At 39.4% G+C, this 144,179-nt stretch overlaps 1 protein-coding gene across 2 annotated transcripts; it reads right to left on the reverse strand.

Annotated features, from left to right (window-relative positions):
- Positions 1-28,861: 28,861 nt before the first annotated feature.
- rtn4r (reticulon 4 receptor) lies at positions 28,862-89,362 on the reverse strand. 2 transcript variants are annotated; one of them, XM_079474246.1, is made up of 2 exons: positions 88,883-89,362; positions 28,862-30,953 (listed from the first exon to the last, which is right to left on the reverse strand). In XM_079474246.1, exons 1-2 carry the CDS (start codon positions 88,902-88,904, stop codon positions 29,536-29,538), a joined length of 1,440 nt encoding a protein of 479 aa, XP_079330372.1. In that variant the 5' UTR covers positions 88,905-89,362; the 3' UTR covers positions 28,862-29,535. The 2 variants fall into 2 exon arrangements, with proteins under 2 accessions (XP_079330372.1, XP_079330373.1); XM_079474247.1 differs by lacking the exon at positions 88,883-89,362 and adding an exon at positions 59,922-59,972.
- Between the last annotated feature and the right edge of the window lie 54,817 nt (positions 89,363-144,179).

Genomic DNA, 144,179 nt, shown 5'->3' on the forward strand with positions numbered 1-144,179 from the left:
CTCATGCTGTAATAGCGAAGTTGACCCTTTGCTAATGCTTGGACCTTTTGCCTTTTATACGTGATCGTGTATCCTATGTGGGTAGAATTGTGGTGGTAGTTATTTCATTTCTTTCTTGTCTTGGTTTCCTTGGTTAACATTTAATTGTCTTTTCTTTATTAGGTTATTTGGTTTAGAAGTGTTTTTGTGTGATATTTGCTTTAAATTAATATTTCTTTCGTTGCAGGAGCTGAGTGTGTCCTGAGGCGGGCTGACTCTTTATCGCACCCAATGGTGTTCTGGTGTATAAGTTTGCTGTGCCATTATTTTGGATCGAAGTGGTGTATGCAGTGTGCGTGGTGTGTAAACTGGTAACCTTGTTCCAGCCCGCCTCTTACACAGGACGCCTCAGCTTTCCTGCTTTTCGTTTGAGTTTGTTTGTTTGTTTAACGTATTGTGTTTATGCTCTGTGTTTTGATTTAATTGATTCTTTCTGATCATCTTTTCTTTGATTGTAATAAATACAACTATTTTTGTACCTTTACCCACGCCTCTTGCCTTGTCCTCTTGAAGGGAGTGGACGTGTGTGCTTTAGTTATTTTCCCTGTTTATTCAGGGTGGCGTAGTCGCTATTGGTTGGCCGCTAGGCTACACTTATAAACAACAGCGTATTAAAAAATAAGACTTTCTCTATTATTAGTGGGGGTAATGAATGCATGATGTTGTTGAGAAGTTAGTTGGTCTGTCCTGTGGAGTGTGAAAGTGTTGTAAAGATGACCGCCTGCCGGTCTGAAAGACCTTGAATCCAGGTGGAGGGGTTCCAATGTTATGCCTGCGAGCAAACACTTTAACACTTTTCTCAAATAAAAAAAACCCAATAGGTGTTCCCGAACACTGTCGCTTCAATCTCACTTGACTTCCTCAGACCCTCTGGCTCAGCCTTGGAAATCAGTAGAAGTTTTCAATCAGGCTGACAAAAGTAAGATGAAAAGATAGAAGCTGTCAAGGTTAACCTATCTCAATGATAAAACTGTCTTTTGTTAAGAAAGCTAAATTCTGGTCCCCTCATCTATGTCGGGGATATAAGGAAAAGCACTGGAATCAAGTATTCAAATAAAGTAAGTTTCAAGAAAGTGAGGTCCTGCAGTTGTATAAAAAGGGAATAAACAAAATCAACAGCAAATTCTGTTAGCGAAACGATGAATTAAAATACATTTTGTTGTTCTCATTCGTATTTATACTTTAAAGATTGTTGTATGTTCAAAAAGACATTGGCAAACAATATCAAGCTATCGTCAGAGATGTAAAAAACATCAGAATATAAATTATGAACAGATTCCGTGATATTTCTAAGTGTTTTGTGAAAAAAATATGTTGACTTTGTACTGTCTATCCAAATGTGCTAGAAGTAATGTGTACTTTGCATGCAAATTCTAATGAGATAGCGTGAGTGTTTTAACATGCACAGAATATGTAGATATTTGGCATCTGCGAGTCGTGCATGTGAATAATTGCATGTGATTTAGTCTTACGTGTGTCAGTTAGCCTCACGCTCGATGTCAGATGGGGTCTAATCCAGAATGTGACAAGTGTTGCTATGCCTGTAATGTAAAAACAGCTAAACACACAGTTGGAACTTCCGAAGGAACATTCACAAGGGTTTATAATGTAGGGTGAAGCATTAAGGAGTCTGACAAATAGCCATAATAAGAGCATATAGCTTGGGGGTAGGAAAGCAACAGCAAAATCATACACGCTCACATTTTCTGCAAGGGTTTGGCATCATTAAATAGATAAAATCCATAGGATGTTCCAGAGGCATTACAGACTATTAAAACAAGGAACATCAGCAAAGAAATATATTGTTTCTTTGTGTACCACTGCCGATTTTGTATTTCTGCAAAGCTCAGGCATAAAACTGTATTGAAGTATACATACACAGTCTATGCATTGTTGTGTGATGAAGAATCTTTACGTTCTTTGATAGACTATTGTTGATTTTTAGTTATTTGCTTATAAGATATTAATACGTAAAAGCAATTTGTGTGTATATATGTATATAATGTATTTATATATACTGTATATGTAAGGAATAATTGATGACGGGACGTTCGGGAGTGCATTCTTTTTTTTTTCGAAAAAGTCAATTGTTCCGCTTATACCACGGTGACCACACCACAAGACATTCTTCAAATGTTTAATTTCAATTTTTGTCATGTAATCGTCTTTAAAATGCTGTTGATGGTAGGACTACTTTCTTGCACATCTCATTTCCGTTATAGCGAACGGACTCGGAAGCTTGAGCCACGTGGTGTGTGTGTGTGAGTGAGAGAGCAATAGACCGTGCAGATGTAAAAAGTCCTGAGCACCTGAGAGGGCAGTTTAAAGTCCTTTATGCGTCTGAGGTTGAAAAGACGCTGCCGGACCTTCTTAACTGTGAGGTGGATGTGACATGACCATGACAGGTTCTGTGAGATGTGAACCCCTAGACATCGGGGTCCCGTTGACTGTGATTGGTTGATAGTTCCTCCTCTCCTGCTTTGTACCGAAGTCCAATATCATCTCCTTTGTCATGCTAACGTTCAGGAGGAGATTGTTTTCCTGGCACCACGTCTCCAGGTTAATGATCCTGAAGATAGGCCGACTCGTCCTCATTGTTGGAGATCGGGCCCACCACAACCGTGTCGTCAGCCAACTTGACAATTGTGGTTGAGTTGGAAGTGGCTACACAGTCATGTGTGTACAGTGAGAGCAGCAGGGGGCTCAGAACAGGGCTCTTCCCGTTATTTTAACTTGGCGAAGTGTTATGGAACTGTAATGCAGACCTGGAACACCTTCATAGGTGTGCATTTACCTAAAGTTAATGCATACCCATAGAACATTTGTTAACCAATCTGATTGAAGCATTCAACAGCCCCGTGGCATAAATATATACACTATATGTATATACTGTGTGATGTTTGCCGCTTTAAATTGCTGTGAACTAAAATCCACTCATTCTTTGTTACAGCCCCTCTTTGCCGACTGGATTTCCCATTTCAAACATGTTCCCTGTTGCTTGTAAACCCATGCTTTCCCAAATCAGATCAGACCTTATTTAACACGTTAAAGCCCTGTTAGAGGTTTTAGCCGTGTAATGGCAATGGTTACTCTTTGACAGCCCGGTTCTTGTTTTGCAGTTCTGTAATGAATTGGGGGAAACCAGCAGAAGGGCAGCCTATTTACTTTTGGCTGGAGATAACAGGAACCGTCCATCTAGTGGGCAGCTTGACTTCGAATAGGATGGCTAATGAGATGACAGGTGCAATGTTTAGACTTCGATTGCTTCTCTGGTTTGAGGGTCAAACATGTTTACAGTTCAGATCGACGACCTTAATGACTAAAGCTATAGTGCCGACCCTTCATTTTATACTGCATGTGCTTAAAAGGTCAGTGGAATGACAGACACTATAAGACTATAATGGTAATAACTGAAGTAGACTATACTGCCAGTCAAAAGTTGAAACACTTGAATACATTTATGATCAAAACCTTGATATTTATATTTGAATGAATGTTTGTTATAAACCTTTATATAGAGATTGCAGTAAATGTAAAATCGGGTGAGATTGCAAACTATACTCCTTGGTCAAATTATACTTATGATAAAAAAAGGAAACCATTTTGAAGTCTTTTATGTTTAGCAATGCAAAAAACACACATAGTGATAAAAAAGTATAGCGTAAATGCATATGTTAGATAAAAGCGTCTGCCAAATGCAAAAATGTCTAACTAATGTTTTAATTTATGTCAAATAAATGAAAAAAAACCTTGTACAGCACTTTTCTATGGTTTTTAAACATGCTATATATATAAACATTGATTGAAACATATATATTTTTTAATGTTAATAATAATAATAAGCCTCATGTGTAAGGTATACATATCCAAACTATCCACTACAACATTTTCTCAATATAAACGTGACAGATATACAGTTGACTGACTTTATCTTTCAATCAGGGCAACGTCTACATGTCTCTCCGTGTCTTTCAGTCTTGAAATGACACGTACAGTACATGTATGTCTACAACATTTCATGTCACAAGCGAGTCTGCTACGCTTAAAAAAATAAACTTTTTTTAGATTTCATCTTCTTGCTTAGCCAACAGTATACATCCAGATTGGCCGCAAAATAGCTCCTCACCTTCTTGCCTGTGGTCACGGTGTGGGCTCAACTCCACAATAAGGTTCTGACCTTTTAGGAAATTATCCCTGTGTTCATCCAACACCCCTGATTACCTCAGCTCTTGTTCAGAGTCTGTTTTGACCTCAAGGTTTTCAGAGCTGGAGGGGGTTTAAGGATTGTGTCTGGATTGAGCAGATCAGAGAACAATGGGTCTTTCCTTACGGCCTATTTATTTTCATTATAGCTCTTATCTTTTTATTTAAAAGTTTCAAAAATATTTTCTCAAAGTATAATTGCTGGCTAAATGATGCGATTTTTATACAAAGGTGACATTTTTATAAAGAGAATCCGTGCACATAGAGGCAGAAGCCATAAAAGGCTAAATATAAGTCAAATGATCAAGTCAAATTGATTTGGAAATTGTCACTATATACCATTTCCACGCAATTATACAGTAATTTCAATATTTATCAAATATTATTTCTTTAAGATAAAAGGTGAGAGGTAAAATAAAATCTGTAGATAAAATTCACATCGATAATACAATACCAGTATCAAAAATGTATCATAGTATGCAGGACAGTTTTACAGTCTTTTATGTTACGTTTATCCCGTGGGACACAAAAGTGGCAACAAAAGACGTTTGAAATAAGTATAGATTTAATTAATCTTCCTCATATCTGATCGTATGACATATGGTCTGATCTATGTGACATCTACATGACATCAGTGAAGAGAGGCTTGTGAAAATGGACCCTTGTCATTCAGGGAATTATGAATCTGCTTGGACCATACGTAGAGGATCAACCATATTAGTTGAAGATAAGCCTTAGCTTTAAAGCTGCTTTTGATTCTTTCCACCGAGCTCAAAAGACGAGCCATATGATTTAAACGATTTGCGGTCATTTATGGGTATTGAAAAACATGTCTTCATGCTATCTCCATAAGGAAAAAGATCACAAATATGATATTCCGGAGTTGTGTTTGTTTTCATTTTAATGCGTACATTATGCATACAATCTTACATGAACAGTATGTAGTTTAATTCAAACACAAGAGGAGTGACATTGATCTTATAAAGCAGATCATTTTTCTATCATTACATTGCTATAGGAAAGTGATGCATTTATTAATGCATTTTAAATAGTATGGGATCAGAATTGTTGCAATATTCGCTTACTGCACATTTGTGGATCACTTTCTGCACATTAGTAGATCGCTTTCTGCACATTAGTGGATCGCTTTCTGCACATTAGTGGATCGAATTCTGCACATTAGTGGATCGCTTTCTGCACATTAGTGGATCGCTTTCTGCACAATAGTGGATCGCTTTCTGCACATTAGTGGATCGCTTTCTGCACATTTGTGGATCACTTTCTGCACATTAGTGGATCGCTTTCTGCACATTAGTGGATCGCTTTCTGCACATTAGTGGATCGAATTCTGCACATTAGTGGATCGCTTTCTGCACATTAGTGGATCGCTTTCTGCACATTAGTGGATCGCTTTCTGCACGTTCGTGGATCGCTTTCTGCACATTAGTGGATCGCTTTCTGCACATTAGTGGATCGCTTTCTGCACATTAGTGGATTGCTTTCTGCACGTTCGTGGATCGCTTTCTGCACGTTCGTGGATCGCTTTCTGCACATTCGTGGATCGCTTTCTGCACATTAGTGGATCGCTTTTTGCACATTCGTGGATCGCTTTCTGCACATTCGTGGATCGCTTTCTGCACATTCGTGGATCGCTTTCTGCACATTAGTGGATCGCTTTCTGCACAATAGTGGATAGCTTTCTGCACAATATTAAGGATCGCTTTCTGCACATTAGTGGATCGCTTTCTGCACATTAGTGGATCGCTTTCTGCACATTAGTGGATCGCTTTCTGCACATTAGTGGATCGCTTTCTGCACATTAGTGGATCGCTTTCTGCACATTCGTGGATCGCTTTCTGCACATTAGTGGATCGCTTTCTGCACATTCGTGGATCGCTTTCTGCACATTCGTGGATCGCTTTCTGCACATTCGTGGATCGCTTTCTGCACATTAGTGGATCGCTTTCTGCACATTCGTGGATCGCTTTCTGCACATTAGTGGATCGCTTTCTGCACATTCGTGGATCGCTTTCTGCACATTAGTGGATCGCTTTCTGCACATTCGTGGATCGCTTTCTGCACATTAGTGGATCGCTTTCTGCACATTCGTGGATCGCTTTCTGCACATTAGTGGATCGCTTTCTGCACATTCGTGGATTGCAACAATTCTGATCCCATAATCATATGTTATTGTGGTTTTAGAGGGGCTTGCCAAAGAAAACTTCAATATTGCTCATATTTTGGGTTAGTTCTTTGTTCGTTTTTGCAAAACCATCCCCAACCACATAGCAACACTCCATATAGCAATTTATAAATTAATACATTTAATAAATTACAAATGATTCTTGTTTGATAAAATTCTTGTTTTCTGTGAGACCAGTTCAGAATGTGAGTTGAAAGAGTGAGAGATGTTCCTAATATGTTTTGAATTTCTGTTAAACATAAAGCAAATCATTTTAAAAATGCTTCTCTGAATTGCTATTTGTTACATTAACTGATGTCGTGTGGGGGCAACAGGCTGTCCTGGGAATCATATAATTTCCTACATAGGCCTACAGGACCTTTGAAAATAAAAAAGACAAATTAAATTTTCTATGATTATTCCTGTGATCAATCTTATATAATTATCATCATGTAGTATTTTATTTTGATTGTTTGAGAAAGCTAAACCTTTCAAAGGTGGGTTTTACTAGTTAACAGTATATTTCAAGACTAATAATTCATGACTTATAGACAGAAATGTGCTTACAAAACATCATCCAGAAAGCCATTTGACTATTTGAAGGAGTCTTACAAGGCACTTAGAACATGGACAGCGTTTGAGTGCCACCAGTCTGCATTATAAAAATAGACTATCTTGGCTAATGTAGATGTAACTGATGATCCAGAGACAAACCAAGCCTGCTGTCCCTTCTGTGACCCTCACATGAATGTTGCTTTGCTGCAGCACGAAACATCAAACCCCAACATTATTTCTCTGGGGAAAAGAATTACAATTACTAAAGATTGCAGGTTAGAAACTACACACCAGGGTTTGAACATTTACTCTTTACGATTTTATAAAAGCTCATATGCTTCTTAAAGTGGTCCATAGAAATGCTTTCAATCTCTGAGAAAGTCGAGCTTCAAGCTCTTGTGTGAAAGAGGTATTAAAGGGACAGTGCACCCAAAAGTAACAATGATTGCAACCAAACAGTTCTTGGCCACCACTGACTAACATAGTAGGGAAACAATTTGTGGGCTGTCACAATTATTAAATAATCTTCTCATCGCAATTATTTGACTTAATCGCAGTGATTGTAAATTATTAGAAAACGAAGGTGGGTGATCTGCAGCATTTTACATCCACCGTCCTTGATCTGCACTCACAGTTTCTTTCAAATGACATTTCTTCATCATTTTAGTTGTATCAGATATTTTGTGTTTATGAGTTTTATTAAAGAGATTCCAAATTTGCTGCATCTACACAGCAAGACGACATCATCTTTAGATCTCAATGCTTTTTTGTTAAAGTCCCTCTATAGGGAATGTTACTAGTTATTAAAATAATTTTCACATTTCTTAATTTATTCATTGAATAAATTAATTGTAATCAATTGCTATAATTTTCAAAGCCTTTAAACAGACAATTCATCGCCATAATCAGAACTACTTAATAGATCATTAATCGTCAGCCAAATTCCATAATCGTGACACACCAGAATGGCATTTCATAAATTCTTAAAAAAATATATTTTTTATGTTCAACAGAACAAAGAAATGAATAAAGCAATGTTTAATATGGTAGTCAATGGTGGCCAACATTTTTATTTTGGGGGAACTGTTCCTTTAATTCTCTGTAAGGGTCAATGTGTCAGTCCTCTTATGCTAAGGAATCAAATATGTGCCACACGATACATCCAATAACCGCGTTCACTCGAAACCTCAGAGTATATCCTCTCATTTCCATAATTCTTCATTACGATTCCTCAACAGAAATAAGTCTAACGGTGCCACAGCGTGCCTCTTTGATATTCAATTATGAATAAGATGTTTGTGAAAAAGAGAGAGTGCTTACAGTAGTGAGCTGGTTGCTGTTGTATTACGCCTGCATAGACACAAAATTCAAGAACTCAAAAAGTGATCTGCTTTTCTAAAATCAAACCATGCTAATAATATACCTCACTGACACATCGAATGCTCAAATCAATTCTGCCTTTGACATTGACCTGTCACAGTTGACCCTCTTCCGCCCAATTTCTAAGGAGTGGGGGGAAACGCACTAACTCGTCCTCATTTGGCCAAGAACATGGCTATTGAGTAAAAAAAGCAAAGTAAACCAGTTAAAAAGACTGAACAACATTATTTAGTCATGTGCATGCTGGGAACATGGCATTGTACTGCAGACATCACAATGTTACAGTGAATCTGTACATATTCAATACATAACTGAAATGCAGACACTGCTTAACTTTGTGGTTCTGCAACATAATACTAGTCGATTCCACATCACACTTTATATATGACGGAAAGAACCCCACTCCTGATATCAGTGCGAAGTTCTATATAGACGGTTTCATAGGATGTACGCGACTGGCCCGAAGGTAACTTCTGGTCTGTATTGTTAATCAATCTGGACAGCAGCGTATATTACAACTATTTATATTTAATTTAGATTAATATTCACTTTATATATATATATATATATATACATATAAATATATACTATAGACGGTTTCATCTTTAGAACATAAACAACAGTTTCTACTTTTGTGACCCCAATTTAACTTCTGTTATTCACAAACAGCGTCTGTAGATTATTTCTGATAACAATCAAAAGAGACCAAGAAGAGGACAGGAGAAGTTTATTTTATACAATTATTAAACAGTAAAATAATAATACAAATAATATCAACATAAATTTAATTAAATATGAATTGTTATTTTATTAGCCACTAGCCAAACACAAACCTGAAGTTAACTGGGGGTCCGGCGTGTCTGATGAAACGGTATATAATCATTGTATTAAATAAAGAATGTGTTGAATTTTATGGTATATCTTTTTTTAATAAACAATTTGTTGGATGAGTTGTGTACCTTTGTCTCATTTAAAAACAGCATATTATGCTTTTTCTACTGGTAACCCAGAATACTGGCTAGACATACTTTTAACTTGCTAGCTAATGTAATTAACTTGGCAACTTGGTTATTTATTTTGCATGTTTTCAGAAATAATCTTCAGGGACTTCGTATTCTTTGTGGATGTGTACTGGAAGTTAAGTTTGGGCCACAAAAGGGTGCATACGCAGTAACATTCATTTATGTTGTTGGTTTGAAACGGTCTATATACTACAAGGAGTTTTTTTTCAACTTCACAAACACTATTACAACCTTCACTTACAGACACAACTGTCACTGTTTCCGCTTACCAATTAAACAAATAATTGTTTAGGGTTGTCATTTTAAATATAAATTGGAAATGCCAAATGTCCTTCAGTTTGATTATCCATGGAAAAGTGTTAATTTTATTTAAAGCTATTTAAGTTTATTGTATAATTGTGTTAAAATATGTTTTAGGGAGTAATGAACGAAAATAATATCTACATGGACCAGAATATCATGGACATTTGGGGTGAATGTTTTCATACGGACCATCAACTATCCACAAACACTACAATAAACATTTTAGCATCCCCATTTAATCACACTACCGTTATGATTTTGTATACAATTATATACAATTATAACAAAATTATAATAAAATATACAATTATAATAAAAATATTAGCTATATTTTGTAGGACAAAAAACATAAAATATTTGTCTTTACAGATTAAAAAACGGAAGTAGTAAAGGTGTTTAGTGATAAATGCCCTTGTTATCTTAATAGTAGAAGTGTTAAACTACGCACTAAAGATTCGAGTCACACAAAGGCCATAGACACCAGTGCATTGAATCTGATCACTTAAATCTTGGCACATGTTTTATTCATGACTGGTATCGTACCTGCAGCGGTTTGAAACTAAATTACCATGATTTGGAGAGCCCGCACCCTACAAAACATATTTGTCATGGTTCTGCCTCTGCATGTCATGTCTTTCTTGGTCTAGTGGCAGGATCATGGCAGAACCTCGTGTTTTGTTTGGAGAGAAACAAATTACTGTCGGTCACAACATAACATGCGTTCCCTCTGGTCTCGTCTTTGGCTCCGCCCCTCTTGTTTCCTCGACTAGCTTCGTGATCGTGTCTTGTTGAATTCCTTGCCGTGTTTGGATGTCGTGTCATCATTTAGTCTTGCCTTTGTCTTTTATTAGTACATCTAGTTTTCTGTTTTCTTGTTTTTTGCCCCATCGTGGGAAGTCTTTTGTTTATATTTTAGTTATATTCCTGTTCACTCCCCATCATGGGTTTTTTGTTATATATTATTGAAAGTTATTTGTTTATTGCACTGCTGCCTGCGCTTGGGTTCTTCATCTGTAATCCCTGACAATATTTCTACAAAACACATGTATTTTTTCGGCCAGGTCATTACAAATGATGCAGATCAAATCCCTCTCCTGAACACAATGTCAACTGTCCGGGTTAAACACAATGACTTAAACCGGTATTTACAACTGAAATTATTTAGATAATGCAAGTTTTTAAAATGTAAGTTTTGTATTTTTATTTTCTCCTTTAAATTCATGTGCCAAGTTGTCATTCATCAACAACACAGTTCGACCTTCAAATTAAACCCAACCAATAACTGTCTAGTATACTGTACAAAACACATCGTAGGACAAGTAAGCAACCAGCAACTGCTCTGCATCCTAAAAGCAACATGCTAAAACCCACTTGAGAATACCTTAGAAATGACGACAAACCGCTACTGCATGTCTGCTTTATGCATTTTCTTACACTTTCCAGTCAAAACTCAAAACCGTGTCTTCAACATATATTTCCAGACTGGCAAACAATGTAAGATGGGTGAGTGCATGTGTTTATTTCAAATATTTAAGCCATTAGTATAAATGTTTCATCATAGTTGCCAGAATATCTGCTGCCGCACTATTCCCATATACATACAGACAAACATCAATCAACTCTGCTGTGGTCTGAGCTGGGGAATCAAGTACATATGCTTTTGACTCCCACTAAACAGAAATATTATAGCCCCCTCTATGTATATCGTCCTTTCACGATGAATATTATATTTGACATCATTATGGAATTCCCCATGCATGCTTTCATCTTTCACATCTTCATTCCACAACCAGCATTACACAGAAGACGATTTATGGGGCTAATGTAGTTCTGAAGCACTGATCTATGTAAATGCCTGGATTGCACTTGGAACGCTAAACCAACGGAAGGAGGTTTTTTTTCAATGTTTGTTTATTTTGGGCACAATAGAGACCTATTAATCAATGTATAGAAGGTGAGTGTGTATTGCACCCTGTTGTACCGGCACATGTGTAACGTCAAATGTTTAGAAATAAAGCTTTATGAATATATACAGCCTGTATTTGTATTTCAGAATAAGCATATTTGTCATGTGTTGAGGTGTCTCATTCGTCTGCTGATCTGATATGTGCGCTACTGTAATGAAAATGAACGTAACTCACTCTATATCTAATAAGACGGTAACTCCATATTAATTGAATAAACGTTTCAGCATACCAAAATGGCGGCGTGGTAGCTTCAGTGCAATGACGTCATGAGCAATTATTATTGTACAAGATAAAAAAGTTTTATTGTACAAGTTTATGTTGGTGATAAATAAACAATAAATTTTATTTGGAAACACTATTTCCTTGGAAAGTGTCTGTATGCTACTGGTGTAAACACCCAGACAAAACAACTAAATAATGAAAGCAATAATAATATACACTGGTATCAGATCAACATCCGTTTTTACACATATTGCTTTAGCATACTGTGCATAATATCACAAGAGGCTGTGTTAAAGTCATTTAAATGTACTTAAATTTCGATGATAGCCTTGTGATTTGTGATCTGACATGTGGCGCAGTTGCGCATCAGGCGACTCGAGTTCCAGTCCCGGCTCGAAGTCCTTTACCGACCCCTTCTCTCTGCCACTTTACTTCCTGTCCTATCTCACACTGCACTGTTTAAATAAAGGTAAAAAGGCCAAACATAAATTACTTCAAATTCTTGAGTAGATGAACATACACCAATGTTTAATAAATTACTGAAATAGAAATCACAATAGACAATTGCTCCGATAACTAAACGTCTGGTAGATTGTAACATATTAACAGAAACCTACTAATGTCAGCATATATCAGCTTTTTCCATATGCATCAACATTCCAAAGATCGAGATTTAGATAAGGAACTATTCATTTTACGAATGCATATTAACAACAGAAACCAACAACTTTGAGCAGCTTATCGATTGCATGAATGCGATGCTTTAAAGGGATTCCAACTGGCATTTTAGGAGTTTTGTACGCTTATAAATAATTTATGCTGAGCCACATTCATTGGCATAAACTCAGATTTTGCTAACAGACAAAATGTTCCTGTTGTCTGCCAGCTTACCTTCTGCTGCTTACAAACATCCTCTTACATAAACAGAGTATATCAAGTGTTTTGATGAATATGAACCTAAATATTGCATAAGACAGGCGTTAAATTAGTATTTTAATGGAATTATTACTCTGTGTGCGAGACACTGAGGCAGTGTTTCTATGTGGTGTGATCAATCTCATCCTAAACACTTATGCGGTGACATAAAAACTGTTGAAACAATTGGCCATCATTATTTCAAAGCTTTTTATATTAATGTGAGAGTCTTCTTGTTTTTCATCATCTTAAACTTTAGATGCAAAAGCATTAAGTGCATGCAGTAGGCTAAATAAAAAAACAAATGTCATAAACAGAAAAATATGTGAGAAAAACATATACTGTGTTCAAACTTTGTGTGTACTCAAGTTTAGATGAGAATTGGGTCGTTTTTAAATAGCCTACAGTACACTAATCTAAGTATGATAGCCCTAGTTTACTATTTTATTCTTTTATTCTTACAGGTGATAACAATTTGGTGCTGGAGCCATTTAACTTTAAATGTATCAGTTCAGTTCAAAATAAAATGTATTGAATTATTTGCTGGTTTACTGATTTTGAACTAAACTGTGTATATTGATATAAACTATAAATGCATGGCTTTTAATTACGGTTTACATTTGTTATAATAACAGCTCTGGCTATGAGTATGAAAATATGAAATTTTTAATGATATCGGCTAGCGTGATCCCCTCTGTAATCTGGAATGGCATGCTACCTCATCAATAGAAATGAATACGTAAATTAAAATACGGCAACAACAATACAAATTATTCGATTCTCCACTTTCATATCCAAAAACGGCGTTTAGTGCAACGCACTCATTGCGTTTATTTAAGCAGACAGGCGTTCTTGAAAACCTCCCTAGGTCTTGTTTCACACAAAGTTATGAATAACTAAGGAATATTGGAAATATATTGCACGACTCTTGCTCGTGTTGTAGTGTTGTGCATTCATACCATTACAGTGCGTGGCATATGAATCATCTTTTTCCCATTCCTAAACCGGATGTCCTAACTGATAAAACAAAAGTCATGCCTCTTGTGCAAGGTGGGTTAAATTCTTATATTGGCAACACAGAAATATTTGAAAATAAGTATAAAATCGTAGTAAAAGTTAAAATTTTTATGTATTTATTACTTTATTTTATGAGTAGACAATGGTATCAGATTTTGCTCCCCTTATGTATTGTACCCGTGCTGTGTATTGAGTCCAGGATCTAAATGGAAAGTGTGGATAGTATCTCGACCTCATTCAAGAGATTTGTCTGAAAACTGTTTGAATTATTTACGATCTTTTCTTGGAAACTTGTTGGTGTAAGTTGAATTCTATTAATTTTCTGATGCCTGTTAACTTGTTTTTCTATGTTGTCATTTGCTTTTTATTGCGCCTTTGGTTAATGGAGACAGTCACTTCAAATGTGCTGGTCATTGTTTTTAGTAAAAGGTCAAGGTTTTGAGTCTTGCATTTTCCTAGGTCCTCTGTGATTTTCTTCCAGTATGTTTTTCTTAATTTCTCTGCACCTGTTTTTCCTGTAGGTGTTTTTTTATTTTGAGTTGAGCCTTATTTAGCCCTTGGATGTTATGGGGCCCTGCGGTAACACTGTATTGCATCAGAGCCAATGATATTTTGAGGGCAGTGTATTTTCTTGTTTGTCTCCTTGTGGTCAGAGCATGGGTCATAATAACACTTCAGTTAGTGTCATAATAAAAACTGTTCAGTAGCCTCATCGCAACTTTTCTATTCTATTTTTGTTTGAGGTTGTTTTTGTGCCATATCCTTTGTTGTAGAGGCACTGGTAACGTCATGTCCCCACAGCCCTTGACCTAAAACTAAAGCTTTATCTTATTAATCATGCTAAGAAAGCCTATTACTTTTAACCTTTCATAAACCACAATCTAGTTAAGTGAAATCCCTCAATCCATATAGGATAACCCACAAACCCAAATCCTGACAACCTTAATTTGTAATCTATAAAACAGATATGATTTATATAAAATCCACACCTGCCCTTTTTAAATGTTCATGTTCTAAAGACACTTTGAAGTAAGAATTGAACTCAGTGTAATGAAAGTGTAGTCATGTTTATTCATTTTGAACTAAAACTATATTTTAACATGTTTATCGTGTATGTAATCTGATTCATCTCCACGGTAATAGGCATTAAGATGTACTGTATGTTTGTTAAATTCATTCATGTACTAAATTAAAAGTAGTCTTTGCAAAGTCTCCCATCAATAAAATAACAAGCAATCAAAGTGCATTACATTACAGATATTGCGCTGGTATTATTGCATGAATACAGTCAGCTCCAGTGTAAGTATGCAAGTCATTGGCCATGTGCAGCAGCTGTAGCAAAGGAACAAAACTAAGATAAATGAAACATTTGTCTGCCGTGACAGAAGAGCACAAATTGGGATTAATAGAAATATATGACACTGCTAGCAGAGCCAGGTGATCAATTCAACTCGATTTTCAGACCTGGCACACTCTCCTCACCTTTGTGACTGGTGTAAAAACAGTGTGCTTTGTTTTATCGTTTTCTTGGAGTAGCTTGGAGTACTCTTTCTTCGGCAGAACACAAAATATATTTTTAAGAATGTCCCCATTGACACAAAACCACAAGAGACACTCAAAATATCTTCTTTTGTGTTTCGCGTTGTTTTGGAGAGAGAATTTGTAGTTTTCATAAATCATTATAATTCACCTCATGTACAAAACTTAGCTTAGATTTTATCCTTAGAATTTCTGTACAGTGTACTTATTTATACTCCGTAGTTTAAATGCATAGAAATGTGCAAATGCACATTTTGAATGCCCGTTTTGTACGTAAACAATGTTTATATGTCATGCCCGATGTGTTAAGTTTAATACTCAAGAAGCCGATAGAGTTACATTCAACTGTCAGAAATGTTTCACTGAAATATTTAATAACACTTGAATCAGATTTGTATTCGTTTCAGACTTTAGGAAAGTGAGACATTATTAGACCTTGAACACTAAAGAAATGTATATAGCAACATCCTAGCATCAGCTAAAAGACATTTAGTGCACCATAGCATCTGACCTTGAGTAGCATTGTTACAGCTATGGTTTTCTTATATGCAAAAAAGTGAAATCCACTTTGGATTCATGTTATTAGACAGTTCCAATAGACAAACACTGCCTGTTCTTTGCGTTGTTGACAAATGATAGCTCTCTTAAAAAAAACAAGGAAATAAATCCTGTTTATTCAGATGACAGATGGATTGCCCAGTTTTTTTGTAAGCTCAGTGAAGGTTAATGGCATTTCGTGCCATCATGATCCCCGGGCATATATTCCCACACACACCGTGAGAAGATCTCTCTGTGTTCTCTGCTGCCTCTCGTCTAGTTCCAGAGTTATGAGGTGACATTGATGAACCATCTGTTCGGTGCATGTCACCCCCGGCAGTGCCCGTGATGGGCGTCAGGGCGAGAAGCTATCTGACACTACAGAGCTCCCGTCCTGCCTGCTCAGCTACTTTAAGCCCTAAAATAATCACCCGGCAGCAATACATCAGTCTGGCTGCTGTGACTCACAGGAGGGTACGAGTCAAAGCACGCGAGGGGATGTGAATGAGAAAAGCACAGGATTAAATCTGACCGTCCAAAACGTGCCCGGGTCATATTTTAACCTAAAATCAACAAATAATAATGTTCGACTTAGAGAAAATAATTTTTGCATTTAATAATATTCTTATCATAATGTATCATTTATATAAGGGAAATGTTTGTTATACATTATTAATATTATTAATATTCAAAGATGATTAAGTTAAACTTTCTGGTTTATTACGAACTTTGAGAGTTTTTGAGAGGACCATGTGCCTATTCAGTGCTGTGAAAATTTCACGTTGCAAAAGATTCTAATGCTCCAAAATTATTTCATTTTCTTTATACAGTAAATTTCTGCGAGCGGAGAATGTTTTTGAGTCACCTGCAGGGCTGTGTGTATTCAGTTTAAGTGTTTGTGTTTAGTTTAGTTTAGTGGTTATTAGTTTAGTACCTGGAGATAACGTTTGGATGTGCATTTTACATCATTCACATTATAAAAAAATATATTCAGTGTGGGCGTGATGTCTTTTTTCGCCGCTGAAGTTCAAACGCACAGCTCTCTCCGCTAGCCTGCACAAACTCATGTTAGATGTGTGACTATGAACCATTTCGTTTGTATGAAGTTCTGTACGAGTCATACTGGTTTTGGATTTATTTGTGGATCAAAAGCGGAGAGAGGAGGAACCGCTTCAACCTCCACACACGAGGCTACAGAATCCATCGCGGGGTTGTCAACCTTAAGCATTGAGTCATTCTTGCTTTGTAGAGCATTTCTTTAACATCATCTGTTTGCACCTTAATGCAGGAAAGGTCGTAGAAGATCGAATAGGATTCTTTTAATAGATTTCTGTTTCACAAAAGGTTCTTTGTGGCAAAAAGGTTCATTTAAGATTATGAAAAAGAAAGAGAGCGATGATTTGAAACAGAAAGAACATTTTACAGAATAATTCTTCTATGGCATCGCTGTGCATAAGCACCTCTATTTTTAGTTTCAAAGCGACAACATAAACACATGCATGCTTTTGTGACCCAAATTTAAAGTGATAGGTCACTTAAAAATAAAAACTCATGTCATCATATACTCACCCTCTTGTCATTTCAAACCTGTATGGCTTTCTTTCTTCCGCAGAACACAAAAGAAGATATTTAGAAAAATGTTGTTAACTGCACCCCGTTCCCTTGCATTGGTTTTTGTGTCCAAGTAAATGGGGTCCAGTAGGGATAAAACAATTCTCAATTTGATATTGAACCGTTCGGTATTACCTCCACGGTTCAATACGCGTTAATTGCGCTTTTTCAGTTTTGCGTTAAGGTTTTTCTGTGTGTTAAATTACTCCCAGAACTGGCTCTTTCAGCATTTGTCTGTATGTCTGCACACGGAGATAGATAAACGCATCCCAACAAGTATCTAATAACAATGCGCTGAAGTTAGGGACACTTGCGAGTCAAAGGGTGAAGCGAGGCTGCCTGCACAAGAGAAGCAATTTGATGTTGAGTAGATAAAGCTGACGAACAGATGCGGGCTGGCCATCATGCCTTTTGTACCAAAGTAATAATGTCAGAATTTGGCAAATCAAGAAAGTATTCATCCGTTTTATACTGCATACGCACAGGGATGGATTACTGACCGGGCCAACGGGGCCAGTGCCCAGAGGCCCTTGACTACCATGAGCCCTTGGCTTCAAGGTTGGGCCATCCAGTTTGGTACAGAGAACACAACAACAATGAAAACAAATGTTTATCTATGTTTAATATATGGGTCCCATAGCCTATACAAGACCTCTGTGGATTCCCTGCAAAATATGAAACGATCTACAAAACATGGCAACATTTGTTTTTATGTTACTTTAACCTGTTTATTAAATTACAACACATCTAAATGGCATTTTCTGAATCTATTGCTTGATGATATGATGTTTACAGACATGTGTCACAGGGGCATTTAAGGGTGAGAAAATTCACCCAGCACATGCAGGGAGAGCGTCTACAGCCCCAGCTCCCTTTCGGACAGCTATTTAAGTCATAGCTAGACAACAGGCAGATATGAGCATTGTATTTCTCCTTGTTTATTGTAATGGCAGTGGCGCATCTTTGATTCAATTTATTGTCATTATCTTGTTAATGTTTATTATCTTTGGCATGATAATTGGTTGATGAACAATAAATAAAGAATTACTGTGGGCTGGCAGTGCGCAACTTATATATATCTTTATTTTATACAATATACCAAAAATTGTTGATTTTTGCTTAAAGAGAATAAAACAAGTAAAGTAAAAAAAGAGAATTGCCGTAAAATCGGGGGACCAATTCTCACTATTAACAAGTTGCTTATTAGATGCCTATTTTTTGCATATTGGCTGTTTATTAGTACTTATAAACTGAGGCAAAAGTCATAGTTAATGGTTTATTAATACAGAGAATTAGACCTTAAAAAATAATTATAAAACACTGTAATGTGCCGAGCCCTCCGAACCGAAAACCGTGGGTAATAAACAAGGTACTTTTTGAACCGTTGGAAACTGTATCGTTGCATCCCTAGGGTGCAGTGTCGTTTCAATTAACAACTTTCTTGCTGCTTCAGTGGTTCTTTGCGGTGACCCAGGTGCTATATAGCACTGTTTCCATATAAAGAACCTGTAAGCCCGTGTGTGGTTCTTCGACAGTTCTAAATAGCACCTCAGTCATTCCAAAGAACCACTGAAGCACCTCAGAAGCACCAACATATGGGTCTATATAGCATTAAAAGTGGTTCCCCTATGATTTCGAGATATATGCTGTAGCACAATTTTTTATGTATTAGTCACTATTTAAACTTGAAAACAACAAAGCCTTAACAGCTTTAAGGCTTTCTTCATTGAAAAACACACTTTAAACTTATTGGCTTAGCTTTGGTAATGCTGTGGCTTTTGGCACAATCCTAGTTAATAAAATTCAGTTCATTTGACCCTCGATGTTCATATCCCCTCTTGACCACGGACCAGCTTTAGCCAGATGGCCACATGCCTCCCATGCTTAATTAATTCAGCGCTAATCTGCAGTCTAACATAAACATGCAAAAATACCATCTTGCTACACATTTCTTAGCCCTGCTGTAACATTCAGACTTTCTTCTTGAAAGATTTATTGTTTACTTCTCCATGTGATTATTGGGTGTTATTGGTGTTTGCTAATTGCTCTCTTGATAAATCGGTTAAATTAATGAAGACCCTGATGAACATTGAAACATCTTTAATTTTATATCCAGCTCCAAGGTTTGACTTCAGTTCAGCTGAATCGTATTTTGTACTGTATGACTTTGATAGATGACGAGACTGTATATACATACAGTATATACACTTACCTAAAGGATTATTAGGAACACCATACTAATACTGTGTTTGACCCCCTTTCGGCTTCAGAACTGCCTTTATTCTACATGGCATTGATTCAACAAGGTGCTGAAAGCATTCTTTAGAAATGTTGGCCAATATTGACAGGATAGCATCTTGCAGTTGATGGAGATTTGTGGGATGCACATCCAGGGCACAGAGCTCCCGTTCCACCACATCCCAAAGATGCTCTATTGGGTTGAGATCTGGTGACTGTGGGGGCCATTTTAGTACAGTGAACTCATTGTCATGTTCAAGAAACCAATTTGAAATGATTCAAGCTTTGTGATACGGTGCATTATCCTGCTGAAAGTAGCCATCAGAGGATGGGTATATGGTGGTCATAAAGGGATGGACATGGTCAGAAACAATGCTCAGGTATGCCGTGGCATTTAAACGATGCCCAATTGGCACTAAGGGGCCTTAAGTGTGCCAAGAAAACATCCCCCACACCATGACACCACCACCACCAGCCTGCACAGTGGTAACAAGGCATGATGGATCCATGTTCTCATTCTGTTTACGCCAAATTCTGACTGATTCAACAGATATCGAGACTCATCAGACCAGGCCACATTTTTCCAGTCTTCAACTGTCCAATTTTGGTGAGCTTGTGCAAATTGTAGCCTCTTTTTCCTACTTATAGTGGAGATGAGTGGTACTCGGTGGGGTCTTCTGCTGTTGTAGCCCATCCGGCTCAAGGTTGTGCGTGTTGTGGCTTCACAAATGCTTTGCTGCATACCTCGATTGTAACAAGTGGATTTTTCAGTCAAAGTTGCTCTTCTATCAGCTTGAATCAGTCGGCCCATTCTCTGACCTCTAGCATCAACAAGGTATTTTCGCCCACATGACTGCCGCATACTGGATGTTTTTAACTTTTCATACCATTCTTTGTAAACCCTAGAAATGGTTGTGCGTGAAAATCCTAGTAACTGAGCAGATTGTGAAATACTCAGACCGGCCCGTCTGACACCAACAACCATGCCACGCTCAAAATTGCTTAAATCCCCTTTCTTTCCCATTCTGACATTCAGTTTGGAGTTCAGGATTTTGTCTTGACCAGGACCACACCCCTAAATGCATTGAAGCAGCTGCCATGTGATTGTTTGATTAGATAATTGCATAAATGAGAAATTTAACAGGTGTTCATAATAATCGTTTAGGATTTATAAATATATATATATATATATATATATATATTTGCAGCTGTATATTTTAGTAGCTACAGTATTAGCCCTGCTGAAAAAAACGATATAACCTTTCCCAAAAACACAATAGAAAATAGATTTAATGGTTATAATGGGAGTTGTATTGGTTCGAAACTATAATGTTGTCTAGTCGTATTCGATGGATTCTGTTGGTGAGGTGGCAGATTAATACATTGGTATAATGCTCAAAACAAACTACAAAATACATTTTGTAATGGTTTTAGTGGAAAAAATTCATGGTTCATTCAATAATATTTTAATCGGTGACATGTGATGGTTTCTATTTCAGCAGGTGCTCATGCCAAAAAAACCCTAAAAGACAAAAATTATCGGTCAAATGCAAATTGTACAGTAAATGTACATTTATTATTGTGGCTATAGGTCTTGTTAATTAGTACTGGCCTATATTAGATAAATTATCATTTTGCTTGTGTTTTATTAGGACAACATTTAAAAATGTAAAACTACATTATTAGTTGGTCTTGATATTCCTTTTGTATTCTTATATCCGAGAGCTATTTGCCAGCAAAAAGGTTTTTCAAATGAGTTTTCCTTGTAACTTTTGTTGAATACTTGTAATCTTCCTTGAAAATGGACAAACAATTTAAATACTAATATTTGCTCCATACAATTGTCTATATAATGAGAATATTTTTGGGGGCCTATGATATAAATTTATATAAAAGACTATTGGCTTCTTACTGTAAAATCCAAAAGTAATTTACTGTAAACTGCATTCAGCATGTAAAGTATTTTAAGAGTATATGTGTAATCAAACTCATGATCTTTGCACTGCTTACACAATGATCTATCAATGAAATGCAAAATGTGTACGTCAACTCAAAAAAAGGAATGAGCATTTGTCAAACCGGCTTAAAGGGAGAAAGACCAAGAGCTAACCAGCTAGTTTCTGTAATTGATGTGTCAGCAACTGTAATGTCAGTCACATTCATTGCTTACATTACGATGATTCGTGTCTGTGCCAAATTGCCAGTTTGTGGTGGGATAAGTGTTGACGGGGTGGTTGATGTAATTAGGGGTAGTTTTCTTTTTTTTTGATAGCCGTGAAATCCTACGATTCTCACGACTCAAATCCCCGTATAACAAAATGTCTTCTGAATGCGAGAAACACCCACACATTTCCGCTAGACAAAAACAAAAATCAGATTGTTGCTGTCTGAGGCTGAATGGCACCTTCAGCTGGTGTGTACCTAAAGCCTTTTGTGTGTCTGTGTGTAGAAGAGTAAAATATATCTGAAATGGTCTAGTGTATTCAATTAAAGGTTTTTATAGTTATTCTGTGCTAATTTAAAATTTAAATGTTTTAGTCCAATGTTGTTCTAATCTGTGTATTAAGCTCAAAATACTTTTAACATTTAAAATTTGAGGCAATATGACAAATTTTGTCATCATTTATTCTCATGTTGTCCAAACCTGACTTTCTCTTCTGTGGAACACGGAGAAAGGTCTCAGTGGTTTTGTGCCCTTACAACAAAAGTCAATGTTTGTTTGCCTGTTCTTCAAAATACACAATGTAACAAATCTTTTAAAATATTGTTTGGCTTTCAGTTTTACTGTTTCTTTATGAAGTTTACATGGTGAATGCGAAAATCCCATTGATTATTTTTACCATCGACGTTACTCACAAAAAATATAAAAAAATATTTGGACACATTTAAAGAAATTTACGCAGAAATTACAAGGTCCTGGCATAACACTGAGCTCAAAACAACATTGAACATGACAGTTACTTAAAAATAGTCGTCCAAAACTTCAGAAGTGCACTTTTATTTTATTTAAATTACTTTTATCGTCTTTATGACTTATGTGAAAATGTTTCAGTTTTTGTTTATTTGCAATATACTGATATATCATAATCAATGATATAAGCTCAAAATGTACACTAAAACATTGATGCTACATGAAAAAATATATGTTACCACAATAAGCAGCACCACAGAATTGTTCAAGAACTATAAAAATGTTGGGCGAGACAAAAAATGTTTGCCTTTTGTTTTCTGAAGTAATGTATACAGGTTTGAGGGTGAATAAATAAATAAATAAGAATTTTCGGGTGAACTATTCTTTTACAGCTTGAAATGTATTCTTTTTGTGACCGACAATTTTTGTGTGAAACGGCAAGCATCACGGCAATTGCCATGTGCCACTTCTGTCTCAGTTTCTCTCATTAGGTGGAGAGATGTTCTTGTGTTCAGTCTTCACTTATTTCCTGTTTCCCCATGACCTCAGCGACTGATCATTGTCTCTCAAGTGTTCCTCCAAGCAGTGCTGGACTGGTAATCTGGCATACCGGGCAAATGCCCGGTGGGCCGACGCACTTGGGGGCCGATATAATATAATATTATATTTTTTTAATCGGCCAACGACCGACCCATAAAGTAGGGACAGCGGCCCATTGGTTCATTTTCCATACTGACACTGAGCTGGCCCAATCATCTCTTAACAGACTCCACCCCCCCCCCAGTTTCTCGTGTCAGATGCAGTCAGTGTCTTTGGTGTTCACACAAAACGCAGTAAATCGTGCTATTAGCGTCTAGTTGGACGCTTGAACATTTTGCTTTTACTCGCTTCATTCGCGTCATGGAGGGGCTTCTGTCAGGCGGCGCCCGTCTAATTGCGAAATGGCTGACATGGATTTAGCTGAGAGGATAGCTGCACATTATGTACTATGGAAGGCTGAAGAACGACTTAGACTCGTTCGGCGCCATGTCTGGGTCCATCAAATCCTTCAGAGGCGCAGTCCTTCATTGTTGTTTCGGATTCCTGCCTCCGCTCGCTATGTCATAATCACGTCCCTACTAGAGCAAGCTCATGGTTCGTAAACGCGGCGTGAATTTTCGCCAAAATTCAGATTTTTCAACGCGCGCGAACTATGGGAAGCCAAATAATCCAAAAGTTGGACGAGACAGCGGGTATTACAGAGCTCGCGCCGCGCTGACATGTCCGACTCCTCGTCAGCGCACACGTTATTTAAACAGCGCAAACCGTACACTCAAATGTACAATAAAGAAACCCCTCATTCCTTAAAAACATTTACATTTGTTTACATTTACACAAGTCTATCAGTTTTTCCCTACAGAAGACAAAGGAAATCAGGATGAAATGCATAATATTTTTTATTATTATCTTTAATAGTGTACAAGTAAACGGCAGTGTTTTGCATCGATACTTTGAAGAACTGCACATATGTATAGACTCTATTCTATAGAGGCTACGGAAAGACCTGTACAAAGCAGAAACTTCAATGACTTCCAATATCGTAGTCCAATATCTTGAGGAGCACGCCAACCTCCTGGAAATTATATAGGACAGTTTAAATGTTCAGGTAATTTATTTTATTATTGTAGTCATTTTGCGCTTAGCCATTTTACCTCAACTATTTATGTTAATAATAGCAGAGGTTTATGGGTAAAATGTAAATGAGTGGCGCCAAATGAACATTGTATATGTTTTAATTGGTCAGTGCAGCGGATTGGTTGGTGCCACACTGCCCCATCGGTTGGCGATAGGAAATTGAATCGCGCAGATGACATGTCAGCGCGACGCGAGCTCTGTAATACCCCGCTGTCTCATCCCACTATTGGATTGTTTGGCTTCCCTTACTAATGCTCAATTTGCGCAAATCACACCACAAGTAGGTATGGGTCTATCACCAGGGAGTCAGTCAAGAGAGAGTGAGTACACTGGTCCACTTGCACTGGTACACTGGTCCATGGCACTTAGTTCTCAGCTTTGTAGGTTTTTGGGGGAATGGAACAATAGATATGCATATCTACAGGGACCGCAAAGATGGTGTACTGGTTGGTTGTGTCCGACCCATTGTGGTGGGCCGGTCTGAGTAAAAATGCCAGGGCCCTTTTTTTGTCCTAGTCCAGCCCTGCCTCCAAGCAATTACCTTTCTGAAGGTCAATTGAAAACAATTGCTAGCTGCTGAGATTTAAGGTGCTGCCAAATTTAATCCTCTCTTTCACAGCGAGATCGGCTCAGGATTTTCCACAAGATCTTCCCTTAATTTGTGCAGATTATCTACAGCGGATGCCAAATTTGCACGCACAGCCTGTCATCTGTGTTGGAAATAGTGCCGCATTTACATTTAGACGTGTGGGTCCAAAATCCTATGATAATTAAAAACATGTGTTATTTGAACGTGGAAATATGAATTGGGAAATATACCAAAACCCTTTCAAAAACATATACTTTGGATCAATGGAACCAGATGTTCGAAAATGCTAACTCACCGGGTTTTGCATACAGAGAACTTCATCTCTGAGGTACTCTTGAACATTGAGTTATGATTGATTTAAAATACTGATTTTCAAATGACCATCATTTACATTACAATGAAATTTGAACGCATCTGAGGAGTGGACGGCTGATTGTTGCACTCCGTTGCATGTTGTTCTTTCCCCACAGAGAATCAAGATGGGTGATATTGTTCAGAATGAAGAGTGGGCGGTGTAAATAAACTCGATTTCATCCTCGCGTAGGGCTGCGCCAGATGCCTTGGGCAGATGATATAAATACGGTAGCTGCACAGCATGTCGTGGAGCTCAACTCTGTGCCTGGAGAGCCCAAGTCTCATAATTACCACCGCACGTTATGACACTAGCACCTCCCCCTCACCACCATCATCATTTAACGCGTTCCTCCTCATCACTGCTGTGTAAACAGCATTCATAAACAAAGTGTACAATATTCCGCCTGGTTGTTTTTTCTGCAGCTATAAAGGTTAAATGTGAGCTTTTATGGCTTTCCTGAAGGCTGGAAAGCTCACTGCAGGACGTGCGCCGCACAACAGTGCTGCGGAAGGTTTTGATAAGGGAGGGACGGTTTTTACTTGAGATTTCATTTAAAGCCACAAGCTCTGAAAAACTTTGAATGTCAGGCGGCTATAGCAGATGACACCAAAACCAGTGACCTTTACTCTTAAAAGGAATAGAAGAAAAACATCAAAAGAGGCATTAGATGGTTCCCCAGATAGCTCTTTCTGACTTTCGCTCTTGCTCGCTTGTGAAGTAAGGCGATACATTTTTAAAACATCCAACTATTTTGTTCTTTAAATAAAGGAGTTCATCTCATAGGGTTCTTATATTGTATAAGTAGAGAGAAAGTGCTATAGTATAGTCAGAATATTGATGTTTTAAGATTTAACTGCACATGTTATTGTCTGAAAGGATTGACTTTGTATGTTATGTGGCTTATGGACGCGTGCTGACTGTATTTAAATGCATTAGCTAACGTGAACTAACAATGAGTAGTAGCCTATAGTTTTCAGCATTAAATGATTCATTTGAGTTAATTTCAAGACAATTGTTCATGTTAGTTCATGCTTCAACGTTTAGAAATGTAAAATTACTAAATGGTGAAATTAACTAACAATGAACAATTATTCTAGCAATAACTAATATTAGTTTATGTTCATTACAGCATTTTAACATTTTTTTTATCAAATGATCTCAAATTAATAAATGCTTTAGACATATTGTTCATTGTTAGTAATGTTAGCTAATGCATTAAATGTTAACAAATACAACTTGTATTACCAATTTAATAACTGGGAACATATTTTGAGCCGTTCAGCCTTCATTGCAATAATGCTGATTTAATGAAGATAATGACAATAAATGCGTCTTAATTCAAAGGCTGCATCCTCCGGAGGTCACATTTGTTGGCTGCATACATCATCTATGTTTATTATTTCAGGTTTTATTTCAGAAATGTAGCAATGAAACTATAATGATTGTGTCTTGTGAAAAGGAAACGTAAAAAGTGCGACCTACGGAGGTTGCAGCCTTTGAATTGAGACACAGCTCAATTCACACAAAGTCATTGTCCTTTCCCCTCCACTGTTAATATTCTCCTAAGGCTTATCGTAATTTGCTTGCTAAATGTTTGGATTTAAGAGACATTGCTGGGCTCATAATGGCACTAAAATGGTGTGAGATTGTTGTTTGTCGTTTAAAAATATGACACAATTTCCTGTCATTAAAGGGGTTGTATGACACGGCTAAAGCGAATATGAGCATTTGCTTTAGATGTTATGCAATGTGTATGCACGATTTAAGGTTAAAAAATGCTTTATTGTCCACATATTGTGCGTGTTTGTATCTCCTCTTCTCCCCGCCTCTCTGAAACATGCAGGTGTGCTATGATTGGACAGTTAACCAGTGCATAGTGATTGGTCGAATACTGAAAACGTATGACGGAAATGTAACGCCTCTTTCCCTATTTGGAACATCAGGTTTCAAAGCAATTGTACTGACAGGTACGCCCACCTTACTTGAGTATACATTTTGGCGGTTTTAGTCAAATCACATATGTGGGGTGTGGTTACACAAGGCATTTTCGGCAGGTCTGAGCATTTGCTTTTATAGAATGCATCTTTTGTTCCAACACTTAAATTGTTGCTATTTTACGTGTCCAATACATGCATGGGTAACTTATAACACACCGAAGACACAGAAAAACGTGTTTTTGCACCATATGACCCCTTAAATTAGTGTACCTTGAGGCAGGCAAATGCCAAATCTTACTCAAAATCGTAGAGTTGAAATGGAATCTAAATCAACCTTGTTTAGTTATTTGTACTGTACATGATGCATCACCACATGTGTCTTTGTACACTCTAAAAAATGCCAGCGTCAAATGCCCAATCCAATGTTGGAACAAGGAGGGATGCACCCAACCCGTTGGGTTGTACATGATCCTTTGCTGGGTTGTTTTAATCCATTGATGGGTCATTTTCTGGGTTAATTTAACTTAGCGGTTGGGCTCATCCCTCTTTGACCCAAGGACCCAATCTTTCCTCAAAATGTAAACTCTTCCTGAGAAGAGTCACCAAGGCCACTGATGTGTCATCGCATGGTTGCGTGCAGTGTTTTGGGAGGATATTCCAACAACAAACTCATGCATATCCCGCAGAAGCAAGGAATATATGACTTTATTTATTATAATGATAGCATTCTAATGTTGTAACGTCACCAGCAGTGTGCACGGGGTGTTAGTAAGCTGACATGAGGGTGTTTTGTATAACATATGACTGCTGGTTAAACCTCTCTCTACTGAAGTGGGGATCTCGCTCGTGCCAGGCTCCCGCAGTTCAGAAGTAGTTGAACGTATTAGACGATATCTTGAAAGCCGGCCAGGTTGACAAAGCAATGGGTCGTCATCCACAAACAATCCCAGCACGGTCTGCCATCTGTTTATGGGAGAGGACAGAGCATGCTTTCCTAGAGGCTGATAGTCTTCGACCCTTACTTGTGCATTTGGCAGTAGGTATAGCTGATTAGAGGTTGTTCGGTCTGCATGTGACATTTCGGTTTTAAAGTACCTCATGAAAGAAATTTTACTTTGTGTTTAGGATATGGGATTTGTCCCATGCATACAGTTCCCTGGTATAGATTTGATTAAGGTTGTGTACATAGAGGAAATAATTTTCTAGTTGTACTATAAATAATAACTAGTTAATCTGTTCATCAATTTACCAAATTATAAAAATATAAATGTGATTTTAATCAAATATAAATGTATATGGTCTAATACTATTTTTTAGGAAACATCAAGCTTGAAAGATGTTATAAAAATATCATTCTTACGTACTGCAAATCATTGCAGATATTGTAGAGTTTAAAATTACTTTCTAATAACTTTTCTTTTTTTGTCTTGTGTTCTCTTGAGGTTCTACATTTCTATATTTCACACTACATATCACTGACAGAATAATAAATAAGCCAAAATGTGTGACTTGGCTCTTATTGAGGTTCCTTCAATTCTTTCTTTAGTTTTTTATTCAGCTCTTGAACTTGCAAAACGCTTTATTGATCACTAATGACTACATTTTCTTTATTCTCTATTATTTTATGATTTGCTCTATTCAGTGACATCACATCAGAAGCCATTTGTACAAAAGAGATATTTTATTTGTCATATATTTATGCTTGTACACCAGCAAAATAAAATGCATATCTATGATGCCATTGCAATTTCAGTGAACAACTAGACAGCATTCCTTCCAAAGATGCCACCTTGCGTTTGTGTCAGGACGTGAACAGAACAGAGCACATATCCGGGGAGAGTTAAACATTTGTCTTTACCGAAATACTTACAAACATAAAAAACAGCATCAAACTAATGTATCACCTTTGAAAGAAAAAATATAGGGAAAAAATAATGTCACTCCCCTCGGTTTCATATCTGCAACATTCCTGGGTGCATTCTGCTTTAGTCACGGTCTAAGGATTTTTTTGTGGTTCATCTACAGTAGTTAATTTTTGTTGAGTTGAAGCATTTTTTTTGAAGTGATGGGAATAGGGAACTCTCCGCAGTGTTGCTTAAACACAGCACATTAAAAGTACATAGAACAAACATTTGGGCACCAAGTTTTATATACATCAGATCTCATGTTGTATTCTGTAAAGGCATTCATTCCTGGTAACACGTCTTTAGCTTTTGTAACTTTTTTCTCAACCATGCTGACTCGTAACCCCCTTTTCAGTGTCTTTGCCTGTCCACATAGGCTACTGCAGGTATTTTGTGTCATTGTCAAGAGCAAACAGGTGAACGTGTGTGAATGAACTAGGAAAAGTCCATGGAAAACCAGACCACGGCAATCAAAAGAAGGCCCAATACTTCGATGGTGGATCCGTGACCCTTTAAACATGACTGATCCGATTTGGGCTTCTTGGAGCACTTTTTTTTCTTTCTAGACGGCTCTGTTGAAGGTTCCAGATTGTCCAGCAGCTCTGGGTTTATTTTGTCCAAGGACTGGTCAAGATTGTTGGAAAGGGTTCCCAAAGGACCATCGTTGAGACTTTGCTTATTATGAGTGTCGTTTTTTGTTCGCTCGCCCTCCCGAAACTTGGTCTTGGAAATGTTCTCCTTCTCTTTCAGGGGATTGTTGGTGATCTGGCGGCTGTTGTAGGATGAAGGATCAGGCAGAGATTTGCTGGAGATGATGGAGGATTTGTCATTAGCCGAAAGACAACATCTGGGAATGCTTTCTACAAGTGGGTCATCTATTGAGAGGAACTTTCCAGAACGTGCCTTGGTGTTAAAGATGCTGGTTTGGACCTGGGACGGAGCATCCACGCAACCCTCCAGGTCATCGATTTTAAGTCGCTTTAGATCTTTCCCTGTCAGCGTGCTCGGGAGGTGGCATTCCAATTCGGAGCTGGAACCTTTGAAGCGTTTGAACCAGTCCCACAACGGCCTGGCTCTACAGTCACAAATCCACTGGTTTCCATTCAGCCTTAGATACTGGAGGGACACTAGAGGATTCATAGCCTCTCCTGTCAACATGGTGAGGTTGTTGTAGAAGAGAAACAAGGTGGTCAGCTTGCCAAGGTCATTGAAAGCCCGCTGTTGCACGTGTATGATCCGGTTCTGATGCAAGAGCAGACGGTCAAGGTTGATCAACCCTCGCAACATGTGGTCGGTCACGACCTTGATCTTGTTGTTGTGTAAGAATAGGTAGGTGAGGTTTGCCAGGTCCATGAAAGTGTCGTCTTGCAGGGCTAAAAGGTTGTTATCCTGCAGAAACAGATACTGAAGAGAGAACAGTCCCCTGAAAACTCCGACCGGGAGCTCGGACAGTCCGCACCTGTGTAGGTGAAGGGTATGAAGCTTTGTCAGGCCACGAAACGCAGTGGGACTTATGATCCGAAGGTTGCTGTTGTCGCCGATGTCTAACTCTTCCAGTCTCTCCAACCCGTAAAATGCCCCCGCCTCGATATGGCTGATGTTGTTTGAGTACATCCACAGGACTGTGAGATTATGCACGGAACTAAAGCTAGTCGATCGGACCACTGCCAGTTTGTTGCTTTGCAGGAATATTCGCTGGCTGCGGACCGGGATCTCTGTGGGGATGGAGAACAGACCCTGCTGTTGACAGGCCACGGTTGGCCTCGGCTCACTGTAGCACGCGCATTTTGCTGGGCAGCCATTCATCACTGGCACCAGGTTAAGCCATAACACCAGGCAAAGGAGACGACCACCTGTTGAGAAAAGACAAAGAGTCAAAGAGGTCATTTTGAGGGCATGACTGCAGGTGTTTAATTTTTCATGATGCAATATTTTATTGCAACAAACAAATAACATATGACTTTTAGGTTGTGACTGTGTTCAGGGACCTCAAAGAAATAATACAACTTCCTTCATAAAGAAATTAAATTTGTGTTAACCATCTTTTGTTTATTTCAACATTAGCAGATGTCTTTTGGGTGGGTGTGCCTAGTGAAGTAATTTCCACTTAGGTTCACACGGGTGTCCTAGCCAAGAATCCACAGCTGTTGTTCATCCTATTAACTGTGGACATGTTCCAATATAAAGCCTAACAAACTTAACTTTGTCAATTGTTTTAGGATTGTTGTAACCCTGCTATCTTAAAATAAATGGCACTTGGTTTCGTATTCTGTTATATAATACATGAACATTTTAAAGTGCTTTAAAGTTATAGTTCAACCTAAAATGAAAATTCTGTCATCATTAACTCACCGTCTTGCCACTTCAACCCTGTATGAATTTTATTTTGTTAAAGAATGTTGGTAAACGAACAACGGCTGTACCAATTAACCTGCATTGGTTTTGTTTAAAGATGCACCCACACTAAGTTTCTTCACCGGTACTGAAAGCCAGTTATTCAGAGTGATATCTGAAGATGCTGATACCAGTTCTGAAAATTAAAATACTATTTATTACCTTTCTGAATGTTTTTTTATTAAAAAATGACTTAATTAAATGACTTAATTAATTATATTGAACATCAAACTGGTGATGTTTCTTAACATTTTCTATATATGGAGCACAAATTCGTAGCATTTTATGATTGACAGAATATATCGGCCCTGATCTTTGACTGTTTTCAAACATTCGGCCTATAGTCGCAAAATTGCTTTTATTGACCGATACCGATTATTAGATGATTCTATATATCGGTGCATCTGTATTTTTGTGTCTATAACGTAGAAGTCCATGGGCATTGTTCGGTCACCAACATCCTTCAAAATATCTTCTTTTGTGTTCTGCAGAAGAATGGAAGTCATCAGGTTTGAAATAACATGAGGGTGAGTAAATGATGACATAATTTTCAATTTTGGGTGTCTTTTTCTTTTAAGTGTCCACTTTTTAATTTGAGGGAAGCAAAGTATAAATTTCTCTGTCATTCAGCTCGTGGCTGATTGATGAAGCCAATTATCTGTTTATCCATAAAACAAAAACAAGACATTTCAAAACAACCCAAGGCTAAATAATTTGTTCTTCTATACTTTAAACTCCAAAATGGCTGCTTGTCTGCGCTCATGCTCGATTGTGTGAACGCTGCTGGCAGAAACAGGTGTCGCGGGACCCGTTCCCGCCCAAAAGCCAGCCAATTGAGGGAACTGATAAATGAAACATAGGAGGGAGCCTTGCACAACATTAGCAAGTGCTAATGGGGCTGATAGAGCTAATCACGTTCCAGCGCAGCATAGGGTCTGACATTCAGTTTGTCCAGGGGCAGATAAGTGCGCCGTGGGTGTTTGATGCATGGATGGGTGGGATGGCACCAGGGAAAGGGCTTAGGATGTCACATTGGAGTCTCCCGGGAGCGCAGCGAGCACGAAAATGCTTGAAGTGCTTGTGGAGTGCTACAGAAAGATAAGATGCTTTCCTCTCATCCCTGATCTGAAGGCCAGCGGTCTGTGTGTGTATGGCTGTGCCAGAGTGGGAGTTTATCTACGGGAGGTGTGAAGATAAAAAAATTGTTTTTATTCAGTGGTTCTTAAAGTCAGACATTATTCAGGAAACCAACTGATGAAATACATCCATCAACGATGTCTCCATCGTACATCACTTTGAGGCCGATGGAGGCATTTATCTTTTCGAGCAGTTTACAAAGTTTCTGGACATCTATCGTTTCTATATCTGGAAGCAATTCAAATGTTGTCAAATATTTTTCCATTGTTAAAGGGACTGTTCACCCAAAAATAAAAATCCTGTCATTGATTCGTCATCAAAATCTGACTCTTTATGCTGTGGAACACAAAATAATATATTTTGAGAAACGTCTCAGTGGTTTTGTGTCCATACAATGGAAGTCAGTAGGCGCTAGTGTTTGGTTACTTACTTTCTTCAAAATGTGTTTTTGTGTTTTGCAGAAATAAAAAGTCACACAGGAGTGGAATGACATGAGAGTAAGAAAATAATAATCCTAAATAATAATCACTATCCTTTTAGTATTGCAGGCTATATGTTTACGTATCAAAATGTCTGAAATCTCCTGATGCCTTTCTATTCTGCGCTAATATTTACATAATCCAACCCGCGTGAGTATTTTTCACAGGCAGAGGATTCACACTGCAAAAGTGCAATAATATCTTGTAGATCCTCCACACGGTTTACTAAATTCGCCTCCATCCCTGAAGAGAGCTGCTTGTTAAATGGAGCTTGCTTGAGGCCTGACAGCATCCCTGTGTTACACTTTCCCTCAAATATCCTCTCTCCCTCCTGTCATCTTCCACCAGTGAGCTGTCAGCCCTCTTCTCTTTCTTCGTCTTTCTGCATCATGGCGCTTCTCTCTCACCCTCTCCGCCGATAAAAATATTCTATTGCCAAGCTTTGAAATGTTAGGCTTCGTGAATCCACCAGACCCACTTTTTTATCTTCTAGTCATTAGCAGACCATCCCCACCCACACAATGCACGTCGGAGATCCGTTTTAAAAGCGCACTTTTTTCATCCGTAGCCGACCTCGCTAACCTTGCGGTTCCTCTGCATCTCTCATCTATTTAGTGCTGAGTAAAGCTGCTCAAAATGTCATACACTGTTCTCCAATTATTTCTGTGCACCGTTTCGTCCCCTGGACAGCCACATACCAGTGTCCTTTACTGCCTGTCGCCCTTCACTGTAAAGGCCATTTGGTAGCGACATCTACTACATTCGGGGCACCCTGTGTTCTTTTAACTTTCCTTTTTCCCTTTTCAGAATGCCACTCACATGTTAGAAGCCCCGCTTTGTCTTTTTATTTCCTTTTTTCTGTCAAGGGGACGCCCGTATCATCCAAATCAAAACAAGGTCGTTCATGTTAAAGCTTATTTGCATTGCTGCCTCCGACTGCAGCCCGCTATCTTCGCATTACAAACTGTTTACCAGCCTATTAGTTTTGCATTACCTCTGGTACTTTTCGAAACTCGAGAGAATCCTGCATAATAGCGGTGTTGTCGAAGCCATCGGCTTACTCGTGTTGCACAGAAGCCACAGTTGACGTGCTTATTAGGAGAGAGCATTTAAACATGCTGAGGACCTCCCTCTTTCATTACTGACAAGCCGAACGATGCATTCAGCTTTGCATGAAATGCACTGATTGCAGCTCATTCACCACTTCTGTGAAAAGCTCTCCTCCCCACATAAAAGACTCTGCGGGAGAGCAAATAAACCATTGATAAACAGTAGCGAAATCAAGGATATTTCTCCACTGTCTGATTGAATGCTTTGTGTGGGAAACAAAAGGAAACAGAATACAGAGCAAAGACTCGAGATAATGGCGCGTAAAGAGAGCGAGATGGGGAGAGGGAGCTCATTTGCATAGGACTCTGGCATATGGGGTTTACGGAACGATATTTTCACACTTGTTTTTATCCTCGCCCTCACAAGCCGGTATGGGAGCTGCCATTATCACGAGACCACCTGGGGTGCGTTGGGGGTGAAGCGCATGCTTGTTATTGTGTTTGCTAAAGTGTCACTTTATTATTTGTAAATTAGGATTAGAGTTTTGCTGTAAACTTTGGCACAGCAATGGTTGATATGATTCCCATTTTGGCTAAATACAGTACAGTCCGATTGTAAGGGAAAGAGATTCAAAAAGTTGACATTCAAAAAGTTTCAAGAGCCACAACTGAATTGAATGTTTTTCCCAAATGTTTTGTTGCATGTTGATGAGTTTTTACGTTGAATACTATATTGTGTATTTCAATGCTTTGGAAAGTTTGAATAAAGTTAGCAATGTGATTTTGTAGTGATTTTTCCCTTCTTAATTTGTGAATTAGTGTAATTGACAAAACGTTCATGAGTTCATATCTTTAGACCTTTCAGGGCATCTAAGTGGCATTAATGTCATTTTTTGCATTACATGAGTTTACAGGATTACTCATTTTCTGGTCGTTGACATAATTAGACTCATTACTGCGAAAGCAAATGAGCGACTGTGCCAATATCTTAATCATGCAACAAAATATTAAAATAAACTCACATATTTCAAGCCTCTTTGCACCCACTGTTTCCGCTCGGTTGTGAGACATCTGAAGGCCAATTAACCGCAGAATTAAAATGCCAATTATTACGAAGTGCCAAGTTTTGAGGGAAGGTGGAGAGAAAATAAAAATAGGGATCCCTTTGCTTCCGACTTCGTGTATTTTTCTTTATATTTAAATATGTGTGTGTATATAATGTATAAATGATTAATTATTGACCCTTATGTGGTCTGTACCGTGTGTCTTCACATCCTATAGACATCAAGAGAAGTCTGAAGACACCAGACAATGAGACCAAAGGAGAATGGCTAAAGAAAAAGAGTCGCTGGGCGAGAGGAAGGGGAGCAGGGGAGGTGAAGGAGATGAAGGAAACATAAAGACCTGGGCGTTTGATGGATGCTCAAGGACAACAGATGTCTGAGGTTTCTGCAGGTGTAGTGTGTGGAATGCAGATGATATCATTGACAGTAGAGCAAAGTAAAGTAGATCAGGAATTATTTCTGTCTGCTGTCTGGGCCGCATGCACTAAGTTTGCCAGATGGTTCATGAATAACTGAGACTCAAGCAGGTCGCGTGAAATCTAAATAAAGGCAGGCACACATACTTAGGTTTACTATTTTAAAGCCAGACACAACGCATCTCATGCTTTTGTTGAGAATAAATTGTGTTCTGACACATAATGATAAGTGAAATTCAGCCCCTGCGTTCACATATTTGTGCAGTGTATCAGGCCTGACACTACTGCTGAGTTAAATTGATTGTGGATTACTTTTTTAACATCGACTGAGTACTTTTTCAAATTAGTTAATACTTTTCCCGGATTGTATTACTTTATGCAAAACAGTAATATTTCCAAAACTGACTTTAAAAAGCCAGCTCTCATTATTTTCCATTGCTTTTTGTTTTTTTCAGTTTTTCCCTCCTACTCCTTTTCTCCTCATCGAGCAATTATGCTTTCCAGACCCACTTCTCAGAAGCCCACGTTCTCCACACGGATTATAAGGCAAAACAAAAACACCTATAATCATATTATATTCATAACTATTCCCAAAGCCCTCTGATTTCTTTGAAATCATATATAAGTTGTTTTAGAATTCAGATTCCATTACTTCAAAAGTTTTTATGCCGACGGGACAATTTGGCGAAAGCATCTGTGAGTTATTGACGGATTCATCATCCTGCTGTGCATTAGATCTGGTTTTGGTGTATAATTGAAAACGTTTTTTAGTAACATAATGGTTGCAGATGTTTTTAAAACGGTTCCGTGACAAAATATTGCTTTGTCAAATATTTTATCCACACATACATTACAGTTTGTACAGCTGGCAAAACCAAACAACCAAATCTCTATTTTCATCTGTCTCGTGAAGCTTTCCAGTATTTAAAATACAAAAATATAATAGTTTTATTCATAGCATTTATTTATGATTAATCACATCCAGAATAAAAGTTTTTGTGTGCATAATATAGGTCTGTGTACGTGCATATTCATGTTGTACACTGCTCAAAGAAATGAAGGAAACACCTAAATCACACTATATTATATCTCAATGAACGAAATATCCAGGGTAAAACTCTCACATGCACCAGGAGGACTTTTCACTGCACCAGCATAAGATCTGACAATAGATCTGAGGATTTTATCCCCATACTTCACAGCACATGGAGGTCTGTAAGACCCTCTGAGGATGGTCCTCCCCAGACCACCCTTGCTGTTGCCTGTTGCTGTTGCCTGTTGAAGGTTCCTGACTTGGTGTTGAACTTTTATTTATATTTACCAATAATAAAAATTATGTATAAATGTTTATTCATTTTAATGTTTTTTTATTCTTCTTAAATACATGAACGTATGTAAATGTTTTTTTAAATACAAGATAAATATGCACAAACATTTATTTTTAATGTGATTAATCGAATTTTAATTATTGTTTGTCATTTCTTTGAGATGCCTACTGTTTTGAAGGTAAATTTTATGAATTTTTTATAGTAAAAGCATTGTGGTCATGTCGGTTTTGGACTAGGAATAGTGCAAAGCATTATTTTATCTTGTAAGCTTAACTTTGAGGTATTTTCAGGTATAAATTTGCTTTCTATATCTTTATTTAAAATGTTTGACTCTGACTATAATGTTTTATATTTTATGTCTTCTTATGTTTTTTACTTGATTATATATTTTGCACTCTGTTGGATATAAAATGAATGGCCTTTTTGTACCCTAAGTTAAGCTGACTGCTTTTTTATGTGTTTTATGTGTTTATGTGTATTTTATTTCTTTCTTTAGCAGGTGCAACCAAAAAGATGTACAATTGAGGAACATCACACGCAATTTGTCGTAAGTACCAATATTAATAGGCAGTAAACTGCCTAAATTGATATTTTGCAAACTACAGTGTCAATTTTGTTTCCTGAACCAAACTGCTGTACCTTTCAGGTGAGATCCAACATATTTACTCTCCTATAAAGACATTTTGTTTCAAATAGCGAACACAACAAACAGATCTGTTAAAATTAAAATATTTCTCTAAGCTTCCATTTCCCATGAAAAATTAATTCAGCAGCGTGCCAAAAGCAGCGGTTTCATCCTAACATAAACTATTTATTTTCTGTGAGTCAGGACGTTGGAAATCCCCTAAATTCCTCAAGACTGACAGTGGCTTATTCCAGGTGCTTAACTTTATGAGATCCTGGACTGGCAGATAAAAAAAATTATTCTGGTTTGGGTGGCAAAGTGATACGAAATGCAGCCTGGAAATAAAAACAGTTGCACGTTTGGAGCAAATTGGAAGTTAGCTCAGTGGACAAATGTCTGACACTCACAGAGGCTTTTATCACCTTATGTATAAATAAACGTGCAAATGTTCCATCACAATAGAAATATTCAATGCAGCACAGATCAACTCTCCCAGAATGCATAATTTTTTCTCTGATGATTTAATCGTTATTACATACACTGAGTGTCGTCTTATTGTTAACTGAGGTTGGTAAAAGAGACAAAACAGAGAAACTCTATGGTTTGTTGCACAAAAATCAGTTCCAATCATCTTTCTGGCCCTAAAAACATAAACAGGCTATTTTGGCTGTGGCATTTTGTAAAGATTATATTATGTAAATGACCTCTGTTTTGTTTTGCATGTATAATGAGAATAAATGCCTGTTAAGGTGCTGAATACTGCATAGGTGTTGATCTGTTGACATAAGCAGGCCTATGTTAATAAAGTCATGTCAATTTCATGAGTTCTTATTGGCCCATCGGGGTGGACTGGGAAAGGAGTTTTGCGATGTAAACTTAAGTATATGTTTATATATTGCATTCGATTTTGTTATTGTAAAAGAGAATCCTGGGGAAAAATAATTCATCCTTGTGTTGTTTCAAATGCTGAATTTCGACAGATCACAACAGGTGTAATTAAATGAATGTCAGGTTGGGTGAATCAATACAATGCGAGTCTAAAGGCTAAAAAAAACACTACAAGACTTTTGCCCAGATCTTTAGTCTTGACTTGTTAATGACAGCAGTGATAAGATTTCACTCCCTGCGTTCACCTGTGGCAGTCGTGCCAACACAATGATAACGTTTCCATGAAGCATGAATAAAAATAGCTGATGGCGTTGTAGAGCTGTCAATATTGACCTCCCATGATTAAGTGTTGGAGCGGGAGAGTCCGGCAACGCTGTAGCTGTCTCTCTCTGTGGTATAGCTGTAGGTTAGGTGATAGGGCTCAAATTCTTCACATTCACAACACTCGAGAAACTATGCAGTATGTAGTGCTTTTCATTCTTAAAGGGATACTTCACCCAAAAATTCTGTCATAATTTCTTTGTTCCGATTATTACAGAGAAATTGGGAGAATGCTTATAACAGACAGATTTTGCCCCCATTAACTACCATAATATGAAGAACTAGAATGTGAGAAAATGATAACAGAATGTTCATTTTTGAGTGAAGCATCCCTTTAAGTAGTTTTGTAGCATCCAGAAAAACATGTTTTTTGCATAGGAGTGTCTCTTTTGACAACGCTGCTACAATTGACAAACTCTGACAGTTTGATTTCTGTCCCTTGTTCTACATGCTCGGAAACCTCCACGCCATGTAAATATCTAGCTGTATGTCTTTTCTTTTTTAAATAGCGTCCAACAAAGATTGACTGTGTACACAACAATCTTTTTTTAAGGGATGCTAGCGTTTCATCATGCTGTCAGTTTTCTAACACCGTGCATACATTGCAAAAGTCAGGCAGATAATCCATATTCTGTCAGGAGAGTTCCAGTTTCTGGAGATTTCGTGAGAAGGTGTGGGGCATGACTTTGCTCCAAATGTCGTGTCTTGTCTACATGTGTGACATGGTTCAGGCGAAGCCTGGTTTCCAAGAGACATTGTGCCTTCAGCTTTTGAATAATGAGTTTCCATGACACTTCAAGTTGTTAGCGAATATTTTCAGGTTTCCCAATACAATGAGAGCAGAATCCAATCCTGCACCTACAGATTTGAAAATGTGATCTTTTCTGGATACTTTTGTTTCAGGAATCTTTTTAGTTTAAGAAAATCATTAAAAATGGACAAACAAACTGAGTTTCTTTAGTACATAATTTTTACTAAATCTTTCAAGTTTCAGAGCCCAATAGAACCATCTCAGATTTTCTAATAGTTTCCTTTAAAATACCATTATGAACTATTTAATTTTTTCCTGTATACAAAAGTCAGTTTTGGGCATTATTTCAGTAGAATTAAATAGTTTTTTTTTGGCTCTAATCTGCCATATGCAGTAACATCCCACCAAAAGAATCCATCACATACCAGTAGACACCATTATAGTTTCCAATAAAACCGAACAATTCCCTTTATAACCATAACATCCATTGACATTTTCTATTGTGTTTTGGGCAGGATTCTACTGTTTCTTTCAGCAGGGAGGAGATGTCAAGCCATGCTCAAAAATGGCAGTGTGAAATCAAATATAAATATTTCGGTGTGAACTGAAAGTTATCCAAACTATCCAAAATGTTTTTATAGCTCAACAATCGTGTCATTTGAGGACTTTTAGAAATAAACGGATAAAGTTGATCTCCTCAGACTGCTGTGTCATTGACAGAATTCAGAACGTTTTCATCACATATTCGTAGTTTTTAAGAATTAAGAACGCATTCGTTTATCTGTTTTATGAAACGGAGAATCGCATTAACGCTGTCTCGCAGTATGAGCGTTTGTATGGCTTAAAGCAAGCGGTTGCACACAACTGCTAAATATTTCATAGTCAGACATTTGGCTTGTCAGGAAATGTCTCGTCTGTTTAACATTTAGCTTTCCTTGTGTTGACACGCTCTGAGGATGTGTAGCTGCTTCCGAGTCCTTATTTGCCAGCATTAGACATTTTTCATTTAAGATTAATATCACTGTTGTAATTTTAAATTTTAGAGTGCTATATTGATCTAATGTTTTTATATCGTGAATATTCCTGAAAATGTTAGTTTAGTGGAATATTGCGGCTGCAGTGTATGTGCATAATCTGAATCTTTTTGGTTAAAAAAAAATTCTTGCAGTTCCCAAAATATAAGCAAGTTACCAATTATATGCCAGTTTAAGGCAAACATGGATATATAAGTTGTTTAGCCATGGTATTCCACACAAACTACCAAGGCGTTTTATGTCCTTCCTGTCTCTCTAAGCCCCTCCCCCTAACAGATATGCATAAAGCCATGCCTTTGTATATGCAATCTTTTCAGTGAGATCCTCCCTTAATTCCATGGCAAACAAACCATGCCCAACGCCATTAAAATGATGTTCCCTCTCTCCTAGCATTGACTAACTGTCTTCTCCCTTTTTTCCCCCATAGCTTTTATTAGCAATAAAATTCAATTTTGTATTTGCAAGGTTGCCAGCCTTAGGGGGGAAAAATGCATTACCCCAGTCTGAGAGAAAGTAGGAGCTAATGATTCAGCACCATACAGTTCAAGAGCCTTTCTATCATTACTGCTGACTTATTGCTCTTGTGCCATTGGCCCACGTGCGTGTTTGTGACAGCAGAACACAGATGAGCGAGTCGGAAAACCAAAGAGAAAATGTATGATTGCTTTGAGATAATAATTGGTCAGCGTGTGCTGTAGATCAAAAAGGGACAAATTGTGTTTGTTCGTTTTTTTTGGTTTGGTCAAACATTTACAGTGTTAAGCAATGAGTGGGTTTTAAATGAGAGCAGATTTCCATTAGTAAGCAATTTCACGCAGGCAGTATCAACACAGTCTCATGGCAATTCGTAACTGTATTTGAAGGTGAGTAATTCGTGTAATTTTGTACAGTAGATTTTTAGCTGATTTGTTTTTTAAAGCCAGTGACATTGGATTTATACAGTAGATGGGGCTTCATTCTTACTTTTAACTTATATTCATATGTTTTTTTTATTCACATACTATGAGATCACCACCACATAAAATAATCAGGTTGACAGTATGAACTAAAAAATGCTGGGTTGTTTCCAACTCATGTTTGGGTAAATTATGGACAAAACCAGTTGTTGATGCTTTAAATATACTCATACTGGGTCTATGGTAAAAGCATTTGGGGGCGAAAACAACCGAATTTCTGTGTTTTCTTGCAGAGGTGAGCAAAATCCATTGACAAATCACATTCGCTGGAATGGCGTGTTACAGTTAAAATTTTAAAAAGTTTTTACTTTTCCTAAGACATTGCATATTAATGCAAAACTGTGACTTGTTAAGGTTGATGTTACATTTACATTTAACACAGAGGTTTTCCAACTTTTTCATGTCAAGGATACCCAAATATGATGTACCTTTTCGAGAGACCCCCTTTCTAAAATACATGGCATTTATTTTGTATAAAGAAGTATTTTAACTGTTACACAAACATCATGTGTGATAATATAAAGACAACATATTGTAAGTAGAAATTAAACTGCAATAATCTTCAGTAAAATGTTTAAATTTTACTTTGTTCCTCAAACATCTTCTAGGGACCCCTTAGAACATTCTGGCGGCCCCCCTGGGTTGAAAACCCTTGTTTTTATCCAAAGTGACTTACAAATGAGGCAGAAAAACGAATGCAGAATTATGCGGTCATTAAGTTCTGAAAGGGGATGATGCAATTATTTGACACCGCTTACTTGAAGACATGGGTGACATGGGTATCGAAAATCTATTATCTTCATTATGCCGGCAAACATAAACAGCATTGTGGACAATCAGCACAATTGTGCCCAGGCATAATAATAGTTTTTACTAGTAGTACCCTCCTATATTTCTTGCCAATATTTATCTCCAAACAAGTTTTTAAATGCTCATTGTATGTTTAGCAATACATAAAAGCACCAGAAGCCATTGCCTCAGTCAAAAAAAATGAATCCAGCAATTTAACGTTTCATGTGTTAAGTGGCATTGATTTGTATTATATTGCACCCAAGCAAGGGAAACCTGTCTATCTGTCCCCCTTCTGCACACCTCCATGTAGTGCACAATGCTGATGAAGCGAATGTGTGGCATCTCCAAACAGCAGTGTAGTTAGCGCATACATAAAAAAAGGTAATGAGACCGGGCATGTGCAAGAGCGTGGAAGTGTTTTGTCTTTCTGTCTCTGGGTTCAAACCTCAGACGTTGCATCCACAAACTGTTGGCTAAACGTCTGATGCATGAGGTACAAAACTTAACACAATTTAGGTGTTTCGCAGTCGGTTGAACTGTCATTGGTTGCCTTATATGTTAGTCAGATGGCCTCTCTTGGTCTTGGTCAATGAAAGCCGTTATGGAGTCTAGACCTTCTGCCGTCAGTCTGGAGGTCTGGCGAGACTTAATAACTCAAGATTAACAGTATCAAGGTTATTTTGCTAAAATTGTTTTGTTTCCAAACCCAGTTATAGGAAAGGGCTACGGCGAATGTGTTCCTCGTTCAGTCCCTTTACTTATTTGAATAAATCCTCATGGTCATTTCGTACCCAGTTCATAATTGCATGTTATTTTGTAATCTTTCAAAAGGTAATAACTTTCTCCTCCTCTGCAAGTAAAATTATTTACTGCTGTTACAATCAGGGTTGCACAGAAAATATTTATTTACAATAATGTCACAATTTAGCATGTCCACCCTGCGAACTAAATCAAATTTAAGCATTTTGCAAATGCCTTTATCCAAACCTTAGACTGAATGAGTCTGGTGTCATTCTGAAGCGGTTTAGTTTGTGATAATGACCGTCTGACTCTTTCACGAGTTCACCTGCGCAGATAACAGTGATGTTGATAGGGATAATAAAGCAAGAGCTTGGTTATGAAGGTTATGCGTATTTGGCGTGCTGTCCGGGAAGCGAGCTCCGAGCTCGCCAGATTTATCCGAACCCGAAACACTACACCTTGGTCAGGGTGAGGGCGCCGAGCTCGGAACCGGTTTGAGCCCAGAGCACACCCCATAAAGCAAGAAGTGGGACGGCCGCCGGAGTACGCACACCCCCCCAAACGCGGGGCTGAACATTATGGAAGCGTGGACTGCGTTCGGGTAAGGACAAGAGGATGATGGCTCCTTAGGAGCGATCGACGTGCTTGGAGTGATATCCTTTACGGAGGGTGGAAATGCATCTGGTCAGTATATCCAGGGTTATAGGTTGCCTGGCGTCTGGGCGAGCATAGATGTTTGGGAGCTGGCTATGGCTGCGGATGGAGAGTTGAATATGAGCTTGTGGAAGAACTGGACTCCACTCATGTAACCTTTAATTGAGCTAGCTTGGAGGTTTTTTGACGAGTTTAGGAAAGAGATGAAGGAGGTAATGAAGAGTACAGAAAATGTGGGAAAGGGAATGTTGAACGCGTGGTGAAACGACTTGAAGCTTTTCCATGCAGTGAGATAAGATTGGAGGGTCCTAAGGGAGACGGCTTGGATGATGGCGTTTCGAGATGCATCAAGGAGGGTTTTCAGTGGGTGGTTTACTGGAATATCAGCTCCGAATAGGGAGGTATCGGTGTTGGCAAGGGGTCTGCTTCGGGCGCCAGCTGAATTTCTGGAAAGCGAAACGAGAAAGGGTATCAGCAATCAGATTTTTTGATCCGGGAATGTGTTTGGCAGTTAGAATGAACTGGTCACAGGCTGAGATCCAGATGAGGCGTCTAAGGAACGGCATTAAAGCGGGGGAGTGAGAGTGGCCTTTGTTAATGCAATGAACCGTGGCCTCGTTATCACAATGTACCATTATACTGGAAGCCGACCACTCTTTCCCCCATAGGGATGCTGCGACGACCAATGGATACAGCTTGAAAAGTGCAGAAGATGATAAGGCCTGCGGAATCTCTAAGAGCTGGGGGGGCCAAGTGGATGCAAACCAACGACCTTGGTAAAAGCCTCCGAAACCTACGGCAGGGGCGGCGTCTGTGAACAGGTGAATGTCGACGGAGGAGGAGGACATGTCACTGTAGAAAAATGACAAGCCATTCCATTGTTTGAGAAATTGTTTTTTGTCTGGGGCAAGGGGGACGCCGAGTTTTTAAAAAATCTGCTGGACTTTTGCTAGATGCGCAGCTTGAAACGCGTCGGGAGACGAGATGATTAAAAAATCATCTAGTAGGTGGATTAGGTAGGGAATTGCATAATTGTTAGAGAGAATCCAGCAAATTGCCTCTAGCAACATGTCGAAAATTTTGAGGCTGCTTCTGCAGCCGAAAGTAAGGTACAGAAAAGTACAGAAAAGTAAAATTTATTGTGCCATCGAATGCCGAAAAGGTGCCAGAAGTCTGGGTGGATGGGCATGACTTTAAATGCGGATGTAATGTCGCCTTTGGCTAGCCAAGCTCCACGACCTGCATGTTTTATTAAAGTAATGGCTTGATCGATGTTATGATAGTGCAGCGAAAATTCCTCAATTGGAATGAGGCTGTTGATGCTTGGAAAGGCCGAGCCGTGTGGAGACGAGAGATCGAAAATGAGGCGCTTTTTGCCAGAGAATTTACGCGTCGCTACACCGATGGGGCTGATGCGAAATACGAAAAATGTGGGAGCGTCGAAGGGGCCGATAATGAATTTTGCGTCAATCTCCTTTTTAATAAGGAGATCGACTGACTCTGGTTCAGAAAGCACAGACTGAAGGTTGGGGCAAATTAAGCTGATAACGCTGGGGTCGAAGCCGTCGAGAGACCGGTCAGAAGATAGTCCGTGAACTGAATGTCGGGGTGCGAAGACAACTAGAAAGGCAAACAAGAAACATTCACGGGAGTCGAGAGGTAATTTTTTTAGATTTTTATTCTGCACTTGAGACATCGGGCATAAGATGCGAGCGTGTGCACCGCTGCAGAAAAGGCACACGTGCAGGAAGCGACAGCGCTGCCTGGTACATCTTCCTGAATTGAAGTTCCTGCATGCCTCCAAATTGCTGGGTTGCCCGTGAGCTTGGTTGGCTGGGCGGTTTGGCAGGCGCGGAACAGAGGAAGTGGATTTGGGAGGCGAAACTGGGCGTGGGGGAAGAGAGGGAGTGACTAGGGGACATTCGACTGTGGAATGGAAATACTGCGCAGGAAATATTACGAACGCCTAAGAAAACCCTGTTATGCAGCTCAGTGTCCAGTAAGCCCCAGTAGGGGCACTGGTTCCTTTGAGCCACAAGAATGGCACATTTGGCGGAGAAAAGTTTATGGTATGTGTAGAAATGCGCGCCCCCGTAGGAGAGAGCGAGCTCTGCCACGATGGCGAGGTAATCGCCCAGCTTGAATCTCCTATGAGGGAACGCAGTGCAGATCACATTAGTGTAACAGGAAAAGCAACGTTAAATTCGGGGAAAGACAGTGTGCGGGTATGGTTGGGTGACTGATTTTTAAATGTGAGCGATAGATCACCGTAAGTCTGTGTCCGCACCTGTCAAGATCTGCGATCTTATGTTCCCCGAAACTGGAGGTGGTTCCAAAGGCTGGTAACTGGCACTGGCATTGCTGTCGCCGTGGCCAATGAGAAGCTCGATCGAGTCTGCGGAAGAGAGAAAAGGGGGGGAATGGCAGCCGCCTGAGCGGCTAACGGAGTCATGCTCGCGCTAGCAGCGGCTACCAAGATGGCTGGGAAATGGCTAAGAACCGGCGCCTGCATCGCTAGCTGAGGCAGCCTCGCGCTAGTGGTCGACGGAGGCGCCGTGGGCCAAGAGCCAGGGGCAGGGAATGGGTGGTAAAGCACCGGAGCTCCAGGTGCTGGTGAGCTAATGTTTCGAGGGCAGCCAGCTACTGCTGGCGGGGTTTTGGCAGGAGGCCAAAGCTGGCCAACGGCGAGAGGGACCGGTGGGTCCGTGGCGATACCTGTGCTCGCGGAAGCCCTGCTGTTCCGGCTTCCCCGCGGGCGGCCACAACTAGCCGCAGAGGTGGATTGCCCGGGCCGGGAATACGGAGAACCGCGAGCCGTGCCCGGCTTGGCGGCGGACCCCTTCGTGGCGCCCTTCGGTGAGGCGATATCCGCCAGGGAAGAGGCGTAGAGGCAGTAAAGCTCCGCCTTGGTCATCCGCATGTGGAAGTGGACGTCCGCGTTTGACAGAGCTAGTCGTAAGCCCTGGACGGTCCATTTCTGTATGGTGGGGATCGCGTTGTGAGCGAATACAATGCTTGTAACCAAACCGTTCTTGGCCACCATTGACTACTATAGTAGAAAAAATGACAATGATAGTCGAAAGAGATATTCTCAAAAATATCTTCTTTTGTGTTTAACAGAACACAGAAAAAATATAAAGTATTTTTTCCTACGATGATTGTGGCCAAGATCTGTTTTGTTTCAAGCATTCTTCTAAATGTCTTTCTCTGTGTTCATTAGAAGAAAATAATTTCTACAGATTTGGAACAACTAGGTGGAGTAAAGTAAATGAAGACATAATTTTCATTTTTGGTTGAACTGTTCCTTAAGTACATCAGATTAAAGTTCCTTGTTAAACAAAACGTGTTGCTGATGTTATTCCCGTTGTCTGTAAAATCAAATCTTTAAACAAGGTCTGTGTTGACATTTTAAACATGATGTCAATGTGTTTGTTTGCTCTGCAGAATAGAGGGCCAGAAAAAACGCTTGTCGTAATAGAATCAGAGGTTTTGAATCACAATCTTTTGTTATATTAGAAAGACACAGCATGACATTTACCTACATTGATGTGGCTCACTGCAAACTATCCGGGTAGAAAATGTTCAATCCATGGATTTTCTGCAGGGTGGCTCTGGATGTATTATGTATTACAGTGTGTGTTTCCAAACTGGTTTTAAAACACGTTAGAGCCCCCAAACGAAAATCTTTGCTCTTCTCTTTCAGCAGGACTACCTGTGCTAATGAAATCAGAATGAGGAAAGTGTTCTTGCAATGTGAAATTGCATCACTCATCTCGCATGAAATATTATCTGGAGGCATACAGCGTGCACGCTTTATGGCTGAGTCAAATGCCCTTGAGCGAAGGATGTCTGAGAAGTGATGCCCTCCATTAACACATCTGGTAAGAAAAATCCTTTGACCTAATCTGTGCTGGTGTTCATGTTAAAGAGTCAAGGGTTCGATTCACAGTTTTTTTTAATGTTGTGAGATGTGGTTGACCGGACTGAGTTAGGAAGAACGTTCCACCAGGAATGAGTTGTGAAGGAGAATAAGCGGGTAAGCTATTTACTTCCCTTTTCAGAAGCAATACAATGACGCTGCTTGTTTGGTGAACGCAGGGCTCTTGATGGGGTGTAGGCGGGTGTGAAAGTATGCCAGTGCAGATCCAGTGATAGTCCTGTAGGCGAGAATTAGTGAGTTGAATCTGATACAGGCTTCAACTTGTAGCCAGCGGAGAGCGATTAAAAAGGGGTGTCACATGAGCCCCTTTTGGGCTTTTGAAAGACGAGGCGTGCTGCTGCATTCTGAACCAGCTGGAGTGGTTTGATAGCCTTTGCAGGAAGACCAGCAAGGAGAGCATTGCAGTAGTCCAACCTTGAGATTACAAGGGCCTGGACAAGAAGTTGTGCCACATGCTCAGTGAGATAACCTTTCTAACCTTTCTAAACCGCGTTGTCTTTGCAATGTGATCATTGAAGGACAGCTGTTCATCAAATATGACTCAGAGATTCCTGGCGGTTTTGGAGTGATTGTGGTATTGCCAAGTTGCAAGGTAAGATTGTGTTGCACCGTGGGGTGTGCCGGAAATCTTGTAGTTCTGTCTTGGCAGGGTTCAGGTGGAGGTGATGCTTTTTCATCTAAGCTGAGATCTCTTCTAGGCAGGCTGAAATGCATGCTGCTACAGTGGTATCGTCTGGGTGAAATGAGATGTAAATCTGGTTGCCGTCAGTATAACAGTGATAGGAGAAGCCGTGTGCCTGTATGATGGGTCCCAAGGATGTCATGTAGATGGAGAAAGGGAGTGGTCCAAGCACCAATTCCTGAGGGACCCCAGTGATTATGTGGTGAGCAGTGGACAGCGAGCCCCTCCATGACACCCTGAAGGACCTGCTGGAGAGGTAGGATATGAACCAGCCTGAGATTCCTAGAGATGGCAGGGTTGCTAGCAGTATCTGGTGATTGACAGTGTCGAACGCTGTAGATAAGTCTAGCAGAATCAGGACCGAGGATATTTGGCACAGATACAACTATTTAAAACTCTGGAAATTTACAAAATACCTTCATGGAACATTGTTTACTTAATACCCTAATTATTTTTGGCATAACATATATTTTTTTAATTTTGACCCATAGAATGTTTTGTTGGCTATTTCTACAAATATATCTATGATACTTAAGAATGGTTTTGTGGTGCAGGGTCATACACAATCATAGCAATTCCATAAACAAAAGTTTGTTAAAAAATGTGAGCAGGTCTCAGATCAGCCCTTGAGACTCCAGGTAGATTGGGTTTTAATAAACTGTAAAGTAATTGATACGAACACTTGTTTAGAATCCATTTGCTGAATCTATTTATAAAAGGTAACCTGAATCAAGACAGACACAGACCAGTCACACAATTACACTAGACTTCACATTTATGCATTTGGCAGATGCTTTTACCCTAAGCCAATTACAGTGCATTCAAGCTATACATTTTGTTTTCATCGGTATGTTTCCTGGGAATCAATCCCACGCTGAAATCCTGTTGTGTCTGCACTTTAAACACTGTAATATCAAACATGTATATTACAGTACAAACAGCTTAGAATGAGAAACAAAGCTTGGCATTTTTAACACGTTCTGGTCATTTCAGCCGCTAAGAAGGACCAGCAGTCCACTCATACTGACCCCCTGCTTGCATGATGAGGATGTTCAATTTGTGACATCGATGAGCCAAACACTGTTATCATCCTCAGTTCCTAGCTCAGCCCACACTGATCTCTTTAACTTTACTAGGCGTAAACACCCTGGAGGCAAATTGACCTGAAAAAAGCCAACTGCTTTCATGTCTTCTCAGACTGCAGAGTGCATAAAGTACAGGGCTTTTTGCACTGTTTTGCCGCTGTACAAGTTTTTCCAAAACCTCTAATGCTAAGTATTACACTTTGGCGTGTAACCAAAGTCTTTTGAAGCGGTCCACTCAGGTGGGCATCTGGGTAACAACTCCAGGCAGCTGTTCACCATGTACTATAGTGCAAATCTTATGTAACTGAATGGGGAAGACCGAAATCTCTGACTGTTAGTCTTTTTTTATTTCTGTCTACATCTGTTTAAGCCGCAATAGTTTCCTTTTTTTAAATCTCAGATAATTGCTAAAAAACTTGAATTGGCTTGATTTTCTTGCTAGAAAGAATTGTACAGCATTAGGGTATGGATTTTCTCATTTTAGGGAGCATTTTATTGGACAGAATGATTGAGTGCAGCATGAGTCATCAATATTTTGGTTTTGTATTCCAAGAAGAGAGTCTGTTTAAAGTTATACATTTCCAACTGTTAAAAGTTATTTATGCCAATGTTTAAATGGTGTAAGAAGATAGATGGCTTAAAGCTAGCATACATGAGGCTAAAAGCTATAATCTGAATGTGCATGCACTTTTTCAAGAATAAACAAATTCTGCTGGTTATAATCATACAGTTTCAACAACCTGGCAACCCCCTAAACCAGCCTGGAAAACACATTGAAACCATTAAGACTATTTTACAGTAGCAACTGCAAAGCAACAACTCAACAAAGCATTTGGCAACCGCCAAGAGCAGCCTGGGAACTCCCTATCAACACCTTAGCAACCGCATGGCAACACACTGAAACCATTCAGAAAACCTTAGCAACTGCAAAGAAACACAACATAGCAACCAGAATAGTCCAGAACCGCCTGGCAACTGCCTGTCAACATCCTAGCAACCGCATGGCATCACACTGAAACCGTTCAAAAGATCTTAGCAACTGCATAGCAGCAACAACTTGGCAACCTCCCAGGACCGTCTAGTATCACAGTGGTAAGTTTTGTACAAGCAAGCACAATTCACATTTCTTGAAAGAACATACAAATCTGGGTTAACTCAGTTATCGATTGCTTTTTATATTGCTGTACTGTAACTACCCTATCTCTGTGTCTGCCTGTCCTAGTTCTGCAGGGAAGACTCTTGCGCAGAAGCGAGGCGGGAGTCGTCAGTTGAATGATTTGCACTGCGACCAATCAAAGAGAAGGAAAGCGTTATAAGGGAGCGATGAATAGAGGAAGCCATATGACGGTGAGAAATAATGAGAGACGCAGCAAGGGGAAGAGCGAGACAAATGTTTGTGTGGAAATATTCTTCTTCCTCAGCTGGAATGTGGCACAGAGGCAGCAGGCAGGCTTAGAGGCCCAACACTTGAATTCAATCAGCCTGCCTGCTGAATCTCTTCCAGAGAGGGATGTGAGAGGTAGGACCATCTGTCTCTCTTCTGATGTTTCTGCTGTCCACGATGTAAGCCAGCAATTACAAGGCAAAGCGGGGAGCTGGCCTAAGCTGACATAGGAACGTGGACGAGACGTACCACCCTAACGTCCGTCCGCTCCCTTGCGAATCCCCGCCAGCTTTAGGCCAGATACGTGTGCAGGACAAGTTTTTGTCTGTCACTAAAAAAGCATTTATATCTAAGAAACAATATTGTTGGTATCATTTTCAGAATATTTTTTTTCTTGCAAAAGAACTAAATTAATAAAAATTATTTGTTTGAATGTTAGTTATGTTTTTATGCTATCGTTCTAGTTATGAATGGACTAGTCTGGGAATGCAATTCTCATTGGTTTGAAAGCAGACTGGCCTAATTTAAGTGATTTATGACGTCAGATGCATGTTTTCATGCCCCCGGTCATACTTATTATAGTAGAAATAATTTCTCATAAACGCTCGTGTCCAAATTCCTCCGTTAATGACGCAAGCGCAGTGCGGTTCGGATCCAAAAGCACTGTGTGAGAAGAGACCTGTGGGGGAGGATGGAACAGAACTTGGGTTCAGACCCAAGCTTTGTAAGCAAGTGTGAAAACTATTTAAAAGTACAGCGTAGCTTTTCCTTTCTCCTTGTTATAAAAAACGGTTCTGCCTACTCAGAATCATTTTCATCTTCAAGATGGGAGTGCTTGTGACTAAACCCCAGAAAAACAAGGACAGAGATGGCCACTAGTTTAATACGGACACTTCAGGAAGGGTGAGCATGTGAGCTCCACTGCTGAAATAAAGCATATGCATTATTTAGCCCCTGCCTGTGTTGATGTGCTCAGACAAAACCTCCGGATCTGCTGCAGAGAAATGGCTGTGGTGAGAAATGAGGCTGGAGCCAGACCTCTTCTGAATCTCTATAGCTCTCCAGCGTCATTTATAATGCAAGTCAGTCCACTCTGCCTCCATCTTGGCAGTCCTGGGAAGCTATTTCAAGTCATGCAAGTATAGCTCCTTTTGTTCCCAGGGTTTTAATATAGTGGATGTATTATAGTTACCGGGCTTTTTTTGGCAGATTGATTACTACATAATATACAACAGATTGTATTTGTATAATGTAGAGGTTCATCGATGTATTATTAGTTAGTTGCTTTGGAGAAAAGCCTCTACTAAATGAATGAATAAATGTAAATCTATTACACATATCAATATTTTTGTAAAGGGTTTGTATGGCCATGTATAAAGAAAGATAGACCAGACTTTCTTTTATCTAAGAAAGATAAATGATAATTCAATAAGATATTAACCACTGTGTTGCCAACTTCTTGTACCTTACATCATATTTACCCCAGTGAGCTGTGTTTAATATTTAATGAATAATTTCAGTGTGTGCCCTTTTTATGGATCATTTCTCTTTTGCTTATACCTGCTAGAACCTTTATTTTGATTTTTATTGTTTGAACCTACAAACAAAAAACAGACATTATTGCTTTAAATTCATAAAAGTTATTTGGTACCATATTTAGTTATTTATTTATGTAGCTGCATTAAATATTAAGAGAAGATTTTCAGATTTTCAAACGTACTATTTATAGGCATGTGTTTAGGTAAATGGTATTTGTTTCGTTCTGTGAACTACAAAACAATATTTCTGTCAAATTTGAAATAAAAATATTATTTATATTTGCATTTATTTGCAGAAAATGAAAACTGGAGAAACAGGTAAAAATAACAGAAAAGATTATATGTTTCAGACCTCAAAATGCGGCAAAGAAAACAAGTAATATTTGTACATTTGAAATGGTCTGTCAATCTTTTGGTGGCTATATATAGAAAACTGAAACAAGACAAACTGTTTAAAATAACACAAAAGTGCAATGTTTGCAGATCTTGAATACTGCAAAAGAAGTTCATTTTCACATTAAAACAACCCGATACTAATGTTTTTACGTGCAGCCTATTTATGACCACTTCAATTTGTCTATACATTCTCAGTCTTTTACCCTTTTTTTGTAGGTTTGTTACGGCACTGGAAGCACACTTTGAGTACTTCAGACCAACAGCTTTGCCAATAAGGTAATTGGTTCTTTAGACTAATAGGCGGGACTTGGGTTAACTGAGTGTTGGGGTTCTTCGCTGTCATTTTTCGACAAGTGACCCATCTCTTCCTCAAACGCATCCTCATCTTCATTGGCTCTCTTGCTGCCTCCTCAAAACAATCTTTGCTTCTCCCCTAGGCACTTGTTTCTGAATCTAGTGCCCTTCTCCCGAGCATATTTCCTCCTTCCCTTTTCTCTCTGTTGTTCCCTGATGAAGTGGTCGTACTCTATCAGTTCTCTCAATGGATCACTCACCCTTTTCTCTTAAAGGTCATATCTGCAGCGCAGAAAGCCGATAAGCTGTGTGTTTATCTGGGCTGTGACAGTGAAACAGAGATGGAGGCAGATGCGGGCTCTGATAGGGCCACGCGGTGAGGAACGAGGGCGATCCGAGGAGAGCGCGTCGCCGGGTGACCGTAAGATAAGAGGAACAATATGCCGGCGAGACGGATCAGTGGGGGAGAAGATGGCAAGATCAAGTGCGTCTGCGTTCTCTGTGACATTTTGGAAGCAAGCTGTTCAGCGGGAGTTTTTCGACTCCAGCGGAGTAACAAATATACTTCATGTAATAAAGAAAAATACGGTCATCGTTTGCTCGCTATGCGACTTTTGCCAGCAGTTATAACTGAACAGGTCTGTTAACCTTCATAAATGACCAAAACATGGCATGCGAGAACCATAAATATAGTGCGTATTTTATTTAGTGTCCATCACAAATCACACAAATAGTAAATGTCAACTTACATTTAAGCGTTTAGCAGACACTTTTATCCAAAGCAAATCTTCAATAATTTGTCTCTCTTTCTTTTACAGAAAATAGCTAAATATGTGGAAGTCAGTAGATTTGCATAAATAAAATAAGGCAATAAAGAAGTGGTCACATGATCCGTCATTTTGTAATACTGTAGTCGAGTGTAGGCAAGTTAATGATATTGTGGACAATTTTACCGTTATTTATTAATCTCTACACATATGGGATATAATTAAAAAATGATGTATAGAGAAACGCGCCATAAATTATAGGGGTGCGGAGCAAGTTTGATTCATTCATTGATAATCGCTCATCTTGTTCACGATATGATGTATTGCATACTGCTGCATTTAATGCACAAACAATGTCCTCTGCGAAATGTAAATTTTTAGCATTTCCTTTTTTAGCAAGTCTGTAAAGAAAAGCTCTATTGCGGGCCAAAAAGATGGAGGAAGAAGATCCAAATCCATAGTTCGTACGAGACAGCGGGGGTTTTGCACTCCCATCAAAACGAATACTTCCTTACATAAAAACAGACTCTTCATAAGCAGCGGCTCTCATTAGTACCGCACCATTGAAACTGAACACAACCTCCAATAGAGAAAAGACTGTGAAAAATGGAGGAACCGCCCCGCCCCTTTTCGTAGCACCGTGCGAACGATCTAAGCATGCTCCCGCTGCAAAAATTCCCTCGCTCTGATTTTATTTATTAATGACTTCATCGACTAGTCGACATCGACGCAACTTGTATCACATAATAGTCGACTTATTTCTCAAAATATCTTCTTTCGTGTTCCACAGACAGAAGAGTCATAAACCGTTTTTAAATGACTTGAGAGTAAATAAATGACTTTATTTTTGTTGAACTATCCCTCTCTTTTTCACACTGCTAACTGCCAACAAACACCAACATCTTAAGTTACCTATTGGATGTGGAATGATGATGTAGTTTGTTGTTGTTTCTCAGATCAGTGTTAACGTCTGTCGACTTTATTGTTAAATGTAATGGCAAAGCATAAAAATAAACAGAAAACAACAAGCAACAACGCCAACTGGTTCAACAGGTTTGGCGTCCAATCGTAGTTGTAATAATGGTGAAAATTGAGGCTCCCGTCTGCCCAGAGCACATCTCAGCACGTCCAATAACTCGCTGCCCTCAGCTGTTGTCACTCGCTTAATGTGTTTTTAAATTCAAACATGGCTCATTTTCAGTCATCGGAGAGCTCTGAAAATGCATGAATGTGTCACTGTCTTCTTAATATTCGTTGCTAATTGAGTATTTGCTCTGCGCTGAGAGTAAACCTTGCACATGCAGGCTTTGTTTTATTTCCGGAGCAGTCCATATAATATATAATGTGCCACGATAACCAAATATACCACCAAAATAATATGGAACAGCAATTGTCATTAATATAAAACATATGCTCATGGGAGAGTTTTATTTGACAGTGAAATTGCTTAAAAATCAAAGGCCTGGTTTCACATACAAGGCTTAAGGCTAGTCCCAGACTTAAATGAATGTTTGAGCTATCTCAAAAAATAACTTGCCCTAACATATCGTCAATATGTCAGTGCCATTGTTTTGTCTAAAGATGTACACAGGTAATGTTTCTTTCAAAATCACTTTTATAAAAGTGACTCAAATATCCTAATTCAACTAAGACGCAGTTCTGGTTTAAGCTAAACCTTGTCTGTGAAACCGGGCCAAAGTTGGACCAAGCCACTAAGCCACACGAGCCATTACAGTGAATTAAATCAATTAAATAAAACAAAAATGTATGTGTTTTGCAGGTCTGGAATAACACGAGCGCAAGTAACCTCTTGAAACCTAGTCGCCTTTGAAATATACTGTAAAAATAAATGAGCAATAATGTGAATAAAAATCCTACAGAACAAAAACTTTTTTTAATGGTTTTAATATATTATTTGACATATTTATTTTTCTTCTTAGTTAAATCTTAAAGATATTTAACATTTTAAATTGACTAAATATTCTGTTGGTTGTATTTTGTATAAAGTTTGTGTAACTAAAACATTCAGGGCCGGTTTCCCGAACAAGGATTAGTTTAAACCAGGACTAGGCCTTAGTTAAATTTGGATATTTAAGTTATGTTTTACAAAAAACATCACTGGTGAGCATCTTGAGACAAAACAATATATTTTAAGATATGCCAGTGTAAATTATTTTCGTTAAAGACACCTCTAACATTTCAGTTAGTCTGGGACTAGCCTTAAGCCCTGTCCGGAAAAACTGCCCCTCAGCGTTTAACCAACGCTGTTTACATCATCCAAAGAGGTCTATACTTCATACGTCTATACTTACATGTTGCTAATAGGACTGCGGGCATATTGTCAGAAATAGCTTTTGTCTTCACTCCACATGACTGGAGTTGTCTGGCTTAATGTCTTGTTAATGAGCGTCTCAGCCCATGACATCAACAATCTGCCGTGTTTCCTTCCAGCATTTCTAAGAAGTTTCCTCTCCTGGGAAACATCTCTGTGCTCTCAGGTGTCGTGGTGTATATTGAAAGTTATTTTCAATGGCTAATGCTAATGAGCTTGCAGCATTATATAATTAAACAGATGTATTTAAGAGAGGACAGACTTGCTATTGCATCGTACATTAACATTTGCCTCTCCGCTAACCCTGTTGAAAAAAACAGCATATATTGGGTGATGGTGATGCTGGTCTGTGCTTGTCCTCACCTGGTCATGTGCTGGTTTAAGCTGGGCCTGAGCTGGTGAGGAACCAGCATATGGCCATATTAAAACCGTATATTACCAGCTTAAACCAGGAAATGACCAATTTAAACCAGCATGTGAACAGCATAAACCAGCACAAACCAGCATCAAAACATACCTAACATGGCAAATGCATATGAGATATTTTGCATAGTATTTTCTTTTTGTGTTCCAAGGATAAAATTCAGGTCTTGAACAACATGAGGTTAAATAAATAATGACAGAATTTTTATTTTGGGGTCAAAGATCGCTTTAAATAGACAAAGATGTTTTGGGAGCATGTTTGGTCTGCTGCATAGTGAATCATTTTCATTTGGGTGAACTGTCCCTCTAAAGAGACAAAGACGGAGTGCTCTATCTTATACCAGGCGCAAGTGTTTTTTTCTAAATTTCAGTCCGACGCAGTTCTCATTTTCCCATCCTGCGCCGCGTTCTTTAAATAGCACATGCATTTGCGCTCCTTTGTGCTAGTCTAAAAAAGAGGTGTTTTCAGGCGCATTGCTGTTTTTAGACCTGGTCTAAAGTCTAAAGTCAATAGGGCAATATTTTTTAAAACGGCGCGTTAGTAGAAAATGCGCCTCTGGGCCGCACACAGACATGCCAGATATAAAAACAATAATGAAATACAATATAAAAGATTATTATTGTGTACATAAAGATTAAAATCCGGCTTGTCCTGTAGATGGTCTGCTTGCGCGCTTTAACCTCAAGCATGAGCAGATGCGTTTCCTCTTTGGAGAAGCGTCCAGTCTTTGCTCTTGCAAATTCCGCCGTCTACATAGCGAATCCACCATGGCTTGAGCGCAACTGGCTCCTAAAGACAATGATGGATGACACTCTAATTGGTTTACCGCATGTTATGCCCAAAAAACCCCATTACTCTTTGAGACCATGTGCCCAGGCACGCCGACCATTTTCCTGTCGTTAAAATAGCACACACCCTGAGTGCGCCTGCGCCGTGCGTTTTAGACCATGTGCTAAGATCGTTAAAAGAAGGCCCAAAGTCTTCTTCTTCTGATCACTGACCTGCTAATGCACATCTAAGATGGATCTTAATGAAAATGGGCCAATATTTTAGCCAAACTACAATTGTACTGTATCTAGAATGCCAAGGGAGGGGAGTTTTTGCAAAACACTGGATTTAATGCATCAACTCCAGTACAGCTGAAAGAGAAACTGAGGAGGCTAATGAGAAGATGAGAACATATTGTGACTATTATGCAGTTAAAACTACAAAAGCGCACACAAAGGGGAAGAAAATGGTGTGAAAGCGATGTTCTATAAGAGGCCTCTTTATTCATTTACTGTTGCTTTATAATTGTGTGCTTGAAGCTCGAGTTTGCCCCCTAGTGTCCACGCTCTCCCATGTGGGTTCCATTCACATATAAATGACCCTCTTTCCCCCGCAGTGCAATATCCTGCAGATAACTTTCCCGCCGCTCAACACAGCTGATCATATGATTTTTGTGCCGTTGAATTATGTAATACCTTTGAGTTGGTGAGTTAGTGGTTTAATATATGCAGTCACTCATATCCCTTTACATCAGCATTTTACAGAATCAAAGCAACTTAATGCAAAGCGTTGCTGGAGGAAAGCTGCCCGTCTCATAACACAAAACCTAGATTTGCATTAATATGCTAAGAATGATAAACATCCAGTGGTTCAGCATATATTCTGTCATTGTAATGTTTGACTTAATACATCTTACTGCATTTATCAGGCATTTAGCCCACCATGCTTATCAATATTTTATCCATTTGGTCTTCTATAAAACATATTTTCCATGATTTTCCATTTCAGGTGATGTCACATTGGCTGAAATAATGGTCACCAATAGCCAACTAGCTATGTAGGCACTTTTGTACTGTATTTGTATCCTTTCTAAAATATCAATAAAAATCATAGCAAATAATTATACATTTTAAAAATATGCTTTTGTACTTGAATAAGTTATGGACTATCTGTAATGTTATATTGATGTCGATTGTAGAGGTAAATAATCAGGATTTGACAAAAAACTTGAGGTGAAATGTTTCCCTTTGGATTGCAGACGTGGCGTATCTCTTGTGAAACTCTAATAGAAACATTTGTTCGATCCCTGGATCTTTTTCTCAGGAGAAATATCTGAGACACAGGCAAAAGTTAGCATTTGCTCTCTATTTAATATCAATGATGCCTGTTAGAAATAATTGACCTATTTCGCAGTAAGGGAAAATGTTTGCACTGCTGCCATAGCCATTCATTCATCCATTCAGCTTGTTTTCTCACAGGCATTCATTTTATTTAACAAAAGCAACAGTAGCATTTGTTGTCCGATTTGTTCATGGTTTACTGAGAGATGTAAAAATAGGGAAAACAAACACATTGTTTTTTGAGCGATTTATTTATTATCAAGGTCTGATAAATGTTAGACAAATACATGCCAACTGCTTCTAGTCTCTGCAACAACTATTCTTTGAAGTGAACGGATGGAGCTAGAGCATCGACTTGACTTCCGGTTTCCTCCACAAAACCACCGCAAATTCTCATTCCTGTCTGGCTTTATTGCGTTATGTAAGCCAACATTTACCATCTATTCAAATCCCCATTTTTTCCACATTTTTCATAGTTAGTATCGCGTCTCACTTCAGCATTTGACAAACTAACTATGTAAATAAAACTGCCGTTTTAATGTTGAAAATATTTAGACGAAAGTGTGTGTAGACCATGAACATGTGCAGGTGCAGCGTGGCAAATTTTTCTTGGGGTTGTAGCTGTGTCCAGCAGCAGGAGATAGAAGTGCCCTGGAACTCCAGTGGATCTATAGCAAGATGGACTAGTGCTCATTAGAAAGAGAAAGAGCAGGTGTTCTCTGTGTCCATCGATCAGAGCTACGCTAATACTATCATATATATTAATGTGTCTGACCTTCTATGCATGCATGTGTACATACAGACACACACACACATTAGAGAAGCATGTCGCCTGGCAGATCTTACTGCGTTAAAGCTGCTCCTCTAAGGTGCGAAAGTCGAAGCGACCGGTGCGAGAGAGAGTGAAACTGATCCCACATATTCAATCTCTCTGGCGAACATGCTGGGGCTGTCTCACACGTATCTGTCTGTCTTCCTTTCGTCTCTCATCAGCTCTAAAAGAATTCTTCATTTATATTCAAACACAGCAGCAAACTGACAGCACCCCCTGCCTCCCCCGCAGACTTCGCATTTACTCTCACACATATCTTGATGCAATTAGATGCAGTGTTAAAAATCGCACGCATCACAGCTCTGACACATCCAGCAATATGATTTGAAGAGAGCTTAGGGATTTCATCTACAAACCCGCCATTCTTCTATCGGCAACAATGACCCATTGTGAATGACAGACCAACTTACCGTGCATTACTGAACGCTGGTGTGATGATATTTCCACTGCATGGATATTCTGAATTTGGGGGCAAAGTCTATTCTGAATTTGACTACTAGGGCCTGTCTTAGCATCGTAGGGCACGCCTTCAGACCACATTCAGTCTATTCACTGACTGTCTATGAATGTTGCACGCAATAAAAGGCAAGTACTGGCTACAAATCTGATGTTTCAACCCGATAGGCTGTTAGAACGTCTGGGATTTAGGGTACACTAGTAGAGTTGAACCTGTGCTTACAAAGCACTAAGCTGATATAATGAATGTACCTAAGGACCAAATCACAGGATTTGCCAAGTAAGTACCTTAGGAGCAAGCCAATTATATTTATATGAGCAGAACTGGATTCTCCTTTTCCAAGTTATCCCTTACAGAAATGATCTGCGGTCTATCTATAGTAACTATAGTGACAAATTTACAAAGGGTGTGTGGCCCAGTCAGCTCCCTAGGTTGTGAATCAGTATATCGTCGTGAATACAAGTTTGGGCACTGCTTAGGGCCCTAGCTCACTACAAGATAACTTCTTTAATTCACTTAAACATTTGCCCACCATTGACTTTCCGAAGTAATATATATTCCTACTATGGAACGTCAACAGAGGCAAATTTTGACATGAACTACTTAGAGAGAGCCCACCCAAAAATGTTAATGTGGTCATCATTTATTCACCCTCATTTGGTTGAAAGCCTGCATACGACTCTATTTCTGTGGAACACAAAGATTTGGTAACCAAACCAAAAAGTTCCATTGTATGCACAGGCACAAAACCAACTGTTGTTTGGTTACCAAACATTCTTTAAAACATGTTTTTTTGTGTTCTGCACCAGAAAGTCATCTTTGAAATAGTCTCATCCTCAGACGTCACACCGATGGAACGTCTAATGCATAAGTCAAACTTGTCTGGAAACACTTCAGCACGTTCAAAGTTTCACAGGATTTCCGGGAGATATGCATGTCTGTTACTGCGGGGACATTTCCACACCTTCAGGAAGCTGCACAAAACAGGAAGCTGCACAACAGGAAGCTGCACAAAACGAAACGTGTTTGCTTGCTTTACCTGTCAGTCATATGGCCTCATGATTTTTCTTCACAGCCAATATACATTTCTACCAATATCTTCAGTGTTTTGTTCAGACAGTTGGGCGTTTATCTGTTATCAGCCATTTCAGATGAACCAAACCCTCTAAACAACATAATGAATTGTGATTAAACGCTGTGTGTCGGTCAGACACTCAGTAGTCAATTGTTCCTCAGAAAAGCTGCAGATTGGAACAGACTTTGTGCTGATGCTCAAAAGTCTTGCTCTGCGAAACCAAATGATATATTACTCAACAGTATAGTAAAACAGCATGGTGTTTTGCATGGGGTTAACGCTGCGGTCTCGTGGTAATTATAATGATAAATCCGTATCTATCACAGAGGTTTAACCGAGTCATGCCCCGAGCTACGGTTCAGAAAACAAAAGCACTCTCCTCTCACAGTGCTTTGGAGTTCACCTGTCTCTGATGTTTTAGGACCCGTCTCTATGCTGTACAAGCCAGACCAATGATTGGTGTCATTTACCAAGAAGAGCCACAACAAGGATGACTTCCCTCCCGTTTATCATTATAGTCATCCATTGGCTTTGATGTAGAGGTGATAAACACTTCTTTATGGTTTATTCATCGGAGCAGGGCCTCACGTCCAGCAGAGATTGTGGGTCAGTGCTTTGGTCAGTCAGAAAGATGTGTGCGGCGGATAAAGACTTACGGATATCAGTTGTTTGTCTGTGCGTAAAGACCTGTGACAACCTTAATCACACAGGGGCCAATAGACAGACATGTCTCACAGGTCAAAGGGGGCTTTTCTTGACATGACAAAGTGGTGTCAATGGATGTTTAAGAAAATCAATATGCTGGTTAAAATACAATGGGATCAATGATATCTTTTGCTATAGGAAGCTGAACACAAGAAACAAGATTCCTATTTTGATCATTTACGATAAGAAAGTTTAACCAAAATGTTAAATAATATTTAATATTTACATTTTAATGTTTTGAACAGAGATGGCGATAGAGAGGCAAATATTCCAGATTCAGATGCTGAAATTAAGTTGTTTTTTAAACTAAAATACAGTGCATCCGGAAAGTACTCACAGCGCTTCACTTGTTCGACAATTTGTCATGTTATAGCTTTATTTCAAAATGGATTCAATTAATTATTTTCCAAAAAAGCACATGTACATATTTACAGCCTTTGCTCAATACTTTTGACACCAATTTCAGCCTCAAGTCTTATACTTATGTACATGTGCTTTTTTCGTTTTATATATTTAATACATTTGCAAAGATTTCAAACAAACTTCTTTCACGTTGTCATTATGGGGTGTTGTTTGTAGAATTTTGAGGAAAATGATGAATTGAATCCATTTTGGAATAAGGTTCTAACATGACCAAAAGTGGAAAAAGTGAAGCGTTGTCAATACTTTCCGGATGCGCTGTATATCTAAAACTTTCAGAAACAGATTCACCAGACGATTTTATCGTCGCTGGCTTCTCAAACCGGTGAAGTTATCTGTATTAAAAAACAAAGATGGCTATTTGTTCATTTCCTTTGTGTATCCCTGTGTCCAGATTTAATAGGAACCAAAAAGATATGCTTGAAATGCAATGTAAATTAGCTCCATTATAAACCGTTAAACATTTCTGAAGAGATATATTTTAGGATGAACAGTTGTTTTCATTAATGTGCTACAGAGCCTCTTCGCTGGAGTGGATTCTTATATCACCTAGCAAATGTTCTCAGTCAATAATTCATAATTTCTTTCTGAATTGGTCTTGAAAAGCCCAATCTGTACTATGAATATGAAATGTCCCCAGAAAATTCTGTCTGTAATTGTGCTTTGAACGCAGGATTTTTTGCCACTGACAGCTTCATCTGTTCCGCTGTTGTTTTTCCTAAGTGGAAAAACAGATTTACCACCCAGAAAGATCTGTCTTTGGAAAGAGACTTGGAACTACTCACACGGGGTAAGAATAAGTCATAAACGTTCTTTAATCTTCAAAGTAATTTGCAGATGATATAAAAATATGGTGTGTTATTACCCTCCTTAAAATACTCATTGCAGGTTACAAGGAGATAACCAGATGGGTTTTAGATGCTGGAGTCATGGTGTCCCCAACATAGTTAAAGGGTTTGTACACCCAAATAGATTTTTAAAAATGTACTCACCTGTATATCATTTCAAACCTGTCTGGCTATCTTTCCTCTGCAAAACTGAACGTTGATATTTTGAAGAATGTTGGTAACCAAACAACACTGGCCTCCATTGACTTCCATTGTATGGGCACAAAACCTGAGATATCTTCTTTTGTGTTCCACGGAAGAAAAACTCATATGGAGGTTTGGAATGACATGATGGTGGCCGAATCGTTTTTTCGGTGTGTAATTCCGTTAAAACCAAGGTTTCCAAAAGGTTCTATGTTATGTTCCAAAGAGACCCTTTTATATCCACAGAAGCGTTCTTTGCACAAAAGTTTCCCAGTGGTGTAAAAAAGGTTGGAAACCTTTAACTTAAAGGTTGTCAAACAAAAATGGTTCTTCTCTGTCACTGCAGCAAAGAACCCTTTTAGCACCTTTATTTTTAAAACTATAGTGTTCATATCCTGACTGTTTATTTATCATTGTTGTTTTCACACATATTCTGATGAGGTTTTTTTAGGTTTAGGTTACGTCTGTAATGAGGTGTCATGGGAAATGTTTGCCAAAATTGTCTGTTTTCGATTCTCCGCCGTTTTTGATCAGCGATAATTAATGGTAGCTCAGCCGTCATTCTCCTCCCTAACCCTCATTCTTCTTCTCATTATTATTCAATAAAGCATAGCAAACAAAGGCTGAGATTCCCTCCGTGATACCTAAACCTATTATCTCAGCAACTCTGCTGTGACAAATTGGTTCAGCCGAAGAGGGAAGGTCAAATATTCGAGATAGGCTGTAGTGTATCAATGAGCTGCAAATAATGCTGCATCTGGCCAACAAGACGGGCTTTAGGGAGGCAGGTTTCTTAATGTTTCTATAATCCAGTGAGATCATCCAAATCGCTGCCAGGCGCATGCATCCGATAAACATGAATGGCAACATTAGAGACTATTCAAAAAAGCACAATATAGCCTTCCTTTCTTTTCCCAGATCTTTTATGCTAAATGGAAGCTGAATTGGCGTTGATCTGAAAAGACTCGAGAGAAGAACTTTAATTGGAAGCCTAAAGCTTCTTTTACACAAGGCTTGTCATCTGTTTGAACCAACTAAATACAGCGGGCCAAAATAACATGATTACCTGTCGTCTTATGGGTTTCACAAAGCCCAATTAGGCTATTAGGCCATCCACACGCCACCGTGCTCATCTGCTACTGAGCAAATATATGCATGTTGGAAAAGTGCAGTTTGGTGATAATCAGACTCATTTGTTTTGCATTGCTGCAGGTGCATGCCACTGTACAACAAGGGATTTACATTAGGAGTGGTGAAGGTTCTTTGCAAAGACACACACACAGAGAGAGACATGGGTGAGATATTCTGTATATTAACTGTTGGAATGACGCATTTTGGGCCCATGAATCATTTTTCCGTGAAAATGCTTTTTTATGAAAACGTAATATAATTATATAATAATTGTAATAGCTGTAATAATGGTGATAGTTTAATAATGGTATAATCATTAATATTGCTATTTTATTACTTTATAATAATTCATATTTATTATATGATTTTTATTTTAGTATATATGTTATGACCTTGAGAGTTTATGCATCTGAATTGTTCGTTGTTTGTATTTTACTCCCTCTCTGTTCCCGTATTATTGTGTTCCACGTGAGCGTGGTCTTCTTAAACCAGTTGGTGATGATGATTGGTCTGAATATGCCCCTACCACCGCCCTGAATACTCGTTCAGGGCATTGCTGCCATTGTGCTATCGTGTCTGGAGTTTTTCAGTTCATGTAACTCTAGTTACTGTCGTGATCCGCTTTCGGTCTAAAAATCTGATTTCTTCAGATTGTTTGTACTTTCTAACAGTTAACAATCGTAGATTACACCAGTTTGTCCCAGAGAGTTATTCGTGTGTTTTAGAGTTTTTTGTTATAGTAACTTGAATCCAGAATCTTTTGTATGAGAACATCTCTTGTTTTATGATTTGGATTTTAAGATTGTTGTTTATATGCTCTTTAACTATGTAAATATTTATTGCTTACATTATTGTACATATTTTTGCCAAACTTAAGGGAGGTAGGGGTTCAGAGGTCATTTCTTTTATAAACCTTTTTTCATTTTGTTTATGATTAAGGGAGAAAGTTGTTTTTCTTTTTGCTTTCATTCAAAAAAGTTTATTTAGATTCTAAAAGAGGATCGTTTTGTTTATTGTTTTAGCCTTGTCTGCCCCGAAGAGATTGCCTGTATTTAATAAAATTCTTCATTTGGCAAAAAACTCTCTGTGTCGACAAAGAACCTTTGTTTTCTGTTGCGACTTATAACAGAATGTTAACAGACTTTTCTGTTATTATCTCATGAGAAAAAACTCAAAAATGAGCCCAGGTTTGCCAAATCTGCGACTATAAATCAACATTATTAAAGATTTCAATAAGAACTCTTCTGTTCAGTTCTCATCAATGTTACCCAAATCTAGATTATTTTACCTGTTCAACCATTCATACTTCATACATCAAATATTCTTCATGCATTTAAACAATTGTCTCATATTTAGTTTTCTCCTAAACAACATTAGAAGGAAACATCTGAGACTGAGTTAATACTTGAAAGAAACTCAACTGGGAACTCCATCAAATCTCCTGAGTTTGGTCTTTGCTTCAAGCTTCGCATCAATTGGTAAATTCAGTTTAGTTGTTTGGGAAAAATGGTGCCACTGTTTCGCCTTTTAGATCTGAAAAAAAACCTATTTATATTGAAATCAAAAAAATATTTTAAACTCTATCGCTGAGTCCTGCTGACGCACTTTGATTATTTCTATCATAGCTTTCTTTCCCTTTATGTGGCATAAACAAGTTTGAATGGCATCCTGGTTGTGTGAGATTGTTGATATCTGTTGGGTAACATCAGAGCTGTGGGCAAGGACAAACCCTCTTTAAACGCTTGAGATTCTATCAAAGAATACACCGTCCTTATCTTCTCCACCTTAAGTGTACAAATCAGCCCTTTGAAGATTACATGCAAGAAGATGCGCGCGCCCAATCCTTCTCTTTGCATAACTGCTGAAAAAAGCAACCGTCATTTAATATTTTTTCAATGACACATTTTGATTCAAGGTAACATGTGCAACCACAACACTCGACGATATGATAAAGATGAGCATTGTTTATCTTCATACACATGAAGTATAGCAGGGACTATAAATGATGAAATGCTGTCGATTGGGATCACTTACAAACAACCAAAAGTACAACTTGTCAGTGCCCTCTAGCACTTAAATCGCTGCTGGTGTAAACACCTTTTTAAATAAACGCTCACAAATTATAATTCTGTCACTTTTCCGCTCTCTAAATGCACTGAAATATGCATGAATCGGTGAATATGTATTTGGTTAACAGAGTCATAAGGTTCGAGCAAATGTATCAAAATCACGTTACGGCTCTTCTGTGCACAAAATCACGAAAAACATTGCAGACTTTACTGACTTTAAATTTTAAACTCATCAGAATCAAAGTAGTTTTTATTTTTTGTTTGTTTTATAGGAAATACATGAATATCAATATTTTTTATTTAAAACGTTAATCTACACTATGCCATTGTTTCGGAAATATTTGTCGTGATGTGTGATATTCATAGAACATGGCTAAACATTCATAAGACTTTTCACATATCACACTTTTGTCCCCATAGCATCAATGGACATAACGCCCTCCAAACTTTATCAGGATGTATTTGTTATATTTTTTCCTGTTTTAATTTGTTATGGATTTAGGCCTTACGCAAATGTACGTACGTACTATTAGGGCTGCTAGGGAACATCATATTTAAATATGGACATTAGACGTACCAATAAAAAATTGCTGTCTTATCAAATATTCCCTACACAGTTATCACGCACAAAAGAATTCACAGTGGCGATATTATCACGTTATCTCTTGCAAAATCTTCTTTACGAACTAAAAGATGCAATCAGTCAAATTCATCTTAAATTTGGTTTATTTTATATTTTGTCTTTGCTCAAGGCAATTTTTTTAATTGTTACGCAGTTGATCAGTTTTGTTTCACGGTTTTAATATCGTGACTCCCCTAATTTAGTTAATGCTTGTTATCTATCCACAGTTTTGTTTATTTGCAACAAAATCATGTTTTTATAGTGTCGTATTTGTTTGAGTTATTATTACTTAATCAAAACAACCCAACTGGAGTTTTATTGATATAACTTGGAATGCACAATAAAAAAAGATGATTTTAGAAATGTTTATCTGTTTTAGGAAGTCAACTTCATTTCCCATATAAAATATCTTGTTTTTCTTCCTATTTACAGGTTTAATGTACATTGGGGTTGTTCAAGTCTTGTAAAGTGTTTATTTATATGTTTAGTTTGGTCGGAATAAGGTGACAGTGTACCTTCTCTTAATAACAGCGCGATTTGTATAAGAACACAAATCAGACAATTTCTCTACCGGTTGGCTTCTTTCTTATACCTAGCTGCATGTACGAAACATACAATCACTGAAATCACCCTTTGAGACGAGTAAACATTCCTGATTTCAACAAATACAGACGTTGCGTTCGATGCTTTTAACTATAGACCATGACTCTACGCATACTTGCGTTACTTTATTATACTTTTAAATGGTGTTAAACTAAATTATAGAAGGAAGTCAATACGCTTTATTATTATTAATCTAGTTTAAATAGCTTTTCATCTACATAATAGCTTTCATCCACGCTGTCAGCCTTCGAAGTGCATTTATCTCCATTTGTGTAAAACTGGAAAAAGATGCTAGCATGCACGTAATGAGTGCACAAAGCTCGATAGACATGTTAATATATTTATATGTGAACCAGTTTATCAGTGTACTTTACTTTTTCTTCTGTACTGTGCCAAAACTAGTTCAGTCGATCCTAAAAACCCAAGCAAAGTGATGATGCCAGTTCAGTTATCAGAAATCCCCCTCCACTCTTCAGGGGGCACAAAAGATGATACCGGTAAGATTGTAGTTCATCCTGCAAAGTTCCAGACATCACGCTTACAATGCTCTGTCCTGGAGGACCTTCAGGAACTGACTTGTTCGACAACACTGTTATAAAATAAAACACTACGGGGATATTTTCTGCCCGTTGTCATAAGATACAACATTTACTTTTCTCCCAGCTGTGCTTTCCCTCGTGTTACTTTCAGCTGTCAGCAGGGCCAGGAGTAATATTGCACTTCTTTTTTCCAACCCGTGATGCGGCAGATGTAACGGTGTATTTTACATTAGACATGGACACCGTTACACTCCAAATTTCCCATCTGGGATCAATAACGTACATCCAGTTCTTTCAAACTATTCACACTTTTTAAGAAAAAGACAACATCGTGCAGAGAGGCAAGATGAGGTTGATGACTTTCGATTGTGGAGCCGATTAAACCTTTCAAGCCTAATTAGGCCAAATTTACTGAGCTGGGACCTGCTGGGAACCATCAAGAGGGGCCGTATGAATGATAGAAAATAAGAGAATAAAGCTCAAGCACCTCCAGCCACACAAAACCTTAATCCCCTCCAGGTGGCCACAATTATGTGGAACCACTACACCAATGAAAGGCCAATACTCAACCTCCTTGTGCAATTCAGTTTTCGGTTATTGGTCCTGCAAAACTGAGAAGATTTATATATTATAATAGCAGTTAGTTAATTCCAAACTTTGGAAAATGTACCATACCTCCTAATGGTGAATGTACTGTACCACACTGTACCTTCTTGCATCTCTCGAAACTGCCCGAGTCCTGATGTTTATGCGCTGGGACATTTTTATCATGGTAAGCTAAAAGTTCAACTCCGTACTCTTTAGTAAGCAAAAATGCAGCCACTGAAATGTTTCCCCTTTTACAGTGGCCTTGTTTTGCACTTTAATAATTCTGCTGCCTGATGGATAAACAATGAGTTTGTGCCTGCACATTCTGAACATTCATTATGCTGAAAAGCTCTCAAGGAATTACACCAGAGCCCCGGCTGGTTTTATTGCATAGAGAAACGGGGAGAGCCGGGATAAAAGACTCCAGCACATGTGAGTGTGTTGCATGTCATTGATAAATGAATGCATACATGTTAGTGTCAGTGTGCATGTATTGCTGGCTAAATAGATCAGTAATTATACTGAGGGTGGCCTTCGCTTTATAAACTGCAGCAGGACACATTGAAGGCAAGCTGTAATGGTGGGTTAGACTGTGAAAATGAAAAGATAAGACTTTTAAAGGTGGTGTACAGTGCCTCAGAGAGAGAGAGAGAGACAGAGAGATAAAAGGCGAGCATTGCATGAAGGAGTGGAACATCAATATTCAATGGGCTCTTCACCCCAGAGAATCTTCTTCTGAGAGTTTCTCCTCTGGACCTGTGCACACGTGTAACACGCACACCCTCTCTCTCACTCTCTCTCTCTCTCTCTGTTACCTATCAACATGACTTTTACCATAATAACACTATGGTGGTATTAGAGATACCTTAGAAGACTTTTTAGATATTTACCAAACACACACAGATGCTCTCTTGCTCTCTCTCTCTCTGTTTCCTTTCAACATGACTTTTACCATACCAACACTATGGTGGATACCATAGAGGACATTTTTAGAAATTTACCAAGGATTTTTATATTCATATTTTTGGAATGACCATCTGTCCAGGGTGTATCCTGCCTGTGGCCTGGGATGCTGGGATAGGCTCCAGATCTCCCGTGACCCTGAAGAGGACAAGCAGGTTCAGAGAACGGATGGATGGTTTTCTGGACGTTAACTAATAACATACGTTTTTACTAGAACCTTTTATGGGTTTGTTTGTTTACATTTTCCAGCATAATTTTATTGTTTTATCTACCATAATCTACCATAATTATCAGATACCACGGTATTACCCTACAGTACCTTGTTTTTTAAGAGTTTTGGCACGGTAAAGAACCTCGACAGGAATAACACAGTGTTTTACATTTTTTTGTTTCGCCCGACAGTTTTATAGTTCTTGTACAATTCTGTGGTGCTAATTATTCTGGTAATGTTTATTTTCATGTAGCAACAATGTTTTAGTGTATATTTAGCTTAAGTGAATTTTGAGGTTATATCATTGTGGTGAGGAAGGCGGGACGAGAGCCGTGACGCGGGGCCGGTGGCGTGAGTGATAAGTGGAAGCAGCTGTGCGCGCACCGGTCCCGCATCTTATCACGGAGGAGATTGGGAGCTTAAATGGATGTTCGGCAGGACTGTTGACGAGAGAGGACCGGGCCCGGACATATGTTTAGTGTGTGTATGTTTTATGGCCGGCAGTCTACCATGAGGTGGCTGCCGGTTTATTCAGTGTTTATTGTTTATTTAATTAAAGTTTTCGTGTTTTAATGTTCGCCGGTTCCCGCCTCCTTCCTTCCCTTCTTACGAACTTTATTACATTGGTGCCGAAACCCGGGAGGAAGGAGGGACATGCTGTCAGAGAGCCCTCGCTGCCGAGGGTGATCGCGGTGCTGACGAGAGCCGTGACACGGGGCCGGTGGCGTGAGTGATAAGTGGAAGCAGCTGTGCGCGCACCGGTCCCGCATCTTATCACGGAGGAGATTGGGAGCTTAAATGGATGTTCGGCAGGACTGTTGACGAGAGAGGACCGGGCCCGGACATATGTTTAGTGTGTGTATGTTTTATGGCCGGTAGTCTACCGTGAGGTGGCTGCCGGTTTATTCAGTGTTTATTGTTTATTTAATTAAAGTTTTCGTGTTTAAATGTTCGCCGGTTCCCGCCTCCGTCCTTCCCTTCTTACGAACTTTATTACAATCATATTATATTGAGGTTATATCATTAGTTACGATATATCGGTGTATTGCAAATAAACAAAGAAAATCCAATTGTCACTGTCAGGAAATTCTAGAAGTTTCTGTAGCACTGGGAAGGAGGGATGAAGCGAAAAAAAGGTGACTATGGTTCCTAAGGAACAGTAGGCTAAAAAAAGGAACCAAAGGGCCTCTCGACCACTGTAAGTTGAGTAGTTTATACAGAATGATTTCACAACGTAACTTTTTAAAAATATTTTCGCTTTAATTCGTAATGTTTCTTTATGAAGTTTAACACGCTGAATACGAAAATCACATTCATTTTAACCAACAAAATATTTGTTGGCCACCTCACTCAGATTGACATTGTCAGTCTATATAAATTAAACTTCATTCCATTTCAACACAGCAAGGTGAACAAATATAATACACACACAATAATAATAGAGTGAGAATTATTATATTTTTTTAATTTACTAAATGGACGCCAACTTATTGGGACAATAAATATCTCCCGACCACCCCTAACCCCAAGATTCGAACTTGCATTCATATGTAACTACAAACTACTTGTTATGCGTCTGACTCACTACACCACTGAAACGACTGGCAAAGTTACGTCGTTTTTACAATCTACATTTTTTCTGGGGTAGGATCCATTCATGTCCATAGGTAGACCAGATCTGAGATCATTAATCTAGTCATTTTCTACAGTATTGTACAGCCATGAATAAAACTTGGATGAGGACCCGCAATCCCCCGGGCCCATATGCACCTGCATACCCTGCTACGCATCTGGTTCATAACACTGAGCTCAAAACAACAATTTAACATAACAGTTACTTAAAATGAATCGTCCAACACTCCAAAAGAAGTGTACATTTGATCGTTTTTGTCTTTTATGACTGTTGTTAAAGATGTTTGTTTAACATTTTGATTCGGTTATAAAAATCGTTCCTCTGGATCTGGACCAATGTTTGTTAACGTCTTCCTAATTGGTCTATAACACTGAGCACTATGGTTTTGCCATATGATGCCATCACTGTGCAAGGTACTTCCAGAAGTCCAGGTTTAAGATGTAAGTGATGAGAAACATCTGTGTTCTAAATAAATGATATATATAGTTATATAAAAATAAAATCACACAATTTAATGTAATTAAAATCTATACTGACCCCAAACTCGAACAGTTTGCTTAGATTTTTGGAGATATTTGTGAGTGTGTATGCGTTCTCAATGATCTCAAAGGTCAACAATGATCCAATCCAAGGCACTTTTAAAGCTGCTATGAAATATAAATGGGTTTTCGGAGATGCAGTTTGTCTTTGAGTGGAGTTAGTATTTGGGTTATGTTTTGGTTGTTAAACATCATTACCACATCATACTTGTGACACAGACACATTATTTTAGAGTTACAGGCGCTTTCAACTGCCTGGCCAACGTCGCTCTGTTCTCATTGCTCTCTGAACTCTTAATGATTATAATCTGGCTGCTTTCTCCGAGTCCATCATGAACCAAGATCCCATTAATGCCCGATCCCACCTGCAGCTTCCACTCCGACTGCGCTCGGGTCACAATAAAGCAGGCATCATTAAAGAACACGCTCGCCTTCTGTGCACCGCGGGCTGCCTGTCCTCGACCTGTTTTCTCTGTGTGTATTTTTAGTCCGTAGTCTTGCAGTGTTTTAATTTCAACTGGCATCTTTGAAATTAGACGCGAGATAAAAGGGATCCCGCTTGAAGTTAATATCTCTTTGAAGAGGACTTGAATTGGCAGTAGAATCCCTGGCTTTCTCCCCCTGAGCAGAATACCGGATGAGACGATCCTGCACCGTCATCCCCGGCAAACACGAACACATACACGTGAACTGTCCCTCTCTTTCTCTCTCTATCAATCATGTGGGTATTTTCCTCCGTTATTTATTTACCCCGAGTTGCCTCTCCTTGCTCTCAGCCTGCCTGCTTTCATCCGTCGATCTAGGCCGTCCTTCTGTGTGATGCGATGGTTTACCGTCTTAAGCCCCATTGCTTCCTGATGGCTGATAAATCGGAGTTCGGACTCAAGGTAGAAAGGCAGAGGGAAATAAACCCTGTAGGTCTTCAGCAAATGGGGCGGCAATGCTAACACATATCTTTCTTTAACAAGACGCGGGCCCTTTGCGGCATGAATATTAAGACTGCTCACGCTTTGATCAGCTCTCTGACATAACAGTTCTTTCTTCCCTTCTTTATATTAGTTTTTCTCTTCATCTTGCATCTTCAAAATAGAAATCGTAACCAATTTTTTGGTTGAAAATTAGAATGTGCTTGTTTGTTACCCAATCATGGGTTGAAACGATCCAATATAGGTTTAAGGGATAGTTTACCCAAATATATTTTGTTCAAACCATTGAAGTCTTTGGGATCCAATGTTGTTCGATTATAATGTTGTAAGTCATACAGATTTCAGATGATATGAGGATGAGCAAATAATCAAAACATATTTAGATGAACTATCCCTTTGACTTTTAACCCAACGGTTGGTATAATCCATATTTTACCCAACCATGCATCATGATAATAAACGACCCAGCAGTTTTAGCATGAAATTTCACAGTATGCATTGTAATGGATGAAGAATCTCTCAACTGTTATAAAATGATACGTTTTTGTGTATAAATAAAATATAGTATGAATTCATTCCCGGACATGCTGTGTTCCTTTTAGTTTACTATGTATTTGGAAAAAACATACGTATGTTGTACCTAGAACTGTGTATATTTACCAATCCGGTCTGAATTGATCTAAATCCTATCATGATTTCTGGCCCTATGTCACTACTTCTTGATAAACAGCTTGACAGGAGAATATCAGCGTGTGACAGAAACCCCCTGATGACATCTGAAACATGTAGGCTCTACAGCTCTTCAGTTCTTCAACATTTAACATGACAAAAGCATGTGAGAAATCAATATTTGACAGTCTATTTGAAAAGCACGGGCTGAATTTGTACAGTCCCTGGGGTTCAGACATTCATTCTCACATTATTGAGCCATATTCCTTCTAAAAATGGTGTTTAGGGATGGGAGGTATACGTCCGAAATCGTATCTTTTTATCTTATTTTAAATCCAATAAAAATATTATAATAAAGAATCTTGTGGTATTAAAGTCCCAGTGTAATTAAAATGTACAATTCTTGTTTCTTGTACAAATCTAAGTTGGATAATAAAACAAGCAGATTGACCAGGAGACATGTGAAAGCAGGACTTCAAAAGACGTTTCATAGAAGTGTTTAAGAGGTATGCTTTGCGCACACACACACACAATGTCAGTGTATGACACAGAACAGCTTTTGCAGCGATATTAAAGTCATGGAAGCTGTTATTTGACCGTTGGTTATCTTAGAACGTGTGTAGCTGAATTCTTATTACCAGCTGAAGGACTGTGATGAAAGTGAAAGTCATTAAGCGCTTACAGCTCAGTCTAATGTTTATAATCTCTGATAACCAAACAATCCTCCATCGGCTCTTTATCTTCTCTAAGGAAGGCCTCGCCCCTTTCTTGACGTATTCCTTTGGGCAGAGGTTATCCAAAAACTCGGAACAGTGACATCATGTACCCGGGAAGTAAAGGGCTGTCGTCTGATTCCGGCCGTTCTCTGTAGTCCTTGAAAAGCTAATTCTGTTAAAGACAATATCTCGCTTAGCAACATTACACACTTACTAGGGTTTGAAATTCGGCATTACAGGGAATGGCACCTTTAAAGTACAAGAAAGTATATAAGAAAGTAAATAAAAATCTGAAAAGAAATACTGTTAAAAGCAATGTCTGCCTAATTTGATCCTTTTGCGTTTATAGTTGTGTAGTCTATACAGTTACGCTTTTTTAAAAAAGGTGTGTAAAAGGTTCTTCAATCTCATAACGTACCTTAAACATCTGAAGATCCTTTCTATACACAGAAGGTACTTTGTGGCAGAAACTGGTTCTTCAGATTGTAAAAAAGCAAGAAAGAGATGGTTCTTCAAAGAACCTTTGACAGAAGAACCGTTTTAGGTTCCACAAAGGACCATTCTATGGCATCGCTGTGAAGAACCTTTTAAGCACCTATATTTTTAAAAGTGCAGGTTTATTCCTGTCATGTTGTTTCAAAGATAATTAGAGTGAAAAACCTCACCCAGACATATGTTGTTTTTAAATTACAACATTTTTATAGATGATTATCATAGATGAAATTATGTGACATTTTTGGCAGGGAATAAAATATCAAGCAAAGTGGGGAAAGAAAGAAGAAACGCTCAACAAACACGCATGTGCACAAATACACCCCGTCATGTCACACACACACACACACACACACACACATACTTGTGAAGTACACACTAGGCTGAGGGTGTAATCTAGAGTTAATTACTGCGCTCTTGACCTGCGAGTAAAGCGGGTGGCTTTGGTGCCGTCTCTGTATCAAATGCGTTAGTTCAAGCTTTCTCTAATTGCTTTAATTAATCATGAAGGAAGTCTGATCTGCTGCTAATTGATAACAGTTTTAATACAACGGCAAATGGATAACAATGAGATCTCACCATTCATTTGTGAAATACTAAAATTAGATGGATAATCAAGTATTACGTGTAATTCATATAACCACAGCGTTCATTTACAGTAAATGATTCATCCATCCAACCCCTATGCATTACTGCAGTGTGTGTTCATTATAACCTATTGCAGTTATATGGAAACAATATTTTTATTTGGAATTTGGGAGGAATATTGTTTGTTGTTCACGGAATGAAACAAAAACGGATATTTTACCTACAGTAAATAAACCTGAATCAGAAATTAGGCTCTACATTTTCTTTCGCAGCTATATACATCTAAATTCGACAAAGGAAAGTTCTTGAAAAAAACAAAGTTGTAATTTAATCCACAGCTCATATACAAATCGCAAAGGCAATGTTTAAGAACATCTGAGTTCTTGTCTGCATCTACAATATTCTCACCACATTTTCTTCACATGTATTTCTCTTAAACCTCTCTCTCTCTATTTCCTTCTATCGCCTAGCAGCAATGTGCAGGGATGGAGGAAGGTGTGTGTTTTTAATTGTGTGCGAGGTGGGGTCAGGTATTCTCCTGGATCACAGTCTTTTCTGGTGTGGTAGACAGAAATAGATCCTCTAAGGTGAGAGAGAGAGAGAGAGAGAGAGAGAGAGAGAGAGAGCAGCCACAACATGTCAACTTACAATGTTATTTATGAACTCTGACTCATTTCCATGTGAACAATCCTCAGCCATTATCAAAACTTAGCTATACATGATACAGTATGTATATATAGCCTTGTTTGTACGTTAACACTAACAACTTCGCAATCCTTTTTTATGAGGTGGCTGATTTATACACATTTGTACAAAGTCATTGAAAAACTTATGAATATAAAAACCCAAATACTAAACCTCACCGTCATTGGTGCTAAAGCAGAACGTATTGAAACTTACAAATATAAAAGTACAAGTTTAAACGAATTAGCCATTCAATTTTGTTGAGGGGAATATTGTAAAATGTTTTTTTCAAGGCCTATGAATATTACGTGATTTGATTTTCTAGAAACTGGGGATGTCAAACGATTAATCGCATCCGGAACAAAGGTTTGTGTTTACCTAATACATGTAAATGTATGTATAAATTTTTTATTTATAAACAAAATATTTAGGAAATATTTGCATGTATATATTTATATTGATATTTATCAATTATTTTATTATAAATGCAATATTTAATAATATTTTATGTCATTCTATTTATATTTCATTCTATTTAATTTAGTTTATAAATAATAAATTAATATGCACACTACACAGACACATATTATGTAAAAACAAAAAGTCCGGGTGCGATTAATCGCTGTCACTCCTTTGACGGCCCTAATAGAAACACTGCAGTACATAAAAAACCTGTGTGGCATTAAGGCAGCCAATCAGATTAGAGTATACTGAATCGAGAAAATCTGTTTTATCGCACTGTCAACGAACGGACTGTGGGAGATTATAAGAATAAAACTATTCATTCTTAAAATAATTTTACTCTCAATAACAATGGCAGATTGTTCACATGCAGAAAATGGGATGTTGGCAGTGGGCCGTCCTCCCATCTCTGGTGTTGATTAGGGAAATAATTGTGTTTCCAAGAGACCCAAACAGACAATTAAACAGAAAATGAAACCGCAGCGCTCGCATCCATGTTTAATCACAGACGATTTGGAGTACGTGTCATCGAATAGATAACCTACGAACAAAGCCAACTTCCAAGGTGCTGGTCTCCGATTGGACCAGTTTCATCTTGTGGACAAACGATGTCACCCGCTGTTGAAAAATCTATAGTCCTGTCCTGATGCCAAGTTTTCAAAGAGAGATCTTTATCCAGTCCTGCATCTACCTCCCGCCTCTCCTCACTCCCACGGAGCAACGTGAGCGACTGGAGATAACATTATCATAGACGTTCCTCCTGGGAGACGGTGGTCGCATTTAATTTGCCATGTTCTGATACAACAATAATCTGCATGTACCACACCCAGCCCTGTCAATTACAGTCCCTGATACGCTCTTGACCATCCGAAACCCTCCGAAATGCCTATGGAGGTCTGATTCTTATCAAAATGTGTGGATTGAAACACTGTCAGTACTTTTTTTGAGAAGACAGAGATCTTGAAACTTTTGTATTATTTTGTATTATTACTATAAGATGTAATATGTTAATCATGTAGCTCAACTGTCAAGAGTATAATGGATAACAACAGCAAGGTCATGGGTTCAGTACCAAGAGAATGCATGCATGGATAAATATACACCAACTTAGCATAACAGTTTCTGCCAAATGGATACATGCAAATGTATATTTCCTTTAACTGTTGGCAAGAACTTAGGTTGCATGATTTAGAATCTACATTATGTCAACTGCTCTTTCCAAGATGTTTTTCAGATTTTTTTCCAGATTTTAAAATCTTTAGCAGACATCTTACAGATGTACCTCTGTGCTATCTGTGTTGTTTAATGGTTTTGTGAAATAAATTTACTGTTGATTGTAGAGGTACAATAATCTGGATTTAATCTCGATTTAACATAACATTCTGATGAAGGACTTTCTTTTATTAGAAATGGAATAGCCTGATGAATCATGCACGATAAGAGAAACAGAGAAACAGCTTCTTCTTCTGTCTCTTCCGCCCTGTTTGCAGTGGATTCAAAAGCCAAGCTCTGGTTCTATCAAGCTGTTTTTGACCCCATTAGAGGTCTGCGGAAAGCCGAGCGATTGCAGTTCCAACTCTCTAGCTATGTGGATATAATCTCCTCATTACTGGAAGTCTAGGTGATGTTTTTCACCCTAATTATCTGCCATTTTTTGCTTAATAGTGAGTGTGTGCTTTTCATTAAAGATGATTTATCTGTGCTTATGTGTGTTCGGAGGAGATGTTAATAAAATAAAACATGCCATTATTCCGTTTACTTTACGTTAGTCATTTTTATCTTTGGCTTAATGTCACTATGTAAATTAGCTGGTTGGTCTCTAGTTTAATATGTCTCTTTCCTATTTTCTGTCTATCTGTCATTCCTTCAATACATATTTACTTCATTCAAATAACAGACATGAATTGAAGAGAAATGTATAGGAGATTTAAGATCTCAAAGTCGACAATGAGATTGAATGAAAAGCATCTAGCGGTGAGGTTGCAAATAGCAACCAATGGCTCACCCTTCCCTTTCGAAGCACTACGGTGGCTGACACGGGACAAAGATGTTGTATGAACAACGCTTCATTGCTGAAGGAGATAACGTATTTACGAAACACACTCTAGAGCAGTTTGTCGTGTATACAGATAGTAATCGCTCATTTTGGGGTTATAAAAACAACGCTTCATTGCGTAAGGTCTGATGATATCAATGTATACGGATATATTATAATGCCTTCCTGTCAATAGATCCTTCACGAAATTACACACAGCACCAAACACACACAAAGACCTTTTTTTCAGTGCTGTAATATTTATTTTGTAGTTTGTTTTGGCAATCCCCTTGGAACTATATACTGTACATAAAGATGTATTTTATCAGTTATCTGCTTGGTTTGTGCATGCTCTAACTTTTCCTGGCGGAGTTTCATTAGAAATTCTTTGCAGTGCTTTCCAAACGGGGAAACAACGTGTCTTTAATTTGTGTGTGGTTAGGGCAGGAGGTCAGAAAATCCACTTTTGTTTCTACCTCATTTTTTGTGCAGGAAGAGCACAGCCGGGCTGGATCTGTCTGTACCTGCCTGTTTCTATGGTGAGGCAGCGTTCACCGAGTCTGTACATTGTCAAGGCTTTTCTTAGCTCAAGGCTGGTGACAGACGACTTTTTTACCGTGCTGTCTGTTAAGTGAATTATAGCTTTCTCATTTCCTCCTCACTGTAGCTACCATTTTAGTTCGTTTGTACAATTGCGTTTATATGATTTGGTCTAAGTGAGTTCTAATTTAGTTTTAGCCGGATTTGATTATACGGAAGACATTATTTGAGTGTTTTGTCTTTGAGCTGTGACTCCTGGGATAGTCGCTTGTTAATATTGCTGCTAAGGCAAACGTCACCGCTAATGTTGTTTATAGTTTGGAGGTTTGGAGTCGTCCCATAGCGTTTGAGTATTGAACAGGGTCTCAAATAAACCTTTTTTGATTTATTTGTACTGTAAGTGTTGGTGGCCTGGTAGAGAATGAAATGCACCAAAACATATTTAGGAGGATTTTATTACCTTAGAATGAGCTATTTCTATCTAAATACACCGTGGGTCCTCTTACATTCGGCATGTTGTAATTCGGCATGTTGTTTCTACAGTAGCTCTAATCGGACAAACTGCTTTACAGAGCACGTTTATGTTATCTCCTTAACAAAGAAGCGAAAACTGATGACATCTTTGTCCTTTGTCAGCCACCGTAGTGCTTTGGAGGTGAGGGCTTTGGTTGCAATTCGCAACCTCTCTGCACCTTTAATCTGAACCTTTAATTTAGTTGCAAAGGTATATACTTTCCAGATAGCAAAGCCCCGGCAACCACCCATCACGACAACCCTACAAATGGTGTGAGAGGAGCTTGTACATCTAATCTTGTAAGATCCTGAAAAAGTTGTTAAACCTCTCCCTGGTTTGAACCGAGTTTGATTTTCACTCTGCCTTCTGTCTGGCCTAATAAATCTACAGTGGGACGCCCTAGAAAACTCCATTATCATGCATCACAACATCTGGTCGAGTTTACCTCATTCATTTCCCGTATTGTGTCGAGCACATAAAAAATCACCTATAACACAGGCTCTATTTGTTCTGCTGAGGTCATTATCGCTGTAATCATGTGTTTGATGCTGTTAGAGAAGTCATTTACTCAGATTCACTCAAAAATTGATCTATTTTTTCACCGTGTTTTGGCCTTCTCATCTACCAACATTTAGGGGCCGTTTACATGAGACGGTTTTCAAGTGAAAGCGCAAAACAATTTATGCGATTTGGCTGTCCGTTTACACGGAAACGGCGTTTTAGGGGACTGATAACGCAAACTTTTTAAAACGAGTTTCAAAGTGCAAGTTTTTGAAAACCACAACGTTCTCATTTCCGTGTAAACCCCGAAGTACGCAAGAACGAGAAAACGACATCGTGCGCATGTGTATTAGGTGTGGGGGTGTGGTATGCGAGAATACATCCAAACACAACGAAGGAGAAATAAATACATCAATGGCGGTTTACATGAGTTTTTATGCGCTGCGCAATAGTTTGTTAACTCTTCTCCAGCAAAGTTTAGATTTACTACACCAGTGTTATAACCACCAGCGGAGACAACATTTTATCTACAGCAAAATCTTAACACTCATTCATGGCGACGAAGGGTTTTTAAACGGCGCTTTTGGATCAAACTTTTCGCCATCTTGTTTATGTGCGCACGCTTCTCTTCACTATGAATGAGGAGAAATGCAGCGCTCTGTATTATGGTCTCTTTAGCGACGATGGTCCGCCTTCCAATAAACCGTCAATCATTCATCAGGGACTCGGTTATTTTTTCTTTACAAAGTGATAATCGTAATACAGCGTTTTAGTCGTTTTTGCGGATCTGTGTAAACGAGAATTGTTTTAATAACGTTGTCGTGTGTACGTGAAACTTTTCAAAACCGCAAAAGAAAAACTTTTCAGTTTTTCATTGTGTAAACGTGGCCTTAGTCGTCTTCAAGCAGACCGATGACATTCTAAATACAGTATTCTTTTGTGCAGGCGCGAGTCCTGATTGCTCATTTTGAACGAGGCTTATGAAATATATTTTCTCTATTTTTCTTTACAGGCCTTGTCTTACACTTTACTGGGTTTTGCTGTTTTATTGTATTATGGGGTTTCTCCTCTGAGTATATCAACCATTCACTTTGTGACTTTGACACTTTGTGAATGCTTAGTTTCTGTCTAGCCAATTGTCTGTCTATGTCTGTGATTCTTTTTTCTTTTCTCAGCAGAGAAAACTATCTAAGAGGAGCAATAATTGCACTTCTGAAATTTTATAAGAAACAGCGATGATGGCAGCAGAATATTTTGTTCTTTTTACTTTTTGATCCTCCAATATGTTTTATTTTTTTCTAAAATATCTTTTGAAAAACTAATATATAAAAGAAATTCAAAAAACGGAACTAGCATACAATACTATTTTTCGAGGTGGCTAATTCGTAGGAATTTTTTAAATCCCATTTCTAGTACTATTTTTAATGGCTTTTGTCGCCCCAATGATGTAAGGTTTAGGGGTGGGGCTTAATTCAAAAGAATGACATATTAATATGAACTAATACAAAATAGCCATCTTAGAAAATAGCCCCGTTAATACGAATTCATTAAAAATTATTACAATATAAAGAAGCAGCTGACTTCAAGGACCCTATTTTCACGATCTGAGCGCATGTTCAGTTCCTCAAAACAGCAACGCGCCCACAATGCGCCTGAGCACAGCTCTTTTTTAGACCAACACGCAAATGAACGTAAATACATTTGCCATCTAATCATGCAGGATGGGAAAATTAGATCTGCGTCGGGCTGAAACTGGCAAAAACACCTGCGCTACGCCCTGCGCCGGGTGTACGATAGGGCCGCAAGTGTCCATTTTCTCTCCATTCCGTTCTCATTACCGTCTAGAAGAAACAATTGAGATAATAGAGATCTTAAAAAGAACAAAGATTAGCAGGTTGTCACCCAAATACATTTTATTCTGACCCGAATAACACAATGTACAAATATTGTGGTTCTCTAATCCTGTTTGATTTAATAGCCATGATTCAAAGCAGAGGCAGAAATCTATATCGTATAGAACTCCTGTCAGCGCTTGAATCCAGGTCCGCTGTCTAATTGCGCCGATTTCCAAGAGATGAGGCTAAAAGATTGCCGCTAATGGATCTGTAGCGTAGAAGGTCTGAGAAATCGTAGTTGTCTGAGTGATAACAGAGATAAAGCGAGAGAAAGTGGAGGTGGAGAGGGCCAAACAAAGACAGGCAAAGTGGAAAACTGAGACGATGGACGACACTGACATATAGTCCAGACAAAAGCTCCAGTCATGCACCTAATTTAAGGACGTCCTGCGCTCGCTCTAATTAACTATTTACCAGCCCATCTATCACGAACTCTATTCAGCTACTCGCAGAAACCGCTCCCTCTTCAGATTAAAGGATAAATGATTCATTAGCAGGGGTGTGTGTTCGGCTAAAAATGGTCGCTCGCTGTAGTATTCATATTCAGGTAATATAATGAAACAAAGCCGTGAATTAATATTTGGCCAGGAACAAGGCAAGGCTAGCACATCATGAGAGGAGAGTGGTTGTTAGCTTTGTTTGTTTTGAAAAGGAGGAAGAGGTCTGAGATGGACTCACGGCTTATCTCAGAGGGACTCTGTATTGCGTGTCCACCTCTAGACAATTACTGCATGAATTCCAACACGCCATGTTAGATGCTGAAACGCATTTACATCTGAACCCTTGGACGTGGATGTTATTTCTGCTGATGTAACTGTCCATTATGTAAAGTTGCGGTGGGCTTGTTTATGATGGTATGAATGCACACAAGGTGTCTTAATATGACAGTATCACAATAACCCTCATTTTAATAACTTGATTATTGATATTACATGATGCTAATATTGTAAATAGCCGACATATGCTTCAACATAGTGGCTGGCGGTACTGCACCTGTTTTGTATTTTGTTTTAAAGGAACAGTTCAAAATTAAAATATTGTCATCATTTTTGTTCTATTTGTTCTGTTATTACCAAACAGATCTTGGCCACCATAGTAGAAAAAAAGTATTTGATCTGTTGAACACAAATAAAATAGTTTGAAGCATGTAGGAAAGCAAACAGTTCTGGGGCACGTTTGACTACCATTGTCATTTTTTCTACTAAGGGAGTCAAGAACGGTTTGGTTCCAATCATTCTTCCAAATATATTTCTCTGTGTTCATCAGAACAAAGAAACACAGATTTGGAAAAAACTCAAATCTGTCAATGATCGCAGAGGTTTTAGGACTGCCCCTTTAAGGTTACAAACTCTCTCTCTCCCTACAATTGCATTTCGATTGATTGACCAAGAAAGAGTTGAATTTAACTTTGTTTGATATCATTGTGAATTCGTCTGGTAAAAAAGGTATGTATACCTATACAATAGCTAAAAATTTTGTATTTATTTGTTTGCACATCAATTTCTTGTAAAGATTAAAATCCAAGTTTTGAACTGTGAGATTAGAAATTGTATAATGGTTTTCTATGGAAAAAAGTTGAAATGTCACAAAGTTACAAAGCATTTTTGTTACATTTGACTACTTTTAAGTTTAGGGTCACTTAAGTAAAATGTTTTTATTGACTCTAGCAAAGCTTAGGTGTTCGTTTTGCCTATGAAAAATCCGCAAATATATGTTTCATATTAAATAAAAATTGTTGATTTCGACTGAATAATGAAGAAAAGTAGTTAATAATAGCGCAGCACAGATGGGAACTCCTTCAGGGAGCTACTACGAGAGAAAATTCCTGCAAATTCTAATCAAAGGGTGACTACACTGAAGATGCTAAAACATAAGTTGATTTGTTTCATATTTTTAGTCACAATATAATTCCCACAGTTACATTTGTGTAGTTCATTTTTATAAATACTTTACAAAATGCTGGAAAGAAGGTTTTATTGCATCCTCAAAGTGTTGCCAAAGCTCCCACAAGCCAACAGCTGTAGCCAATAACCCCATTTCATAGCTCAAAGCATGACTGCTAGGCTTGTTATACAAAGAATAACATTGTATTCCCCAAAATCTTTAGTTCATCGTATGCAAGAAATCCTATGTAACCAGCCGATTACAAGTTTCACTGAAGTCGTTTATTGAAAGGTCACTCAATTGATGCAGTTTGATCATTAAGATAAACAGCTTGTCTGACTTGTCTGACAAGGCCGTACCTTTCTTTCACAAACAAAACTCTCACAATGCCTGCAGCCTGCATTACTTTTCATACTGACTGTATGCAGTTGAGTTTAATAATTAAATAAAGTGCAAATCTGAATTCAGCAGCGTTGCATAACACAAAATCAGCCACATACGGATTTGACAACTTGAAGCCCAAGATGTATACGGTTTGCTTATATCTCAGTAGTCTCATACTGTATAGGAGTCACATACTGTAATGTGTCAACCCCACAGGATTGTTATTGCTGAACGCTTGCTGTTTAACAGCTCAGGGACTTCATAGATTTCTCAAATCTTCTGATTAAAAGATAATAATAAGATAATTAATTTTCATGTTTCTTTGAGAAACAGGAGAAATAGATTGAAGCGAATGAGACAATTTTAACACACAGTGAATTGTAGGGCTGTCAAATGATAAATTTCGGTAGCCTACAGTAAATCATATACAGAATAAAAGTTTGTGTGTATAATACATTTGTACTGTGTGTAGTTATGTTTACTTTTACACATATTTTTGTATATGTACATTTATATACGTATTTAGGAAATATTTACTGGAAGGAAGTATTTATTTGTTTATATGTACCAATTATTGAATATTCTTTATTCATTATATTGTGTATGTTTTTATGAACACAAAATGAATATGCATAGTACAAAGACATACTGTATATTATGTTAACGCAAACTTTTATTCTGAAATCGATTCATCTTGATTTTTCGTTTGACAGCCCTAAAAATAAACATACAGCTCAAGATCATTAAGTTTTTGTGTTCTATGAGAATTGATTGTTCATCTTCCTCTGTATCCTGAATGAGTCATTCCTTGCGTAATAATGTGGGTTTCCTTGGATTGTTGATAGCGCTGTCGTATCACTAACAAACTCTGCATGGCTGCTCACAACCAGCTGAACACTTACACAATAATTAGACCTGATCTCTCCGATAATGGCCTGCTTTATATTGCTGTCAACACTGCAGCTCAAGAGGCGGATTTGTTTTTTGTTTACACAATCCCAAGCAAATGAAATAATAGCACAGTGAAAGACACTTGATTATACCTCGATGCTCATGCTTTTGTTGCTTCCAGACACAAAGATTCAATATAGCAGTCGGTTTGATGTTAGCTGTCACTCAAAATGTTATCTGGCACAAACACGGAGAAATCCCTGACCCTGATAGCTTCCCTCTCTCAAAAATACACAGCTGCGTTCTGCGCGGGGGCCATTTTGTTCTCTTGAAGTCTTGAAATCAACTGTGCCTTGGTAAGTTCGAAAAATATTTCTGCAATAATTCAAAGAGATGGGTTTGTTTTCTATTTTAAAGTGTTTATGTATTCTAGTCTAATGTGCAAGTAACCCTTCCATAGATTTTTTCGCCCTTTTGTCTTTGTTGTTTCAAGTTCAACAAGTTCTGTGGGTTTGGTCACAGGACTGTTCTGCAAGGTGGATATTTCGCATGAATTTTATTATAGAAATCGTACAGAAATGTATGATTATTATAACAAAAAGCAAGCGTGAATGTCCAACCCGCCAATGAGGTAAAAACAAATAAAAAAATATATGACATTGAACAAATTCTTATGAATTAGACACCAATTCGCGAAAATGTAAAGTTGTTATGAATTGTCATATGCTTGTGTTGGTTTGGGCTGATCAATGGCAGACGGGGCCGTTTTTGGGCAATCTGTTTAAAATGATTATTATTTTAAATGATTTACTTTGTTTTGTGGTGCTAGTGGCACAGAAGAGAATACTTCAGCTTTAAAAACATAAATCCATAATGTCCTATACAAGTGCTAATTTAAATCATTATTATTAGTTACCCTTTATGTTTGCCAGTGGGTTTTGCATTTATCTAACCAATAAAAAGTGCTTGTCAACATTGACAACACAGTATGTAATCATTTAAAACGTACAGTGTTTGGACCTCCAAGGTTTCAGAAGGACAGCGACGTTGTGTAAAATTCCTTTGGCTGCCAGGCCCAAACATAAAAATTTCAACAGAGTACACAAGTCCTTTCTTGGATATCAAAGAGTGTGTGTGCCACGGCTAGCCTGATTCTTCATACGAGTTGATTTTAGCTGGTATTTTGTTTTGCACCTGCATGTAACAGATGAAGTTCTGTAACAGAGAGTTCTCTCATACAGAGCTCTCTCTGTGAGCCGGGAACTCTCTGCCATGTATTCTGATTACCCTCATCGTTTGCTTGGTAATAGGAGAATAGAGTGGAAATGACTTGTTTACTGTCTGTGTAAATATGGGTGGTTCTGAATAGTATCACGTTGAGAGTGACAGTCTGGCCGAGATCTTACAAGATGCTTTCAAGAAGAAGCTCACCGAGAGATATTAGCATCAGTCATTTCAACTGTATTTAAAAAATATTTTGTGGGATTACGAGGAAGAATTTGGAGGTTTACAAATGCAACTATGCAGACATAAAAATAGATAAAATAGTTGATGTGCTCTTAAGTAGGAAAGTTCCAACACAATTCATAATGCAAAAGATGTCAAAAGGAAAATCTATTGGTTTTTACATAGGGTATGCAAATACCATGGTGATGGCATCATTATTGACTGTCAACGGGAGATTTGATTTTGAATCTTTTAAAAAAAGCAATGGCATTAAAATGATATGCAAAGCAAAGCTTGTTTGTTCTTAACGCAATGAATTGCTTCATTGCCTTCAGAAATTGTGAGTGTTTATGGAATATCAATAAAGTACTGTCACAACATCCATTTATTCAGAACGCACAATGTGAGTCCCTGTTTTCACTGCCAAATTTTGGCGTCCTTGTCTCTGGTCTTTATGTGTATCATTTGCTGCCTGCTGAAGAGTAAATGTCTAAACACAGTGTGTGCGTGCTGTACTTCTAACCTGTTTTGTCATGAAAGAGAGACAAAAAATGGGACAAAGCCTATATCCATTGAGCTGTCACTAATCAACATAGCTTTTCTCAATAGCTTTCTAAACAGGATCCACCTAAGAAACAAACACACCCCTCATTTATCATCCAAGTACCTTCGCATCTTATTCATATTTCTCTTTATACCCCAGCAAATCCATCAATGCAACTCGACCACATCTCTTTCTCAAGCTCTCGCTTTTCTCTGATGGAATATTTAATGTATTTTCAGCTCAATCAGGTTAGCTCGGCAAGGAGGGAGGGGTCACGGATACACAGTCAGTCTAAACAGTGAGAAGCATTCGTCCATCTGGCATCTAAACAACATCACACCTCCTTGTTCATTCACCTGGGAGGAAACCAGAAGGTACCGGATGTCAAAGCGTGGCTTTTTCTTAATCACTTATTTACTAAAATCATTTTTATTAGTGACCCTTTATGTTTGTCACTGGGTTTTGAACTTATCTAACCAATAAACCATGTGCCACGGCTAATGAAAAATCATTGTTGTACAGAGTTCTGCTTCTACGAATTTACTCTGCGTAGAGGGTGGAGCACTGCTGCGTTTTACCTCCCCCAAAGCTCCTAGTGATCCCATGATGTGATGTTTTGTGTCGTGATACGTTCACCAGCTCACAGGTACTAGCTGATTTAATGCTGGGTATTTGTAAACTTATTTAATGTTTAATCCTAGGTGAGGGATAATGCAGCAAAGCAGTGTTCCATCACTTTCTATAGTGCCCTAATAAGGCTTTGCTGTCCTCTTTGGGTTGAACAGAGCAAAACAGGAAGCTCAGCTATGAATCTATTTCAGTTGTCTTATTTCAGCACCACGGATAGCGCATTTGTGAACGGATGCGCTCAATTGAATGAAACGCATTGGCTTTAATGTAATCGATAGCAGTTATTATAGCAAAACGCATGTCAGAGTTGATCTCTGTCATCCAAACTTAAGTTTCAGCTATCAATTACTACAAGCAATAGCTAAGTTATTGGATTTTATAACGAAACTTCAGACAAGTCGTGCACAATATTCTTGTCTTTTGTCGGAAACTGGCCATGCGCAACCCACAACCTGTGTATACGGTACATGACCGCGCTCTTCTACATTAATCCGTCCAAGGTCGCGCATCCTTTCATGAGCGCGTTGGGAACATGTATAACCGGGCTGGATAGCGCAGAATTCCCGGGTACTTCATAATCGAGTCACACTAATCGAACACTTTCTCGTCGCCCAACAACAAAACAGACCGTTTTCAGTGTGATGTAGATCATCTAAAACGATCTAGCGCGATAAACTACAACACATTGCTATTTATCCAGGAAGCGTCGCGTTTGCAGTAGACAGCTTGGCGATGTAAACGAAAGCGTTTCCGTTTTATGACGCTGAACGCAGTGTAGATGGGATATAAGACCATAATAAAACAAATTATATCTGAAGTTTTGAATGTGTGACCAGACTGAAAATCAGCAGAATTTGGGATTCAAACATCGTTTGCGTCCGCTCCAAACATTTGGGGAAGAGCTTATGCGCCACAGACAGTGAACTGAAACAATAATGAATTCAATTAATGCAACTTTTAAAATAGATAATTTGAATGACTTACCCTCAACAATAAAAGTCTTCATGTTTTGCGAATAAATCCAGAAAACAGTAATTCCAGAAAGAGGTCCTCGTTGGGTCGGAGGAGATGGTGTTTTCCGCGTCGTGGTCAATTAATAAACAATTTCGCAAACCTCACGGAAGATGAACCATCATTCCTGTCGCTCGAACTTTACCCGACGGTCGCCGTAGGGGCGCGGGACGGAGAACAAAGTCTCCCGATGATTCCTCTCTCAGTCATTTGGGAATGTGCGGAGCGGTGCGAAAGCGCAGTAACATCCAAACTCAAAGATCAGCTCGAGACTGCCGACACAGACAGAGTGAACAACAAACAAGCCCGCGGGGTTGCCAAGACCTGGAAACAGTTCGGGTGTAGAAATTACAGTCGAGATGAATTCAAAAAGACGATTTCCAGCCGTTCCCGATTCACGCGCAGAAGTATTCCAATGATCCGAGCGTCCGATCGGTCGCGCAGAAGAAACGGAAAGAGGCACTGGCGCCGTGCGCTTGGAGTCGGATGGAGAGAGAGAGAGAGAGAGAGAGAGAGAGAGAGAGAGAGAGAGAGAGAAGAGGGTGGATATATTAGGATGGCAGAGAGAAAGTGGGAAAGATAAGGGAAAGTGTGTTCTTTTTTTATCGTATAATGATAAAAGATTACTATTTACATTTAGCTCATTCATTCATTCATTCGTGAATATGCATTGTTTTTGTTTGTTATTTTAAGAAAACATTTTTAAATGAGGCTGACGTATACAATACTTTTATTTCTTTAATAAAAAATGTTACTTTATTTAAGCTAAAGTTTTTATATGTCAATAAAGTTTAATTTAATTAAAATAAGAAAAGCGAGAAAGAGAGGGGGGGAGAGATTAATGTTTTATAGGAGCAGGAATAGAGCGCTAATGAATCTTTTATAGATTTCAGACGCTTTGACGTGCAGGGAATCCATTTGTATAATACCAACACAAGTTTGCACATATGCATATATTCAATGTCCTTTGGCACTTATTCGACGTAGGCATTTTCGCAAACCTCTGCGTCGTGATTGTTGAAATGTTGCAATATCCCTAACAAAAAATAAATGATTTGTTGCGCCAGTGTAAAAGTTGCACATTTTGGGTAATAAATCAAATTTGATCAATTTCTGATATATGAAATATGACATTTGGGTTTGATGCCTGATTGTCTTCATGTCATGATCATAACAGTTATGACCACGTGCTACACACTATTTAATCACAGCATTTACTTCCAGTGTAAAAAGCACTTTAAAACTTTAAAACGAGAAGTGGTGAGTAAATAATTATTTTCGATTTCTTGCCATTAGCTATTTGTTTACATTAACATTTATTTGCGTCCCGTTTGCATTGGGAAAGTGCCTTGAGGGGTTTTCCAAGGGGTTTATACCTGAGTTGCATTTGAGATTACAGAGCATCAATTGAGCCCCTGCATGCCAAAATTAGCCTGCATTTGCAAGTGCAGTAGTGTGTAGAAATGAAAAAGAGAATGACATTTACACAATAAATAACTAAATAAAAAAGAGATTTATTTATCTTTTTTGGCCGGAAAACGCCCCCCAGCGACCACAGCAGACGTGAGGATTCTGATCATTTCTGTGTTTGTGATGATAGGCTTGAAGTGTGTAGACAAGACAGGTTAGTTGTAAATTCTAAAGTACAAATTAATAAAAGCGCAAGAAAAGCTGCATTAAAAGCATCACCATCTAACCAGTGTTTTGTGAAACTGTTATTTATTGGCATTTTTATGATAATATTTTTTTAAATCTGCCTTTATTAAATATAAGGCAAACAATACCTTGCCCTGATGCTCCTCAATGTAATTTTGGGTTTACTTGTTTGGCCAACAGCATTTACAAAAATATGATGTTGGAATCTCATTTTGGAGGAAGTATTTATGACTATTTTAAATCACCATAGAGCTGAACTAACAAACAAAACCACTTCTTGGAAAAAGAAGGCATGTGCTTCATTTTTAAGCATGTGTACTTTTATTTTTCAGCCACTGCGACAACCCTGCGACTATAGGCTTAGTCTCAGTCTCAAAGCGGCAGAAAGATTTAGTTTCAAGAGCATAAAATATACATTGCATGTTAAATGACTGTAGATTCTTTAAGATTGTTTTAAACGCAAGCATAAATCATTCACGATGTCCTCGAATATGAGACTAATCCCTTCTTACGTCTTGAAGAGTTGATGTGATTGAGCGATGGGAAAAGGACACTGTTTGCACGCTGGGAAATGTTTTAACCATTTCCCTCTTTCAATTCCTGAGCGTTACGTGACGAATTAAATCATTTTACTTTGAGTGCTGACAAATGCTGACGTCTGAAAGAATATGGGTTGCTTTATATTTCAACCGTGTTTTTATAGTGAATCTAAAGCTTCCATCAAACTGCAAATCCTCAAAAGAGCTTTCCAAACATACATTTTATGAAGTGATTTTGTCTTTTTTTAAGCATGGAAACCTCTTCTTCATGGATAGTGTATACAGTTAGCTGGTCATTGTTGTAATATAACCCTAGACAGGGTTAAAAGGGCTGAAGACGATTATCTTTCAATAATGACTGTGCATTATCCCACTTATTACTGTATATGTCAACTTGGCAAACACATACATTCGAAATTGACATCAAATATCGATCAAGATGAAAGTATTTCATTATGTTAAAGGGAAAAGACTTTGAATCTAGTACAGCCATGTGGAAAATCAGTTTCCAAAACCATCTATTTTTACAGCCACCATACAAAAACATTTGACAGCAACCAGGTTTACTAGAGACACATGTGAAAATTCTCGGACAGACAGTGATGAGATGTGAATAGATGGATGGGTAGATGGCTGGATGGATATGACGGATGGATGTTGGAGTTTCAGGAAGCTCTCAATAGTTCCTCCATTTCTGCCACGCTGACCCTGACATAATGGAGATCTTTCCGCCATCCCTCACAAAGCTCTTATACTAAATCTTTCTCCATACAACAGGAAATGTAAAATCAATCGTGAGTGTTTGGCAATAATTACAAGCTCCGTTCCTCTGATGTCCATTCAACAAGCATTTACACGCCATCACATGAGCTTATCTTTCCCACATCATGCGTATGTGTCAGAGATACGTTGTGTGAAGCTTACAGCAGACTGTGACCTCTGCGCTAATCCATCGTCCTGCAAGCTGACAGCGTTGCCGTTAAAAGCTTGTGACGGCTCATTCTCCTCAGTGGCCTGGAAAGACAATATCCATAATGGACCTGCCCTGTGTCGCTGTCCAAAACTCATTAACACATTGAATAAAGACGATGTAGAGTTGTTCACATTAGGTGGGAATTACACAGCCACTGTCTTCCTCTTGCTCTCTGTCTCTTCCTTTTAATTGGCTCTTTTTAATTAGATTGTCTGTTGCTGCTGTATAAATTAGCTTACCTTAAGGGAAAATGGCCTGCCTTTGTCAACTGCTTTAAAGTTTTGAACTGGACATGCCACGTTTAAGAACAAAGTAGATGTGGTGACAAAGTAGACGGTTCTGTTTCGGTTTCTTTTGAGATCTTTGGGACATTGAGGCCCAGAATCATGCAAAGCTGAGTTTCTGTACTTGTCGCAGCTTTGGTAAAAGTTTGTTTCTAAATCTCTGTTATTGAATTCCTGACACTTCTATGAAAGATTTAGTACCCCGAACTTGCTGTCGTGTCTTGAAACATAATTTTATCAGACTCTTGTAAAACCGTATTAAATAAATATCAAATCACTGAATGTCTAAATTAAAAGTTTCTAACAAAGAAATACAAAATCAAGCCACGTTTGCCACAACAAGACTCTTTGTAGTATCACATACTACAAAGCTCAAGCTTATGGCTGAAAGAACTGAAAGAAGGAATGCTTCAAACATCCCTAAATCAGAATATAGCCCAAGGGAGGACAAGAAACCAAAGAGTCGCCTGCCCCCAACATTTCTTTCCCATTATGTATCTCTGCTATTAAAAATAAACATATGTTTCAACATTGTTTGGAACAGATTCAGAACAATTTGCATCTGTCTTTACTGTTTGCATGCTGTGTATTTACACTCAAATGCATCACATGGGTAATTCAGTCAAGTGCAGAGACGTTGATTTAAAAGGGAAGCTCGGCAAGTGTTTTCCATCTCGAAAGCCCTTTTATTTGAAGCAGGTGGAAAATGACAGTCTTTTACTTAGGAACAATAACACAAAAACATCAAAACAGAGCAAACAACATGATGCAAAAGGCAAATGTGTACAAAGATTTTATACAAAGATTTCCATGCGCATATTGAAAGATAAGATACAAAGCTGACCACTTAGTGGTACTCTAAGTTAAAAAACATATACAAAAACATCTAGGACTTTAATGGTTTAAAATGTTTTCATGCTTCAATCTTAAATTTCACCCGTGTTGTTCATGCGAACAGGATGTTTCACATTAAACTCGTCATTGGTTGAACCAATGTTGCTATGGCAGCAATCTGTAACAGAAGTCATAGTTTGGGGTAAGCAACATGCTAATGACTTCTAGAGATCTCATATTGGAGTTGGTCTAGACAGAGGATAAGATAAATGTAATGGTGATATGCACACAGCGTCCTTCACTCTGATGAATCTCTTTCGCATTTATTTGCATTTGGCCCCGCTACAGTATTCCCACTCAGTGCACTTACATTAGTTTCTGTCTAATCATGATGATTTTGGTGTTTCGTTCAACATTTCCACCCCAACACAAGTCATGCATCTTCGACATATTCTACAAGAGAGAGAAAACACACGTGACATCTCTGTAATAGCTACAATCTTTCTTTTGGGCATCAATGATTTCTTTTGATACATTTTTTACCATATTCATCCAAGACCAAATGACCTGAGCTATCCATAGTAATTACCCAGAGGCAAAATCTTATTGCTCAAATGTTCATGGCTCAGGTGTGTATCATTTAATTATCAACTTAGTCTCAGATGATTCTCCTAAATTTCTTAGAAACAAATGAGATAATTGTTAAAATACAGTAAGAGTATGAAACTGTGAATTAAATGTAGATTGAATAAGTAAAATAATCATTGGGTAAATTTGATGAGAAATGCTTGAGTTCACATTTAGATCTTCAATAATATTGAGACTTTTTGAGACAAATCTGAGCTCAGTTTGTGAAATGTTTTAGATATCTTCTGAAACTTTAATGGGGCAATTAATGAGATTTCTATAATTTTTCTCAGATGTATCTGAGATGCAGGAGACTTTGCAAAAGTGTCGATGTCCTCTCATTATTATCACCCTCGATTTCATGGATAAATTACTGAGATAATAAACCAAATATGTTTCTTCCTGTCTGTGGTTCCACTGTACTGTATGTCGACAATTGCCTTATTTGTGTCCATTAAAATAAATACCAAAACTTGAACGAACAATAACAGTCATCTCTTTTAAGCATCTCGAGCTGTGAAAGAGCAACTTCTCAGCAATTTCCTTTGGGATCTGACTGTACAAATCCATGTACAGAAATAAAAAGCCATTGACAAAGTTATTCACACTTTAGACTTCAATACTTGCCAGCACAGCCTTCCAATTGCCATTTACGAGACTGGACCGGTGCCATCAAATCTGTTATAGTCCACATTGTTTTTTATTGAGATTGCGATCTTTCCTCATTGGTGCCCCTTGGGGAAAAGTCAAACCATGAATCATTCCGTTGTCGTTAAAAAAAATGGGGGATGTCATTGGCGTGTTGAGCAATCCATGACTAACCCGATGCTGTAAATTGCCTTTGTATTACTCTGATTTTACGATGTCATGAACACAGTCACGTCATCCTAAACCAGGGGCTGCAAAACAATCCAAAGACATCAGTGAACTTTCCACCTTCCTGACAGCAGCGGAAACGTTCCATTGACCTGTTAAATCTGCTGTCTGTCTTTTTTCCTCGTTTTTGACATGGTGATGCATGGAAAGATAATGAGCTGGACTTTAATCTGCGCGGTTTGAATGAATGTTTGAATTTTTAAGACATTAAAACATTCCGGATGTTGGCCTATTCAGTGCTTTGGTTAAAAGAACCACTGACAATGCTTGAAGATTTTTCTGGGCTCAGAAAACCCTAGTAACTGCTTAGCAACCACATACTGTACCCAAACATAGTGGTTGTGTAACAAGTTCAGCGTTCATTGAAAAGTTTGTAGTATCTTAAGAATCAATGATTTCCTTGGGTCTTGTCTTCGCACTTAGATTTTTTCCGGAAGCATGCTAATGTTATGGCATTTTAATAATCCATATTTGCAATTTAACACTTGAAGTCTCTGTTAATCCTAACATGCCAAATGTCAGTTTTGCCAGACATTTGTGTTGCCCCAAACATAATTTTACACACACACTACATTTCCGACATGTGTGGTTAGTGATGCTTATATAACTCTTTTATTTTCCGGATTCGCCTTCCAGCATTACGGCTTAAAGCTTCTTAGAGTGTAATACAAAGTGTGTATGAATATCATCAGTAATTGGGGTGCTAAGCTGATGTTTAGTTAACATCTGGACTCTTAAAAGTGAAATTTGAAATGGTCTAAATTATATGAGGGGGTTTCTCCTGCTGTCCAGTATATTATATATTGATACATATATATAACCACACATCTCTCATTTTCTTTCTCTCAAGACGTTGATGTCAGGTCACTGGGGATTGCTTAAGGATTTTATGATTAGATCTGAGAACAACAGCCTGAAGACATTGGTGTTTACACTGAGACACTGCAATCTGCACTAAGCCTCTTATAACAGGCAAATGGCATAGTGAAAATACGAGAGTAATGTCAAGTGTCAAATCTAAATAATATCTGAATATCTCTGCAGTCGCACATTCAAAGACGTGTGTCCGGAAAGAATAAATTACGTTTTCAAGTTAATAGTGATGAAGTTATATAAAGAAAACACTTTGTCTGTGTCACATCTACAGTACAGTAAATACTTGCTTGTAAAAATTAATATGCAACTGAGGTAAACGGATTAAATAAATCGTTTTGGGGTAAACTATTCCTTTAAATGTATGAATGACATTACATTGATATAATATTGTGCCATCCAATTTTACAGAGCAATTTACTGAATAACGTACAATATACCATTCAAGCTCATTACTATGTTGTTTGAATGATACAACGCAATTTCACAAGCCAGTTAAAGACAAAACATCTATATATTTTTGGGCATTTTAAGTGTACTTACTGTAAAATGTTTAAACCACTGCCATTGAACTAAATTCCTTTTATTCAGCTTAATTCTTAAAGGGACAGTTCACCCAAAAAGAAAAATTCTGTCATCATTTACTAAGTCTTTTGTCATTTTTAACCAGTATGATTTTCTTCTGCAGAACACAAAAGGAGATATTTTCAAGAAAGTTGGAAACCGAACTGTCATGAAACAAGAGGCAGAGGTTTAAGAGCAAGTAAAACAAGAGTTCAAGACAGTCAATGGGGTGAAAGATGGCACCATTGGCAGCAATGTTTGGGCCAGTGGATAGGGACTGCAGGAGGTGGGCAGAAAGGTGGTGGCGGGTCGGCTTGAGTCAGCGAGATGGCAAGGTGGCGGAGGAGGGGAGCTGGTCTGCAGTAGTTCACTCGAGCCACAGAGGAAGTGTAGACTCACAAAGAGAGAACTTGACCTGCCGGGGGAGTGTAGACTCACGAATAGAGAACTTGACCCGATTGGGAGTGTAGACTCACAAGGAGAGAACTTGACCCGCTGGGGAGTGCAGACTCACGATGAGAGAACTTAAGCTGCCGGGGAAGTGATGCCAAGATGTCCGAGAGCCAGGGACACCGACGAGTGGCTGTGGGGGTTAAAGGAAGAGGGTAACAGGCAGAGGCTAGGGCAGCGGCACTGGAGACAACATGACAAGACAAGACAAGATACAAATAATTATACAGTATATAACTTCTAAGGTACTAGACTTAAGACTGTGGCAGTCAGAACTATGCATAAACTACAACGGTCTGAAACGAGACAAGAGAAAACCAGGGAATAAATAGGGAAGCTTATAACGGAGAACCAGCTGCAGGTGCGAGAGTGATGATGCAATAAGGAACAGGTGCGAGAGAGAAAGGAATGAATGGGAAACAATAGAGTGGGGTAAAGTCAGGCAGACACCAACAACATGGCGATCTCTCAAAACAAAGCACAATGTGCTCGACAGAGCAAAGCACACACACCAACACAAGACAGCAAAGCCCAGAGGTGGTCAGGATCACGAGACGGAACAGCTCCGGCACCCATTCACTTCTGTTGTTTGGACACAAAACCAATGCAAGGTACCGGTGCTATTCGGTTATGGGTGAACTATCACTTTAAGTCCTAGCCACCAAGATAGTGATCTACAGGGTATCCCAAAATAACAATAAGCCAGGACTTTCTCATCTGGGAGTTTCCTACTCCTAAACGGGCATACTGCAGGTTTCGTACCTCCAATGCTCATGTAATCGAAACCCCACCGATAGTAAAACTCAAAAACCAATGATAACTGACACCAGCTGTCTGCATTAGCGCTCGGAGAGCGCCACTCTGCTTTAGCACAGACCCATTCTGTGTTTGTCTCACAGCAGAGGAGGATGGACCTGCCAGCGGATAACCTCTTTAAAGTGTCCATTAAGATGCATCCATTTATCTCTAAGCAGCCAGTGATGAACGGAGCGTGGGTGTGACAGCGGTGCTCTTCACTCCGCTCACTGTCATATATTTCTCTTTCAGTCCAGTGCAACGAGACACAACAGTGTGACAAATACTCGGTGTATCCACTTCCACTTCTTGTGCTGGATTCACGTCAGGAATTGAATGCTGGAAGCATAGAGCTTGAATTACTAAGAAGTAGAGAACTAAATAGTTTGAACCCAAAACATTACAAATTGTGTCTAAACTATAACATGATCGAAACAACAAAGACCGTAGTAAACGCATGGCCCATTATAGTCAAGTTTTTATCAATATACTACATACACCGCATTATATATTAGAGTATATTATGTCAAGTATTATGTCAAGTCTTACAACAGATAAGTAAGAGAAATTTAGATTTCTAAATTAGACATTAAAAGTAAATAGAGAATTTGCAATAATATCATGGACTGATCATTACCATATCCATTCTATATACAGCATATCCATGTTACCAATGCTTTTGTATAGCAGCTTATTTATAAGTCAAATATTGAACGCGCTTACTGACCAGCAGTGTGAAGTGGGTCTGGACCCCTGACCGAATTCACTGTCAAAGTTTTTCCCCGTTTAATTGCCTGGGGTGTGTATCTCAGCAGGCTCCACGGGGCTGATCCGAACAAATTCCTCCAAAGGTCAACCCCAGCTTCATACACTCATAAGAGAAGTCCAATTAATACCAGCTCGGTGAGCTACATTATTTATTTAGCACTGGAGAGGAGGAGGAGGAGAAGAGAAGGAGATCAATGAAGGTTTGGAACTTAATTACCGCTTTCACTCGAGAGGACTCTTTCAGAACTGGCATAATCCCTCTCCTGTCTGCGGTGGGTCTAAACAGGCACGAAACCTCTGTGAGAAATGAGGAGGAGTAAAAGAGATCATGTTTTAGAATGTGTTCGGCATATTTAAATAGCACATATGATACTCAGAATAAAGCAAATAGTGGCGCCTTCTATTAAGTATGGAGACCTATACCTAAAGAAGAAATCATTTTGTACATATTATCTCGCTTTCAATTAAAATTTTCCAAACACTCTTGAAATGAGATCAATGAAAAACTGCACATGTTAAGACTTAATATTTATATAATAGTAAATTCACATCATGTATGCTTTTCCGCATTATGTATTCATATTCATACAGCATGTTTTCCTTTCTTTTGCAGTTATTTAATTATTTATTACAATGTCAAAGATATAATTTCAGATCACATTTATTCATGGTAATATCGTAAACAATCATATATTTGTATGTTTAAATGTTTACTAGCAAACGTTCATGCACTGTCAAGTCATGCACTGATCCATTTTCTTAACAAAAATATCAATATTGATACTTCGATGTCATACGGCGAAACGCAGAGGTCATGAATGTGTCACTGTAAGGCCGAAGTATTGTCCGTTCCGTACGCGCTGCTTGCTGTCCGCGTGACCCAATTTTCGTCTTCAGAAGGGTCAGTGGTCTTCAAAGGTAAGTTACCTAGCAACGAAATCACAGTACGAACCAGAGCGTTGACATACACTGCGATAGACCTTCATAGTAAGAACGGAATTGTCTTGTTCATTTTTAAGCGTTCTTTGTGGTGCATTTAGTTGCAATCATTGATTATTAATTGATAAATTACGTGCATTTTTATGTGAATGTCTTAACATAATTTAACATTGGTATGAACTCATGATCATAGAAGCATATAAGAAACAGATGAATACATGCACACTGTTAATGTATTGCACATCAATGTAATGCATTCTTCCTAGTCAAATTAAACACACAAAACGGATTAAACACTCATCAGGTAAAATGTTATTATAAATTTAATCAACAAAGTAATCAGTGCATACATTGTGTTGGTATTTAGTGAAATATGCTGTAAATACAGCTGCTTCTACGGTCTCTACCGCTTAAACCCATTAAAACAGACTGACCACTATTGAGCGTTACATGAATCACGTGACTGTGCTGCGGCTAGATCGAGTGTCGTAACTCTGTATTTCAATGGCTCTGGTATAATCCATTTACAAAACGGGGCGCACAGCATAAAACAAAGTTAGGTGATGGGCAATGAAGCATCAAATGAAGCAAGGTACTCGGCTCTGCGTAGGCCCGACGCACGAGTATACTTTAGCCGTTACGCTTTTTTTTCTATTGGTTGCAGGAAGTGGCGCAAAAATAGAGTAGGCCCTATGCAGCATATGCCAAAAACACAGGTTTTATTTAAAGCTTTTTTAAGAAAACGTTATAAATAGTACAAAATATAATTAACGATATCCAACGTTTTTGTTAAACTTTTGTCTATCATTTTAAACGGGTTCAAATAATATCTTTTATAGATTTTTATCAAGTTATTATGTCAACCACTCACGCAGAAGTGAGTAAAATGAGGACAACAATGTCCAAGTGGATAAATAATGATTGTCATTTCATCTCTGTTAATGTATTAAGTTATTTAAGGTTGCCCGAGAGGTAGTTCATATCAAATGAAGCTAAGTATGTGTTGTAGAAAAGCTCACGTAGTGTAAAGCAACAAAAATATATAGCCTATTATACAATTATTTTTAAAAACTTGAGTATGTGTATCGTAGAAGCTAGCATGAAAACTAGCCATAGCGCAGTCTTTCCTTCCAGAAGAACGCGCACACACGGCGATTATTCGAAACGTTTTATTTGCTCCGTGATCTCTTCCTGTGGTTTGTATAGTGTGTATTTTGGCTTTTACTGGGTCTGGTCTGGGTGTGTAATGGTAATGGCCGTAGCTGTATCCCTTCTAGCAACAACCCAGATTCATGCTTGTTATCTTGGGAAACTCTTGGGAAACTCCAAACGCTTGATAGAAGAAAAAGAAGAATGCTGTTACCTTAGTGTGCACATAAATCTTTCCTGCACTGATCATTTTGTTTGTTGTATTGTCATTCTTACTTTGTGGTATTGGTTTTATGTTACTGCAGATATGTATAGTTTTAAATGAAGCAGGTAGTGAGTATATAAATTCTAGAAATTAAAAATGTCCTATATTATGATGTATCTATGGATGTTTCCTTTCTAAGCTTTGGGTCCTCTGCCTCTAGAACTGGGCCCTGTATAAAACCATGCCGAGATCTTTAGAAGAGCATTTGTTAGGGGTTGTGTTGTAATCACGGCTTTCTCCAGCCCCCTCTCACACAGAACTAATCCCTCTCTACTTATCCAGGATTTAGATATGCCCTAATACTGCCGTGAATGTGAGAAACACAAGGGCCAACCATTAGTCTTGCCTTACACACTGTGACTCGGTCACTCTTGTATTAAAACACATCGAATAACTAATTGAATAGAAGCGGTTGCCTTTTTCTCTACTGGTGACCTCATGGAATCAACATTGGTTCATGTGTATCAGCTCTGAATCCATTTACTGTTTATATAGTAACGTCTATCCCAGCATACATCTGGCTGTGAACCCTGGACAAAGTATAAAAAAAAATCTATCAATCTACATTTAGATTCGTTAATACAAATCAACAACATTTATTGGAGAATTTCAGTGGTGAATTAACGTCTGTGAAAAAGGAGTTTATTCAGTGTCAACAGGTTTGTGTGAGGTTTAGGTTTGGGTCGGTTATAGTAAATATCATTATATTAGAATGAAAACCATTAAGGTCGCTTAAGGTCTGCGTGTGTGAGCGCACATGTTCACATGTAATAGTAATAAATGACTCCGGCCATCTGGTGGAGAGTTTACTTTAATATAATGTCCTCAGCTGATTTATGATAGGTATCATCCACGGTCGACCATCATTAGGTTGATTATATCAACAAGCTGCAATCTAGATTAAAAGCTGGGATCACATATGCAGGCATTAGAAACCGCTGGCTCGTGTGCTGAGTGTGGAATGATTAGTAAAGCTTTAAAAGCAGAATAATCAAGTCTTGGATGTGATTGTTGGTTGGAATGCACGTTGCTTATGAATATTCAAAAGAAACCTCACTGATCACTGTGATTATATCTCTGGTTTACATGTGGCTTGTTGGGCTTCCGGTTTATGTGTCACCCCGTATTGGTGTAACTGCTTGTTGTTTTAATTAAATGAAGATATTCCAAAAAGCGTGTAATCGAGTTGTGCATGTCAGCTAATGAAACGCTAACCTCAGCGTGACTTAAAGAAGTGTGTCCTTGAGGACAGGAACGCGTTTGTGGTGTATTGTGCTTTGCACACGACTTGGCATGAAATCATGTTACTTTGTTGGCTATGTTTTATGTGGACCATAAAATTGTATGGGACAAGAATGCGTATTTTACGATATTCATATACACGCTGAGAATAAAATGCATAGAAACGCATGTATAAATGTTGTGTACTAAATAGACGGTTTCAAAGCAACAACATAACTACAAGCGTTACTGCACTTGCACGCTTTTGTGGCCCAAAATTTACTTCTGGTACATCTATTAGATCTATTATTTTGCGTTACCAGTAAAAGAACCGTTACTTGGCTAAACTTAAAGTTACATGACTCATTTAAAGCAACACCTTAGAACTTTTGCAGGTTCACAGGTTCCCCCATTGTTGACAAGCACAATTGTCTATTACGAGTGCTTTAAACAACGTCGCTGTGTAAGCTTCCCCGTGGGCAGCGCAATACAAGTGGATTTATTAACTATGCAGAATGCAGAAACCATCTCTTCCGCAGGCAGGGGATGGGCAGAGCTGTGGGACCCGAACGTGGAACTTATAGACTGTGGTTGGTTGTAGCTGCTATGAGGCTGCTCAGGGAGCAGTGCTGTAGAATTAGTCCAGTTAAGGACTTGTTATTTTGACATTATATTAAGGTCGAAAAACTACAAAGTGTCGCTTTAACATATTGTTTTTTATCAAATACACAATAAAATATTACAATAAATTAATATTCATATAAATTAAAAAAGTATAAATAGTTATATTACGAGCCACTAGCCAGAAAGATCAGCATACATAAACCGGAAGTTAATTTTGAGCCAGTCATGTACGTCCGATGAAACCATCTACTGTATATAGGAAGGACATTAGGACATAGAGACTGCGAAAGATGCAGTGCACTAAAGTTAGTCTAAATGAAAATTGCATTGATTTAGAACTTTATTTAGTGTGTTAGGTTTGTAGATTTAAACTGATGACCACAATAAAAGCTATTTAGAAATGCGATTCACCAGATTGAAACAGACTGTGTACTATGAACTTCAGATCTTATTTTAAGAGCTTCACATCAAGAACAGGAAGATGCTAATTGAAAACCCGCGTAGGGTCATTTTGTTTGTGCGATGGTACAATTAGTGAAAGTCATTTCTTCTGCATTTGCTTTTAGAGTCTTATTTATAGTCTTTCTGTGAATTATACTTCGCCCCACTCTGTAACGTTACCCCCACTTTCACCATTAACCAATTCTCCATCCTGTGTTTCTCAGAAATGTCACATCATGAGTTGGTGGAAGATGTGAAGCATAATTAATCTATAATAAATAAAGCGAGCGAGCAAACATTGATATTGTCATAAATAGAAAATTTTAAGAAATAGCATTTTGGAATGCATAAACACGGCTAATGAATTTAACTCAATCCGGGGTATAATCATTTCTGATGGGTTTGGAAGACAATTTGATTATTCCCAAAGACCGTTTCGACGACTCTATCAGCGTCCGTTCCAGAATGATTTTGTGTTTATTGTCCAATCTCAACCCTAAAAATGATTCAAACCCGTCATTTTGTGTTTGAGATCAAACGGTAATGAAATTTTAAGTGAATTACCATTCTTAAGCCACCATTCGGGATCTCTGGCAAGATCTGAGCTATGTTGTGTTCATGTAATGTTGTGTTTATTAATGGAATTGGATGACATGACATTTGAGTAAAATCGTTTTTTAAGACACACAAATCCTGCAGGACATTCAGAGCAATTTATTGGAAATATTTGTGATAAACATTTTTTTTTGGTAGATCTCATTATGTAATCAGAAATGTAAAGAGATCAGAATACATTCCAAGTGTTGCACTTTGTATATATTGTACTATTGTCAGATCAGCTGGTTGAACAGTCAATTTCCTAGATGTGGGTTTTAATCTTGTCTCCTGGTTTATTTATATTTTTTTAAGCTACATTGTAATATGATGCAATCAAAATAGAAAAGATTATTGTAGAGGGATCACAGACTCAGTGTTGTATAGTCAGAGGATTGGCTGTAACATTTTCTGTTAACAACATTTTCTTTTTCAACGTATATTTTGAAAATTTAAGAGTTTATGGTACCTAGACATTAGTCCTTTGTGTAGTTTATAAATCATAACTAATTCAGGTCTTCATTGTGTACTAAATTTGGGGTTGGAGAAATGATCCCCCAATTTCTGTGTGTGACATGGGTCATTTTACATTGTTTTGCGGTAAATATGCATTTTTCAATTAAAATTGTATCATGTTAACTATATTACAAATTCTGTTTAAAACTATGTTAGAATTTATCAGGCATTTTTTCCTCATTTCATTACCGAATGGTGTCTAAACCATGTAGGACAGCGATTTCCTCGCCAATCCATGTATAAATAACTGAAGCCCACAAAGATTCCACCATCTGTTCTTGAAATTACGAATCCTGTATCATATTTTATTCCGCAAGATGCTATGAAAATGAAAGAATAGAAAAAAATGAACCAAATCAACAAAAGCAATCTATTAAATTCACCTGGAAGAACTATTACATTGGCAAAATGCATCCCAATTGTGCAGGGACTCGGATGAACTATTGCAAACAACTACAGCACATCCATCTATCTGGACAAGAGTAAAAATTACACTTTGGAGCGGATGAAGTGTGTTCTATCATAGTTATCACTATCATGGCCAGATAGACAGACCTATAAACCTGCAATCATGCTCGGAGATGCTGTAAATACATTGAAAATAAAAGAAAAACAGGGTCACCTTTAGCACTTCTACGGGTCATAGAAGTAGTGTTATGCCTTCATGATAATTTTATTTTGTTAATTTAAGGTGGGGTGTCCAAATTCTGAATTACGCTTGTTTAGACAAAGTCGTGCCGAGTACCAAAACAACCTTGTAGCCAATCAGCAATAAGGTGCACAGGACGCACTTTAGTTGAGCCGAGCCCTAACAAAAGCGAAAGATGGGTGTAGGGGTGTAGGGCTGTGTTTCTGTTTGGTGATTTGAACATCAACAACGGCTCCTTTAATTTATATTGAGAGTAGCTGTATTTACTAGAGTTGTTCAAGTACAACAAGACACATCAAATTTGATACTCAAATTAAAACAGGAATGGGAAACTATCTACAAACCAAATTTAGCACATGAAGAGTAAGTACTGTCAAATATTCTGCTTTGTGTACCATGTCTGCCAAAACTGTCAAAATACATGTAAATCCATTATATATGTATATGCATATATAATGGATTTATTTAGCCTTGTTTTAACCAAACACAAAGTGATGTTCAGTGGCATCCAAATTGGTTGTGTGCAATCTTTGTCCGTATGCTGTATGATGCAAGATGTATCATAAATGAAACCTCTGCTGGAATATAACTCAATTTTTCTGGCCCGCGATTTTTTTTATACAATCACTTTGTTGAGACAGTTAAAAAATGGACGAACCAAAGGATCATTTTATTAAAAACCCATTACAACTCAGGCCCCCAAACATCAATACATTTCACCAATTTTTTAGCAAGTCAGCATTTGTATGTGAGTATAGTCCATAGTTTCTGTAGTTTCTACACTGAGAATGCTGGATTTTTTCAACCCATGGTTGGGTCAAATATGGATAGATTTGCATTGGGTGAGTCTATATTTTACCCAACCATGGTGATACAACTCATCATTGAATCAAATTGACCTTACAAGTTAGTAATCTAGTTGCATTTCATTTGACTTATAAACTGTTTTTTTTTTCGTTTTGTAGCTTGTGCCTAAATTCGGTTGCTAAGTTGTTCTCGGTTGCTTTGTGGGCGTTACTAGGCTGTTTTGGGTGGTTGTTAGGGTGCTGCTAGGTGTTTAAACTGTATTAAAAACGTGTTCCCTGCTAAGTAATAACTCTGTGAAATAATCTCGATTCACAATTTTAGGGATTCAAATGTTTCATGATTTGTGAGACTTTTATGCCCAATGATTAAACTTCCCCACCATAGGATGTAATCACTTTTAGCAACTTGTTAGCAACATCTGTTTTTAAGACACGATAAATCTTTAAAAATCATGAGCGGGTTGGTGTTCTATGTCATAGAATAAAACATGAAAATATTTAGAGGTTTTTTTACAGACATTGTTTTAGGCATTTAACCTAAGAACAATTCGAAAAAACCCATTGACCATTGACCTAGTCAAATAATTGTTCAATGCGAAAAACATGCATTTTGTTTCTTTACATTTACATTTAGTCATTTAGCAGACGCTTTTATCCAAAGCGACTTACAGTTGAGGAAACATTGGAAGCAATTATAACAACATAGGCAACAAAATACCTAAGTGCATCAAACTAGTCCATTAAAGCCTAGCACAGTATAAAAAGCTAAGAATAGTGAGGTTAGTAATTTTTTTTTTTAAAGAAGGAAAGGGAAGAGAATTAGGAAAAAACAATCAGCGACGTGTTGACGGAAGAGATGCGTTTTTCGGCGTTTTTTAAAGATGGCAACCGAGTCTGCTGATCTTGTAGCAGCAGGTAGATCATTCCACCAATGTGGAACAGATCCAGAGAAGGTACGGGAGAGTGACTTTTTTCCTTTTTCGGATGGTACTACTAGTCGTTGTTCCTTTGCAGACCGCAGTGATCTGCCAGGAACATAGATCTGCATTAGCGAGTGGAGATACGATGGTGCAGATCCGGTGTTGGTCTTGTAGGCCAGGAGCAAAGCTTTGAACTTTATGCGGGCGGCAACAGGGAGCCAGTGTAACCTGATGAAGAGCGGAGTTACATGCGCTCTCTTCGGTTCATTGAAGACCACTCTTGCCGCCGCATTCTGGATCATCTGGAGAGGTTTGATTGTGCAAGCAGGAAGTCCAGCCAGAAGCGCATTGCAATAATCCAGTTTGGACAGGACAAGAGCCTGGACTAGGACTTGCGTAGAGTGCTCCGATAGGAAAGGCCTAATTTTCCTAATGTTGTGGAGGATGAATCTACAGGACTGGGTGGTGCTGGCAACATGACTTGTGAGGTTAAGCCGATCATCGATTACCACTCCCAGGTCTTTATTTGTCATAACTCATTAGACAGATTACATATTTCACCTACTGGTTCTCATGCAGGTAACACAAGTTTGTGTCCCGCTTGCGTTCCCATGAAAATAGCATAGCGAGTGCATTAACAATGAGCCAGTTGCATTGACACCAGTTATATAAGAACAGATGACCCAGAGAGGTAATGACAAAAGGTACAGGGGCTGCTGCGGCAAACACACCGGACAGCACATGTTTGTCTTTGCACTTGTGTTCTCCAGTCGAATAATTCTCAGACAGGCAGTCTTGCGTGTGACCCCAGAGACAGGGGTGTGGATTTAGAGAGGCAACCCGGTCTTTGACAGTGAGCTGCACCATCGACCGCACCAAAGGGAAGAGCAAAGGGACGATGGTCAATATATCCAGCCAATTAAGGCCGGGCTGTGAATGTAGTCAATGCTGTAATAGCAGCACCTTTAAGAAGTCATTTGATAGGCTATAGTTAGCCTACCAAACATACATGTAATGCACTTCTCGCAGGACTGCCGCAGTGCTGAGCTAGTCACCGCAGATCCGAGTACATAAATGTGTCTGAAAAACCAATCGGCATTGTTTGTGAGCGCAGAACTCTTACAGTGACTTGTGGGAGATGAAACTTTGTTTACACTAATCAACTAGAAAGTCTACCAGCTGTCTTCCCCCAGATTCTGCCTTAGTGTCAGTCTGAATTCCTCTCAAACAGAACTGATCTTTCATCTACTATTTTTCATAAACTCTGCAAAGCATGTAGTAACTGTTAAAGGTTTAGTGTGCTCTATTTCTTCATCTCTGTCTCCAAGTGAGCTGCCTATCTAGACAGCATGTAAAAGCTGGTTCAAATGGTATTTAGCAACATTTTGTTCTAGGTCTTCTCATGCATCAATCGTGACGAACGTTATTTCAGCTGCCGTAATTCCAATTCAAGCACTTGTGCCGCTTTATTTCAATAAGTATGCAGCCTACATGGGCAGTACGTCAAAGGCAGCGCTTGTGGTTTTGGAACCGAGCTATTGTCTCCCAGGCCTCTATTTTCTCTCGTGTCTCATTTGTCTGTATCTCTCGTCTCTACCTACCTTGAACATGGAAAAGGTCACCCCACTCATTTGAGCGTGTTCCGAGCCACGTTCACAGGAAATTAATGGTTTGTGTCAGACTCACTGCCTCGCCCTACCCGGTGTAATATTTTTGGTTTACTTAAGGGACACATTTATTGAAGGAATATTTAAATATGAATTCTCGACAAGTACTTAGTTTGATGCATTTGTATATCAAGCCCCTTTTTTGGCTCCATTGCTCATGTAAAGTATTTGAGAGACAACAGACGTATAAAAGAGCGAAGATGTTACATTCCACTAAGGTAAGAGGGCCTTGTGATCTGCAGGGTGCAGTTTCCAGCAATGACTGATGTTCTTGTGCTCAAAATGGAGTTCGCTGAGGGAACTCTGTGGTGCATCATGCTTTTTTGTCTGTTTACACTCACAGAGCTGTCAGCGAATTGTCGTAATGATTTGCCAGCCACACTACCCTGAGAAAAGGCAATCATTTTAATTTAATGGGAAGCCTTTTCCACAATGATTGGCCGAGGAGACGTAGCATGAGGCAAGCGTAACTGCAAGTTCACATTCTTCTCACAATCATGACGGCAGATGTAGGATCCACAACTAGATCAATGAGTATAGAACCACATGATTACAACCACCGTCATTTTGAAGTGTCACAAAATTCAGAAATGATTGTACATTATGGGATTTGATTGATCAGACATCGTACAGAGGTCAACATAATGGTACAAATACGATAATTATGCTAAGTCTTCTGGACACAATCTAGAAATGTACATGAAGTCATTTAGCAGACGCTTTTATCCAAAGCGACTTACAAAATATGATAAACAATGGAAGCAATTGGAACAACATAAGTACAACAAAAAGCATAAGTGCAGTAAGGTCTCATATAGCCTACCACAGTATACAAAGCTAAGTTTTGTTTTTAGAAGAGATAGAAGTCAGAACTAAATGGTCAGGTGCTAGCGTAAGAGATGTGTTGTCAGCCGATTCTTAAAGATGGCTACAGCATCTGATGATATTGTAGCAGCGGGCAGATCATTCCACAAATGTGGAACAGATCCAGAGAACTTAAGTGAGTGTGATTTTTTGGGATGGCACTACAAGACATCGTTCATTTGGGATCTTGTGAGTACATAAGTCTGTATTAGCGAGTGAAGATATATGGGTGCCGAACCAGTGGTGGTATTGTAAGCCAAGAGCAGAGTTTTGAATTTGATGCGACGGCTATAGGAAGACAATGTAATTTAATGAAGAGAGGAGTGACATGTGCTCTCTTCAGTTCATTAAAGACCACTCTTGCCTCTGCATTCTGGATCATCTGTAGAGATTTGGTAGTGCAAGCTGGAAGAACAGCCAGTAGCGCATTGCAATAGTCCAGTCTGGACAGGAAAGAAGGATGAATGTACAGGACCAGGTGGTGCTGGCAACATGACCTGTGAAGATCATCGATAACCACTCCCAGATTTCTGGCCATTCTGGAAGATGTGATGATCGATGAGCCTAATTGAATGGAGAGGTTGTGATGAATCTTCGGGTCGGCCGGGATTACAAGCAGTTCTGTTCTTCAAAGGTTCAGCTTGGTCCTTCCTCCAGAGTAGAATGTCACTTAGGCATGCTGAAATGCGTGCAGAAAAAGTGCAGAAATGCTGATTAAATGAAAATTTGGAATGGTCTCTTAATCTTTTCTACGGATGTATAATAGCAATGGAAATTTGGTCAAACATGTGTTAACTGACTATAAAGCTTCACTTTAGAGGAACAAGTAAAAACTGATGCTTGAACATAAATGCTCGCCCTATATTTGCTCTTCTGGTGACCAGCACCCAGCTGTCCTCATGCATTGTACCTCGTGCTAGCTCCTGATTCATTACCACCAGCTCAATATGGCCTTGAATGTCTGATTGCTACCTTAGAACCCCACAGTCATCTAAACCGGCTCTATTTATTAAACTGACCCGCTGTGCCCCTTAAACATTTATAATTTCTGCCCTACTGCAGTTAAAAGACACAGGCTGGTTACAAGCTGTTGCAAGTTCCATGATATCCTGACTGCTGCAGTCCGAATAGTTTATGTGAAAGTACACTGTAAATGCCAAATTTTCTATGTGTTTTGAACTCTTAGTACCTTCTTTGTTAAACAATGTTTATGCTGTTATTTTTTATGCAATGTAAGTGAATGACAAAAAACACCATAAAGGTTGTTAACTGTGTGTTGTTGGCTATATTGTATTCTTACTAGATATTTTTACCGCTTCATTGCATGAGCTTAAAGATTTAACTTACACGGATATGTAGTATACAGGATATAACTTTACACAGACAATTATTTGATGTATGATTTATGTAAATGAAAGCATACTTTGCATCTACATGATATCACTTCACAATGAGAATTCCATTCATTTATGGCTTTGAAATGATAACAGGTATCATGCTATTTCATGCATTCTGACGTCTTAACACTGTTAAACGGGCTGGCTTCTCCTGCTTAACTTGGTCAACTTGTTAAAAAACGAATTGGATGTATGACGTAGTATTTTTGTACTTGAAGCACTCCCCCAGCACTCCAACTTGCTTTGGAAAGGTTTTTTATAATTCTGGATCCCTGTGTCAAAAGGATCCGATTCCTTTTATTGGCCATTCTCCTGGAAAAACATGGCAAGGCAAAAAAAGAGCCAATGGATGAACGAGACAATCTGCGTGTATGTGCATAATGTACAAAAGATTACGAAGAGATTACTGTGATGATGTGTTGCTTGTTCGTGCTGTAGATCCATCCCACTCTCTTTTTTCCGGAGATAATCGTACAGCTCTACTTTTTATATTGGATCAAACTAAATACTCTTCGTATGCAATACTACTATATAGGAAGTCAAGATTAATATGAGATTGGCAGAAAATTCCTGTGACACGCAATCTTTAAGAAGAGTTTGCCCTTCTATTATTCCCAATAATTAATTTTGTAACATCAATCCGGTCTCCCTTGGATTTTCAGCATGGTTATTTTTATGCAGACTTCAAAACCAGAAACAGAGTGGGAGAGAGCCGTGTGTAGCTATCGCCACACCGCACACCCACACACCCGTGCTGAGCGCTATTCTTACAAATGTGATGTCGCAGAATAACTCTAATGGATCGACCAAATAATTCACAACATGACACGAGACACTGCTGGGTTCTCTGCCTAATTCACCGCTCTCATCTAAATGTCCCTGACACTTCTGTCCAACCAATTGGATCTACTATATACCACATCGACAGCACGATTTAGCCCAGGCGAAGCCAAATGAATTGAAGTGCTGTTGATCAGTAAATGATGGTTCTCTGATGAAGAACTGCTGGCCAAATGCTGTTTATCTAACATGGAAAAGCAGATTATATAATCTTGGCAGCCCTACTAGCGAGGAACGTTTCTTTTTTTAATTTTTGTTCTCATTAATGAGCCATTCAGAAGCTGTACAAGCTGTTTGTGTGCTGAATGTACTGTGTCTATATTTGAGCAGTTGACAAATATATTGTCCTATGGTGTGACAGAGCAAAAAATCTGAAAACAAAAAGTTAATAACATTTTTATATTAAAATTAAGAACATTTTTGTTTTTAATCAATGTAATTTAATTGTATAAAACTTGATATAAACTGTTATTCAAAATAAATTAATAAAAATATTAGTTAAAACAATTCTCAAGTCACATTGGCACTCCTATTCAGGGTTGTTTCAGGTCAAAAGTCTGTGTTGTTATAACCCATAGTTTGGTCAAATATGGACAATTTGTATTTTGTAGGTTTTTCATTTCGGACGCAAGAAATTTTGTTGCTGAATTTTTTATAATAAGCAGTCAGTAAGAATTATTATTATTAAAAACTGTTCAGTGATTTTCCATTTTTGTTTATTTATTTATTTGGTTTAATTGAGCTTGTCACAAACTGTAATTTATTAATTTGTGTTTACTGACATGAATTTCCCCATTTTTGTGTCAGTCAGAATGACTTTTTTCGTGTCACCCAGCACAACTTTTAATCAAATATATTTTAATATTCCTTGTGCATGATGCCTAGCTGCTCCCCAGGATCCCTATCTATACTCCACACACCGCAGTAGTGCCCACTCCACCATAGCCTTATCTTCTTTCCTCGCAGCGACAGACACACCAGCTCCCGTAAGAACCCGTAACGAAGCACCAAATCCAAGTAGGGCCAGTATTTCCCCAACTCAAGCCAGCCTCTTTAGGGGTTTACGTTGCTTCAGCAGCTTTGCTGCATCCATTGCATTTTTGGGGTTATGATACGGGTCTCAGCACACACCAAGCCCGGGGTCCTCTCCCCTGGTCAGGCCTGGTTTCCCTCTGAGGTTTTTTCTCCTCCAATGGAGTTTTGGGTTCCTCGCCACCATTTGCATACTGTTTTGCACTGTTTGCCTGGCCGGGGAGCTGCTAGAATTTTACAGTCTTATAACACTGCATATAGGAATTTACAGTCTGTCTGATATTTGACCTGTGGTTTGACTTGCATAACCTTTTATGTTTTGCTTATAGTCAATGTTTTCTTGTAAAGCTGCTTTGTAACAATGAAAACTGTAAAAAGCACTATATAAATAAAGCTGACTTGGCTTGACTCTCCCCAGCCAAGGGGCAGGAGCCCCGAGTTCTATGCAATATTAAGTGAATTTAATTCACTTTTTTTAATAACTTAATTTGGTTGTGCCCTGAATTTTTTTGTTAAAGAATAAACAGTATACATTAATTTAAAATAAAAAATCTACTAATCCATAATGCAGTCCTAACATAGCAAGCTAATTACATATGCTGCCGCTGGCACTACGTCACTACGTAAATCAGAAGGGCGGCTAAATGTTCTGTAAGATAGCGAGTACAAAGTGTGTTGTGTGTTTAACATAACATTTTGTTTTCAATCAAAAATGGATAATGGATATAAGAAAACGGTTCGCCACTTCAACATTGCGACAGTCCCACCAAAACGAAGTCAACAGGTAAATGAGTGTCTATGTAGTTGAGGATACAACTGGAGGCAACAGCAATGATAAAACGGAGCTACGCAGACTGTATTTCAGTGCTTTGGATCACGTTCTGGGTGAGATTGATACTCTTTTCAGTAAACGTAATTTAAAGTTGGCCACAGCGCTTGCCGCTCTTGACCCAAAAAGCGAGACTTTTTAAGATGTCGAGTCTATGAAGCCCATCATGGATTTACCAAACTGTACTATCATGGAAATGCATTGATGCAAAGTAGTTCGTTTCCAGAATAAAGATGGAAGCCAGCAAAAGAAGATGGTTAGGAGGCTTCTCTCTGAACAACGCAAAGTTCTTGAAGCTATGCCCAGTATTTTATCTGCATTTACAGTCACATTTATACACAAACTGCAGTGAGACAGAGTTGCATTAGCAGTGCAAATGTCAAGGATTAAGAGGTCGTTGATGTTTTTGTGTGTGTTTGTGTGTTGATGGTACTGTGTTTCTCATAGGGCACATACAGTTTTTCTCTTTGTCAGCTATTTATGTGTTAATAGTGTTATTAATCTTTGAAGGCATGTATGAAAACTCTTTCTGTTTAATGCATAGTTCACGGTCTGTCACTTGTGGGTCAGTTTTAATGGAACCGCTGGCAGAACCGTGTACACATCCGTGAGTCATGCGAGCACTTTGAACAAACAGCACGTAATAGATGTTTAAGACTTAGTTCCTGCTTTCATTTAGCTGTAATTTGCGCTCAGGGTTTGAAATCATACGAGAGCGTGTCGCAGATTGAGGGTCTGCTTAATTGCAATGTGATTGTTTCCATTCTTTCTTCGCTCTTATAGCTCAGAAGAGTTCAGAATGTGTTTCCGTGCCACGTTGTAAAGCTCGCTCTGCATGCTGCCCTGTTTCACATCTCTGAATATAATCAATGCTAATGTAAGTACCGATGTGGCTTGCAGGCGTGATGATTCACACAGCACTGGGAAAACACAATGCCTGTTCTCACGCAGGGCTTACAGTCAACATAACACACTTAGCAGGTATTCTGATAAATAATATAATTAATAAAATAAATAAATAATAATACAATGGTATTTTTAAGATTACAGTTTATACTGTAACTTTGTAGTCCCTTTGCTGGTATTTTGTGAAAGTTTGCACTACTCTGGGCTTTTCATACATTTTTAAATGGTTGTATTTTGTTGTATTTTAGTTTCCTTTTGATACTTCACTTGTACTGCGTAGCAGAACTCTATGGGGAAAACTAATTTTTCTCTGATGACTGAAGCTTTTAATAACGCAGGGAACACTGCATGGCCATTGGTGAGTGCAAAGTAAAACTTTGAGCCAATGGCAGCGAAGCTGTACGGATCTGCTGAAATTTCAAGGAATCAACAAGACTTATTTTCTTATTTCCTTGACTCTCCGATTTCCGCTAATGGCCTCTTCGGACCGGCGGTGGAGGGTTTCACAGAACACTTCACGGCAGCACGGAAGTCTTTCTCAGGCCATGAAGCACTTCCTGACCTAGAGACCTGGATCCACACAAACATTGTCAGAAAAAGAGAAAATGTCCTCTTCCACTCTCCACAGGAGTCAAGCCCCCAAAAGGCTACAAACCTCCCGTAGCATTCAATCCCTTTCCATACGGGCCATCCCTCGGGTATCGGATATGGATCTGGGGATAATACCTCGAGGATATTCACTCCAGTTCGCTCGCAGACCCCCATGGTTTTGCGGGGTAATCCCCACCCGAGTGCAGAGCACGAATTCTAACGTTCTGTGCACAGAGTTGAGGAATTCACTGGACAAAGGATCCATAGAACCGGTTCCACCAGACCAAACCAAGTCAGGCTTTTACAGCCGCTACTTCCTCGTCCCAAAAAGGATGGCCCCATCCTCGATATTAGACATCTGAACCGCGCCCTTATATTATGGCGCTTCAGAATGATTACAATGAAATAGATCCTCCCGCAAATATGCCCAGGGGACTGGTTCTTCTCCCTGGATCGGAAGGACGCGTACTTCCACATCTAGACAGCCCCCATCACAGATGATTCTTGAGATTGGCCTACGAAGGGGTTGCATATCAATACTTGGTCCTTCCATTCGGACTGTCCGGAGGTGCGGACTTCCACTCGACGAATGGCTTGTTCAAGCACAGTCAAGAGGACGAGCTAAGGCCCAAAGGCCCCTCCTCCATCTGGAATGCCTGGGGCTCAGGATCAACCTTGCCAAGAGCGCTCTGTCCCACAGCCAGCGTATCTTGTTCGTGGGGGCGGTTTTTGATTCGACCCATATGAAGGCCAGAATCGCCACATACCACAGACGATCAGGAGGATCAGAGAACAGGCACACAAGGTGCTGTACCAGAAACAGCCTTGGGTTGCGTAATTGTCTCAGCTGCTCGTAGCAGCCCCATGGCCTATTCCCCTTAGATGGTACCTCCTCTCTCAGGCAGGCAAAACGATCTGGCACTCCCAGCAAGGGCAGTGGGCTCCGCACCTTTGGCCTCTCAATGGGAGCCTATGGTCTTCTCCGAGAGTGTGATTAACGCAACCTTGGTTTCCTGAGATAGGGGAACGAGTACTGTGTTCCTGGCTGTGCTTACAAGCTGCATATGGTTATCGTTTCAGTCTAAGTAACCTGAGGACCCTACAGAGATGTGTCTGTGTCACGAGTAGAGAAACGACACGCACAACTCTTGCTGGTTTTTACCGCCCGGAGGGGAATTTATTAACATGTGTGGCCAACGGCCGGTGATAAAACAATAGAGCGCTAGGTGTAGTTCCGGTGCTTCCGGGTTCGCGGTGCGGGGTGGTGAGCCTGCTCCACTTCTAGCCCCGTCTCCTCGAAGTCCCGTGCGTCCGTGTACACCTTGTGTCCGTGCAAAACCTCGTGTCCGTGCAACCCCTCGTGTCCGTGCAATCCCTCGTGTCCGTGCAATCCCTCGTGGGGTAGTGCTGCTGGCTTCGGGGGTATGTGGCCGCTGTTGGTCGTTAGTAGTCCGAACCTGGTCAAAGTCACAGGAGAAAGAATCATTAGACACAGTATTGCCATGGAGTTGTAGCTCCTCGTGCTGTCTGTGAAACCGGCTTTTATGCCGGTTTAGATCATTCCCTGACGACCGACAGCTGTGCCTCGTTACCTCCCGTGGTTTCCATGGCGACGCTGATTGCGCTAGGGGTGACTCGTCACATCCCCCCCCCTAATCGTCGACTTGTAATGGCAGGACGTCCTGCTGCCTGATGGCTGTGATTGTAGGGGAGGGTTTTTTTCCTTACCTGACCGGGACGTCCAACCTGACCACATCCTTGACAGACCGTCGGCGTTTCCGTGGGAGGCTCCGGCTCGGTGTGTCACTGTAAAGTGGAAGTCCTGGAGTGCCAAGAACCAGCGAGTTATCCGTGCATTTGTGTTCTTGGCCTTTGCCATCCACTGGAGAGGTGCATGGTCGGTCACTAGGGTGAAACTCCTCCCCAGTAGATAATACTGGAGCTCCAGGACTGCCCACTTTATGGCCAGGGCCTCCTTTTCAACCGTGGCGTATCGAGTCTCAGCGGGGGTAAGCTTCTTGCTGATATAGACCACCGGGTGTTCCTCACCCCCGCGAGTCTGCGACAACACCGCGCCCAGGCCGGTGTCCGAGGCATCGGTCTGCAGGGTAAAGGGGCAGCTGTAGTCTGGGGCGTGGAGTATCGGTGAGGACGATAATGCCTGTCGTAGAGTCTGGAAGGCCTGTTCGGCCTCAGGGTTCCATCTGACTGTCTCCGGCTGCCCCTTTTTGGTCAGGTCGGTCAGGGGACTGGCTACAGAAGAGAAGTTAGGGATGAAACACCGGTAGTAACCCGCCAATCCCAGAAAAGCTCGTACCTGGTTTTTGTTCCGAGGTTGTGGTGCTTTTCGGATGGCCTCTACCTTTTTCTCCTGGGGTTGGATTAACCCTCTTCCCACACGGAAACCCAGGTACTGAGCTTCGTCGAACCCCAAGTGACACTTCCGTGGATTTGCGACCAACCCTGCTCTTCTCAGGCTGATAAGCACTCTCCGCAGTCTGTCCAGGTGATCCCCCCAGCTCTCCGAGTGGATGACCAGATCATCTATGTACGCCGCTGCATACGCTTGATGGGGCCTTAGGAGGATGTCCATCATCCTTTGGAAGGTTGCTGGAGCCCCGTGGAGCCCAAACGGGAGGACTTTATACTGCCAGTGTCCTGAGGGGGTACTGAAGGCTGTCTTTTCCTTTGCGTCTGGGGCCAGTGGTACCTGCCAGTACCCTTTCGTCAAGTCCAGGGTGGTGATGTATCGCGCCTTCCCCAGGCGGTCGAGTAGCTCATCCACTCTGGGCATGGGGTATGCGTCAAAGCTGGAGGCTTCGTTTAGCCGACGAAAGTCATTGCAGAAGCGGAGAGTGCCATCGGGCTTTGGGACCATCACAATGGGGCTCGACCAAGGGCTTCGGGACGGCTCTATCACCCCTAACTCCTTCATTCGGGTGATCTCCTCTTCTATAGCCAGTCTGCGAGCTTCCGGGACCCGGTAGGGACGCTGCCTGATGATGAGACCGGGAGGGGTCTGAATCTCATGCTGGATGATCCTAGTCTGCCCGGGCCTCTCGGAGAAGATGTCGTGGAACTGACTGACCAGGGTACGGAGATCTTGCTTCTGGATGGCCGACAAGAGCTCTCCCATGGAAATCTCTGGCGGCTCCGTTGCTGCGAAAGCGGCCATCTGGGCTGGCGCTGCTATCCACTTCTTTAGCAGGTTCACATGGTATAGCTTCTCCTCTTGTCGGCGTCCCGGTTGACGGACGCGGTAGTTGACCGGCCCCACCTTTTCCACGATGGTATACGGTCCGCTCCAAGATGCCAGGAACTTTGAGGTGGCCGTCGGGAGTAGGAGCAGCATCCGGTCGCCTGGCTGAAACTCCCGAGGTTGGGCGGGCCGGTCATACAGCCTCCTTTGGGCGCGCTGGGCCTCTGCGAGGTGTTCCCGCACGAGAGGCATTACTCGATCGATACGGGTTTTCATCTGCCGTACGTGTTCGATGACGCTGCGGTGTGGGGCTGGTTGTTGCTCCCAAGCTTCCTTGGCCACGTCGAGTAAGCCTCTAGGCTGCCGGCCAAAGAGAAGTTCAAACGGGGTAAATCCCGTGGAGGCTTGGGGCACCTCACGGATCCCGAACAGCACGTACGGCAGCATGAGGTCCCAGTCGCGCCCGTCCTCTGCCACCACCCTTCGTAACATCCGCTTCAGGGTTTGATTGAATCTTTCCACCAGTCCATCCGTCTGCGGGTGGTACACAGATGTGCGAAGTTGCTTTACCTTTAATAGGTGGCAGAGGTCGACCATCAACCGGGACATGAACGGAGTCCCCTGGTCCGTCAGTATCTCCGAGGGGATACCCACCCGGCTGAAAAACAGGAACAACTCCTTCGCGATGGCCTTGGAGGTAGCCTTTCTCAGGGGTATGGCTTCCGGGTACCGGGTGGCGTAATCGACTATGACCAAAATGTGCTCATGTCCCCGGGCCGACTTGGGCAGCGGTCCCACCAGGTCCATCCCCACGCGCTCGAAGGGTACCTCAATGATGGGTAGGGGAATGAGAGGGCTGGGGGGAGGTCGCTTTGGAGACTTCTTCTGACATGTTGGGCATGCTTGGCAGTGTCTCTTTACCTCTGCCTCCAGACCGGGCCAGTGGAAGCGATCTTTGATGCGTTGAACCGTATTGGCGGCTCCCAGATGACCCGCCATGGGGTGAGCGTGAGCCAGCTCCAGAATGGTTGCTGTCTTCCCTTTAGGTACCACCAGTAGCTGTTTTTGCTCCCCCCGCCTCTGGGCGACACAGTACAACAGACCATTTTTGATGATGAAATGGCCAAGCTCCGGAAACTTGTGGGTCCGCGCATACCGACAGGGTTGCGAAGACGGCGGGGTAGGGCTCGCAGGAGGCGGTCGACCACCACCTTCTCTGCCACTTGTAAGGCTGTGGGTTCCCCGGCGAGCAGCCACAGATGGGCGATCCGCGATAACTGGGCGGCCTGTGCCCTAACCGGGGCTTGGTCATCATATGTCCACTGAAAAAATTTCTGGGCTGCGGTAATCGGTGACAGTCCTACCCGGGCAAGGATTTCAGCCTTGAGAACCTCATAGCTGTCATTGGACGGGGGAGTGAGGGCGTAAAAGGCGAGCTGGGCTTCTCCAGACAGAAACGGCGCCAGAATTCGGGCCCACTCAGGCTTGACCCAGTTTTCCCGAGTAGCGATCAACTCGAAGGTATGCAGGTAAGCCTCTACATCATCCTGTTCCCCCAGCTTTGTCAGGAGGTGGTGTGCATTCGACCGGGGATCTGGCGTAGGAGCCCGCACGGCAAGCACTTCGCTCATCCTCTCGACCGCACGGTCCGTACGGTCCTGTCGTTGTGACAGAGTTTCTGCGAACTGCTGCTGGCAGATGTTGATCTCCGTGAGCCGGCGGACGATCTCATCCATGTCCTCCTGAGCACACGAGAGAGAGAGAGAGAGAGAGAGAAAGAGAGCGATGGCAGAAAAAGAGGTTTGTAAGTGTTGTTTCTCGTTGTTATGCCCGCATTCTCCACCAGTTGTCACGAGTAGAGAAACGACACGCACAACTCTTGCTGGTTTTTACCGCCCGGAGGGGAATTTATTAACATGTGTGGCCAACGGCCGGTGATAAAACAATAGAGCGCTAGGTGTAGTTCCGGTGCTTCCGGGTTCGCGGTGCGGGGTGGTGAGCCGTGCTCCACTTCTAGCCCCGTCTCCTCGAAGTCCCGTGCGTCCGTGTACATCTTGTGTCCGTGCAAAACCTCGTGTCCGTGCAATCCCTCGTGTCCGTGCAATCCCTCGTGTCCGTGCAATCCCTCGTGGGGTAGTGCTGCTGGCTTCGGGGGTACGTGGCCGCTGTTGGTCGTTAGTAGTCCGAATCTGGTCAAAGTCACAGGAGAAAGAATCATTAGACACAGTATTGCCATGGAGTTGTAGCTCCTCGTGCTGTCTGTGAAACCGGCTTTTATGCCGGTTTAGATCATTCCCTGACGACCGACAGCTGTGCCTCGTTTATTCCCGTGGTTTCCATGGCGACGCTGATTGCGCTAGGGGTGACTCGTCACAGTCTGCTTATATAGCAATGAGCCCCGCCCTTTTTGGCGGGTGACATCGCCATAGGTCCGTGCAGCTTCGCTGCCATTGGATCAGAGTTTTACTTTGCACTCACCAATGGCTTTGCAGTATTCACTGCGTTATTAAAAGCTTCAGTCATCGGAGAAAAAGGAGTTTCCCCATAGCGTCCTGCTTCGCAGTACTCGTTCCCATTTCTCAGGGAACCGAGGTTACGTTAGTAACCAAGTACGTTTCTTGTCTTGTTGCATGAGACATTCTCATTAACGCCGCCCGTAGTCTGCTGGTTAATTTGAAGGCCTTTTTACAGATATAATTTAGTTGAAAAGAGAGACCTGGATCAATAAAGACTCAGTCAATGATGGATGGTAGGACATTTATTAATTTCACCTCAGGACAAATGAAATCTCCCTGGTAGGAGAGTAGGAGCAGAAATAATTGTCCGGGTTGTGTCTCAGCAGAAACTCACATTTATTTTGTCGCTTTAAACAAACTTTATTTCAGCTTTCGTAAAAATATTTATTTTTCACTCACTTTCAAACATTTAGTTGATTGAATAGATTTTTTAGTGACTATCATTTTTAAATCAACATATCTACAGGAAATTTGGAAGGCCTATGGAAGGCCTTATTTGGAAATAGTTTGGGTGATCATGTGATCTATCTCACATACATATGTGCATGTAAGTAAAAAGGCAATTTGTATGCATTTTTTTTACTACGGTAGAAAATAATAACAATTTCTCATAAGGGGTGCTGTAGTTAGTTGTTTGTTCGGTGGGTTTCACTTCCGGCTTCATGGTTATAATTTGTTCTCTAATATCTTGGATTTTATTTGAATAGTTCATAAATTCATCACTTCTATGCTGGTATACAGAATCAGAAGTCGCTGATGATTTATTTTTTATAAATTTAGCCACTGTGTTAAATAAAAACTTAGCGTTTCCGAGAAGTTGGTGTTAAAATGTTCAATGGTAAAGTCAAGAGCGTTGCATTAGCACAGCTACGGTTGTGTTTTTAAATTCCAGGGAGTCAAAAATGTATAGCCTAAAAGACCTAATGATTATTATTTGAGTATCGATTAGAGACAGATATAAAAGCAGTGAGACAGAACTGATGAATAGTGAGGTGTGTAAGTAGGGGTCAAACTTGAAACCGAGGACATGTCCAACTTTGCCGGGTCTTGCCGCTCAGATGAACTCATTAGAAGTTAATTAATCACATGCATCGATCCATTGTCACTTTCCTCTGTGGCTGCCGGGGCTCAGGTTCTGCAGAGAGGCTTTCTGTGTCAACATCCACATCCTCCAGGAGCGCTTTCTGCTGAGATGCCAAATCCAGCCCAGAAATATGAGCAGGTTATCAGCTTAACAGGTTGGGATATGTTCTCTTTACACTTAAACATCCATCTTCAGGCGTGCAGGAGTTATGTAGTGAACTGTAGAGGGTACTAATACTGTTTTGTGTCCCAGTAAGTAAGTCATACTGTCCTCTTTCAGCTGAAGGGTATAAATGTGGCCGTAGTTTGAGTCAAAGACGCTGCAATGATATGATTAAAGATCCTCCAGAACGTAGTGTAGTGAAGCCAGAAGATAAAGCGAAATGTTTTTACCTTTAACACAGAACATTTCATTCTTCTCTTTCTAAACGGGGGCAGGAAGCACTGAGTTTATTTATTAAATAAAATATTTAATAAAGTCTGTATTTTTTGTTGTAAAAATTAATAAAATTCAGTTGTTTTAACTTATCTCTTTATTTTTTTTAATTGTCCTGACGGGTACAGTGTAGAGTCTAAAATTGTGGGTCACAGCTGCTTTATACTTTTCAAAAGAATAAATCTGTGAGCTGTTGACTTATATCTGTCTTTGCATGTTGGCCTTTTATAGGAGAAAATGTTGTAGCATCTGGAAAAATGATACACTTCACCCTTAAATGCTTAAAATATGCTGACTTCGAGCTCAAGTGAGGTTTTATGAAAAATACTTGTAAGAAATGGGGCAGTATTTATTATACCTGAGGTTGCAAGCTGCTGTTGTGAAAAGCACACTTTATTTTAGAAACGTGTGGAACCGGGGTGGCAGCACAGGTGTCAGAAATGCAAAGTGTTAACGCAGGCAATTTACCCTAGCCTGCTGCTTATAAAATAAAATAAGAATATGGCACCCAGTGCTGTAACATAAGTGGTCGGTATGTTTAAAACATCCAACCAGATGCTTGTAAGTAATATTGATATTTAGGTCTCTGTGCAAAACTATACGATGATTGGAGATGTAAAATGGTTTTCACACTTTTGTAAAACATGCACAAACATATGCCATTTCATTTGCACGGAGCATTTAAATCATACAGTATAATGTGGTTGTCAAAGCTATAATTTACATAACATTATTTAGGACATAAATTACAGCAATGTCATGATTGTCATCCTGTGCCATTTATAAAGGTTTTTAAGGGTACATACTGCAGATTGCATATTACATTTTTCATGTTCAAGAGGTCAGACGGATATCACACGTAGGAGAATTATGATACCAATACGCCGTATTGGTTTATTATAAGGTTTATTCCTCTGTGCCCAACTCTCAAGTCAATATCAATTGAGCATAGAGTACATGTTTTAAAGCTGTCACGTACAGACAGAAAAAGGACATTCTGGGACAAAATTAACTGTTCTTGGTAAAATAAGTAGTTAAACAATTCAATAAATTTTAATACAGAAATAGTATCTATTGCCAGGAAAACACAGTTGACTTGACAATTAGGAACTTATTTGACATATTTTCCTATGTTTTCTAATTGTTTTGGCTTTCTGCACATTAGCAATGTCTAAATCAATGTCTAATGGCAAGTCAGCAAGATTGATTTTTGTCAAACATGTTAGGTCAGGGGTTTAACTCGCTCAAAAATGTAAGCTTGCTGTTAATTTCCCACAGTTCACCCCCCCCCCAAAAAAAACATCTGTCAATATTTATTCTCCCTCGAGTTGTTTCAGATCTGTATACATTTCTTTGTTCTGATGAACGCAGAGAAAGATATTTGGAAGAATGATTGTAACCAAACAGTTCTTGACCACCATTGACTACCAGAGTAGAAAGAAGTACAATGGAAGTCAATAGTGTCCCAGAACAGTTTGCTTTCATCCATTCTTTAAAATAACGTCTTTTGTGTTATAGATTTGGAACGACTTAAAGGTGAATTAATGATGACAGAATTTTCATTCTTGGGTGAACTGTTTCTTTAATCTACAGTAGATACATTTTTTGGGGTGATCGATTTCTTTAAATAGTAAAATTCATTCAGTTGAACCTGCTAAACATCTTCCTTCAAAATGTCTTCATTTGTTTTAGCCCCGAGTCGTGTCCTAACCAGGGAGTCAAGGGTTTGGCAGGTTAGCGTGGCCCAATTACAACAACAAACTCATCCGTGTCCTTGTTTGTCCTGTTTGCTATGTTTGAATTGATTACAGCCAACCAAAACTGAAGTTTATTTGTAGTTTTAGAGAAGGCTATTCTGATTCCAGAGATTAAAGTTGCCTTACTAACACATCACTGTGTGTCTCTGTGCCAGCCTTTTGCTCATTTAGCAAATCCCTCTTACCCCAGCTGATGCTTGAGGCAAAAGCAAAAACCTTTTTACTTTTTTCATTGAAGTCTCTCATGCATCTGCTCAAGTGTTTTGACAGACGATTAATGCAGGGTGTTTTGAAGACCCTTGAGCTTATGTGTAAGTACAGTATATTAGCAAAGGTCAGACCTGCCATTATAATGAATTATAAAGGTTTTGTCAACTCATCAGTGGGATGTGGAGAGGGAGAGAGTGAACGTATAGCATAGACAATGTACTTTTTTTTCTTTTTTACTCAATGTATGCATTTGGGATTTTATCCGAAGTGATTTACATTGCATTCGATGTATACCTTTTATCTGTTTGTATGACCCTGAAATTAAAACAAAGTTTTTGTTAACTGCAAGATAAAAGACGTTATACTGTGGTGAAAAATACGTTATCCAAATATATGTATGTTTAATGATTAGTGCCTTAATTTCTTTTCACCAAGCTTCATGCAGAGCATTCTGGGATTGGCTAGAACCCAGAAGTTTGGCCCAAAATGGGGATCTATGGTTAAATGTTGTTTCCTTTGTTTTGGAAATCCATTATGTTAGTCATGTTCCTACAATGCTACAAATCGTGGAAAAATATAAAGAGACGAGAAATTTTGAATTAAATCTTAGAAGAAATGATGCTCTATATGTTCAGACCTCAAATACTGCAAAGAAAACAAGTTCATATTCACTTTTAAGCAATACAAAAAAGTACATGTATTTGAGAAAAGTTCAAAAAGTATATGTTATGTGATAACCTGTACTGGAATGGCCACAATTCTAGAATCTAGAAATGCTGATTAAATTAAAATATAGATAGATATACACAGCTAGATAGATATTGACAGAGCTACATTAGGGGACTGTGATGGTGAAAGATCCTCAACGACTTTTCTCCTTTTGTAATTCAAGCGATCTCATCTGATTCTGTCACAATGAAACCATAATCTTTGATTAATTTCCAATGAGAAAGTTATTAATTTGTTTGGTTCGTCAAGAAGTTTTGAAGTCATGTAGGATCTTGGTTGGAGCAGAATAATGGCATTTTAGGTTGATTTTCTATCCAAATGGGAAAATGACCCAGTCAATTGAAATGCTGCCATCAGGAGCAATACAAAACTTTTTGATTGTCCTTTTACTGTATTATTTGTATTTGTTACAATGAAAGTTTAAAGCGCTCAAAATGCTTTGATTGTCTGAACATAGAGATACTCTGTATTGCATTTTCAGTTATACAATCTTCTGTTTGTAACATATAATGATCCTCAGAAACTGGGATGCTCTTGCACCTCTGTAGGTCACTGGAAGAAAATATGAACTCTTTAAAGCTTGGACTGTTATGTTGGTTTAAAAGCAAGGACTTCCGTTGCTTTAATACACAGCTAGTGTGCCTGAATGTTCAGTGCTATAACTGGCTTTGAGACCTGTTCCCTCGCCTGACCTCTGCCTTTGCGCATCATACGTGTAAAAACCACATTTCAACACAATTAACCCCAGCAGCAGAGCGGAGAACACGCCTTTGTAAACAGAGTTATGATTGTACACAGCAGTTTGATTGTGTCACATGCTGTAGACCTTGTGTGAATGCGGTTTCCAATGTATTGGTGTTTTAAACCCATTTTTCAACCTTCAACCATGACTTGGATTTTACCATGAAAACATTTAATGTCACTACAGGGTTATGCTTATGTCAATATATTCCTGCTGCCATGCCATTTGAGTACGTAACCCTTATGTTGGCTCTTTCTAAAAAGAAGCCATTTTTGATTGTTTATCATGGGGAACGGAGTTGCAAAAAATCTTGGGGTCTGTAAAGGCCTGTAAAGGTCGTTCTGGTTAGAAAATATTTTTTTTGGCCTAGCTAAGCAGGGATGTCTGAATTGGGATGAAAAGGTTATTGCAACTTTTTGTCTCCCAGTTCTGACTTAGTTTTGCCACAGTTCACACTTCATTACACTTCATCTCTCATTTCTGAGAAGAAATGTCCTTATTGCGAGCATATGTAACGTAATTCTGAAAAAAAAATGTTTGCTGAAATTTGATTTACATTTAGTCATTTTCCCGAGGCTTTTATCCAAACGACTTATAGAGAGTTAAGGGAGCAATAAAGCGATATGTCACATAGGACCAATAATACAATAGGTGCTAATACTTTCAACAGAAGCTGAGAGAAAGAGAGAGAGCGTTAGTTTTTTTTCTCATTTATCTGTCAAGTATATACAGAAGAGATGGGTTTTTAGTTTTTTGAATGTTGTGACTTGTGAAAGATGTGGTTGACTGGAAAGAATGTTCCACCAGGAAGCAGTTGTGAAGGAGAATGAGCGGGAAAGAGAATTACTGCCCTTTGAGAAGGCAACACAAGACGCTGCTGGTTCGCTGAACGCAGGGCTCTTGATGGGGTGTAGGAGGATGTGAAAGTATGCCGGCACAGATCCAGTGATTGTCCTGTAGGCGAGCATCAGTGACTTGAATCTGATACAGGCTTCAACCGGGAGCCAGTGGAAAGAGATGAAAAGGGGTGTCACATGTCCCTTAGGGCTCTTGGAAGACGAGGCGTAGAGTGGTTTGCAAAAAAACCAGCAAGGAGAGCATTGCAGTAGTCCAACCTTGAGATTACAAGGGCCTGGACAAGGAGTTGTGCCGCATGCTCAGTGAGATTAGAGGTTCTAACCCTTCTAATGTTGAATAAGACATATCGGCATGTGACCATGTTGTTTTTACAATGTGATCATTGAAGGACAGCTGTTTATCAAATATGACTCAGAGGTTCCTGGCGGTTTTGGAAGGAGTGATTGTGGTATTGCCAAGTTGGATGGTGAGATCGTGTTGCACCGTGGGGTGTGCCGGAAATACGAGTAGTTAAGTCTTGGCCAGGTTCAGCTGGAGGTGATGCTCTTCCATCCAAGCTAAGATGTCTTCTAGGCAGGCTGTAATGCCAGCTACTACAGTGGTATCGGCTGGGTGAAATAGATAAATACAAAAAAATAACTGGCCCATCATATTTCCTTTTGAATTCATATTCAAATAGTTAATTGTCAATGTTTCGTTTCTTTAGTCGATAATATATTTGTATGAAAATCATAAATCCAGAAATACTAAAACGAAACACTGATATGATTGTCACATTGCACAACAATCTGTCAATCATTTCATTTACTGTCATAATTTACTCACAATCAAGTTCCAAACCTGTATGAGTTTATTTTTTCTCCACAAGAAGATATATTTTGAAGAATGAAGGTAACCAAAACATTTCTTTTTAACATAATTGAAATTGAATGGGGACCAGAAACCGTTTGCTTTCCCATATTGTTCAACATATCGTGTTTTGTGTACATCACAAGAAAGAAACTCATTCCGGTTTGGAACAAATTGAGGGAGAATAAACAGTGACAGTAAATGATGGAAGAATTTTCATTTGGGGTGAATCATCTCTTCATTGTAATTAATAATCTTGAAATTATAATCTTCATCATTGTAATGTTTGTGTTTAAAAGAGCTATATGCCAATCTTGCTTCTGTTGGTTTATGAAAGCTTTTAAGATAAATTACTTAAGGTGTAAATGATGACCCACTGTTTGCAAGTATAAGTGGTATTAATGTGATTTAAATTGAAATGTGTTTCTGTTCTAACAGGTCTGAAGTGGTGAATTGGGGTGAATATTACAATGCAATAAATCCCAATGGCATTTAAGAGCACAAATTGTGGTAAGCCTATACATCTGTTTAAGTTACGCCCAAAAAAGTTTGAGAACCCCTGGTTAAAAGAACCATCTCTTTCTTACCTTTTTATAATCCGAAGAACCTTTTTTTGCCACAAAGAAGCTTTTGTGAAACAGAAAGATTCTTCATATGTTAAAGGTTCTTTACAGAACCATTTAGACAAAATAGGTCCTTCTAAGGCTTCGAAGCACCTTTGTTTTTAGAGTGTATATCACTGCTGTCCTTCTGAAACCTCTTATCTCCATACATTTTTTGCCATAAATTATGATTATTAGTCACCCTTTATGTTTGTCACTGGGTGTAGAAAATATCTAACCAATAAAATGTGTTATAAAGTGCATGGCAACTATTTCCTTAAAAAACAGCACATTTGGACATACAAGGTTTCACAAGGACATCGACAAAATCATAAATACTTATATTTTACAATGTCATGTTTTCTCTATTTTTGCCATTTTTACTTTTTAGGTGACAAACTTCTCAATAAAAACAGGGAACTAATTATGAAATATTTAATGCCATTTTCACATTTTATCTTTTTAATATTGTTGTTATCCCGTCGAATGTTTTCATCGGAGTATAGGCTTATCCAGAATTTTTCTGTTTCATCTTGAGCCAAATATTTTCATTTCATATTTATCGCCTGTCTGACATTCAGGAGAAAGTGTGTGCGTTGGGGTGGATGCATGATTCATTCTGTTTGTCTGCCAGTCGTTCTGTCCATCACATCATATTCTACAATGAATACAATCTAATTGTTTTCAATAAAAGCTTTTTTTTGTTGAAAAAACTAAATAGGGGGTTTGGTGCAAGACAACATACAGTACAGTGAATTAAGTGTTGTTGGTGTGAACCTGGAAGGTGCTTTTATCCAGCACAATCTGTGGCGCATGTAAAATTTCATCCTCACATTTTATCAATATCCTGGGTGATAAAATCAACGACTCGACCAGAACTGCAGGAACACGAACCAATGCAGCAAAGGTTTAAAAATGAAATCACTATGTTGCAATCCGTTGTTGTCGTAGACGCCTTTACTGTAAACTCATTCACAGCTGTTGCACACCAACAGCTTCCGTGCTTTTTGCAGAGCCCAGATAGACCCAAATAAATCAATAGCACTGTATTTTCTTATAGTGTTTCATGAAAATACTACAAAAACCAAAACTACTGTGATTTACGCAATCGATATCCTCATAATATCCATGTATGACTGAGCTGTTTGTCAGGTGTTTTGACTCATTGCAACAGGGGTTTGGCAGCACTCAAGGGATTTCACCTTTTAATGATCCGGCTCAATATTAGATATATTTCTTCTGCTTTTCTCCAGTTGGTTGGATGTGAGTGATAAATGTTCTAGCCTGCAGATCTAGTAGAGGTGTGTTAATGCTTTACTGTGCAACCCTATAGCAACGTCCTAGCCACTACCCACATCACCCTAACAACGGCATAGCAATGCCCTGGAAACCATCCAGAGCCTCCCAGCATCCTGTTTTTCTCCAAGATCAATATTTTTGGTCTATACTCTATGTAGAGAAGGACTGTCACTTCTAAAAGCATATATCTGATAACAATTATTTTGTAATCCTTTAGGAGCGCACTAGCATATTGATGACTTCAAACTAAACAAACGTGGACTACAGAACTAGCTCCAATTTTTGTTTTAATGGGGTTTTAAAAGATAAAAAGTTTGGAGGGTTTATGGATATTTCAGTCAACGTCTTTAGTTTCTAACATTTATCTAGAGCTGCCAATAGTTTTGTCAATACATTTTTAATAGAATGACCTCATGAGGACTCTTGTGCTGTTTACACAGCATCCAGAAGCACATCGGCATTGAAAAACTGTTCAGGTCATGGTGGATGCCAAAACATTTACAGCATTACATATTATTTTATACAGATATTGATGACGGAACTTTTTATGTGCAGTCGGACTTGTTATATTGTGGCTCTGGCTTTGTGTCATGTTTCCTCATTTGTTTGTCTGAATGAAGAAAAGCAAGTGGATGTACATGTAATACTAAACAGCATGTGCTCTGTTACATACAGTACCTGCCATGGTTGAGTATTTTCTTGGTATTATGGGGAGATCATGTTGTGTTTACACAAACAGACAGCTGTTCGTTGGAATAGGACACTTGAGGACAGACAGCTGTGGACAGAAGCAGAGGGATGTTTCAGAAAAGAAGTAGATATAATATCTTACGACAGTGAGGAGACCTGAAAGCTGATCTTTTATTGTGTGTGCGCACACACTAATGCTGTTATAATGACCACACTGTTAATATTATGTTTCATAAGCGATGGCTGGAGAGAAGCACTGCTATAATGAAGGGATGGTCAAACATTATCGACGTCTATTTATTTTTTCAGTCCATCCCATTCTCACTGTATCACACAATCTTTCTCTTTGTAAATTAATCTGTAATTAGTTTTCTCTCTCTATCTCTCACTGAACACATGAAAATGTGTGCTTGTCATATTTTACCTACTACAAAACAAGTATATATAATATTTGTAAAAATAAAATTGAAGCTTATTTTTCAGACATAATTGAGTCATATGTTATCAAGAAAGATGTGTTGAGAAATCAGAAAGTTCTGAAATGCTTGTAATATTTTGGGTAAAGTGTGAGTGGTGCTCTATGGGCAACAATGTCCTATTGGGCATTTCAACAGTGCTGAAATAGTGGTATTATAACACCTAGTCCTATTAAGCGAATCTGAATTACTCTTGAAAATAGACCTATTATGCTGTGCCTTATAGCTATAAGACAGACTTCTTTCTGTCTAGTATGTTTATGCCATTTACCTTTTAAAGTGATAATTCACCTAAAAATAAAAATTCTGTCTTCATGTTCAAAATATGTGCACGACTCTTTCATCTGTAGAAAACAAAAGAAGATATTTTTGTGTCCATACAATGGAAGTCAAAGGGGTCCAGTATTGTTTGGTTACCAACGTCCGTTGAAATATCTACTTTTGTGTTTTGCAGAAGAAAGAAAGTCATACTGGTTCGGATTAGTAAATGTTGAAAATGTTCATTTTTGGGTGAACTGTTGCATTTTAGGAATGACGTTTTAAATGTAAGGTCAAAGTCTTTGACCAAGTTCATGTTTTGTTTTATTTTGTGTGATGCAGTAGAGGGGGTCATATGTGTGTCAACAGCTTCACACTGACCTACATAAAGCCCCAGACCAATCCTAGAGAAGCGCAGAGGAATCGTAAGGTATTATGAACGGCAGGGTAATTTGAGAGCTGACGGACAGCGAGGGCCAAGTGGGCGCATTTTACCGACTTGCAGCAAGGGAGGTTCTCTGAGGTCACCGATGAAACACTTTTTGTGAGCAAGAACTTCCTGAATCAATGCCAGTTGATTGCTCTTCACGCTAATGCTAGGGGCGGCTTTGAGGACGTTTCAAAAGTTAACCTGAAAAGAACGCGCTAAATCAAAGCGGCCAGTCAGCCAACAGACTCGCAGACACAAAGGACAAATTAGGCTATTTTTGTACCTCTTTAATGGGAACCCTGTGATGAACTGACCTCGGTGTTCAAATTAAAACTCAAAATAATTGGCTCTTCATTACCGTAGGAGTTTCCTTTACTCTGTTCGGCTGAGAAGATAGGATCGTCCTGCACATGCTATATGCTTTAATGATAAGCTGTAATGATCCAACCTAAATCTCATGGGAAAACCTGTCTTGCATCTATTTTATGAGGTGGTGAATTCATATGACTTCACACAATGTAAATAGTAAACGCAACAAAACCATCATTGGGCGAAAGCATCCTACACAATCTCACGGAATTCATAACAATTTTATAAGTGTGAATTTGTATAAATTCGTACAATCTCATTCGTACGTTTTGGTCAAATTTACTTTTGCACCAGTGATGTTAAGGGGTGCGGTGAGGGTACAATTCACTTTGTATGAATTTATACGAATTAGAAACCTCGTAAAATAGTTACGAATTCCCATGATGTCAGGTTGGATAGTTTGAAAACGTTCGAATGGCATCACACAAATTCATATGAATTTGCCACAAAAACTTAAAATAGGTACCAATTCCCATGAGATGATATTGAATGAGTTTGGCTAAACTCTGTATTCAGTGCCAAGGAGTGGTTGTTTTAACACAGAAAGTGAAATACTTGCTAGGTGACAAAATCGCAGCCAGAATATTTGATGTTTAACATACAGCGTGCTATACATGGGAAAGCAGAGAGCTGAAGGTGGAAGATGAGATGTGATTTTCTGCTTGCAAGCTTCATGAGTGATCTGCACATGCGGGAATGCTGAATCCAGCTTATATTCAGTTCAAAGTGTCATTGAGGGCAACATAAATGTATTATTTTTATTTATGTTAAGATAATATCAGCATACCAAAATGGAGTATGGAGGATAGGCCTATAGGATTTATCGCCTCGCTTGAATTAAATTCAATGTTAAAATGTTTGCTACCAAAACCACACTGTCCTTAAATACAGTTTGATCTTATGCAGGGATAGCAGCATGTCAGTTCCTAATATCTTATCTTATGTAGCAAAAAATAGGTAGGTTTAAGTGTTTTACTGTGCAAAACTCTCCATTATTTAACATTATGTCCAAGCAATAGTCATAGTGATGCTCGATTTAGCACCGCAGATGAATACATGTCAGGCCAAATATTCTTTATCCAAACCCATGTCCTCTTATTTATCTGACACAGGTGAATTGACAGAACCCTTTTCAGTTTCTTTCTTCTCATTATCTTCCGAAACACTCTCTCTTTGCACACTCCCATCCTCATTTTTCTCTCTCGCCGTCTTAGCCTACAGCCAAGGGCTTCTTGTCTGCTCTTTATGTGTGATAAATGAGTATGGGGAGAAGGGGGCCCACGACCGCCGGCACTCGCGGGTGGGGCTAAATTACCACCATTGATTGTATGAATTCGACAACCTGACAAAAGACTTGATCACACATCTTGTTAAAAGAGGATTATCGTGATGTTTGTATCTTGTTACGCCCATAAAGGTCTCCAAATCTCTCTTTCGTGGGGTCACGCTTGTTCCTTCGATCATTTAAACCATCACGTGGTTTTCACAAACGCTAATTTGTGTAATTGCACTGTTTATTGTTATGGTTCACAGTTCTTCTGTATAAGATGTTGTCAGGACGATCTCCTAGATGTGAAGGATTGAACTGATGTTTTGTTTTAAACTGTATCATTGAATCATTGTGTTCTCTGTATTGCAATTTTGATGCTGACAAACTAAATAGACAAATGGAAAACATTTTGATCGACCTTCTGTTGTGATCAGAAGGTTGCCGGTTCTAATCTCAGTGCCAGCAGGTCATGACTGAAGGGCCCTTGAGCAAGACACCTTACCCCTGATTGCTCTGCAGTAATGTGCCACTGTATAAAAAAAAAAAAAACTACTTGTAAGTCGCTTTGGATAAAAGCGTCTGCCAAATGAATAAATGTAAATGTAATGTAAATGCAAACACGACATGTGTTGCTCAAGTTTCGTGTTGTTTACTAGCTCCTTTTTACATGTCTCGAGTTGAGTTCAACTTTAAATTTTGAGCAGTTTGTATTGTATCTCTGTCTTCCGTACATCACATCATCTCCCCGATGAATTGACTTTGCCGGCAAGTCATGACCCACAAACGCACGTAAAGTGGAGCAGCTCCACGTAATTCCCCTTTCTTGTAGCCGGAGGAGAATGTGAACGCTCTGTCTAATTACAGACTAAATGATGTGAAATCTCAGCTAATACTCCTGATGCGCAGCGTCACGCTGCCATGATATCAGCTGCATTCATCTGACGTGCCAAAACAGCTATCTGGAGCACCTCGTATGCCCTTCCCCAGCTTTAATCCCCGGATATCAGGTTAGCTTTCAGCGTGTGTCGTAACAAAAGCCTTCTCGGATCGTCCATGAGAGAGGCTCAAAATGGAAAGGATTACTACATAACAGGCATTATGGAGGGTAGACACCTCATATTGAAGCGCAGAATCTCTGTTTCCAGAGGTTAGGCGGGCATTTATGGCCATTGTGTGACATAATATGTTTTATTTTGTATGAATTCATTGTGGATGGCACGTACTTGATGATTTGTTGCTATGAAATTCAGCATGATTTTAACTCAAAAACATTTACATATTGCTTTCTCTCCTTGCATTTGTCCTTGTTCACTAGATGTGGCCATACTTGACGGTCCAATGTTTAGTTTTCTGGAGGATCTACTGACAGAAATGCCATGTATTATATATAACTATGTATTCAGAGGTCTATAGAGACCTTATGTAATGAAGCGTAATTTTTTTATGACCTTAGTGAAAGTGACCTATTTGTATTTTGTCAGATATCCCGAAATGTGACCTCTGCATTTAACCCGTCCAGTGAGTAGTGAACACATGCACTGCTATCACTGCAGTGCCCAGGGAGCAAGTGGGAGTAATGTGCCTTACTCAAGGGCACCTCAGTCGTTTCCACGACTGCCCCAGAATGATCTATTTTTATCAATGTTGTTTGTACAGTAGCCTTAAACGAACAAACTGCTTTACCGTGCGGGTTTCATAAATTCGCTAGGCAAAAACCGTGACTTAGTCCTGTGTCAGCTACTGTAGCGCTTCTAAAGGGATGGATGGAGTGTGCCGTTGGTTGCTGTTCGCTAGATGCCGCTAAATGTCATATACTGTATCCTTAAAACGAGGATGCTAATAATAGCACAAATACAGTATATGAACATATACATTTTTTAACTGGCTACAGTAGAAAATGACAGTGACTTGCAATAAAAAGGGACCTACTATCACGATCATGTTATGTTTTGATCTTATTTAGGTCTGTTCCTGTTTAAGTTGTTGTGTGGTTCACTTCCTGTGGATTTATTATTAAAAGCCTGTTTTCGCATATACTGCTCCTTGGGTCGTGCACTTACAACCCTTCACGCGTGACACCTACACCATGGCCGTTTCTCAATATGCGTCCTTGTCTGTACTTGTGTCCTTGTGTACTTGTGAAACGTCATCGGAAGCAGCCCAAGTACTGTTCCAAATCAAAGTTCACATCTAGCCAAGTACAGTTCAAATCCCTGGATGTGTTCTTGCTCCGCCCCTTTTATCGAGGTTGCATAGGGAGGTAACTTGTGCGGACTTGATACGGCCATTACCCAGAATTCAGTTTTCGCTCCCACTGACTTCCCGTAATGGCGGAAGAGAGATGGGCATTTTGCATGGGCACATCTTCAGAAAATGGCAACTTTTTATTATGCATCCACACCCCTCACGGTCTCGTTTTAGCCGATTCTTCAAGCAGACTCAGAGAAAGCGTTCTGATCTTATCTCTGCTTTTCTAATGAAATTTACTTTCCGTCTCAGGAACAGTGGGGTGCCACACTGTTTCAGGATAACATCATTTACCGAGGGGAGGAGAAGAGAGATAGTCTGTGCTGCCCACACAATATATGAAAAACCTGTAATTGCTGCCTTCCTGACTAACAGAGAGATAAAAGAGGACAAATACATCCAGATATGAACACTAAGCCTCCGCAGGAGTGATTTACAATAATTTCCTGCAATTTAAAAGAAAAATATATTGACAGTTAAAGGGTCTGTTTGCCAAGGAATAATTCCAGCATATCTAATATCTCTCCGTAATGATTACGAAACATAATGCTAAGTTTTACAACAATTGTCTAATTTTAACAACAGTTATCGAACACATTTTTTTTTAACACATTTTTCCCCCAAGCTGAAGAACATGTTACAGGGACTCCTTGTCAGAACAGAGACCATCAGTCTTTTTTGAAGGGTTATTTTTGCTCTGCTCAACAGAATCTGTGTTCAAATTTGCCAGCATTGATGGTCAATGTGCACACAGTCATTGTTTAATAGGATTAGAAGAATTTTGGTGAGCAACATAATATTTGACATTTCTATACTACACAATGACGATTGTCTCATTTTGACTCATTTTGTTCCATCTGCCTAAGAACTTGTGCCAAACCTATGATAAAGAGGAATGACATCGTTAGGTTCTCTTTCAGATTTCGCTTTCAGCTAATGAACAATGAACATTGATAGCCAATCAAGATCCTTTGAAATGGGCTCATGCATTAAAACATGAAACTTCAACGCACAAGCTTTAAATGAATGAATATAATGTTATTGTCAATTGGTTTTGCTATTAGTGTGTTTGTGATGTGAAATTGTAGCTTTTACCTAGTTTTAGGTAGGCCAGGGTGAAGATTTTTGGAAACTCCAGTTTCAGTGTTGTCATGTAAATTGTGAAACCATAGATTTGGCATATGGCGTTGGAATGCTATCTCCTTTGACTGACGTCAGAGTTCAGGCTTCTGATTGGCCAACATGGCTTTATGGTTAGCGTTATATCACCACCTGTTTGTTTGGCATGCTTTTGACAGCGTTTTATAGCGTGTTTTCGAGTGGATTGCAATTAAAATAACGTCTCAACCGGCTTGAATCGTCACATATTATAATCGATTTTCAACCGGCTCACGGTGAATCGTTACATCCCTACTTAGTTTGTAACAGTCCATGCAGAAGACAAAACTTGCAAAACCTGAATTTTGATTTTCACATAAAACCGAAAAATACTATGCGGACAGAATAAAAATAAGCTAATTGGAATGTTGTTCCACTGAGCAACCCTGACTTAAATGTCCTGACTAGATACAGACTGAGTGACCATGGCCTTAAACAACCTTGGCGTACACAGAATTGGATGTGCTGTGCTCTTAATGCACACGAGATGAAGAAGAAACAGAATTACATTCTTAACCTCATTCTTTCCCATTTTGCAAACCACAACTACAGGGGCATTGGAAATGTAATACAGATTTCTATATTTGCTCGGAGAAACTCCAGAATGGAATGTGATCTTAAAGTAAATGTAAAAAACATTGCAAAAGAACAACAGAACTTTCGGGTGAAACTGTACTTTACCTACGTGGAACTCAATATTTTAATTTTTAAGCCCATTTTTTTACACTGTGAAGGTCACAATTCTTTTTTTAAGAGCAATTGGTGTTTTGATTAAAAAGTGACTTAGGTGTTCCACATTTCATATTATTTCTGGTGTCACAGATTGGACTACAGATACTAAATCTGGGACGTCTGAATACAAACTGCTCTGGACTGCTAGCATCAATCCTAATAGAATAGTTGTGGGCTTCCCCATATGTGGGCTCCTTTAGAAATGTTTCCATCTCTTGCAGGGTTTTATGTTACTCTTTCAAGTAATAAGAGTGATTTTGATATGTTAAATCAAATTGAAGGACAGATCCTCTATCATCCTTAGATGATCCTGCTTTTTAAACCGTATTGAAAGTGTTTCTATAATAGTTGGCCCAAGCCATTCATTTTATTCATTTAAAAATATTTTAGTTTTGTTATGATAGAAATATATGTTGGCATTTCAATGTATGTAAGGGTGTCCATGTGTGTGTTTTTATATAAGTGTATTACTGTTTATCATGTTTTTTTTTTCATCATGTGTGTATGTGGGTAGTTGACAAATACATTTGTCAATGTGACCTATGGTGTGAAAAATAAATTATCTCTCATGCAATTTTACATTAAATGTTAAATGTAAATAATAATAGTACAAATTAATATATTGTTAACAATTTTGCAATCACATCATAGGACAGAATGGTATAAACTCACATGCATCATGAAATATATTTATAGATCATGAAACATACATTTGGTTTTATTGAACAGGGCTTCATTTCCCGATAAACTTGTCTCTTAGTGCGCTACGCAGACTCTAAAGAAACACCTTTACTCTCGTTATACCTTTTCTACGTGTGTTCTCCAAACTATACCTTAGGATGTTGCTTAAGGTAAACCTTCTTATGTGCGACGTTAGCAGGTGCTGTCCATGGGGGTGGTCCTGAATAGGTTGATATCGATGCCACGAGAATCAATTGTTCACTCCAACCTTCACTGCGTATAGGGTAAAATGTCTAGAAAACGATATTCATTATAAACATGCGCTTTACAAATAGTAGAAATGGCATTTTTCAGGGCTCACTGAAATAGTATAACTAAATAAATATGCGTGTATGTATTTATAATTTTGCAAGTGTGCGATCCCACACCCGCTTGCGGTCATAAGTTTTCTGCGTTAACCAGCTACAATAACTTGCGGTTGGCTTCGCTTGCTTTTGAAAGGGTCTTTTATATCTCATAATTTCCCATAGTTAATGTTAATGTTCTTGCCCATAGTTAATGTTAATGCCGGCGACACACACAAACCATTACATAAAGTCTAGGCCTGGTCCTCTCTCACTGACAGTCCGGTCACTCGTCCTCTTATGCTCCCGATTTCCTCCGCCTCGAATCCCAGCTCTCGTCCCGCCTACCTCACTACACACGTATTAACGATAAGGCACAGCTTAAGGTATAACTGAAGAACGACGTAGCGTTAAGAAGGTTTCGGGAAACGCAGCCCTGTACTGCACTTTTTCGCAGCTTTTAGAAAGCACTTCCAACAATTTAGCAACCACCCACAACAACTTATGATATTGACTTTGCATGAGTAATTTAATAATACTTTATAGTTGTCCTCAATGTAATTGTGCACAGTGAGATTTATCTGGGCAACATTTCGAATAACACTGACAAGCTTAAAATATTGTTTTCTGTCAGAGTCACAGTGTTGACCTCAGATTGAAGCAGTGGAGATTTTGGCTAATGCTGGTACTGCATGTTACTAATTACTATAGCGATTACAATAACTGCATAATTAGAGGCAATGTCACGGCATAATTGCACTATGAAAACATTCATATTAATCAGTTCCTGTGTAAATGCACTGTAAAGCTCTAAATACAATTGAAAAGACATTCAAAGGTCTAATTTTGTTATCAGATTACGTTAGATTGTTAGAGAGAGAGAAAAGAGTTTTGAATTAGGTGTAAGGCTGGGTATGAAGCAATGTTCTGAGAGACTAAACAGGTGCGTCTTGTTGGCAAAGAAACGTAATTACTTACTGTAATGAAGGAATGTGATTAACTTTGTCATTATGATATTTTTTATACACACATATAATTAAATGTTTCTCAGGATCACAACTCACTTAGATGTTAAAGTAGTTTCATCATTTACGTACCTTTGTCATTTTAAATCTGTAATACGTTTTAAGATATTTTGAAGAACGTTTGTAACCAAACATCTTTGGCCCCCAATGACTTGGCACAAAACCACTGAGACATTTCTCAAAATATCTTCTTTTGCACTCCATATAAGAAAGAGTCATATACAGGTGTTGTATGACATGAGAGTGAATAAACGATGACAGAATTATTTTTTTTGGTTGAAATATCGCCTTTAAGGGCTGATCACAAAAATATCCACAAATATTCTGAACTATTTAGACACTACATTGTTCAGAAGTTGGTATTATTATAATCAGCTAGAAATGAATCTTAATGCACAATAGACATTGCAGCAAAAAACTCAGTGTCTATAGCCAAAGTATTTAGTGCATGCTGAAATCATGTAGGCAAATCTTTGGACACAGAGACAGAATCCATACTTGGTTGACAGATTGGCAGACTTTTTTCCATCACCGGCTCAGATCCTTAACCATCCATCTAGCAGCAGCTCAACGAGATTGTCGAGCAAACAAACAAGCATTTGAAAAGGTCAACACGTCTAGGAACACCATCGTAGATAGACCAGGCTGAAGTCTGAAAGCATAGCCGACTGAACAAACAAACCGTTTCGTGGCAATTTCGCCGGTAGTTATGAAAGCTGTGACATGAGTGACACGCACACTTATAAGAGCACAACAAGCCCAATTGTCAGTCAGTGAGGAACTTTAGGGAGCCAAATGGAAGCTGGTTCAATAGAACAAAATTAGTCGGAGACAAATTGGTTGTACTCTCACATTTCAATGTGTGGCCATTTTGAGAGATATTGTGAAGTTACAAAAACAAAACTGTTCTGTACAGTGGATATGTTGTCTGCGTCTGCCGCCCGTCCACCCATATTTTTCCGCTTATCCGGTGCCGGGTCGCGGGGGCAGCAGTCTAAGCAGAGATGCCCAAACATCCCTCACCCTAGACACTTCCTCTAGCTCTTCCGGGGGGACACCGAGGTGTTCCCAGGCCAGCCGGGAGACATAGTCCCTCCAGCGTGTCCTAGGTCTTCCCCGGGGTCTCCACCCGGTCAGACGGGTCCGGAATACCTTCCGAGGAAGGCGTCCAGGATGCATCCGGAACAGATGCCAGGCCACCCAGCTGTCCCCTCTCGATGTGGGGGAGCAGCGGCTCTACTCTGAGCTCCTCCTGGCTTCTCACCCTATCTCTAAGGGATCGCCCAGCCACCCTGCGGAGGAAGCTTATTTCGGCCGCCTGTATCCGGGATCTTGTCCTTTCAGTCATGACCCAAAACTCATGGCCATAGGTGAGAGTAGGAACATAGATTGACCCGTAAATCGAGAGCTGCGATTTACGGCTCAGCGCCTTCTTCACCACGACAGAGCGGTACATTGACCGCATTACTGCAGAAGCTGCACCGATCCTTCTGTCAATCGTCTGCCGTTATTTTTTATTTTATGTTTCATTTCATTTCAATTCATTTTATTTTATTTTTTATTCATTTAGTTTATATTGACTTATATGTAAAGCACTTTGAATTACCATTGTGTATGAAATGTGCTATATTAATAAACTTGCCTTGCCTTGACTGCATAATGATGTACCATTGACTTCTTGAGCAACAGTGAATATTTATATTTTGTAATAGTGTATGAGTCCCTTTTGTTGGAAGGGGTGAAATATGCAGAAGTGAGATATTTTTATAAATTCAGTTATTGTTCTGTGTTGTGGACTATATGTAAATATCTGTTATGTATATTAAAAACAAAACAATTAATTTCTTATATTTCCTTTTTTCTTAAATGATTATCATGTCAGGTTCAAGGCTTATATGAATTTATGCCCCCAATCGTAATTGTATGTGTTCTAATGTATTAAATTAAGTGCTTGTAATTATAAAGCAAAACATTGAAAACAATTCTGAACTTTCCTGGTAATGGCAATCTGCAGAGTATGTGCGCAATGGTTGAGTTTTTCTACGTTTTGTAGTTGTATTTTTGTATTATTCAACAAAGCAGTGCTTGACGAAGCCCTAGATGCGCCGGTACACAGTCCCTGCAGTTCTCTATTTTAATATTTAGCATACCTTCACTTTACTTGCGTGCCTGCAGTTCTCACATGTTGCCTGTACTTTCCCAAAAGTCAAAGCGTCATTATATTTGTGATTTGCTAGAGCCACGGGGTTAGCATTAGCACGGAGATAACCAATGTCATTAGACTGATCAAATCAAACAGGGTTTACGGAATTCCAGCCAATCAAATTACAGAGACCAAGAAGCAATTCAGCCAATAAAACTAAAGAACACAGAACGTTCAGCCAATCAAATTGAGGAAGACAGTCTGCAGGTGGACGCTAATGACTGTGACTGTGTAGTGAGATGTCAGAAGGCAAGCAAAACAAAGCAAACAGTTTTACAATAAAAATGACAAAAAAATCGCTGTTTTAAATGAAAACTTAGGTGGTTTGTTACATAATGAAACGTTTGTGTTCGACTTGACATGCCTAAAACAAATGTCTGTGTGTATATGATGGATGTCATTAAGAGAAGAATTCAATAGACTGCAGAATTATTATCACAGGTAATAAAATTCAATTATTTTATTAAAAATCTAACGTAATTGCGTAGATGGCAACGTGCACATAAGAGTACCTTTTTTCCCCACTTCAAAAACTGCGACAAAGCATCATTTGTGTTACATGATTCAAACCGGACAGGCGTAAAAACAGATAATGGAGATGTGTGGCTCTTTAAAGATTGTTAATTGAAGTGTGTATGTATAGTAGGACAACAGAAAACCTTCCTGTTTACCAAGTGATCAATGCCGCTCTCTCAGTCTGCTCCAAAGGTGCTGATCGCACTGTTAAATTGAATCTTACTCTTTTCAAAGCACAACAGTCCTCCTTTGACATTATCAAACACCTTCTTCTTCCCTTGGTAGACTATGTGTCATAAATCATTCAAATACAACTGATACATCATGATACAACAGTACGACTGTCTGAAGTGTAACGCTCAAAGCCTCTGGAAACTTTAAAACTGTACCTGACTAATGAGGCGTGTAAATAGGACCGTTCATCACAATACGGTACGGTATCGATTTTCTCTGCCAACGGTGCGGTTTTTTCCTATACTTTCAAGATTTCTGCAATACGGTTACGATTCAACATTTCGAGATCGCACACCCTCTGTCCCAAAGGGTCATTTACAACAACAAACTAACTACGTTTGGTGAATAATGAGGACGTGGACAGTGTCAACATAAAAGTACCCCACATCAATATTTTAAGTGTGGTATCGATGCATCGTAATGTTAAAAATGTATTATAACCAATGTGCTTAAACAGCCTCTGTATGTCATGCAGTGAGTTTTTATCATGATCAAGATCACATTATAAATGAATAACAGATTGAAGAACGTTTCAGTGTCTGTTTAATGCGACACATTTAAGGAATTGTACAGAAATAACTGTTCCCTATCGATACTTCACTCGTACTGCGTAGCAGGACGCTATGGGAAAACGTCTCGGTTACGTATGTAACCTCTGTTCCCTGATGGAGGGAACAAGACGTTGTGTCGAAGCCGACAGATGGGGTTCGCCCTTGAGAACCAATCATCTCTGACTATTTTGAAAAGGCCAATGAAATTGGCGAATGAAATTTGCATGCCGGGCTCCGCCCCCGGATATCCGGGTATAAAAGGGGAGCCGGCGTGCTCATTCATTCACCTTTTGTGCTGAGGAGCCTGAGAGCATCTTGTGACTGCTGCAGCGGACGGCTATTGTCGTGGCAAGAAGGACACAACGTCTTGTTCCCTCCATCAGGGAACAGAGGTTACATACGTAACCGAGACGTTCCCTTTCTGTCGGTCTCTCGACGTTGTGTCGAAGCCGACAGATGGGGTTCCTATGGAAAACGCCACGGCACTAGCCGCGTCACAATCTCTAGCGAAGCGACGTTGACCGGCCTGGGCGAGCCACACGTGAGCGCTATCGCGAAATTTGTAACCTTCCAGTGGGCAGGCAGGGGCTCCCAGAGCTTTTGGCAAAGATGAGTAGCCCCTGCCCTCTGCCAACTCAGACGGCCCCATTGGCGAGGGCCATCCAGTCGTAGGGCTACTGGGTAAGCGCTGTTCCTTCAATGAGGACGTGCGCTACGGAGACCACTTCCCACCCTAGGGGGGAATACAGTGGAGACACCAACATGGTCTCACCAAATAGGGGAGAACTCATGGGAGGTATGTGCGGAATGCCGCAAGGTGGATGTCCACCTGGGGAGGTCATGGGTTGCCACGCGGGGAACCATCTCATGACGACATCTCAGACGGAACCACCCTAGTGGGGGGTTACTACGTGTGGGGCACTAGGTCCGGTTAGAGCTATATGTAATAACTCAGCTTGATACCCGGCCATAGGCGGCAGGGCTGCTCCGCCGAGCCCGCCGCCCTGAGTGCTATTGATGGATGGACGGACTGCCTATTCTTCACCCTTGGGGAAAGAAGGGAGGCAGCCCATAGCGCACTGGTCCACCTCAGAAGGGGAATGGCGCTATGCGCAGGCGTACGCCCCACGACTGCTGGTCTCACCTGCTGGCAAGACTCGAGCTGCCGACTCCCCACGGAGGTTGCAAGCCTCTGCGAGGTATAGCGTAGCCCAACCCGCAGCTCTACAGATGTCTGCCAGAGAGGCGCACTAAGCCGATGCCCACGAGGAGGTCACACCCCGAGCGGAGTGTACCGTCACTCAAATGGGCACGGGCTAGGATCGGCACGCCGTAGTGACGGCGTGTGCGACCCAGCGCTACAACTCTCCTCGGATACAGCACTCCCTTTGCTGACCTCCATAACAGACAAGAGCTGCTCAGGGCCTTGAAGCCCTCAGTGTGGTTCGAGTAGAGGCGCAATGCGCTTACTGGACACCCCACGTACAGGTTGGGTCTTTCTCCCGGTGTGGGAGCGCCTGCAAGTTCACCACCTAGTCCCAAAGGGGGGCGGCGGAACTTTGGGCACGTAAGTCGGCCGGGGTCTCAGGATCACGTGAGAGTCACCGGGCCTGAAATTTGGCAATCGGTGGACACGGAATGCTTGCAGGTGCCTCACCCTCTGGATGGACTCGAGCCCCAGCAGGAGAGCCAACCCCCCTCGCAGAACGAGGAAGGGGCTCTCGGCAGGGCCCGAAAAAAGGGGACCCACAGGTCCACCTTAAGGTCCCAAGAGGGTACGGGGCGCGGACGAGGCGTTAGCCCCTCGCGCCCTAGAGGAACCTAATAATCAGGTCATGCCGCCCCAGAGGCTCACCAGCAACTGGTACGTGATAGCCGCGACAGCGGGTACCCACGTTCCAATGTGGAAGGGGAGATTACTCCCCAGCCTCTCCTGCAATAGGACAGCACGTTCCTGAGCGAGCAATTCCGCGGGTCTTCTCCTCGAGAAGAGCACCAGGACGAGAAGGGGCGCCACTTAAAGGCATCCAGCCTTGTGGGCATGGCCCTTGCCTGAGTGACAGTCTCCACCACTGAGGGGGGTAGGTCATCCAGGAACTCCTCGTCCCATCCAGGAGCCAGACCCAGAGGTCCGGCTCGAACGCCACAACGTGTCCATCCCCTGCGAGTAGGCCCTTCGCCAGGGGATTTGGCCAGGGGGAGTTGTCGTCAGGAGTATTAGCTCCGAGGACCAAGTGTAGTTGGGCCCGTAAGGCGCAACTAGCAGCACTTGATACTCCCTTCCCAGACCTTGCACAGGACCTGCGCAATGAAGCTC

The sequence above is a fragment of the Barbatula barbatula genome (assembly GCF_947034865.1).
Source record: "Barbatula barbatula genome assembly, chromosome: 2".
Lineage (NCBI taxonomy): Eukaryota > Metazoa > Chordata > Actinopteri > Cypriniformes > Nemacheilidae > Barbatula > Barbatula barbatula.

Bases quoted from the DNA above. Each gene is read 5' to 3' on its own strand.
- rtn4r (XM_079474246.1), bottom strand. From the start codon at position 88,904: ATGAAGACTTTTATTGTTGAGG. The intron at 30,954-88,882 runs GTAAGTCATTCA...TTTTCTCAACAG, and splicing joins GAAGACTTTTATTGTTGAGG to GTGGTCGTCTCCTTTGCCTG.